The sequence below is a fragment of the Liolophura sinensis genome, chromosome 13 (assembly GCF_032854445.1).
Source record: "Liolophura sinensis isolate JHLJ2023 chromosome 13, CUHK_Ljap_v2, whole genome shotgun sequence".
Classification (NCBI taxonomy): Eukaryota; Metazoa; Mollusca; class Polyplacophora; order Chitonida; family Chitonidae; genus Liolophura; species Liolophura sinensis.
The window spans coordinates 10,818,552-10,934,666 of record NC_088307.1 but is presented as its reverse complement, the minus strand read 5'-3'; the positions used below and the strand labels follow the sequence as shown (position 1 = coordinate 10,934,666).

Genomic DNA, 116,115 nt, shown 5'->3' with positions numbered 1-116,115 from the left:
AGTTCATCACAGTTCCGTCCAAATCTACAGACGCTTGAAGCAAACTCTAATATTTTGTGATTAAACAGGTTTTCCAAACTATTGAAACTGATCACGAATAAAGATGGAAAGTGGGAAACAGACATGCGCCGAGGGCCTAAGCAACTCAGTTCCTGCTGCAAAAACCGAACAGAACAATCCGAAGGCGGGAAAACCACAGAGGAGCTCCTCTTCGGAAACCATAACGGTTCAGCGCAGCCATGATTTCCGACAGTCGGAGCAGTCACTTGGGAGAGAGAGGAAGCCCGGAGAGAGTGATCGGAATCAGGAAAGGGTTATGGCCCTCATAGCTGACCTGGAATTGATGTGAACTTGCTGGAACCTGGCTCATCTCAGAAACTGCACGGAAGCCCTCTCTTCGTACGGGTTGCGAAGAGATCTAGAAACATGGACGAGAATGTATCGTTGTCTTGATATATTTAATTTTATTAACCTATAATAAGTGTATACCGATTTTTCCAAACTGTGTAATATTTAAATATTTAACTGTGCTATGGATCGCGTATAATGTCTCAGCACCAGCCGATATATAGAGAGTTGAGACAAGTAAATATGTATGTTGTTGTTGTATCGCGATCTCTTTGTCAGTTCTGGCACAAGACTTTTTGCTTGTCGGCAAGTATGTGCTAGATAGAACGAGGTTTTGCGAAGTTACATTTTGCCTGGTTCACTGCGAGAGGTTACGCCTTCAGCCTTTAAGCCTCGGAGATTGGAGCCGACCGCCAAATGTGGTCGGTTCAACATGCCGTCCCGTCAGAGGAATAAAATAGATAACTATATTTCCTATGTATTTTTCACTTGGTCGTTCACAAATACAGCAGGAAGAGATTAAGAGTGCATTTCATGTCGGTTTGTTGTTATCTTTAGCGAGTTGTAGCAAGTTGTATATACCGTTTATTCAGATTAGCGAAAGCGGCATTCACTCACTCTAAGTATGGCTAAAATACTGACAATGTGTCTCTCTCAATACGGCAATCTATCTCAAAATGTGATAGCTGGAAAACTGTACTAAGACTCATACCGTAGAGTTTTCTAAAGCTGCGTTCGAATGTTGAAATTGTAGATTCGATGAATTCGAAAGTGACATGAAAATGGGACAAGTCTATTACATAAGCCGCGTTCAGACGACGCGATCTATAGAATGCTACAAATAGACTTGCTCTTAGTTTTCGAGGAGTGAAACTACGAGAAGTGGGACCTCGCCTGTTAAAAACATGTAGTATGTGGGTTATGTGATGACAGTGGCAAATATGCAATAGAATGTAAAAAAAAACATGATATCAGAACATGATGGAAATCGCTAAAATGTAGAGAGATTTTGAATGAAGACTTTAAGTCCATGTTTTGCAGCTTTTCAGCAGTTCGCTGAACCTGTTAATTGTACCGGTATTTAATAAGAGTCAGAATTTTAAATTTACGCACGAATGGATTAAAAAATACATAAAGTTCATCCTGGCGTTTCCAGATAAGTTTTTATTTTTTGTTGTTGTTGTCGTCGTTTCAGTCGCAAGCACAAGTTGACCGATTTTTTGCTAGGAAAACTATGGACTAAACTGACGTTTTTTATTTTTTCCATTAATCTCATTGTTGAATTTTTGCATTATTTAAAGTCAGTAGAGTTTGTAAGCTCACCGTTTTTGTGAGTTTCGTTGTTGAACGCTGGTGATATGCACAACTAAGTACTGTGTGTATACCGTAGCCATTTTGTGGGTTTCTTTGATAAATACTGCAATTATGCTTGAATAAATTCTCTGTTGAAACTAACTATTCTTGCAGATGCAATTTGACCTTCACCTCTGTCAGTTGTCTGTCACTCCACCACATAAGAGTATACCTCATTCCATATAATGTGGTGATCCAGAAGAGGTAAAGGAGAAGACCTCTAAAATCGAAATAGGTATCGCCAATTAGACCACTTCAAACTATTCATAACTATACTTTTATTTATTTATTTTATATATATATATATATATATATATATATATATATATATATATATATATATATATATATATATATATATATATATATATATTTGTGAAAAGAGTTATAGGCGTTCAAACATTTGAATTCTAAGGTGGGCTTTCTGAACCATACTGTAAGGTGGGCTTTATGGACCATACTATCAGAGTATAGGAACTCTGACGTCGCACGAATTTTTCCCAACTCTGATCACGAAACTGAATGTTTGCATAACTCTTTTTACCCATAAGTAAAAGATTACTAAGAAAATATTCCCCCAAATTCCTTCCTTCTGGTAAAGATCAGGAAAAGAGAATGATGTGACGTCAAAGCTCTTAGATACCGTTAGTATGGCTGGCAAAGTCAACAATACTTTTTAAATATATCAAACACCCTTAAGAATGTGAAAAAAAATAAAAGAAGGTATTTTTACACATAATTTTACTTCACATTTCAGCTTTCTTTTACTTTAATTTCTACCGGAATATAATCTTGGGTCCTTTCTGGCTGTGTGACTCTTTCGTTGCAGACCATATACCATTTACCAGCGAGAGAGCTAGTTTGAATACAGATCATACTGGCTCGGTTAGAGGCTTCAAGTTAGACAGTTTGTCCGGCCAAATAAATGACAGTCGTATACTAAGGGAATCATTGAAACGTGTGCGCGTACAGAACGCTAATAAAATAAATATACAATTTGGAAAGGATTGATTTATTCATTTGACTGGTGGTTAACGCGGTACTCAAGAATATTTCACTTATTTGGGGGCCAGCATTGTGGTGGGAGGAAACCGTGCACAAGCCCGGGGAGCAACTCACGACCATCCGCAACTTTGCGTACAGGTGTTCCCACGAACGGCACGAAAGATTTGGAAAGGAATTTGTTAAGCTTATAATCCATGCTGGAAACACAACGCGGCGATATTGGTGTATTAGGGGGTAAAATATATTTACACACCAATAAAACACACAAACGAAAAGCCAAACTACACAGTATATAGAATTGCTTGGATTTATACATGAGAAATCAAACCGGATCTCATAACTTTCAAAAAGAGCCACTGATCCCTCGGCTGGATGTCCTAAGACGATTGAGCTTAGAGTCGGTGGAGCCATGAGACGACAAAGAGGAGGAACGATGGAGTGCATACTCCTTTCAGCGGACGCGCCTCTCCTTGCGTTCACTTCACATCATTGCTACCACTAGAAGATTTTATACACAAATCTTGATCAACGCTGTGGTCACTGTCAGTGTGATCACGGTTAATAGACAGGCAGTGATGTCAGAAAACACTAAAACTCTGTCTGGTTATAAAATACAATATACACATGCATACTCTTTATCCTATGTATTCCCAACATGATTCTAACCAACACCTGAACCAGTTTTGTAGATGGATGCTGATTATATAGTTCTCCTTGAGGACGCCAGTAGTGAGGCCAAGGCTAACAAGCGTACGTGTATTTCACAGGCTCCAAAGTTCAGGCTTCTCTAGTGATGCCAGTGATGTAAAGCGCGCGTAAAGATCAGCGCATTCGCTGCAAGGAGTATGAATGAGGTGGTACTCTGAAGGACTATATGTCAGATCAACCGATAAAACGGAGCTGTGCCTTTTTTTTAAAATACAAAGTAAGAACTCGGAAATCTGAACATGAAGTCCTGTGTCTAATAACCACTAATGCTTTCATTTTTTTTGTCCGCCGTTGTATAAGTGAAATATTCTTGAGTAAAAGACCAATAAAATAAATTTAAAAATTCCATTATTTCGCCGTACTCAAGAAAATTTCACTTATACGGCGGCCAGCATTATGGTGGGAAGAAACCGGTCAGACCAAGGGGGAAACCCACGATAATCTGCAGGCCGCTGGCAGACTTTACCAGGTACGGCCACAGAGGAAGCCAGCATGAGCTGGACTTGAACTCGCAACGACCGCATTGGTAAGAGGTTTCTGGGTCATTGCGCCGCGTAACCATCTCGGCCACCGAGGCCCCCTCCATAGTAGTACTGAATACTCCGCAAATAATACCTCAAAAACGTAACTTCTGTGGATTGTAATCTCACCAGAAGCACTCGATACACTTTGTCTTAATTGTGGTTCACAGACCCTTGACGGTGTTGTGCAGGTGACACCAGGTTATATACCATGTACCCACTCCTACACTGTCACTATTTTATCTGTAACGCCGTAAAACGAGTAAAACAGGTAAGTCACGACGCTCAGTATGCGAGGATCAAGCTGACAATGATAGGTCCTATGTTACTCTGATATAGCGTCGTGTCTGGAGCGTGCTATGTGGCTTGTAAATTGCTACCATTCAAGCATTTACATATAAACAGCTGGAATAAACCCCTATATGATTTATTTATTTATTTGATATTTTGTTTTACGCCATACTCAAGAATATTTATTTATACGACGGTGGAGAGCAGTATGGTGGGAGGAAACCGGGCACAGCCCTGGGGAAACCCACGACCGTCCGCAGGTTGCTGGTGACCTTCCCACTTATGGCTGGAGAGAGAGCCAGCATGTGTTGTACTTGAACTCACAGCGACCTCTTTGAAGAGAGCTCCCGGTTCATTAGGCTGCACTAACCAAAGGAGGCCCAAACCCCTATAAGGAGAGGCCATGCTTAACTGGTGAGGTGTGACGATTTGCCAGCCATCACACTGTCATCGCCACTCTAGTTTTATTCTCTGTGCTGAAGTCATTTATATTGTATCCCTGCGTTATCCTGGACTCTGCTGGTGGACTAAGCATCCCATAGATTTGTGGACTGATCTCATGTCTCTGTTTAATGTGATAACAACACAGCATTGGAGTAATTCTAGAACAGTGACGATTAATAAACTGTTATTAACTTGGCTGCATTTTCCCTTTACCTAAACCGGCCCGGATAGCAGAGCTGGTAGAGCGTACGCTTTGGGGGCGGTAGATCCAGGATCAATTCTGGGTTGAGTTACACCTAAGACTTTAAAAGAGGAGTTGTAACTACCTCGCTTGGTGTTCAGCATATAGAGGATAGTGGTTGACCAGTATCAGCATACTGGCTCGGGCGGGTCGGCTTACTTAAGTCGTCTCAGTGAAGCAGCATTAGATATAAAAAACGGTGGAAATCCGTCTTCCTACAAGGAGGTACATTACATAAAACCTCCAAGGATTCCTTCGTCGTCATATGACTGAAAATTTGTTGAGTACGACGTTAATCCCCAAGCACTCACTCACTCCTTAACCCAATTCTGCTTAAGCCATAGTGCTAAATTGTTTAAGTTTTACTCTCTAAGCAGTAGTTTTTTATATTGAAGTTACCAGGATGAATGATGGATTACCAATGGACTATAAGCTGTTTTCTGCTTCTGCTTCTACATACGACAAATGCATTGCCCTGTGACGTCATGGTTGCCAAATTTTCATACACCATGACCAATGTTTATACTACGTGCCGTTGCACTTCCTGTGTTTTTTTGTTTTTTATTTTTGTTTTTTTGTTTGTTTTACAATGCATGACAAGTCAGTCAGATCATCGGTGTAGGAGAAAATCGAAATATCTTCTGAGAATCTACGAGAACAGTTAGAATAAAACTCTAAGTTGACAAGCGGCCTGATTTCACCGGTTACTCTTTATGACGTAGTGTTTTCATATTCTCGGTGTTTACATAAGCACCACGCTAGCAAATCGGTTATAAACTTTTTAACGTTAATACAACACGTGGCCAAGGAGAGCTTTTATCCAACATCCGCACCTGATAGCCATGACCATATAAGGCAATGCCTCTCGGGTATTGGTCGGTAAATGTGACCTTTTGCAGGGATGGTCGCGTACCAAAGATTTGGGGAAATAAAATCCTGTTCACCTGATAGTTTTTCCCACACAACGGATTCACGAACACTAACAGGATGGCCGTGTCTTTCATAGTAATCGGGTTCCTGCTTTCTTTAGGTAAGACAGTTTCTTGAAGAAAAGATTTCAACAAAAGTACAAAGAATTTTACCAGATCACTTCTTTGCCTGTCTTGGTTTTTAGCAGCAAAACAAAACAACTCTCATAAATTATTACGTCTAATCAACTTCTAATCAAGGTTTTTGATAAGATTTTTCCTTGCGAAATAGTATACCTTCAGTTGTTGTATACATTCAGTGTGACTTGATGAGGGAACATTTAGTGACAAAATAAAAATAACAAATCCTGTGGTATTTCCCACCAAAGCTCCCACCAGTACTAATCTCCACTTGATAAAATATTACACCTATATTCCGCCTTTTTAATGGACCAATTGTTAGGAGGCTGGTGTGGTTGGGATATCCGTGCAGCCTAGGGTCCAGGTTACACAAACAACATTCGTTTCCCAAAATGGGATTTTCAGATCACAGTCTGAAATATACCGGAAAATCGGCTATTACGGGTAAACCATTATTGTCTATTTTAGAAGATTCCGAAGGCGAACTTAGGGTCGATGAAGAATAATTGTTGTTGTTGTCACCTGAAAAAAAGCAAAACTTTGAAGATTCATTTGTTGCATGGATTACGAATGTGCACTGGGCTTCAGTCATGGCGAGTGATCATTTGTTTAGGGCTTCGTCTGATTTTAATGAATTTTTCGCTTACATAACGCTAATAAGTTTACCAACTTATTACCAACCGGCTAACACAAGGCTACAGCTTATTCAATAAGCCATATCGTCAGAGAATAGCTTGTGGGTAAATACACACCCATACTGTACTAGTTTTGCTGAAGACAAAGGAGCACTGTAAAGTATCAATAGAGGGAATGATATACACCAGGAACACATAGCACTACATTTCTTCTTTTTTTATTTCCAGCCTCACACAATACCTTTGCAGACACGATAGGTGAGTATAAATGGACTAACTCCCTGTGTCGACAAGAAATATTTATTTATTTAGTTGACTGGCGTTTTAACGTCGTACAGGTACTCAAGAATATTTCACTTGTACGACGTCGGACAGCATTATGGTGCAAGGAAACCGACTAGACCCAGGCGGGAGCCCAAGACCATTTGTCCAGCAATACCTCATGATGGTATGTCTATCAATGGAACTTGTCTCTGAAATGTTGACAATAGATTTTTTTCCAGAAGAATGCCTGAATGGTAATTCCGGCATTTTGCCCAGTATTATAGCACCATCATAGTATAAAATAACATAAGCATACATCGAATCGATTTACAAAAATATTTCGTTTAAGTTATGCGGACGAAATTATAAGCGATTCTGGAGCCACTTTCTGAAGCGATTATGAAGCCACGTCATTTAAGAGAAAAGTTCGAAAAATTGATTTACGAAGTTTTGTGAAAGTGGCACCTGATTTTTATCTAAAGTAAATTTTCGTTAGAAGGAAACAGAAGGCCTGAAATGCTTACGACGTGTACGTACATGTATACCTCGCTTTCCTATGGGGACTGTGATGATTTGCTTCTACTTCACCAGTTTTTAATTAAGAAATAGCGTTTTCAACGATACTCCATCAAAGCTTTTTACTCTAAGTTTCTAAAAAATTATAATGAGCACAGCACTTTAGTTTGCAAATATGCACATAGCATTCAAGATCCCTGGCCATTTATTTCATAACTGTCATAATTGCGAAAATCAGCTTATATATTTATATATATATATTTGCATTCGACCTGGAAATTAAAAAATTATTCGCTATGACTTGAATGTCGACTGTCTTCCCTGCCACACTGAACATATTGTAAAGTTCGTTTTTTTAAAACCTTGTAAACTACCTGAAAACAAAAGACATTAAGTTACACCGAGACACGTAGACTGTGTACTGTTATCGCTTATCTAGATCTGTGGAGGTGAAATCCACTGACCTCTTGACCCTCGTGTCGCCTCACGTACGCATGTATAGCATTCATAGCTAAATCACATGTTTTTCCATTTCACTAGTTCATTCTCCCAGGCACCAAAGATGGAAAGGGTAGCCACGTGACTTGTGTATCATAAAGCTTTCTTATAACTTTTTTGCTATTTTGTAACGTATTACTTTTTTTTTTACCATATTAGTGTTTTGTGACATATTACCATTTTGTAGCAAATTACTGTTTTGCACCGTATTAGTGCTTCATGAAATATTACCATTTGTCACATATTGCTGTTTTGTACCATAAAAGCCATTTATTTAACAAAAAGCCATTTCGTAACATATTACCATTTTGTAACATATTACTATTTGGTAACGTATTACTCTTTTGGACAACATTAATGTTTAGTCCTGTCTATTGGCCTCGTCTAAATCAAAATATCCTGATTAAAAAAATGTTTTGTTTTTCAAGTACCGAAGTGTGTAATCCACGTGTGCTTAATCCCATCTTTTGGATTATGAATCATTAAATAAATGAAATTATCAATATAAAAGACTATATTGCATACAGAGTAAAACCAGAGTAGCGACGACAGCGTAATAATTGGGAAATGGTCACACATAACCGGTGAAATGCGACCTCAGTCAGGGTTTTATTCCAACTGTTCATGTAAGTGGTTAACCAGTAGCACATTTACACACTTCCTACCATCATGGCAGAATTAAGTACAAAATAGGCAGCTATGAAAGTGCAATATATTAGACGTTCCTTCTCATCGTCATATTAAATATACAAACACATTGAAACAATGCACAGGGATCTTCGGAGGGTCGATTAGTAGTTCAACATTCTAAATGTTAATTTTACGCAAATAATAAATTTCTTAATAAACATAAAAAAATCTGATAATATGTTCTTCACGCAGTTTTCAGACATGTTGTTATCAAGAGCAGTCTGAATTCTTAATCTGAAATTATTCTTCTGAATGAATCCTCTAAGCAGTGCAAAGGTGAGAAAAGTGCCAGCCGGTATGACATCTGGAAAAGGTGCGCCCTTCCTTCCTCTTCCACTTACTGATAAAACAAATCACCAAAAATAGGACGATCCCTACTTTGTGGCCCGGACCAGTTTCCAACTCGGTCTCCAAATGCTATACATTTCAAAATTCTTATCTTTGACCTTTACCTTACTGCTATGTTTTAAGGAAGATCTGAATCTAAGTGTTGGACGAAAGTGCAGTTAGACAAAAATCCTTACCTGATTTAGGGGCGACAACTTTATAGGCTTAAACGGAGTATGTTTTTGAAACACTTATTAAAGCACATGCGCACATAATGGTGACGTCATATGTGCAATGGTGGCCATGCGTGGAAGCCGCGTGCGTTGTGAAACTGACACTCTGCATTTAACTGTTCACCTTATCTATTTATCAACTTCGTTTTTCGTCTTCTTTTATTCAGGTCCAAAACTCTTGTCTTACAAGACCACTTTCGTCGGAGTATCTAAGTTCAGAGAAATCAATAAACTTTGATGAACGTAATTGTTCTTAAAGAATAAAAATATATATGAAAAAATATGGTTAAATTGTGAATAAAATATTTTGTCATGGATCAATAATAGTTCCTACATATACATGTTCTCAAACTATGCTCAACTAGTTTTAACGGTGCAGAAAAGGTAAAAAGTACGTAAAGTTCAGGTGAAAGAGCGCGAAAAGTTAATCGTAAATGTGGTTTGCAATATCTTTTGCGATTTTTCATTAAAGAGAAAATGACACTTGAAATATTATTTTTATGGTGGGTATTCGGGACCACTTTCTGGTATATATTGTCTTTGTTTAATAATGTTTAATCAGGATATAACACATGTTTAATAAATATATTTGCACCAGAATTTGATCTTTTCCGCCAACAAATGTGTTCAACCTGGATTTTTATCATATTTATATCTTTAATATATTCATAAATATTATAATAATTCAGGCTGAATGCATATGTCTGGGTATAAACAACAAATTTACATTCAAATATATTTATTAGATATGCGTCAAATATTTATTTAGAACATTGTTATTACCAAATACCCACCATACAAAGATGTTTTTAAATACCTTTTCTTTTTCTTGAAAAAAAAATAAAAAAATTTTTAAGATCATATTTGCGAATAAGTTTTGACGCCCTTTCATCTGATTTTGGCATTAGTTTTATGTTTTCTTCTCCTTTAAGATAGACCCTTATCTTAATCTCAGGTTCAAGAATCCGCAAAAAGAAAAAAAAGGCCCATTAATTGTTTCAGGGGCATTTGCTAAATGACAGTATTTATCACGTGAGATGCAGAGCTGAGAATCATTAAAAATATCATAGCTAGCAGTTTTGTTAGCTGTGGTCTCCATGCTTCGCCCTTACGTGCGCTGTTCAGACAGTTCTAATAAAATTCAAACGCTTCATTTATTCTCCCATGTTTAATAAATAACTTTTAGGCAATAAGCCCTTTGTAAATTTCTCAGGGATTTTTTTTGTTTTCAAAGGGAATACAACTCCATGGCACAGCCCATCACTCAGTGAAATGATCCACTGGAATATACCTCCTAGTTGTCTTTTGTTTTTCGTTGCTCCTGCCCATTGTACTGCGCGCCATTTGCATTTATCCTGTGTTTGAATCTAATATCATTGTATATCTGTCATTTCAGGTGAGTCCAAAGGGCCGCTTTGTTTCTTCTGTCACGCCGTTGAAAATCCTGATGATTGCGAGACGGTTGTAGCCTGCAGCCAGCACGAGGTAAGACGTAGAATGCAAAGTCTATGCAGCACCCGAGAGTATTTTGGGTTTTGTGTTATTGTTACCGTTGATTACTCCTATGTCGATATGTTATCTTCGCTCGAACACACCACTAATGCCGAGAGCGAGTCTACAATAAGTCAGTAGTCTGCGGGATTCGTAACCACGAAGCGCACAGGGTACGGGCTCAATCCCAGCCATAGATAGTGATTTTGTTCATTCCAAGTTAGTTATATCGTTCGACAGCTTTCTTGGGTTGGCTGATGTTTTGCGTTCTTTAAATTTCCACATGTCGCCATCAGTGCAGTGTCCGTCACACCTGGAACAATCAAATAAAATGGATTTCTCTGTCACTAATGATGTAATAATGATATTATGAATGAACAGCCTACATTCAAATGTTTGCAAGGCTTGCATATTTTGAATTTATTGCGTATTCTGATATATCTTTATTTTTCACAGTCCTGCTACACTGAAAGATACATCAGCGAGGAAAATCACGAGTTTTTCCGACTTGGATGCAAAGCAAATCCGGTAGGTGGCGCTTGGTTTTCATTAAGCGTTTTTTTTATATCCCCAGGCTAATGTTATATTCTCTGATAAGTCATAACGTTTATGCCCGTGAAATACATCGTCTAGGCAACCCTGCCAACGCATCATATCGTGAGCGGAAGTATTTTATAACATTAAACTGAAATCTGAAAAAAAAAACGTGTCTAAATCGTCGACGGTAATATTCTAGTAATATTTTAGAAATGAACAAGTAAGTCTAAGCCGAGGGTTCATTTAGTTGCCCACGCTGGCTTCCTCTCCATCCCTGTATTTGGGAAGGTCTGCCACCAACCTGCAGATGGTCGTGAGATTCCCCCTGGCCCTACTCGGTTTTCTGCCGCCATAAAGCTGAACGCCATTATATGAGTGAAAGTAAAACTCCAATTAATTTAATAAATATAATCATTTAGATGATAAATATGTATTAAAGTTACTATATAAAAAATATCAAATCCTTGGTTGTCTTGTTTCTAATCCCTGCCGTTCAAATCCAGCTCGGGGACTCCGTGGCTCAGTTGGTTAGAGCGCTGGCGCAGCGTAATGACCCAGGAGTCTCTCACCAATGCGCTGTGAGTTCAAGTCCAGCTCTTGTTGAATTCCTCTCCGGCCGTACGTGGGAAGGTCTTTCAGCAACCTGCGGATGGTCGTGGGTTTCCCTTGGGCTCTGTCCGGTTTCCTCCCACCATAATGCTGGCCGCCATCGTACAAGTGAATTATTCTTGAATAAGGCGTAAAGCACCAATCAAATAAATAAATCAATCAAATCCAGCTCTTCCTACCTAGAGTGCGAATTCACCACGCAAAATGCAAATTATGCACTTGGAAACGTCAAGTGGCTACCCCAGCGCTGTGTTCGCTTTCTTCTTCCGGGAAGAGCAATGGGCTAAGTATTACATGGAAATTTGATAGTAATTTTAACAGGACAGCCTGTAATGTATGTAAAATTATAAAATTTATTCGTGTTTGTTTTTCTTTGATAGGCAGTAAACTCGCATTGAAAAAATGTCTCACTAACCTCACATTGGTATTGTTTATTATTGGAGAAAATCTGGCCGAGCACAGAGGAATATGTCCTCACACACCCCCCTACCCCTCAGCACGAACACGTTTTGTCGTATTCAATAACACATTCAGTATCAATTGTTGCTCGGCTCATTTATATGGAATGTCCTACTACTGGTTTTGAAATAATGAATATATGTAACAGTAAAACATTCTGTATATATATACACAGATGTGTATTAAGTTCTGTCATGTTACAGATCTGTAAACTGCTCCACGATTTCCAAGCGTCTCATGGGACCACAGGAACAAACTGTCTCTCCTGCTGTGATTCCAAATACTGCAACCAGAACCTCTGCCGAAACAGTGAGTAGGAATTAATATCTAAGTATTCTGTATCAGGTGTCTGTGAATAGAAGAAATGTGAGCATAGACCACTTCTGTCCTGTCACAAAACAAACGTAGCAAGTTGGGTTCCTGAAGTTAGGAAGTCTTTCGCATATTTGCTGAAAGGCGGCGATTACTTCCCACTCGGTTCCCACTCACAGATAAATCTTAGTGGCTTGGCATAAGCGAAGACATGTTGAGTGTTGTTTTAAATCAACGACAAATGGATATCCCTGTCTTGTTTCCCTTATAACGTTTTGTACAATAGTGCAACATGAAGTAACCTCTATTTAAGTCATCCTCCCTTTTAATTAGCAAGGTTTTATGAATAAGCTGTACATCGGAGGGACCTCTGAAATGGATAATGGGCGAATTAAATCGATATAAACTAGTAGAGGATCTGTGTATATATACAGAATATTTATAGTATATTCAAGGCAGTTATAATTTTGTTAACTTATCCCAAAAGGGCAAGACAGACGTTAAGCTGTGTATACGTTTAAACCAATCGGAGGAAATTTACAAATCCCATAGTGAAATACATGTAGGAAAGGTATGCAATTCCTTCGTAGAACTCAAACTTGTATATTCTACCTTTGTGGAAAAACATGGACTCATCTTTCAACATTTCTGCAATATATCTGCATATCTAATACAACAGCTCTGCAAAACCAACGTCTTTCGTGTAAGGTGTGTAAAGGTAGTGAGTTCCTGATAGCAGGTTTCTAGTTGATTCGTCTTTCTGACGAGAACAATAACTTGCTGGGCACCCTTATAAATTTGGTCTCAATTTGGTACTTCCTTAGTTCTTTGTTGGTTTGTGTTCAACGTTGTTTTAAAAATTAACCTTGCGGTTAATGACCTGGAATTGACGGCTGATATAAGAATGTCTGACTTGACGCCTGCATATACATGAGCAATACTTAATTTGAGCTGGTATACAAGTACAGGTGTCTGCCAAGAAGGGTGCTGCCCTGGGTTCAGCGTAATCATGACTTCATTGTGAATGATCACAATAGCTATCCATGCTAAAATCCTCCTCCTTTAGACGTATTTAATTTGATTACTGTGCCAGTCCAAAGGTTCAAACCCTGACAAGACCACTTTGTGACGTTATGAAATCATCCAAACAATTTCTGCACGTACATATTAATAAATTTGCTTAAATTAAGCGATTCGCTATGGCTTTGTTCAACCACCATGGGCAGATCCCATCGTTAAACCTCTGACATTACACGTGTTGCTCTCATTCATTTTTTTTTTCAGCCACCCTGGACAGAATCCAGTGTTACACTTGTGAAAATGTCCTCACTCCTCACGAGTGCGAAGCCGTTACCACATGCGATTATGACGAGGTGTGTTTACCTTCGGCCGTCATCGGCAATGTCCGTATAAAATCGACATTACGCAATGAAAATGATGTTTCCGTTACTCTGGCAACAAAATTCGGTTATTACTCCAACGTGTAGCGTCGATTTCCGAGAGTGAAGTAACAGTTTTTTTTTTAATCGAGTGAAGTAAATCCGTCAACTGAAAGAATTACAATTGATCAGTGAAATCAGAAGAAGTAAAGCTTGGAGTTAAAGCTAAATTAGCTGTCAAGATAGTGCAATGGAACAAAAGTTTCACTTTGAACTAGGTCATCACTGAATGAGTCGGCGAATCGGCTCTTAGCTAATGAGGACATACAGATTCGACCCCAGCTCCCAGCGTTTTGACCACGGCTTTAACTCATGTGTTTTATGATTTATTTATTGATTTATTTGATGGCTATTTAACTTATATGACGGTGACTAGCGTTATGATGGAAGAAAAGCGATCAGAGCCCGTGGGAAATCGATGACCATTTGCAGGTTGCCGGCAGAACTTTCCACACACTTCCGGAGAGGAAGGCTGCAAGAGCAGGACTGAAGTCACACCGCCCACATGGGTGGGAGGCTCCTGGGTCATTGCGCCGCGCTGGCACGCTAATAATCTCGTCCACAGGGGCACCCTGTGGTTTATGAAGTACCATCACCCATAAAATTGACGGCCGTCTTGTAAGTGGAAAATGTTTGAGGACGACGTTAAATAAAAACCCAAAATGTACATAAATTTCACCGCTTAATCCGTGTTATGATGAACCATTTTAACATTTTTAGGTTTGTGCCACGGAGGAAATTATCTCTGATCAGTTTGAGATCAGGTACAATGTGAAATGTAAACAAAAGCAGGTGAGTCTTCTTCATTCATGTTACTTCACATGTATTATTAATCAGGAAGGAGATTGTCATGGTTATCTTAAATCATATGATATTTCCAGAAGATTCAAGTGCCACTTTTGGGGTTTCAATCATCACCCACAGCGCCCTCTTAAAAATTGCTCAGATTTACTTCCCTAACGACTTCGATGTACGGGAAGTAACTCCAAGCGTGACGTAAAGTACTGACGTAGTATAAAGATAATTGGCTTTACCTCAGTTCATCTCGGTAAAGATTATAGTCGTCAACCAGTCTATATTTATAATCTATCGAAACTAGGTGTGGTGTGATAGAATTACGAGAAAAAAGCAAATGCCCAAGACATTGAGAAAACACACACAGAGGAACAGTTAACCATTCTCGAAATGTTTGTAGTGATCAAGCTCATACCACCTTCTGTTTAGTCTCATTACTGCGGTACGGAAACTCTGGTTGTTGTGAGCAAGATGTTACCTAATTTGTGCTTTGGTTGTCGTCCTCGTTGTTGTTGTTGTTGTTGTCTCAGTTTCAGATCTTACTATTGCTGACCTGTTGGTGTTGTTCGTTTTGTTGATGTTGCTATTGTTATGCTTCTTTTGGTTGATATTTGTTGTAGATTTTCTTCTCTTTGTTGTTGATGATGTTGTTTGTTGTTGCTGTTGCTGTTGTTGCTATAGGCCTGTGCTCTGTTGGGAGAACCCAGCCAGGTACGCCCCGTTGGAAAGCGTCAGGATGAACTGTGTGACCAATGCTGTACGACGCCATTCTGTAACCGAGAGCTTTGTGGAGCCACACAAGGTATGCCCATGTACCGATCGAATAAATATGCAAAAGTATCGACCCTCACGTACATGTATTTAGAGGAAGAAGGTGAGTCACATATAGATGACAGGACTGGAGCAGCTTGTTTAGTTATAGTGACCAGTCATACTCGACACACAGTGATCTAACAATGTGCCTGCGCTTGGAAGCATTGATTTATTTATTCCATTGGTATTGTACGCCGTGCTCAAGAATATTTCACTGATACCACGGCAGCCAGTATTATGGTGGGAGGAAACCTGGCAAGGCCCGGGGGAAACCCACGACCTTCTCACGTACTGCCGGAGATGATCGAAATATTGAAGCCGATGGCTCTAATCCCGCTTTCACTGGTAGGACGTTTGTAGTTTATTTGTTAAGTGGCGGTAGTTTCCTGCAGATTCCCAGGTTTCCTTCGCCCATAAACAACTAGTGAAAAACGACTGAATACAACATTAATCACCCCGGACCAAGCCGGGTGTCATCAAACTGAGACACGCCATATCTGGTGTCTGCTGTGATAAATACATGCATGGGATCGAGATCGATAACCAAAATGTGTTGAAAATTATGTTAAATCTTAAGCACATCATTACCGTTCTTTGAAAAAGTTAACAGGGTGTGTGAAACTCATTGCAAGATCTGGGAAGATGGTGGGGGCCTCCGTGGCTCAGTCGGCTAGCGCGCGAGCGCAGTGTAATGACCCTGGAGTCTCCCACCAATGCTGTCGCTGTGAGTTCAAGTCCAGCTCATGCTGGCTTCCTCTCCTGCCGTACGTGGGAAGGTCCTCCAGCTACCTGCGGATGGTCGTGGGTTTCCCCCGGGCTGTGTCTGGTTTCCACCCACCATAATGCTGGTCGCCGTCGTATGAGTGAAATATTCTTGAGTACGGCGTAAAACACCAATCAAATGAATAAATAAACCTTGGAAGATGCTACAGGCTGAAAGTCTTTGACAAAGTCACAAACGCAAGTGCATGTTCTGCAATACAAAATACATACAGCACAGAGGCTAAATCCATGACAACAACGACAGTGTGATACGGTTACCATGTGATCAAACGAGACCGGTGAAATACGGTTCCATATTACTGTCTTTATTTCAGTAGACGACATAATTACTTCTGATTGTTTAAAAAAGGTGGTTACATTTTTTTACATTTCTTTTCAGTGACGTACACCGTGGCCAAAACGACGACTTCCGCAACAGCGACTTCCGCGCCACCGAGCACCACAGGTCGGGCTGGATAGACATTAACCATTTTAATAACTAAAGGGAGATAATCCTAGTCCGACCGCATCGGGCAATTCTACGCGTCATCATTTTATACTAATCTTAAGAAATCCAGGTGAATTGTTTGGTCTGTTAACCTGAACTGATGTATATCACGGATATTTGAGTATAAAGAAGAAACAAAATTATGCTGTTGTACGTATTTATTGTATTGTTCTTTCTAAATCGAAAATTTCACATGAAGTGAAATTACTTTACATTATACCACAATATCCGTTCAGCTTAGCAAATCAAATACACATCCACAAAATCAGCACAAAAACTTCAGAACAACCATTAGAACAATTACATGTCGCCTCACCGGTTTGGGCCATCAGAATAACAGCTATGCCCAAGTCAACAAGATAACGGAACTGGACATAGCTTTGTTGGAAATGATCTGTAAGTTGCTATGGTTAAACCACCCATCAAATTCCATTCAATGTTGTGTGAAATAGTTAAAATGTTTTGGCCGAGATTTGAAAGATGGTTAAAGCATGAATGCAACTTTACGTGCAAAATTAACATTGCTGTAGTACTTCTAGGCATTTCCAACGAAAAAAAAAATAATAAACTTTCTACTTATATTAGCAAAAAGTTTGTTTTTGAGACGAAAAAAGTTAAAAATAAAAAGACTATTATATATAGAAAATCTGCTGAAAAAAATAGTTAAATACTTTAGAATTGAACAATATAGACCCAAAATAACGGGGAAGGAAGATGGATTAAAAGTGAAATTGAGTAGCAGCTTTAAGGTATTTAACGAACAAACAAATGTGTAAAATTGCGAGTGGAGGCGAAAGCGAAAGTGCGGCTGCAAATAAATGTTAGTCTTCTGATTGGTAAGAAAAGAAAAAAAATGTTCCAATTCAATACAATGAAAAAAGCCTAACACAGCAATTATTTTGCCCAAATTAAACGTGCGTGTATCAAGGGCTCAATATTCAAACTTAAAGTATAATCTTTTCTGGTGAAGCCACGTATCAAGTTTTAATTCCATACAATGTAGTTTACCATGTTGACAAAAGGAAAATGTTAGTTGAAGTCCAGACGTTGACAAAATGGCCACATTTCGTCCCAGTTAAACACAGAGATCCGAAACTCAAATATGACCTGTAACTTGTTTTGCTGTATTCATGTACCAAATTTCAGTTTAATGAGCCGTTTTGGATGAAGAAGTCTGTGCATACATGAATTTGATAATTTCAACGTAAACAAATCGGTTCCAAGCTGTATAAAAAGACGTCATTATTTTGCACATGTCATTACTTCTTCTTTACTTCATGAGCAAAATTATAAAGCCTACAGAAAAATTTAACGGAGACTACGTAAATGTAGTGCAAAACTTCACATCTCAAAGTTATGCAAAGTGACTTCCCGTCAAAATTGCAATCTCGTTCGACGCGTGATATTGCATTACATGATTTTCCTGCCCTTTGACATATTTCAGAAAAGGACCAAATTGTACACCGCTTGGACCATTTTATACATTGATTTATTTATTTTATTTATATCATTGGTTTTTATGACTCTTGTAAGCAAGACTATTTCACTTATACGACGGCGGCCTGCAATAAGGTGGGATGAAAACCCACGACCATCCCCATGATTGCTTCAGGTTGCACGTTCCCACGTACCGCCAGAGAGGAAGTCAGAGCAAATTGTCTGTATAAAGGTATCAGGAATATATCCATAGTGATTCAAGCGTATTAATCTATGACTGGTTCATCAACTGTAAGAAAATGTGACGACTACACTAAAAAAATAACCTGTTAATTTTTACAGAAAGTCCGTTGTCTGAGTGATGCTAGAATATATTCTGTTATTCCAGCAGATTATTCTGTTAAACATAAACACACATATTCTATTATTTCATCATAAAGAAGTTATCAGGCTAACAGGATATTACGTTAGTATGACAGAATATTATGTTGGGAAAATCTGTTGTCTGAGTGATGCTAGAATATATTCTGTTATTCCAGCAGATTATTCTGTTATATATAAACACACATATTCTATTTTTTAAACATAAAGAAGTCATCAGGCTAACAGGATATTACGTTAGTAATAACAGAATACATTCTTGCCTCACTCAGTCAACAGACTTTCTGTTAAAATTAACATATTAGTTTTTTTTGAGTGTATATCTGTGTAAAACTATTGAAAGCAGCTCTGAAGTAAGTCTCTAGTTGGCTCTATCCTTGTATCTGTTCAACTTTTCAGAAATACCTTATAATTTAACCACAGCAAAAATGTCTAACCACGCCAAAAATGGCAGTTTGTGCGCAAGGTCTAAATGTTTAGAAATGCATGCTTTTCACTTGTCACGAGAGGAGGAATTGGAGAATGGGAGGTCAGCTTATTCAGTAATTTGGTGGACACTCCCATACATTCCGAGTGACCTTAGGTCAACGATGTCACGTATTGGGATCAGCTGCGGATTTCAACCTGGAGATTTCTCAGACACACGGTAAAAGGCGGGGCTTTGGTGTACCTCACCGCATTACCTGGCCGCTGTCATGTATAAATGAAAAAATACTGACCTAAACATTAATCAGACAAAAAATGAAGAAATATGGAAACAATCTCAATTTGAGACTGAATACACTTATTGGTGCAGAAAAGTAGATGATTTATTTTGATTATTTTTAAAACAAGCGATCGATAACTGTGACCAAACATCTCCATTGTAGCTCGAGTTCTGGCAAAAGGCCCCATCTGTTTCCAGTGTTCATCAAGTGTTCTTCACCCAGAAAAATGCAAGGCAACCCACGTCTGCAAACACGGGGAGGTAACTTTGACAATGTTGCTTGCTGAGGATTTAACGTGCTGGTGAAGTCTATAGAGAGTGGTTACGAGAATACATAGTAATGTTGCCTTTTGGTAAATATTGGACAACCGTCAAATCATTGAATATGGCAAAAAGTATAGATTAACATAATTAAGAAAGGACCACTTACTCCGCTTTGAGCTAATTAATGCAAAGCATATACTAGTATATTAAAGTGGGCTGTATAATATTAAAGCTATATTTCATGAAAATTCTGTCGTCAATCTTCGTAAACCTGCTGTGCATTTGTAAATGTTGACGTGTGATTTCTCATTCGCATTTCTGAGCTGACCTATCAAGATTTGTATCTAGCTTTTCTTTGCTTTATAAGATCAAGGTACATTTCGTAGCTATATATTCTTTATTATCACAAAGTTGCCTGTGGGTTTTTTTTAACGAGCGCTTACAATGCAATCTGCTGAAAGTATTGTTAGAACAAAACATACACAGAGCGCTGAAACGGTTTCAAAACTGTGTAGAAACTACTCAATCCAGTAAGTATACCATCAACTGCGCTTACCGGCGGAATATTAGACATACCCATCTGGCATCGTTGATATAAAGGGCTGATTAGAATCTGTAAAGGTCAGATATTTCAATGGGTTTATTTCTATTGAATGTATTGTAAAGCCATTTTGCCATTATTTTAATCCCCATTAAATATATTCATACTTTTATTCTCAGGTGTGTTTCATGGGCAAGCAGGAGAGCCACGAACAGTACGACTTACGCTGCATGTCGGCTGACGTAAGAACATTTCCTACTTTTAATCAAGCGTACACGCATAGTGCTTACAGCGCATGTGCCATACTTTACGCTTGCTTTACATCACTGTCATCAGTAGCAAATTTAGTACAGAAATCTTGAACAACACGGAGGTCCCTATGGTGAGAGTAATGAGGCAGAAAGTGGTGTAAAAAATAATGGTGGAAAATATTTTTTTTATTTATTTATTTGATTGGTGTTTACGCCGAACTAAGAATTTTTCTCTTATACGACGGCGGCCAGCATTATAGTGGGAGAAGGAAACCCATGACCATCAGCAGGTTGCTTGCAGACCTTCCCATGTACGGCCGGAGAGGAAGCCAGCATGAGCTGGACTTGAACTCACAGCGACCACATTGGTGGGAGACTTATGGGTCATTACGCTGCGCTAGCGCGCTAACCAACTGAGCCACGGAGGACCCGGAAAATAATTATACCCTCATAGTTTTATCTCTTGCCGTAAGGCATTGTATTGTCCACATGATGCTTGTATGTAGCCACATTATAAACATGTATATTTACTCACACGGAACAAAACATCATCAACGTGATGTTGTATTTGCACGAAGGTATTTACCTGGTGTACCGAAGAAAATCGCCTCCCGAGTCTGTCACCAATGCAGTCGATGTGAGCTCATGTTGGTTTCCTCTCCGGCCGTAAGTGGGAATGTCTGTCAGCAACATGAGGATGGTCGTGGGTTTTCCCCGGGCTATACCCGATTTCCTCCCACCATATTGCTGGCCGCCGTTGTATAAGTGAAATATTCTTGAGTATGGCGTAAAACACCAATCAAATAAATAAATCAATCAATACAGCAGGCAGAGTAAAACCAGGGCAACTTCGACAATGTACATGATATTTGATGTATGGTTTCATGTAACTGGTTAAATTCGGTCTCTTTTTATCAAATTTACCTCAGATACGGTTTTATTCTAGCTGTTCATGTATATGCTTAAAAAAGTAGCAAAGTACACGCCCCCTATAATATCATGACTTAAGCAGAATCAGCCAAGAAAGTGCAGTGATGTTAAGTGCAAATTATTAAACATCCAACTGTTGGATAAAACTTCCTGAGAAAAAACCCTTGTTGAGAAAACAAGTTGATTGTTACTAACATTTCAAAGAAAAATGTATTCATGGTTTTTAACTATCAACTTACTATGTGATAGCTTTGTGGAACAAAGAGCAAGACCCGGTTGTTCTAAACTGTATTAAAATTTAAAGAGACCATATGCCGGAGATGTTTGGCAGAAAATTCATGTTTGCTAAACAAATCAAATTTTCTTTATTTACCAAGATTAGCCTAATTGGCTGAGCTACCCCAATTAACAGCATGAAAATTTCAAAACGTTTAATCGATCATATTTCGAGCTTCTAGAATACAATATCCGCAAAAAATCTGCTGGCAAATGTAAAACAATTTGCAATTGACAGTTTTTCTAGAAAAGCGACAAAAAGTGTGTTAGCTAAATCATACATTTTGCTCACATTTAGCGCCTATGGCACAGACATTTGTTTGGAGCTTTAAAGTATTTTTCTTTTTGCTCATGACTAGCGCTGCCAAAAAGCTCGAGCCGATGCCAACAATCACAGGAACCCCACACTCAATCACGTGACCTACGCGACTGTCGGCTGCTGCTCGTCAAACAGATGTCACGGATTCAAAGCCCTACCTCCAAGTAAGTCGTTCCACTATTCTTTCTGGCGTCCATTAACCCTACCAAAGCTTTTATACACATGACCTTTGTGGTACATGTAGTTGTCGTTGTCGGTGCAGTAAAAGACAGATTCGAGAAGGGAAAAAGACAGACAGCAGTTGAGACAAACAAGGTGACATGTCAAGAGAACGAAACCCGTCAGTAGAAATGTAATTTGTCATCAGTGAGATTTATCTGGGAAGAGCTAGTCAACGTCTCTCGTTTAATATGCACGTATTTCGATAGTGTAAACGCACAGTGTTTGTTCAGTCCCAGCATTGTCCAGGGCATTTTCAATATTTTGTTATTTATTTGACTGTTTTTATTTCACTTATACGACGACGGTCATAATTATGGTGGGAGCAGAGCCCGGGGGAAAACCCACGACCATCCGCAGGTTGCAGCAGGCCGTCCACTTTCGGCCGGATAAGAAGCCTGCATGAGCTAGTGCTCTAACCACCTCGGTCAAAGAGGCCACCTCATTACTCTGTATTTACTCTCATTGAGGCTGATTGGTGACAATGAAAATCAGCATCGACTGCTTAACTCTTCATACATCAAGTTCGTTGGATACTATTTACGTGAAAATCTGGGATCATTGGGAAGCGATTTTTAATTGTTTTTATCTCAGAATTTTTAAAATGTCACGATCAAAAAACCTGCTTATCCATGAGCCTGAGGATTCTTACACTATGATACCTTGGTGTTATTACCTTTCGCCAATATAATTTTGAAACACAAATTTGTTAAATAAAATCAACTGTACATGTCTAGCGTTGGATGTCGTTGTAAAAATATAAATCGTGTTGCAGCTACAACACCCGCAACTATTCCTACTACGACACCGACTACGAAGCAACCATCTACGGTGAAAACAACACCGAGCCCAACAACTAGCCCAAAACCAACGACGACTCGCAGAATAATGCCAACCACGGCGCCAAGCACAACGACAGCACAGCCCACAAGGAAGACCACAACGTCAGCTGCAACGTCTGGTCTAACGGCAGCTCCGACGCCTCGTACCACGTTAGGTGCGACGCAGAGCACACCGACAACTGATATGCACAGGAGAACGACAACTGGAACGCCTAGGACAATGCCAGCTGCGAAAACAACAATGTCAGCCAGTAAATCAGCGTCGCCCATAAAGACGTCAGCAAAGCCTTCATCGACTCCGACAAATACCGGTATGTTCTACAATTACCAAGACTGTTGATGGGTTGCATGATAATGATGATATCTTGAGATATTTCAACAGGGTCCGACCGGCGCTGTTAGCACAGTTGTTAGAGCGCCCACTTTGGAAGACGGTAGATCTAGGGTCAATCCTAGGTCGAGTCACGTCTTAGACCTTAAAGGGAAGTTGTAACTTCCTCGCTTGGCGCTCAGCATGAAGGGGATAGTAATGGCTGATTGACCCTTATCAGTAAAATATCTCACTCGGGGCGGCTTACGTGCCTTCGGTAAGTGGTCTCGATTAAGCAGCACTATATAAAAAAGCTGTGAAAATCCGTCCTGCAACAAGAAGATACATTACACGCACTCTCAGGATTCCTTCGTCGTCAAATGACTGAACAATTGTTTAGTACGACGTTAAACCCCAAGCACTCACTCGCACTCACACAACTGGGTCCGTTTGTTTTTTTTTATGATTCCAAGCAAAATTCAGGAAATCGAGATGATGAGTTGGGGGGGGGGGGCAATTATTAGCAGTTCTTTTAACTCTACACTTGCACCTAGACATACTCATTAAAAGTTAAATCCAGTCGCAATAGCAGGCACGGATGTGGGTTCAATCCCGGCCTTAGACACGAAGTATGTGGATTCCTTCGATCTCGCTGTTCGTGGAACCTTGGTGACAATAAACCGTTGACAACGATCTTGTGCCAGATAGCGCAGTCCAACATTCCTTGAAGACCACTTGTCCTCCCCAAGTATAGTGTTCATATGTGTATTGGTCATAAGACAGAATAAAGCTCGTGAGCAACTTGTCACAGGTCGATGGTTTAGCCTCGTCACTCCTGTTTACTCCTCCCGCAATACTGACTTTAACTGTGTTGTAAGCATAAGTGACAAATTAAGTATATACAGCGTCAATGAAATAAATGAAATGAATACATATAAGTAAATAAATGTTAAAACTCGTCCTGTTATACACTCTTATGGATTTTTTTGTTTACATTTTATTCTCTACAGCGACCGTTATCAGTGCAGGTAACGTTGAATAAATAGATGAATGAGTAAATAAATTAATGAATAAATAAAATAATTAAAGATTAACTTACTTAACATTGATTAAACGAGAACGACACGAAAAGTCAACAACTTTCTTACTAGCTTATATACACTCAAAAATTTAATCTGCTAATTTTAACAGAAAGTCTGTTGTTTGATTGATGCTAGAATGTATTCTGTTATGGTAACAAAACAAGTATGTCATATTTTACATAGTATTCTGTTAGTTTAATAGAATTTTTTTATGTTGGATTTGTAGAATATGTGTGTTATATTTAACAGAATAACCTTCTATAATGGCAGAATACATTCTGGCATCACTCAGGCAACAGCCTTTCTGTTAAATTTAAAGGATTAATTTTTTGAACGTGGATAGTTTATGTACCCTGGTTTTGTGTTATTTATTAACTGATCCCATATATTTAATTAAAAAATAAATAAATCCATAATATTTCGATGTTTATGATTTTGTTGAATTACATTCAATTAGAATCAGGTTTCCTCAGCTATGAAACCAGTTGTCATCAATCATAAGTGAAACATTACACTAATTAATCGATCAATCAATCAGTTTTGTAAAAATAATTGAGCGTGGGTAAAATTAACTGTATCATTCTAATATGTGTAGGGTGTGTTTGTTACTATTGATTCAATTATGTGCTTACCAGGACATTGTGTCTTGCTAGCTTCCGGTCACCTGATGTGCCATCTTTTAACCTTATGTAGCCTTTATCCGTCTTAAATTATATAATTACTTTAACTCAAATTGATGATCACGTGATGTTACTTTGTTAATTCAATGAGTTTTTTCACAAATGTGGTGTATTTATACTAAACACATGCGCGACATGTTACAATGCCCTGGAGCGCAATAATGGATATAATATATCGTTGTTACACCTACTAATGCCTATTATGTTTGTTGTTACTAGCAGCGCCGACATGTTACAAATGCGGAGCGTTTGATGCCCTTAAAACAGCGTGTTCAATCACAGTGAAGTGTGGCAATGGAGAGGTGAGTGTAAGGGTAACATTTTCATGAATTAGGATGAAAGAATGATTCATTGAAGTTTAACATCAGATCGAAACTGTCCTATTATATTCATATAATGACTGGAAAATGTTACATCTAGGAAAGAGACTTGCTTTTTAATGTGTCTGCACCGGAGATTTTTGCCCAAATCAAATCGAATTTTGACTATTTTTTTTTTTTTTTTTTTTTTTTTTTTTTTTTTTTTTTTGATTGGTGTTTTACGCCGTACTCAAGAATATTTCACTTATACGACGGCGGCCAGCATTATGGTGGGTGGAAACCGGGCAGAGCCCGGGGGAAACCCACGACCATCCGCAGGTTGCTGGCAGACCTTCTCACGTACAGCCGCCAGCATGAGCTGGACTTGAACTCACAGCGACCGCATTGGTGAGAGACTCCTGGGTCATTACGCTGCGCTAGCGCTTTAACCGACTGAGCCACGGAGGCCCCGACTATTATTTTAGAATATTCAAAATAATTACATTTTATAAAATATAGCCTCGTGTGTGCACGTGGTTTTAAGATTAATAAAACAAAACGGGTCAAGTTATAACTTTTTCGGCATTTAGAATCATTTGAACACTATAAACATAACAGTTACGAGCTTGATATTTTCTGAATGGCAATAATTTGAGACATACTTGGTCAATACAGAGAAACTTTAGCGAATATGGACTTTGCCCCAAAATCAACAGTATAGCCTGTTTAATTAAATCGTTATTGTGAACATAAAAAATAAAAACTTTATGAACCATCTGAAGAAAAAACACACCTAAAACAATTTAAGTTCGAAAACAACGCTGAAGATTTAAAACAAAAAGACTATAATATGCAATTTTGTATCTTATGATACAGACCTATGACTTCTAAATATTGCAGCAATGCTTCGTTGGACGAGATCAAGGTGGGAAGACTCAGTCATTCTGTATGACATCCACCGTAAGTATTTTTACATTCCCGATCATATTCAAGTTAGAGTTATTTTGTTTATTATTTTATTGATAATTTACGCCAAACTGATAAACAGCTTTCTTTAGCATTTTTTTTTCTTTATGAAGAAAAACGTATCCCAGATGAACCAGGGCACACTGAAAAACTATTGATAGTATCCAGTTAGAGCTGAATTAAGGCCAAATCTAGGAATCATTTCGCAGATATACTGGTTAATCGGTATACTCACATATTGCCAGAGTTCATTGATCAGTCCAGCTTGGACCCGTGTCGCCATTGTGAGAGAAGAGTCACAAATTCGAAGGGTGTGGGTTGTATGGTACAATATGTGTTCATTATATTCATTAAACTGAATGAAGTATATAATGTTTTAGTTCAAATGTGATATGTGACCATGGCTCACAGTACCAATGTTGGCTCGTTTGCAGGAATGTGTATCAATGGCCGACGACATTCTCCATCAGCGCCAGTATTACCATCAAGGCGTCAGATTTCGTCACGGTAGATGCTGCAAACAAGACCTCTGCAACCCGCAGGTGTAAAATCATCACCCCAGCTTACGTCTACATAAATCTCGTGTCTGAAAATCTTTTCTTATATCTTATAACTGGATTTTAAATGATTCTACTGCGACTGATGTGGGTTGAAATTGCATTACATCTTCATATACGTTATGGAGCAGTTTAGGAGTGGTTGACTTTTGCAAGGTGTGTTATAATCTGTATAGGTACTTTGTCACGTCGTCGCCTTTGTTGATTACGCTGATTATATTATTGGTGGTTGATTCTGTGGAAATTTATTAAGCTTACTGCACTCACCAGTTCCTTCATAATTACTACATATATCTATCTATGAATGGAGGTATAAATATATATCTACTTCTTTATGTATTTATACCTCTGTAATCTATGTACGGACGCATAAATATATTTGTACTTCCTTATGTATTTATACCTCTGTGACCTATGTATGGAGGCATAAATATATCTCTACTTTCTTATGTGTTTATACCTCTATGATCTATGTAACAAGGCACTGCGGTACATATTATGGGATGCGGAATGATTGTCAATTCTATGACTTCCACATTCTAGTTGTCCAATGCCATGATTGCTAAATCAGCACATTGTTAAGGATACATGCAATGTTTTCTCTCTCTTCCTCGCTTTCTGGATTTAAAAATGGTCCCTCTGTGAACTAAACCGCCGTTTAGTAGTATTACCTAGTGCTCCTCGCCTTTGGAGTAACAACAACCAAAACATATGCTAATTTATACAGTATTTAATTATAATCTGCTTATAGCTTATACATTATATGGCATATACATATGGTTTATCCGCTGTTTTAGAAAATGTATACGTCAGCTCACTTACTTTGTTATCTTTTCAGCATTGTATCAGCGTTTTATTTACTTCATATATTCATTTAACCCAGTACCGTTATTCCTTTATTCTTTCATATGAACTACTGTGGACGCATTAATGTTAATTAATCACAAGTTAAATTTAACATTCATGCAAACTAGATGCAGTTTTCAACTTTGTGGTCTGGGGATAACGAATTTTAGTTTTTGCTTTCTCCACTTTCAGAAGACTATCTCAGTACACATTTTAAGCGCCATTACTCAGCTTATGCTAATGTAGCTCGATTCGAGATAACACTGCTCAGTTTATTTCCACCGTTTGAAGACTACCTCAGTATACATTAATGCACTCCAGTAATGTTAAACTACGACGTTGTAGCTTGTTACCAGAGATCCGCTTACTCTATATCTACGTTGTGAATACTACCTCAGCACACATTAATGTACACCGTTAATATATCTCTACGTGGTTAATACTACCTCAGTACACGTTAATACTGTATCCCTACGTTGTGAATACTACCTCAGTACACATTAATGGTGTATCCCTACGTTATGGATATTACCTCATTATACATTGATGGTGTACCTCTACGTTGTGAATACTACCTCAGTACACATTAATGGTGTATCCCTACGTTATGGATATTACCTCAGTATACATTAATGGTGTGTCTCTACGTTGTGAATACTACCTCAGTATACATTCATGGAGTATCTCTACGTTGTGAATACTACCTCAGTATACATTGATTGTGTATCTCTACATTACGAAATAACACTGTATATTGTATCTCTACGTTGTGAATACTACCTCAGTATACATTAATGTACACCATTTATGTTCACCAATAATGTTCACCCCACGCAAGTTTAACTCGTACGAGATAACACTGTATATTGTATCTCTACGTTGTGAATACTACCTCAGTACACATTAATGGTGTATCTCTACGTTGTGAATACTACCTCAGTACACATTAATGGTGTGTCTCTACGTTGTGAATACTACCTCAGTACACATTAATAGTGTATCTCTACGCCGTGAATACTACCTCGGTATACAATAATGTACCCCATTAGTGTTAACCTTCGCCAATTTAACTCGGTGTAAGATAACACTCTATATTATATGTCTAAGTTGTGAGCGCTACTTCAGTGGACATTAATATTACCCGTTAATATTAAGCTACGCTAGTGTGTTGCTCGGTACTAAATAATGCTGCTTTATTGTATATCTACATTTTGAAGACTGCCACAACTATCTGTCTTGATGTGTTTTAAATGTCCTTTATTTAAGATACACCATGCACTACAGAATAAAGCGAGTTTCCAGGAAATAGTGTATAGCTCACTGTTCTTAGACTAGCTCGTGTGGCATCTTATGTCTCGAAAGTGTTACATTTGCCTCAGCGAGTGATTTCAACGTTGAGACTGGTTGTTCAAAAGTGCATTTAAACGCTAAACCAGGCATAAATCTTAATGCCAGTCTAGTTGTATTTAACTGAAAACTAATAAAACTTCAGTCCAGTGAAGAGTTAATATAGTTCTTCACTGCTGCTACGTTTTTGAACAACATGACCAGAAAACAGTAAACAATTGTTTCCCATTGTGGATGCAGGTTCAAATCCCAGTCTCGCTATTTTGAGCGCGGCTTTAAGGTTGAAAGTTTTTCATGCCTGACAAAGGGCGGTGGTGTGTATCGGGTCACTTCGGTGATTTGAGCCCATGAAAACTGAACACCTTAATATCAGATTAAACAACATCAGCACATCAACATTAACACTTTAATAGCAAATCAATATAAGAAGATAAGATCCTCTTAGAAGGATGACGTTTGGTATAGAATTAGACCTCATGTTAGACTTTTAAGAAATTCCTTTCATAAGTGAATAGAGTAATGTTTAATTATATTATTTTCATTTCTGAAACTTAAAAGTAAATTTTTAAAAAAATATGATTCAGTAATGAAGTTCATACCAGAAGGAAATACTGGGTGCATAAAATTTAAACTATACTTGGAAAGTTTAAGTTTAAAAGTTAAAGCATATGTGCAACGGTTAAAACTTGTTAGGATGTACGCACTAAAAACTTCTGAGCTTCTTCTTAGGACCTAAAACTTCTTTAAACTACCTTTTTTAATGCCCCGAAGATTAATCCGTAAATCAATATACTTAAGACGTACAGCATAAAGAGTAAGACAGGAGCAGCGACGACAGTGTGATAGGTGACAAATGGTTACACGTAACCGAAATACGGCCTCTTGTCAGTTTACCTCAGTCAGGGTTTTATTCTAACTGTTCATGTAAATGCATAAATGGTAGCAAATTACATGCCCCCTAGCACCATGGCTTAAGCAGAATTAGGTGAAAACAAATGCAGTGATGTCAATGCATTCATTAATTTATTCGATCATTTTTTTATTTCAAACAATCTGTCGGTCATTTATTCAGTCAAACAGTCGTCCGTTTAGAAGCGCAAAGACCCGTTGAGTACGTCTAACTATAAATCCGCTATATGAGGCCGTAATATAAAGCATGCAAAGTTCACGTTTTCTACTCTTCACGCGTCTACAGAAGTAGTTTAAATCTTTTTTTAACTCCTTTTCTTTTAAAAGACTTCGGAGAGATTGGGATGGATTTTTTTCTCCCGGCGACAGTTAACTTGGAGAGCAATTATTAAAAACAAACGCAGATTTGAATTGGTCTGAAGTGGTCGGAATATCCCCTCGTCCATTAACGGGAGGGATTGGTTGAAATTTGAGACGGGTCAGTCAGTTCTTGAAGAGCAACCCTCAAAGAGCTAATCGTTGGCAGCGCTTCGTTCCACAAGAGCCCGACATCGCCTGGCAAATGTATGGTTAGGGGGCCGAAAGGGCCCAGGACCCGTGCCATCCCGGTGACGTAAAGGATTTCACACTCTTCCAACGCCAAAGGGACACGTCGTCTGTTCGATGACAAGAGGTTTTCAAACCCTGACTCGCTCCATAGATGAGAGCGGTCCGTAAGGTCTCCGCCTTCCTTAATTAAAAGTCAATTTCCATTCTTTGCCGCGGCTTTAATCGCTAAGCTAGCGCCCGTCGACGACTTTCCTCGACTGCCTAAAGAAAGAGTATCCAAGCGCCATCAATAGAGAACGTGGTGGCGTAAAGAGCTCTCCAGTACTCTCTTTTCCAAGCCGTCTCGAGAATGTTACCATCTGAGCTCATAAAGCGCCACACAATAGCCTGCGGGGAAACGACACGCTAATTACCAAGGGGGATAATTCGTGTCGCAAAGGCCAACTTTGAGATGTTTTCCTGGGCTGACTGGTCATTTGTAGTGGTCGATAGACCTGTCAATAAGTCACATTTCTACATCGCCATCACGTGTACACGTCTGTTAACCCTTTACCGGTATCCGCCCCTACCAAAGAAAGTTTAACTTTTCCCCTCGCGTTGATGTACTGTGCGTTTTAGTTCGGATGAAAGTACGGCTCTTTAATTTAAAGAGGATATACTGTATATTTTTAACAAAAATAAATATTCGCTTATGAATTCATTTTTTCTCTATTCACAAATAACAGCTCAAATCATTGCTGTTCAGAAAATATCAGTCTCATATATACCTGTCCAATTTACAGAGTTAAAATGAATCTAAACATTGAAATATGTATAAAAAGGGTCGCACGTGTATTTTAAATTTTACGAACTTTTTTAATAAAACGTGCACAGACGAGGCTCATATTTTCGTGGACTATACTAAAAAATAGCAAAAGTCTGACTGGATAAAAACCATTTATCACTATCCCGAAAAATGATCCGATTTATTCTTTTTCAATTTTTCCAACAAAGAAAGTTGTTTTGAAACACCACATTCCACGGTGGTCTGTTTAGTGGTCCAGAGAGTGCCACAGACCTCACATCCATATTATTTGCCTGAAACAGTTCCTTTCGAGGTCCTTTAGGCGAAGGCGTTCATAGATCGGTATGAATATGCATTTCTAACGGTGCAATCTAGCTGTCTATGAGTGGAAAGTTGCAAAAATCCGATGTGACATCACTAATTCCATTGTGGCCAAAGAATGACCATAAATTGACAAAAGTTTCAAATGCATTTCAATAACTTGAAAAAATTCAAAAATAAATAAATAAATCCAGCTATATTCAGAAACAGTAAATAAAAGTCTTCCATCTGACATACACTTCTCTTTAATGTTTTCTTTGCCAGTAAGGCCGGAAGCTTGTAAAGTTTCCAGACAAGCGTATTGACTCCGGTTTTCTATACTCACAAACCTGGCCACAGTCATTTTACCGTAAAATAATTATTAAACAGATCGATCTTAAAATCACATGTATTTCAGTTCAAAACATATAACTAAAGTTGTTTGGCTCATGAAAGCCTTTTAATTTGTGTCTCAGCGTTTGTTGGAATGGAGCCGCCGTAAATCTAAGTCATCATCATTATCAAAGTAGCTTATTAATTTCAAATCAAAGAGAAAGAGTTTGCAAAGCAAATGCTTGACAAAGACTATACAATATAATATATATAAAGCTTATATGATGTAGGCCCATTCTTCTTACTTCTACACTCACTCCCATATATCTGCTATCAACGGCGCAGAAAGGGTTAACATATCCAACTTCATATCGATTGAGGATTACCCTTTTTGCCGAGACGCTCAGTCTCCATTCAAGTCGTTCGACTCAGCAAGGAGCCGTCTACGGGAGCAAGTACGTCTATAAAGATTCGACAATGCCGATTTGTGTGTGGGCTTCGGAACCACCGTGCCAAAGTATCCGCTTCCCTCTACAACAATGCCTGACGGTTTCCCTAGGCGATAATTTAAGGATATCACCCCATGACTTGAAAACCTCTCAGCAGCATGCTCATTTATCGTTCCTAAGTGTCACTCATCGGCCAAGCCTTCAGAGGTGTGTACAAGATATTCGCCCTTGAACATGTTATTCAAAGAGTCGACTAAACTTTGACCACAGAACGGGTACCTACAACTCCCTGGAACAGTCTTTCCATATACTCGAGACATTTTCCTTCTGTCTTTGATTGCTTATGCATTTCTATGTCGTTTGTTCCACAAAAAAACCCGCGTAAAATGCTCAAAATAGAAGTCTTGTTTTAACATCCGCAGATGTCTACACGACTGTGGGTGGATTTGTTTCAGTACTTAAAGTTAAATTACATTCAGTTCCACGACTGAACAAAACGACCTGGGTGTTCATATGTGACGTTGTTTCAATATCCATTCAACCAATGCATTCATAGCTCTGTATGCATATGTATTTTGAATGCATTGGTGTATGGTAATCTCTGTCCATTAAGTAGAGAAAAACGTGATGTGCCCTCACTAGTCACTTTACAGTCAGAGAAAAACAACGGTAAACTCCAATGCTTCGAATAAATCTTACTCGGTCGGAAAAAAATCTTAAAATACCGCCATTTGAATTCTTTTACTGGTTACTTTTAATATAGACATAGTCTTCACATTCTTTGCCCTTATAGTTATTTTTAGACTAATGGCTGAACTAAACGATTTGAGTGCATTGTTATAGATTACACAGTCTCAGTAACCGGGCAGAACACAGGGGAATCCCTCGACCATGCGCAGGTCGCTTGAAGACTCACGTTAAAATCAAGATTGGCAGGTGCACAAAAAAAGCACCCTGCAACCAAAACCTAAACAAAAAGTACGAAATTCCCAACAACAACAGTTTTGTCCTCCTATAGAGGTATTCATCGAAGCTTATAGTTAACATTTGACATTTCACCTTTCCTCGATGCCTGATCATCGGAGTGCAGAAATCTTAATTAAACCGGGAAATTAAAAAGTTATGTTGTAATAAAGGCGCATGCAACTGTCGTAAACGGAACGTTGTTGCAGCGCCACGCGATGATGCGCGTGCGTGCACTTGTCAGCACGTGCCGTCGGATAAGAGCAATGTTGAACAATTCGGGTTAAGGTAGAAATATTAAATTTAGTGCGACCTTTCAAGTTTGGCCCCAAACGTAATTACATGGGCGGGGAGTTTACCCAAGCATAACACCCCGGGCAACAATGCACCCGTGCCTTCAGACCAAAATGTCAGAACAAGTGGCTCCTTCAGGTCCGCGACTGAAGTGGATGCAATTTAAATGTCACTCCTGGTGAGGCTGCGTTTGTTCAAGCTGTAGACGGCGGATCCCGTTCATGGATTACGTTCATAATCTGACGGGATAATAGCGTCATAACAATGTGTGGATTCAGTTTACTCTGAATACATATGTACGTGTCTACATATGTAACCTGCTCGGTGTCCTAGTGGCTTGTGCGCCTGCCTCGATTTTTTGAGATCTGGGATCAAACCTTGGGGCGGGTCAGATCAGGGACTTTCAAAATGGGACTTGTTGCTGCCTCGCTTGTCGCTAAGCACTGAGAGGTTAGAGCAAGGGAACAGGACTGGTTGGCCCTGTATCAGAATAATGTTGATTGGATGGGGTGTCTGTATGTCTGGTGTCTTCGGCATGGATTCTGGTGTGCAGCAGCACTTTGGCGGCATGGATTCTCTCTGCCACAAGAAAACAAATGATATGTATACACACCTAATGACTCCTCGTCGTCATATAATTGAGAAATTGTAAAACACGACGTAAAACCCCAAGCATGCTCAGGGCTACACTTGCCAGAATTGGTTGACAGTGACGCTAGATTGTTGCTTTAAAGATTACTTTAGGGAAGTTTTTATTCTGACTGAACTTCACATTTCAACAACTTTAACGAGTATTTATACACAATTGGCGAAAGTCTAAAATGATTTGAAATACAGAAGTGAAATAATCTTGAGTAATGTACGTGTAGAATTGAAACCACGCTTTAAGTGAAAAGAATTCTAGCGGCAGCGACTAGGAAATGTGCGAATCCCTCACCTGGATAGGTGAACAACAAATCGGGTTTGGCTTAACCATACTTAAACGTACACTATAGTTAGGCTAGTAGAAAGCAAAGCCACGAGTTCCTTGGTCGTAGCTCATTTGCCCTAAAGCGTTGTCACGGGTGCATGCATGATCAATACAGTCGCGAGTTCGAATCCTCTTGTCGGTTGTGTGGCTGCGACTTTCAAATAAATTTTAAAAGATACAAAAACTAGAAACTTTGCAGCTACCTGCGGAAAGACACATGATTACTCCGGGCATGCCGGTTGAATTCATCCATGGCTTTAAAGACCAATTAAATGACTAAACACTTTTATTTATAACAGGCCGAATTCAGGTTAATATATGATAGGGAGAGAGTGTGGAAAACACCCTAGCGGTAAAACTTCAGAAAATGGGAAATAAGTTTGATAGGTGGTTTGTTTTGCGACAAGTTATTCAGGAGATCATGGCAACACATAATCACTTGTCAACAACTTAACCTTTGCCCCACTTTTTCTAACTAAAGGTTACCCTACAGACAGTTGAGGAAACTTGCTGGAACTCCATGTGCTGCGATTTGTGTTTGAGGAAGTAGATAAGAACTGTGTGGCATTGACCGAAGGTTGTCGTACAGGTGCTTGAGGAAATGGGTAAAAGCTGTGTGGCATTGACTGAGGGTTGTCGTACAGGTACTTGAGGAAATTGATAACAACTGTGTGACGCTGACTGCAAGTTGCAGTACAGGTGCTTGAAGAAATGGATAAGAACTGTGTGGCACTAACCGAAGGCTGTCGTACAGGTGCTTGAAGGAACGTGTAAGAATTTGTGGCACAGAATGAGGGTTGTCGTACAGGTGCTTGAGAAAATTGGTAAGAACTATGTGGCGCTGACTGAAGGTTGTTGTACATTTGCGTGAGGAAATATTTAAAATCAATGTGCAGCTGACGGAAGGTTGTTGTACAGGTGCTTGAGGAAATGTGTAAGAACTGTGTGGCGCTGACGGAAGGTTGTCGTACATTTGTTTGAGGAAATGTGTAAAATCTATGTGCAGCTGACGGATGGTTGTCGTACAGGTGCTTGAGGAAACATTTAAAACTGTGTGGCAGCACTGACTGAAGGTTGTCGTACAGGTGCTTTTTAAACGTGTAAGTATTGTCAAAATCGATCGTTTGACTCTGGCCATTGTATAACATACACGATCCTAGCCTGGCTTTTCATTGTTGCCACTTATACATTTACAAGAGCAGTCAAAATTAAACACTGACTCAGGTGAATTCACAAGAGGTATTTCACCAGTTACGTGTAACCATGCATTTGCCTGTTACACTATCGTCGCTGATCTTTTTTGCCCTTTATATGCTGCACGTCTCTTATTATATTTTAAACGTGAAAAGATTTGTAATTTTGCTTAGTAAAATATAATGCTTTGTTGTTTGTTTTTAGAACAGGAGATACTTTCCTTTATTACGTTCCATAACTGTGCTTGTATTTAAAAAATATACGACGTAAGTAACCTAAGATATACCCATGGGTGAAATGGTAGGAAAGACATGTATGAAAGTTATTACGTAAATGTGCCATTACCTTTTTAATCCGTATATAAAAAATTAAACAAATCAATTCCTACATTTATATACATGTATATATCACAGGTTATGAATTTTTCCTCCAGTTTATACTGCTTTATGATTTGTATCAAAATTTAATTCGGAGTTGACTTGGGGCTAAAGAAACACATAACACCAACGTTTAGTCTAGTCGCCGTACAATCTTCCTCGGCCACTGCGCTGAACGTAAGCGTAATTGAGGAATTAAAAACGGATTAAGACTTTGTTTATCCAGTTATGACCTTTTATTAACTTAATTATTGCCCCATATGATATCGCGATAGATTGTAATCCAATCCAGTTAAGAAGATTGTAAGTCTTGCGCATAGCGCTTTATTGGCCACTTATTATAAATCTTTTAACTTCAGGAAATGCGAGATAAGAACAGGCCAAATTGATATACCTAATGCACAGGCCTAATTAGTTCCTAATTAGTCCAACGGCGGCTTCTTTGATGTGTTGCAGTGTGATCGTAAGTCCTCCAGGCAATTTAGACTGATCAAAAGACTTTTTACGGCGAATATGTGTGTTCGAGAGCTTTATATACATTTTGGTGTACTTAAGTCATTAACATATGATTAAAACATAATTAGAACCCAAAACCCTCAAAGGGCGAATGCTCATAGATAAGTATGAAAAAGATCATAATGTTTCTGTTGTTCACATATATAAAACCGAATCGCCCTTTTGCAACAATTTATGTGAGAGAATTAAAAAGATTTAAAGTTTTAAATTCCAAAGCAAAAATCTGTTTTTAACACTAAATTTTATAATATGCTAATCCCCATGCACTCTACCAATGTGACTAACCACTCATTTGTTCAGCTACCGGTATTATTTCATATGCCATTATTATTATTATTATGAACATTATTAAGTGGTATATAGGTCTACCATTATGTACAGCATACATTGTGTGACATTTCATATGTCAGCACTGTTTAAATACAACCGATACAACTACACGTATATATGTAGTAGTGTGACGATCAGTGAAAACAACATATTTATGTTTGCTTGGATTATAAAATATATATTACTGAGGTCAGCTTGCAATCTAATTTTTTCTAATCTAGTTTTGTTTCTGTTGGTATCAACAAGTGAGTGAGTAAGTAAGTGAGTGAGTGCTTGGAGTTTTAACGTCGTACTTAACAATATTTCAGTCATATGACGACGAAGGAATTCTTAGAGCGCATGTAACTTTTTATCTAGTGCTGCTTCACTGAGACGCCTTACCGAAGGCACGTAAGCCTCCCCACCCGACCCATTATACTGATACGGGTCAACCAGTCGTTGCACCGTCCCTGGATCTACCGCCTCCTGTTATATCAACAAGGGCGCTGTGAAATTAACAGTGAAATAAACATAGGGTGTCAAATAATAAACTCATGCATGTGTAGGTGAATTTCCATATGATACATAAGCTTCAGCTACAAGCAGCTGTGTCCATTTAAGATATTTTCAACCAAATTACCCAATGGAAAATTCTGAATGCCATTAATCATAAAATAAACGACGTTTTTTTCTCAGCACTGCGCTTCCTGTGTGTTTGCACGTAGATTACATTATTAGATTTAATATATATTTTATATTTAATATTAGATAATATATAATATTAATATTATAATAATTAATATTTAATATTACATAACATACAAAAAAATCAGAAAATTCAAGTTTATCTATATTATATACATATTAATATTAGAAAATATTTTCATCATTTCCAGGACTTGTGGATTTAATATACTTATACAGGTAAGTTGAAGGAGTTCATTAAGCTGATCAGACCACCTACTTGCTGAAGGATTTGCACCTGGGACAGCTACCACAACCGTGACTCTTTGATCTGACCGACTGACCACTTAACCAGACACTTGATGCATGGACAAAAGGCCACCAGGTAAACTGAAATGGCTTTTTGAATTGCGGAAAAAATTCGCCTTTTCATCGTAGATATGTATACAACAGTTAAGTGATCCTCGAAACTGATTACAACGCAGCCACTTCGCGTCTGATTTTGTGTGTGTGTGTGTGTGTGTGTGTCCTCACGAGACAAAGACGGACACGTGCAAAATTCCGTTATGCTATATTCCCATGAGTCGGTTAAGTTCTAAAGAGGCATGTATGCAGTAGAGGAGCAATGGAATGATTATTTATTTAATTATTTATTGTTCAAACGACTGGTGCACGTTTTAAGCCGTACTCAAGAATATTTCACTTATGGCGGGAGGAAGCCAACATGAGTTCATAGCAATCATTTGGATTAATGTATTTTGTTTTTTTTTTTGATATCTATACTAGAAATTATGGTTTGCTTTTGGTAGAGTGGTAGTGGTGGGTGTCGGCGGGGAGAAGAAAATCAATTTCAGATAGCCTTGCTAACTTACAAAGTGAAAGTTCCATCGATCTATTAGACATAAAACATATAAAGCATGATCAATAATTCCCAGTAGGCCAGGTGTTCTCCATACTTGAGCCATACATCGGGTTCTACTCAAACAGGTTATAGTTTAACTGGGATTGACTTGCCAAAAGTCAAGGTTTTATATTTCAACATTTGACATTCAATATTATGGATTGTTTAATGTCCAAATAAAGTTCATGTTTTCATAGTGTTTTTGAACATATGTATAGAGACCAAATGTGTATATTTAAAAAACAAATTGTATATATTGATGCCAGTGATTTCTGGCATTCTTGAATAGGCCCAAGGTCTTATTTGTTAAAAATTCTAATTTCTTCAAAGTTAAATCTCACTACAGAACAGTGTTATTCTTTGGTGTATTTTCTGGGATTCTTGAATAGGCCCGTGGTCTTATTTGTTAAAAATTCCAATTTATTTAAATATAAATCTCACTACAGAACAGTGTTACTCTTTGGTGTAAAGGAGATCATCAATGGATCCATCTGGAGGACGCCATTAACTCCCTCCCATTCACATCCTACAAGAAGTAATATATTTTTTATATTTCTTCGTGCGACGAAGCTAGGAAGTTTGGAATACACAAACAGTGAGGAATGAGGATTGCAATATGCGAAGTTTAATCAAATCATGTTATATAATTCAAGTCAAGCGTCACAATAAATAATAAACAAAAGGTACATCTTTCGATGCAATTCAAGTCACGGACATTCGTGAAATTTCTGTTACTGTCACGTGTACCCGGAAAATCCCGAGGGTCTCGCGATATGACAGGAGGTCTAATGTACCATAGTGTGCTGTTCTCGAGTACAAGAAGTTGCTGTCCATGCATTTTGTACTTTCTGATTTTGTTCCATGGACTTAAGACTGTCGCATTCAAGACACCATGTACATGTATCTCGTATCATGTTGCATAATGTTAAACATATAAATAAGTCAGATATACCCAGTTCCCTATCACCATAATACTGGCCGCCGTAGTATAACTGAAATAATCGTCAGTATGGCGTGAAAACCAAACATGTAAATAAATAAATAAGTCACCTGGACTTATAATGTGTTGTATTTAGACAGCTTTCTTATTGTGTCTCGCGCAGGAGCAGGTGACCGGAAATGTACGTGGAGTTTATTCAGTTGCCGATGTCCACCTGCCGAGAACGTATGTATACATATACACCGGATGGTATACAGCTAAATAGAATCAAACATTGTTATATTTTATTTCTTTGACCTTTAATTTACCTTTCTTTGTTGTCATGAGGAGAATAAGGGGATGCTAACTGTAGGGAGCGAGGTTTAGGTGAGGAAACTGTGGGGAGGCGTGGAGGTGGCGTGGGGACAGCAGTCTTTACAGCAACACGGATACCAACGGATACATAAACAATAGCACAAATACAGTATGTGGCGCTGCGTTAAAAGGTCATTAATTGTGTAATTATTAAATACCACTATGCACATTTGTAAAGTTCATCTGTACCGAAAATAGTGAATTTATAAAGTACTGTATAATACAATCACCTATAAGCAGCGGCTGAATTAAATTAAATCTGAAACAGGGTACATTAGGCCCCCTACACGTAAAAAGTAGGAATTCACAATTATTGTGAAAATCTAAATGCATGCGCTATGAACAATAATCTATACCAATCACATGAATTGTGAACGTTATAATTGTGAAATAGTCATTTGTTTCATCGCATATATAATATTATAATAGCCGACTTCATGTGCAGGTACCATGATTAACAAATAACGGCTCTATTCTGCAATAATCCAGTTTCAAAGCTCAAACTTTTATTTCAAGAAAAGTTTATGAATAGTTTAATTATTGTTTAATGACCCGGCCCAGTTATAGCCAAGCAAACGAGGTCACAATTAAATTTAACTCTTTTTTTTTGGCTTTAAGTGTAACCATAAACATGAATTTGCTTCAGGCTAATTTCGAGGCTAAGATTAGTAGCCTTTAAACTATTGCACAAAGCTAAAGCTAAAAATACAGTTAAAGTATAATCTCATGTGGATTTGAATTTTAACCTTCAAAGGCCTAAAAAGTAGACTTTTAACTAATTAATGTATTCTTAAACTAAAGATTCCTGATCTTTAAAATAAAAATTATTAAATTGTCGTAATACGCGAGATCATGTCAAGGCCATATCAAGTTTCAAATAATTTATAAATGAATAAATCGCGGACGATTTAGAACTATAGGATAGTACAAGCTTCGTGGTAAAAAGGAAGTTTGTTCACGGGCTTCCTCGTGATCAATCAGCTTTCCCTGGGTCAAACAATTTCTGATCAGACTGATCGAACTGATCCTTGGTGTTTGATCTATTCACAGCACGATGACTCCATGTGAGGTGCTTGTACCAATAATATCTAGACGCGACGTCCTTTCCTATGGACATAGTTGGTACATTTACATGTATATGGCGAATTAGTATACAAATATTTACACCTTAAATGTCATACGATATGAAAAACAAATTAATAGTTACAAAAACACCTTGCCTTAAAAGAACTGATTATACTTTATGTCTTACTGTGTATTTACATAAAGTAAGATATTTCCGTTTTCAAACTTGAGAAATTCCGTTCATGTTAAACGTTTCGTTTTCTTGCCATGCGGCAATGCGCAAAAGGCATATCACAATCTTGTTTTAATGTACATATTTAATCGAAGTACATTTCATTTCTAACTGCAATTTGTTACTAAACACATTTTCCAAGAATAAGTCCAAATTATGCTCTTTAAAATAAATTTTAAAAATCGCCATATTTCAATAATGTATGAACATACATAAAAATTATACATTTCAATTTTTGACGTTTTACCTTGAAGAAGATCAAAACTATGCTAAAGCTTAAATAAAACTTAAATGCATAGCATGTATATAATTGTTAAACATCAAAGCAAACTAAATTTAAATCAAATGTTTATTAAATAGCAGGTGAGAGGAAGTCAACCCTATGTTTTGTCGCGGATATATCCCCGTGGTGATCCGATTAGTCGTTAATTTTGGCTCAGTGAGATCGAACAGTTTCCTCTTAATCCTTGAGATGACCCCGTATGATCTGTATGCGATAATACACCACGGTAGTAGTACGCTTCCTCGTATACCCAGGGGTTAACTAAAATACTAAATAAAATTTGTAAAATTTAATATTTTATTATAATTTTCTCTTCTTGTATTCTAAATTAAGTTTTGAAATTTGGCAAAACCCATGAATGGTTTTATGCAATCCATTGCACATTACACTGAATGTACAATTCTTAGAATGAAGTCTGACTAAACACAATGGAACACTCATGGAAAGAAAACAAATGGTAGAGCTGCCATTTAAATTAGACGTAATTTTTGGTAAAGCCGCAGTACATCTTAGGAACTAAGTGTGATGAAAGCAATTTAAAAACTGGGCAAAAATTTTTAATTTCTTACATCTTCAAATAACACTAAAATTAAATCTGAATGTTTAAAATAATGTGTAAATGGCGTAATGCAAAAGGTTCCAGGCGTCATCTGAAATGTGAAAACTGGCTTTTCACTAAACGTTAATTATACCCTCTAAAATTAACTTATGTAAAAAAAATTGATGCAGCTTGAATCAGATAATTTCTTGTTTGTTACTGATCATTGATTATAATCACATATGAAGTGGTGTAAAAGATCAACAAAAGTTTTGGTGAAATTGAAACAACATTTGAAAATATTTAGTCCGGAGGTGAGAGAGTATTACATCTATATGGCCAGCCGCGGATGTATCCCGCGGTGATCAGGTTTGCAGTTAATTATGCGTCAATTAGATCGAACAGCGGCCCCACTGATCAATGTGATGACTCCGGGGGATCTGTACAACATTAACACCCACTGGTGCGATAAACCCAGGGGAAGGCAAGTGCACCCAGAGAGGAACTGCCGCCTGACAAAACATACCAAGTGGTTTAAATTTAATTGCAGATTGAAAAAGTTGTTTGTAATTCAGGTAACAATATATTTTGACTTCAGCATATATACTCCACGTCACACATTAAAAATGGCAAATATACATATGATCTCATATATATTGTTTCAAATTTATGAATGCGGAAATGACCGAATAGAATTTGTTGGCTATTCAAATCTTTGTTAGCATCATATTTCTAACAAATGTTTAAAAACACTGTTTTTGTTGAACTAACAGAGCGTTTCATGTACTTAGACCGGCTGAATGAGGACAAGGCCGGGTTTGAACCCGAATCGCGTGTCTCCAAGGCACTGGAAGGCAAGCAAGCGGTATCCACTGGACCATGACACCTCATCCCCAAATATCGCGAACGCAATTTAGTTGGTGGAATTAGCAAACATTAATGGATGTCGTAGAGAAATATTAAAACCCGCATTATATGTACCAATTAACAATCGCCATGCACGATCCACGAAGTGGTAAACGAAGTGAAAACTGGCAAGACTGGAAGTTGCATATTTTGTTATGTGATGTTAAATATCAAGAGATAATTTCCCCTTTTTTCTCATAATATCTATATTTCAGTAACATAGAATGTATGGCATAGAAGTAAGATAAACACCCTTTATTAGTCACGTGAGTAGACCGTCACAGCCGACCTCTCCACGTGCTGGGTCGCCATTTTGGTTTTACAGGTCAGGTGTCACGTGTGTGTGGGAACGGTGGTCCACGTGTCAAATGTTGGTAAATTTTACTGACTCCGGCGGAGACAATTTCCCCGAACACAGCTTCATTGCTGTCACTGAATTTGAGCGGTAATGGCGTTTGTTTAATTTTGGCGTACTTCGCCGAATATATGTATTTTGTGATGCAGTCATTTTACGTTAAGGACGATATTGCACAACACTTTATTATCAATAGCAATAACAGAAGATTTTTTGTCGAACCAACAGAATAAATAAATGTATGTTTTAAATCTTTTTAAAGAAAACTGTGTAAAAATCTGGATCCCGTCCCCCAAGTCAGAAAAAAGCGAAAAAAAGGCTAGTAACAACCAAAAACCGAATTACAACCCGGGAAACCAAAAACAAAAGACATATAGATTCTGAAATACTATTTAACAATAGTTTGGCAACAATATTATTCTTTTGCTGCCGGATCAAGTTGCCTAATTCGTTTCATTCAACAGTTCGCAATGAAATGTGTGCTATTCGATGAAAACACAAATGTAACGAATAACGATAATATTGCTGGTTTGTCATCCTCACGCCTGTAAAAGCAACGAGCAAAAGAGCGGCATTGGACCCAAATAAAGCTTTTATCAATACCAAGAATACAAAACCAGAAACATAGACCAGTTCTAGTGACATAGTCCTTGTTAGCACATGCTCAAAGATAGCATTATATCACGTATGCGCAGTAAAATCTTACTAAATCTAGTCGGCGCCATGTGTACGGATTATCCACCGTTAGTTCGGACTCGGCCGATCAATCGCGGCAGGTCTAAATTGACTGTCCGCCGAAGTCTAATCTTGTTAGAATATTCTTAATCCGAACTTTATTTCCCCCCAAAATAACTGTTGAAATCCTGTTAAAGAATTACACTTATACCCGTTTAAACTTGTGATACCTGTGAGCCAATATTAAGAAAAAAAGTAACTAGCCCATTCACATCTCATAATATTAAAACTTTATGATTTTATCATCGACGCGGTGCATATACGTTAGTTAACAGCGATGCCGGCGAAAATACATATATACTGCACTTATGAGATTGGTCCACATCTATAAAAAAAAAAAGCCTTTTGAAAAATTTCAAATTTATGTAAAAAAAATTGAAATTTTGAAAACCGTATTCAAGAATATTTCACTTATACGACTGCGGCGATATTCATAGATGTAAAGTTAAAGAGGCTGCATAATACATAAAACAAATGCGATTTACCTTTATCTAAAATAAAATCTTGATAAAAATGAAAATCTGCGTATGTATGTTGAATAAAGCTTAGCCAGAACATCTTGCATATTTCATAAATATAAATCTTACAAATAACAAAGCATAAAATGGCGTGTATAGGTCTTTCTAAACAATACATGTATTTTATCTGTTTCAGTATGATTTAGGTTTGTGATTTTTGCGTCTGACGGAGATGTCAACAGTACATAGCATGTATCTTTTTGATTCCAACACACAGACCTATGGAGTCGTACGAAATGAGACAGCGTACATCAGTGCATGGGGGTGCCATGCATGACGGCATGACAATACAGATAAGGATGGTTCTAAATGACACGTATGGGAACGTAAAGCAAAGATGTCTCAAAGAAACAGTGTCAGACTTTTCCTTTTAGCTACTACAATAACGGTTTCCTTTTTCTTTACATCAAAATAGTTCTGTATGGAATACTTTTGACTAAGAAACTGCTTTCTGAGGTCGACGTACACTTGTAATGTCTTCTTGGTTGTTGTGCCGAAAGCAAGATACCCTGGTTTTATATTGGTAGATCAAACTGCTTAAACATGAACAGTTCCCTCTGAGAGGAATAGTAAGCACCAGTGAAGAAGTCAAACAAGGGTATATAGAATGGAGATGTAAGCCAAAATGATATGAAATTATACAGACTGCAGAAAGGTCATGGAATATAAGCTACATGAGCTGCGCCTAGTATCTGGTTGCCTTATGGTCGATGGAATTTTATCAAAATATGATTTATTGGTTTATTTGATTGTTTTTTTCTGCCGTACTCAAGAATATTTCACTTATACGACATCTGTAAACGGCTGCTGCAGGTTGCTGACAGACCTTCCCACGTACGGACGAAGAGGAAGTCAGCATGAGCTTGGCTTGAACTCACAGCGACCGAATTGTTGGAAGCTCCTGTGTCATTGCGCCGCGCTGGCGTGCTAGCCGCTCGGCCACCGAGGCCCCTCCATAATATGATACGACGTTAAACCCCAAGCACTTACTCACTCATTCAAAATATGATACGGGTGTTGAATCATGGCATAAAAATATTGTATTATACCACAATATTCTGGTAAATATCATTGCAGCAGTTTCAAATATGGACAAGGGTTTGCGTTCATTCTATGGACATCATTGTCCATTGAGATCCAGGCTTATCTCAGACTTAGATTACATCATTATGCAGGCCTGTATGAGGTACATCGATTATCTTCTTCAGCGATATCTCGCCTTAAATGCCGATTTATCAGTTTTATATCAGGTAATCTTGTTAGATCCACAGTCAGAGATCTACTAACTTAGGTCTGTTTTCTTAGTTATTTTTGAAACGGTATTTTGTAGCCGATAAAGGTTTTAACCCCGTTGTAAATCTGCATTGCAGCAATTAACACGTTTATTACCTTTGATCTATAGCCACGTACTAGCTGTACAGGTGTGGGTTTGCCAGAGTCAGTATTTAATATTTACAGATCCTAAAACAATGCCCTTTTGGCTTCAAAAAATTACTACTAAAAACAGCATCAATTAAAATCTCGACGAAAGGGGATGCAATAAGAGTCCATTGAAAACTTTCGTATATCTTTTCGCCATTAAAATTGAGAAAGGTTTGATATAAAAAAAGGTTTTATAATTGATATAAAGGATCGACTGGCAAATGCAATGCCGATAAAATGCCCTATTAAATTATTCATAATCTACGAATCACAAAATTCTACTGATGAGCTTCTAAGAACGGCGCTGATAAGACCAAATTGTAATAATAAATGTAATTAATAAATGGGTTAAATTCTCAAAAGTCGGATAGCAATGGATTAAGTGGTTGTATGATGAATAAAAATAAAATAAACCTGATTGATCCAGAAAAATCTTTAAATTGGTATTTATTTTTGAAAGTTGTATGCTATAACACCAAAACGTCGCCAAAAAACAACGGAACAAACAAATTTTAGTGAATTTAGGTATTTATTGTGTTTGTACATGTCATGAGGTGTGGAATTCGTTCATAACGCTCATCACGTGGGTAAATGACATCGACGCCAATACGAGGAGACTGTGTAGATCGCAGTCTTGGGGATAAGTGTCACGTGCAAAATGTGGGTGTGGGAAAATGGTGATGGAGGTTTTAACATGCCTAATCTGTCTGAAGTCGGGGATTATCAGTGGTGTTATTGTTGGGATAAAAAGAAGCAACATTACCGATGCAAGCAAAAAAGAAAAAACAAAACATGTTTACAATGTCTAGAATGACTTTTTAAAGCAGACAAGCGCAAATTAGCAATATCTGCAAAAGGTCGATGTCGGCCTTGGAATTCGGCCTTTTGTTAAATGACCGACCCATGCTAAAAAGAATCATAACATGTCAAAAACTTTGATCCACCCGCAGGCCGACTAACTGGCCAGGCAGACCGACCGAGCTGCTTGTCAGAGCCAAAACCAATATTCTTTGATCGTTGAGCCATAATCATCCATTCATAATCTTTTCTAGTCAAATGTGTGACTATATTCATAGTCTGATACGTGGTAGAAAACGTTTCAAATTGTTGTTGTTGAACCTGAAATGAAAAACAAATATCCACCGTGGCAGCATATGGTAATTTGCATGTATGATGAGAAATAAATTTGTTCAATATGACTGCATACAAAAACAATGAGAAGAAACCTTTGAACAAATAATTCATTATTGTGCATACCTTATGTTGTTTGATCCTACGATCTTTATGTTTTGGTCCGGATGTTTATATCATTAAGAGGTGGTATAGATCATTGATATCAGTTACTATTGGTGCTGTGTATCTCGGCTTGGCCCACATCCTCTTGGCAGGTGGGATGTTTTGGCCAACGGTGCTAACCCGCGGGGGGACGGGCGATGATACAAACAAACATACCTGTAAGCTAATACAGGCCTACCTGTAAACAGCGGAAGCAAGCTCCCGCTTAGATCAAGTAAACCTATAGCTGTTAATGAGGCGTTCAATTGTTAAAAATGTTTATATCAAACAGGGCTACATCCGAATGACCAAAAATCACGTATACCTTGCCGTGACCTTTGAACTGGTTAGCCAGGGAGGAAATGGAAAAGACATGCGACCAAAAATATGCAGCTCTCCGATGCTGTATTCACTACTTCTGTAGCCACTTTGTCAGCAGATTCGTTAGATACTTGCCAAAGACCGGTGATATTTCCCAAGGATTCGAATTTTCTATACCAAGAAGAGCTAGTATCCGAGGTCATTTCGTTAAAAATTTATTAACTTAAGTTGTTAAGACTATAAAAGAAAAAAAAATCATAAATAAATACAGTTTTATCATGTCTTCCGCTTATAAAGCATGTAGAATAGCACCTCTTAGAGCTGGAAAACTCGATGTTGTATAACGTATAATAATCCAAATGATTCAGTTTGTATGTTTGAAATAGACGTCTATATATACATATATGTATCTGCACATACTTAAACAAAAAGGTTTTTGTCAGAGGCTAAATTCCGATAAGAATGACGCGCATCATGCACAAGAAGGTCAACACCAAGCAAACAAGTAATACCTTAAACATAACGCCTAAAATGTGTACTGTGTAAACAACCGGAACGGTTGCTAAATTGCCATGTGTGCTTTGTGACTATGCGTGTATATGAATTTGTCTTATACTAAATTCTGCTGAGAACTGGCTTAATTTAAAACAAGATTAACATTATCAAAATTGGATTATAAGCGATATAATCCTTCTATAATTTGTCTGGTACGAGATGTAAGCGAATGGCGCCGATTCGTTAGCGTAAACTAACAAAACTAGCTTAAACGTCCACAGCACATTTTGGTCGCGAATTTAAGGGCGATAATCCAGTTTGGGTAATCCTAATCTTGTTTTTCTGTAACTGGATTAGTCTTCGGCCTGTTCAGGCGAGTGTGGTTTAAATCTCATATTCCTAATACCTCGTTTTTATTAGGCCACAAGAAATGATCCAGAAATATGTGACCTTCGCAGCTTCGGAAATATCCTTTGGCTGTGCACTATAAGTGTCATGAATATAGTAGCAACTTGAGTGAGTCTCCTGTGTGCACGTAGAAAACTAATACTGTACACCAGGGGAACACCCTAGCAAGCGAAACATATCACAAATAAACGTTTTTATCAATTATGCTGCACATATAACTGACTGACATTTCTGTGGAGACAATACAACATTTTAATGAACTGAAAATCTTCCCTGGCCTGAAGACGACTGTGACATGCGTAAGCGAGCTTATTCGCACGTTAATTAACCGCTGGTATAACACATTGGATTCCGTCAAATTAGATCTAGAAATTTTAGCGCATATGCAGTTTTGGAGTACAGCTCGTCGCTTTAATACAGTATATCATGGATGACAGCCTATTCATCCATTCACACTGTATCTTTATGCAAATTACCACAATGCATCTATTGCAGTCATTCCATACCTTGATGAATACTGTAAATGAAATGTAAGGACTAAAACAAGTGTGTTTCTATTCGAGTTTACACGTGTTACACAGCTGTAAATTACCCTAATGTTTTATCACACCTCTCTGATAACGACCGAGCAACGTTTAATCAGTAGTGTCACGAAAAAGGTGTAAAAATCTACTTTTTTACTCCACTCTACACGTATCCTGGAGCATTTAATGGCAGCATACGATTCTTTATATCCTTTGTATAGTGATTGTCAATAGCTTGCCAAAGATAGTTGATTTTTCACGAGAACTCCGGTTACCAGTATCAAACACAAGTTCTTTAAAAGGTCAGCCGAGTTAATTATGTATATAGTTGCTACTTCATCGTATCCTTAAAAATTAATTATGAAGTTTGTGAAGTTTCTTCATCTTAGAATTCTATTGGATGAAACATATATATTTTTTACACAGTGCTAAGATTGACCATTGTTATAGCTTGTGCGTACTGGGCGATTTCGAAAGAAATGATGACAAATAATGTAGGCTTATAGCATAAATCTGTACTGATTTTAAGTCTAATTTTCTCACATCAAATATATCCTATAGTTTTAAAAGAAAACTCTTGTTATTTAATTGTACAATTCCGTTCGAAGATAAGTCTATAGTTTTCGGTATATCAATAATTAGAATATGTATGAAGTGGATAAAATAGTCTCTACATCATTAAAGAAAAAATTCTCAACTTGTCAATATTCGGGATGAGCTTCGATGACGTGATTTACTGGAAATGTTATTTTAACATGGAGTCGAAACTGCTCGAATTCCTCGCAGGGCGTTTTGTGACACGATCGCCTTTTCTTTCTGATGACCCATAGTCTCGTCTCATCCGAGTGTCACTGGAGAGACACTGAGGAAGGGCACAGCTCGCGGACTGCCATGAGAAGCACGTCTCCTCGTCTCTAGGCAAGCTAGTAGTCCATACTGCTCAACTTCTCAGTGACACTTTGGCAGGAAATGTTGAATTTTCTTTTGTTGAAAATAAAAATGTTGCTTTTAAAAGTTTTAATTTGTAACGTTTATTATAAACCGGACTACATAAATCGCAGTACATAATGTTCGAAATAAATATCGTCCGCTTAAGATATGTCATAAGACGCGGCCTATAGTTACAATGGTTTATATGCTATTTAACACTTGTCTACTAAAATCGTTGTGCTGCAATATCAGCGTAGAATATGTTGACTAAATTTTATGGGAATGAAATCGATATTATAAACTTTTTTTTTGCTCTTTGATTTGGGGTGAAATCTGAGATCGGTTATATATTTTGGCTTAATAAAGATTGGGTCACATGCATTCAATTCATCTATATTTATAAATAACATATCCTCGCATTTACTCGAGGCCAATCTGGTTATTCGTTGATTCTTCTTGACAATACGCCGTATGATCTGGGAAAGGAGCGGCCGTTTTGGGGTTACGAGCGGTGATCGCGACGTAACTTTTACAACTATAATCTTGGTAACAATTTGCAAAGAAGGTTCACTTGTGGCCAAGGTCAGGAGGTATGCAAAGTGTTTGCCGGTATCCAAGGATGTGCCGTGTTCAAGCGGACAAAAGAAACGAAAACTATGAAAACACAGGGAAACAAACGGGCCACTGAAAGCTACTGATTAATTTTTGGTCTACGTTGGAAGGATCGATCAGGTTGGTGATTGAGTCGACAAACCCTGAGGCAATGACGGTGGGTTCTCCGCGGGGGTGGCAGGAGATCTTTATTGTTCAATCAGGGTTCATTGGGGAGACGGGAAAACTCAAGTGGCTTAAGCTTCACCCTCTCTCTCCCTCACCCCTGCCTCTCGGGTCCAGCCACCCTCCCCCCAGCGCGCCTTCCTACCTTGAGTTGGTACAGCAAAGAGCAATGGACGACTAGAAGCACTCAAACAAGCATGGCATTAACCAATCAGATGAGCGGAGAGTCCAAGGCTTCAGCCTGATCAATCCGGGCGCATTATAACTGGCTTCGGGACGGTTTTATTCTTTTGTTTTGTTTGGAAGGGGGATTAATGTTTGGCGGACGGGTACAAATAGCCGCGTAACTCGACGTAATGGCCATTGGATCATCCGAACACACTCTGATCACATCGAGGAACTTACAGTAACCTATCCTAATAAGATCAAAGCTTGTGTTTGGACTTTGACACTGGTCAGACAGCTGGGAACAGGTTAAAAAAGATTATATATATACATATATGTGTATATACGCTGGACGTATTTGGCAAACTCCTTTTAAGTCTGTAGAGACGGAAAAACCATGGCTATACCAAATTTGAATGGATCTGCACAACTCATGTCAACACCAGGTGAATATGATATATCATTTGCCAATGAGCTTGTTATTTGTTTATACCTGAAATATGTTAACTATTCTCGAATCAGTTGATATCGGTTTTGTCTGAATGTACAATTCGTCCGATAAACATTGACTGTGATTATGACTTACAACACAAAGATTGCTATTCTATCGTTTGGTAAAATTCTTAGTTTTTAAGAGTTCTGAAAGTCTTTTCAGGAAAATTAGTCGAAGAAAAATGTGAAAAAATCTTAAAACTTTCACTAATGTATTAGGTCTTACAGTATTTGTGAGTGAAAAATATCCGCTGTTTAAAAAGCGCTATAACCTTTTGCATGTGATAACAGTTGTCCAGCTTTTTTGAAGGATGTCTAACTTCACCAGTAAAACTAGGATAATTTACCCACTAAAATTTATATTATATCTATCACTGTTTAAATACCTTGAGTTTATTTTGTGCTATACACACGTAAACAGTGTCACAGGATAAATTCTGTGCCTATCTATATAAGTTGTCTAGACATGATAATCTATGATCTGATATGTCTGTCGATCATAGGGTTATCGGGAAATATGGCGCGGCTGTTTACATTACATGCCGGACTAGTTAGTGTAATGCCATATAGACAGTAGCATTTTAATTAAGGTATAAAGTTTAAAACCTACTGAGAGATGCAAAAGATAAATTCTACATATGTGTGACAGAATGCCATTTTATATGGCTACCTTTACAACGTTACTTGATAAAACGGAGGCTTTCAAAATCTGTGTTTAATGAAATCAGAATTAAATAGCAAGCCAATATTAAGTTTAAAAAAAAATTATCGAAATAGGCTTAGTAATAATAATCAATAGTTTACTAAATCTGCTATTGCAAGACATGGAAGGAATTTTGATTTATAGTTTGTTGTGCTTTGAAATGTCTGATTTACATTAGCAAACGTAATGCAAATACTAAGGTAACACCATATATTTTTAAAAGGTTATTTGTGTCGCATAAATTGTTTTAAAAATCGCTATTAGTATAATTTTTTTGATTTTTTGCCCATTTACTAAATAACACATTCTTTCAAATTCTGCGACCGATTAAAAGCGGATTAAAATTTACTGCATTCTGTTTTATCAATCGCAAAATACACAGGTGCGGCATGTCATTACAAACTTGAGATTATGAAAACATTAGTGGGGTTTGAATGTGCTTGTGCCGGTGTAACTGCGTTCTCTGGTGTACGAGAGAAAATCTAACGACAAAGGATAAGTATGGTAAATTGTTTGATATGTGTTTTAATAAACTTCCGCGGAAGTCCATTAAGTAAGAAAGCAGTATACACTAAAACACCTGATAGAAGCTGAAAGCCGCTTTTTGACCGAGAGTAAACGATCTCATTGGTAAATAATAAAGCTTTTGTCAGCCAAACAAATGCCGGGTCTGGGGTGGGCGAGTTTGTCTATTGTACAAGGCTTGGAGTGGGTGCTTATTACGGAAGTACCTTAACGCAGGGGGTCTAAGGAAACAGCGGGTAGAGCTTGTCCCGCGGGGCAGTCTTACCTGTAAGAAGACAAAAGCAGTTCTTAGCGCTCGGTAACTTTTAACACCTTCAGCTACCTTGATATGCGTGTAAAAACGCCGATTATCCACACTTTCTCTAAACGTTTAGACCAACACCGGAATAACAAGTAATCACATGTTTTAGCAGAACCCCCCAAAATAATTGATCCGTTTTCGAGACGTTTTTTTAGTTTTCTTTCATGTTTTCTTTTTTATTTTATTGAGAGCTAATTATCTGTAAATTCTAACTTTATAAATGTTTTAGAAAATCTCATGGATTTGCTTTGTATTTTGTGCTTTGTCATTTTGTACTTTTAGGTATTTCGCAGAACATGACAAATTAAAAACGAAAAATAAAATAATAAAACAAAAACCGTATATTGGTGTAATAGGAAAATAACAACGTCCAAACAACGTACATTTCATTGTCAAATTAAGCTTAATCTTCATTTAGATGGCCCAGTCATTATATTCAGCAGCAATCAATATTCATTATTTGAGGCTAAATCAATTTTTTGAAAAAAATCCAAAATCATAGCCAAACATTTTTAACAAATGCCCTTAATTTGTATTTTGACTATTCAGACTCTCGCCACTCCCCGCCTCACAAAATGGACAGCCTGTGCTTGGTGTGCGGCGACAAGGCTTCGGGCAAACATTACGGTGTACAGAGCTGTGACGGGTGCCGCGGGTTCTTTAAGAGAAGCATTCGCCGAAACCTGGACTATGTATGTAAAGAGAATGGACAGTGCGTGGTGGACGTCGCCCGGAGGAATCAGTGTCAGGCGTGTCGCTTCAAGAAGTGCCTGGAGGTCAAAATGAACAGAGACGGTGAGTTACATCAATTTTTTCGAAAGAATAAGTCATTTTGCTTTGGTGTTCTTTTGTTGTCCAGAGTCCTTCCAAAATCTGTCTTAACTGTACACTATACATCGCATTTTATGTATCAAGTCAACTGCTTTTCATAAAGATCTAATTTAGGTTATGTCTAAAGTTATAAAAATAATTGTGTTTAGATGTACTAACAGTCAAACGGCAAGTGAAGGAAGAAAAAAAGTCTGTATTAGATTAGATTAGAGACCCGCCATTACGACTAGGGTTGTTTCTGCCAACAGAAACACAAGCGGTGAAATCGGATCAGCAAACGCTGGTTTGTTTGGAAAACCCTTCACTTAATGCATCGTCAGCTGACAAGTGAAAGTGGTTTTCGAACAGGTCCGCGTTTTAAACGACTTACGAAATAGAGTTGGAATGGGCATGATCGACTGTGGCCCATACCGAGACGTTCTTTTAAAAAGTCATCGCGTCTGACCGGCCTTGGGAAACTAACATGTGTTTATAGATTGAGTGCGCTCCTGTTCGAAAACCACAAGTTCTTTGCGGAGTTCCATGGCGTCTATCAACTATTCTTCGATTAAGTATGTTCGCTCAGTTGACGTAGTTGTCACCGGCACCAGTTCACGTACAGAAGCTCATGAAAGATTCATGCTTGTTCGAATCATACTACAATTACACAAGTCATGTGAAAACCACAATTCCGCGGATTTCATGGATAATTTTGAAAGTCGTTTTGAGATCACCCGCTTATTGTGTCGGTGCCTACCATAAAGCCAATACGAAAGCGTGTCTAATAATAAATTATGATTATCGCATTAGGGATAAACATCATGGTGTTGTGCAGGCCAGAATTAAAACATTCTCGTATATCTGTATTTCGTCGATAAAATGAAAGGGAATAAAGTTACAGAATAGGTATGCGAAACAATCTTGCCTACCCGACAAAAAATATCATCTGGAAAGAGCCAAAGCGAAGTTTGTTAAAAGTTCTTGAGCGTAAGTACCTTGACTGAAGAGCTGTCAGTTTGTATTTGTTTACCCGGAAAAAGTCAACAATGGCGCGTGCACGTCTCGCGCGAGCGGTGGATATTAGGCCTGGTAAACCAGCACATGTGGCGTTACTTGATTCTTTCTGAATTCCAAATGAGAGGGAAGAGAAATGACGACGATCGATCCAAATCTTGCCACCCCGCTTCTTAGCGAAGTCGAATTATACCTTCGTCTAAACGAGCACAAACAGAGTTTAATAGGCAAAAGGTCTCCCATGTCATAAAGTTACGCCCTCAAACACTAGAATTCATTATCAGCATTGATTTGTCACAATTCGATAGTGTTTTTATTTGAACGTGTCTTGGGTAAAGAAAGCAATCTTTGTCAAATATTCCGGTACCTGGTTTCTGATTTGTCTCAGGTGGGGTCCGCGCTAATGAACTTTCTCAAGCCAAGTCTTTTTAGACAGGTCGCTACTCCAGAAAGCAAAAACTCACCCTTTTAAATAAACGACTTTGCTTTCTTTTCGTCGTCTTTTGCTCGTTTTAAGAATGAACAAATGATTATTGCTTAATGCCACTTTCTAGTTTAAAGTAACTCATTCCTAGTTTTAAAATGTTCCCACCACGATACGGGCTGAAGAATGTTGCGTTACGATACACCCATTCATACATTCATTCTTTCTTTTTGTATTTTCTTCTCCAAAAATAAGAATAATCTCAACATTTAAGTAGTCTTAAATCTCTACAAAAATAATTCAAATGTCTACATCTCCAAACCACGAAACATACACAGCGGTTGCCTAGCTGTCTTTAACTGTTATTTGTTTGGTGGTTTACGCCTTAGTCAAGGGTATTTCATTTTCACTATGGCGGTTCTTTAAAACAAAGAGCTGCGACCTTAGAGGAAGGAGCATGAAAGACATCATCTGCGTGTACATTTTCTTAACAACTGATTGTTTTATTGATGAAAGGCGAAAGTCCCGTAGTTTGATAGTTTCTGTTTCCTTCCAGCCGTTCAGCACGAGCGTGCCCCCAGATGCTACCAGTACAAGCGTGAGAGTCCAGTCAGCCCGATCGAGAACAAGTCACCGCCCTCCATCCCACCCTACCACCCCATCACAGAATTCATAGACAGATCTCGGTAAGCCGGAATTTTCTTTATATATCCCAAGCTTATCAGCATCTTCCTTAAAATGGTAATAATAATGTTAAAAAGATAAAATAAATTTTGACAAGCAGTTTTCTCTTTGAATTTATGGTGGATCTGGTATAATATTTTGTGTTAAACAACAATGAAATAAAAACATAAATAATAAAATAAATCAATAAAAAAAACCATTGTTTTTTTTATTCTTTGGAAACCATAATCAAAAGTCTTTATTTTTATCCTAAATATTTTCATCATTTTCAGTGATTGACGATCTTTTTGATTTTTCAGAATGGAGTTTGGTCAGTTTCCGGTTCATCAGTTTGGTTCACCTGTTGGCATTACCCCGGATTTCGGATTCCATCATGGAGCTCATCTACTCCACCCGATGCCGGTTCACTTGGCCGATCACCGACGGTCTCTCATTCTCCCTCACAGCCCCGAAAACGAGCTCCGTCAGGAGGTGACTACCCGGTCACCGAGAGAGGACCGTAAGGACAAAACTCGATCGCCATCTTCCGACGATGGTGCTCCGTCTCCGAAAAGAGAGCGGCGCGATGACAGCGATAAAGGTGAGCGTCAGTGACATATTTATCATGACATATAACCGATCACAAAATTGCGGACTGTGAATGATGCGTAGTATGCGTTGTATTTATGAATTAGCTGATATTGTTTGCTTTCACGTCCATTTCAGTTTCACAGCTCAAGACAGTTTCTAATTGATATAATTTCAGAAAATGCCTAAAGCTGTGACATATCATCGAAAATTTAGTCCATTTTTAGTCCTTAATCGAGTCTAGATGTAAAATGTTCCAATTTAATTAGAAGTCATTAAGTAGTTCAATGAATAATAAAATAGGACATGTTGACACTACACTGTAGATAAAGATGTTTTCAAGTTTGATTCCTTTCTGCAGACGACTCCCCAAAGCGGCTGGACAATTCCTCTTCGTCATCTGTTGGATCGAACACGCCCGTAACACCCAGGGGTTACGTTGCAAAGCTAATCCCTCCATCCGCTGTCAACATGTCAGCAGCCTTCCACACTCCAGGACAAATCCCCACACCACTTGTCGACCAAAGCGCCTTCGTCAGTGCGGCTGCGGAAGGAATTTACGAAACTGCCGCCAGGCTTTTGTTTATGTCCATTAAATGGGCCCGAAACATTCCTTCATTCCTTCAGCTTCCGTTCAGAGACCAAGCCATTCTGTTAGAGGAGTCTTGGAACGAGTTGTTCATCCTCAGTGCAGCGCAGTGGTCACTGAATTTAGATGCAGGTATGTCGTTTTATTTAAAACATTGTTATAATGGAAAACCTGCTGTAGTCAGTTCGTGCCTAATTACTAGCAACTTTTTTACATCAGACAACATGCCTTTTTAAGCAGATTCATCTACACATCGAAAAAAATTATTAAATGTATAGTAAAATCAGGTAATAACAATTTCTATCAGTTTTGAAACGCTTCTTCCTCTGTGTGTTCACAGCTACTCTTTTAGCAGCCAATGGAATGACTGCAGATGGCCACCACACCGAAAAATCCTCTGTCATTGCTGGACACATCCGGGCTCTTCAAGATGTAATCTCGCGATTCAACGCCCTCCGCGTAGACGCTACAGAATTTGCTTGTTTAAAGGCTTTGGTTCTGTTCAAATCAGGTAATTAGGATTTTGTCATTGGAATATTTAACTTTCTGACGAAGCTATTGGAAAATAATTTAATGTGTAAATACTTACTCAGAACTGGCCTAATAATGTCGTTTTTTTTTGACCATGGAAAAACATCTAGAAAACGCCAAACACAGAATAACAGGGTCTGTGTATGTGATTTTTTCGCTTGTTCCATATTTGCAAAGCAATTTTTCTAAATATAAGTAGCCTATTTTACTTTTATTTTCCAGAAACCCGTGGCCTCCGAGATTCCATGCAAGTCGAATCTCTTCAAGATCAAGCTCAGCTCATGCTCAGTGATTATACGTGCAGCCAAAGCCCGGGTTCGAAACTGCGGTTTGGCAAAATGCTTCTTCTACTTCCGGCTCTGCGTACAATCAGCCCCAGGGCAATTGAGGATTTGTTTTTCCGGCGTACCATCGGGAGCATCCCCATAGAGAGACTATTGTGTGACATGTTCAAATCCAGCTAAATTATTATGTAAAAATAGTTTATATTAAATATATGTGCTAAATTGTTGTTTAATTAGATATATCGATTGTGCGTGTCTACAGCAAATACAACAGGAAAATCTCATATGCTTATTATTACATGAAAGGCCTTTGTCTCATAGTAGGCCTAAGTAATCCTATATACGCAATGAAGTCAATTATTAAGTGCAATGTATTCTGTACCAATATCAATACCTAGTCAACAGGGCTCTCAAAATACTTCTAGTTTTTGACTGAAAAACAGACAAAACAGTAGAGGCACTTGAATAGGTGTCATTTTTTGTTTTCTACGCAAAGCATAGGCTCTTTGTATGTGTTTATATTATATATAAATTGATACGTTGTTTATTTATACACTTTATGTTTGGGTTGACACTCGAACCATGTTCTGAAGCGCCATTTATCTTAAAATCATGGTTTTGTTACACAAAGCGCGAAAGTTGTGAATGAGTGCGTGAAAGGGGGTTTATTGTAAATATTTGTATATACACTTGACAAACATAGGCCAGGTGTTGTGCATATTAGAGTTTGTTTAAAACTGCATTATCATAATATATATAATAATATCACACTGGCTTACCGGAAGTGTAGACTAGAGCATGAGTACAAATAAAGTATGTGAACACGCAAAAGCTCAAACCAACCTATATAGTCTTCTGTACGTTTCTTTGAGTGATGGGGTCGCCGTAGTCAAAGGGGTTAGCATGCCTGCAAGGCGTCTCCCACCAATGCGGTCACTGTGAGTTCAAGTCCAGCTCAGGCTGGCTTCTTTGTTGGCCGTACGTGGGAAGATCTGGAAGCAACGTTCGGATGATCGTGGGTTTTCCCGAAACCGGTTTCCACCCACCATAATGCAGGCCGCGACTGCATCAGAAAAATATTCTTGAGTACGAAATAAAACACCAATGAAATAAATAAATAAATTTAAGTTTAAGTGACAGTAAAGTTAGTGTGTAAATGTGTTGTGAAGTGGATTGTGGCTAATAGATAAGGCTAGTCCTAAACGATGGCGGCCTGAATCACGGTTGAAAGAAACCTGAGTGCTCTGGGTAAACCCCCGACCTTTGGCAAGTTACTGATAAACTTTGCCACATAAGGCTCTTTCATGCACACAACATTGGAAGTGATCATCAACGAGCGTATAAGGCTGTACCAACGACCACACACACAACACGTCGTCGACCGCTTATCCTCACTATGGCCCCACCGGCGGTGGGAGCGAGGAATCTACAAATTCACTGGCCATTGCCGGGATTGAACCCGCTTCACGTGGGCCATACCGATTGAAAAGCAAGCGTCTCAAGACCACGCCTTGCTCCCATCAAGCTTCCTTTGTCTCAGTTGCTGTAGGTCAAACGACTCGTGGGTTTAATGACTCTCGAACACGGGAAGTCAAAGATTCGATGGTTATCTCATGTGTGGACTCTTCATATCAAGTTCGTTTGTTTATTTATTTATTTATTTATTTATTTATTTATTTATTTATTTATTTATTTATTTATTTATTTATCTATTTATTTATTTATTTATTCATTTGCTGGATTGGGCTTTACGCCACGCTCAAGAATATTTCGCCTATGCAACCAAGAGGCAGCCAGCATTACAGCGGTAGGAAGCACACGGACATTCGCAAATTGCTGATAAACCCTCCCACCTACAGCTGGAGAAGAAGCCAGCATGAACTTGCCTTGAACTCAAAACGACCGCATTGACGAGAGTGTACTGGGTCATTGTGCTGTGCTAGCGTGTTCCTACATAATATATGTGCGACGTGGGAGAGTTTCGTCAGCAACTTGCCAAACCTTTATACCTCCCCAGTCCTCTCGTACAAATGTGGCCGTCATCGTACATATCAGTTGTCTTTTGGCATATAAATAAAAAACTTTCTAAACTTACTAAAGTGGGTCGCAAGGTTAAAATTAACACCATGTTTATTTCGTGTAATAATGTTGATTGACAATGCGCTGAACACATATTAGCCAATAACTTTGTATGGCGATTGTGTTAAACCAGTCTGTGTTTACTAAACCCATCCTCTGTTCCAAAGTAATCCCCGATTTCCTTTAGAAAGTTTAAATAAAACCAAAATAGTTGCAGTCGGAAGGACTAAATTACAGCAAGACATTTATGTAAAATAAATGTTGATTGTGCTTGGGATGTACAAGGTACATTTATACAATTCATTTGTAAATATGTGTGCAAAACATATGTACATGCACGTAGAAATCTTTTGTACGCATTTACAAAAGGAGGGTCGTTAGATTTGCGACCATTATAACAGTTGAATTTGTTCCAGGTTTGATATACCCACGGTTTCAATGAAAACTGTATAACTTCTTCCCGCCCCGATAGCACAGTTGGTAGAGCGTCCGCTTCGGGAGCGGTAGACCCAGGGTCAATCCTGGGTCGAGTCACACCTAAGACCTTAAGACAGGAAGCTGTAACTTCTTCGCTTGGCGTTCAGCATGAAGGGGATAGTGAAACCCGTATCAGTATAATGACTCGAGCGGGGCAAGGCTTACTTGCCTTCAGTAAGGCGCCTCAGTGAATCAGCACTTGATAAAAGAGCGGTGGAAATCCGTCCTTTAAAAAGGAAGCATATTACACGCACTCTAAGAATTCCTTTGTCGTCATATGACTGAAAAATTGTTACGTTCGACGTTAAACCGCAAGCACTCACTCACTCAATAACTCCACGCTACAATGATGTGTTGTGTGCCATTTATCGCTGGCTAAGAGACGTTTTGCGATGTCTTGCACAGATTTGCCCAACGTGCAGCCTTTTCTAATGAAATTAGCGGTCCAGGAGATGCGACGTGAACTGCAAGTGAATTATCAAAGAAGTATAATATATATTACAGATTCAAGGTCAGTTCACTGATACGAGATCGGTTTTATTTAGATTTACAGCTAGGAGTGTAACAAATTGTCTTCATTTGGGTTCCTGTGAATTGAAACATGATTATTTCGCAAGCCATTGATTTTGTGATATAGTTTGGTTCAAGTTTAACATTGCCGCTTCTGAGATACATGTAATTATTCATCACATCACAAACAACGTTTTATTTAGCGCTCAGAAACACTATCTCACGTCCGCTCGCCCACATAGGTTCCTTGACACCAGTGTTAACAAAATCTCAAATTTTTGGCAAAAATCGATCAGCACAAATTCAATCGATTATTTGTATTATTTTGGAATAGCTCCAATGATAAACGTTTACAGAATATTAACCACGTTTTTGCACGTGTTATTGCTCAAAATCGATTATAAAGTTCCTAAAATAGATTTTTCCTGGAAAGCAATAATTTGAGAAAGTCTTACTAAATATACACTCCAAAAATGAACCTGTTAAATTTAACAGAAAGTCTGTTATCTGGGTGATACTAGAATGTATTCTGTTATTGCAGCATATTATTCTGTTAAATATAACACACATATTCTATTAGTTCAACATAAAGATTCTGTTAGAATAACAGGATATTATGTTGAATGTAACACAATATTGTGTTATAATAACTGAATATACTCTAGCATCACTCAGACTACTTCCTGTTAACTTTAACAGATCAATTGTTGAGTGTACACAGCATTTGGTTTCCTTAGCGAAGATAGGTGTTTTGTTTTGCCAAATATCTTCGGTAAAGCCTCTTTAACACGCTTGTACACGTGCATATACAGACAAACGTATAAACCTCCATGCTTATTTATTTACATGCACGTTGTAACTTGACTTGATCGACCCATCCTCAAATTATTTCACTTATACGCCAGCGGTCAAATTCGTAGGTGCAAGAAAACCGGACAGAGAACGGAAACATCTACCGCCCTTGGCCAGATGGCGGACAAACCTCCTGACCTAAAGCAGCAGCTTTGTCAGCAGGAGCTGGGATCGATTAAGCAGATATTTTTATATTCTGAAAGCATTTTATATTATTTTGATGTCCCCATGTTTACCAGCGCATCGTTCTTTTGAAGGGATGAGGAATACATGTATAGACAGCATAATAGTCCACAAATCCACAGTACAAAAAAGATCAAGCCATATAAAACTGCGGCAAATTTAAGCATCTTTATTAAGCAAAACTTGAAAAAGACTAATATACAATGGCACAAATGTAAGTTTGGGTCTCGTTACGATTTAATACAACAACGTAGTCGCTGCAAAACCCACGAGTATGAAGAAAATCGGGTTACTGATATGTAAAATAACGGTTTATAATGCCCCATGACAGTCTTTTACAATCTAACCAAATTTGTGACTCATTTCAAAGTATCAAAGTACAGCTATACCGGATATTTTGTGACACAGTTTCAGGCAGAAAATCTGAGAGAGTATGTGGCAAAGCAGATATCAACAGCTTTGGGTACTAAATAAAATCAATCATGTCTTTCAGAAATATAGGTGATAATCATATAGTTCACAGCATATACAATGGAGATGTTTTATCAGTAAGCCTGTCTGGAGATGTATGTAAACGTGCAGAATTTGCATTTCCGAAAAAAGTTCTTGGTGAGGTGACAAAACTTACATGAAGATATTTTGACGTGTGCATAAAAACTACTAGCGCGTTTCCAACAACAAAGGCTGGTAGCATGAAGGCTAAAAAGCGTAGCGTTACAAAAATTAATCTCACGCATGTAAATTGGATATTGCGCATACAGAGATATAAAAAAACACACACACACAAATATATCACTGAGTCATCTTTATACAAAGTCACCGGGTTTTGTATCCAACCATCTCGATAAAAGATACAATTTAGTAATAAATATCCTATATGCAGATTTCCCATCAACTTCAACAACAACGGCATATGACGAAGTGTGTTTATCAGTTGTTTTTCGACGGACGCATAAAACTGAAGTTAATGAAGTGTATACAACACACAAGGAGAAAAGTACAGCCAGAAAATTCTTTTTTTGTACCATCGAGACGCTCAAAAAACAGTGAGATAAAGGAAACGGTGAAAGTTTTCAGGTTAAAAGTAATTTTTATTCATGTATTCTTTTGTTTCCTTTTTCCTAGTATAACAATATTCAAAAGCAAGATCGACGACGAAGTTGTTAAAGTGAATTCATGATCTGCATGGACTGACACGCTAATGTGCCAGAACCAAAACAATTTACAACGTTTGACAAGAAATCTCGCAGAATCACACGTTATTTAGAAGCATTTATACATCAGCAATATCTGTCACACATAGAAAACGTAACATATCAATATTTACAATTCATGATAATAGAAATAAAATACTACATGCTGAGAAAACTAGCACTGTGCGCACAACGCGCATTAACATTGAGTCTCGACTCAAGGGATGTAACTCTCCGAGTAACATGACATAAGTTACAACAGGTCAGATGCTGAAAAAGTCACATTATGAAAACTTCAACGGAACACTTGGAAGTTTTGAACAAAAAATACTTCTGGTAAATAAAAGAAGACCATAAAATAAAAACATGACCGTTTCACAATTTCGAGGCGTGTTGTTTAAGTAAAGCAAAGCAATCATTAATCCACACTTGTGAAAATAGATTAATTGTCTTGGGCGAAAGAAAAAACATGAAGGAAACCGAAGGTATAAAGTGATTAAAAAGTATACTTATACACTTTCAAATATAATTCATTTTAGTATCGGTGAAAACTGTGTAATTTGGTTCTAGTTGATAAAGGACTCCTTAGTCACCACCGTGGCGAGCTTGCCTTAAGCATCCATGCATTAAAGCATGATTTTAACCAAAAATATATTTATATGGGGTTCACTTCGTAAACAAAATTATATTTTACTTCGTAAACTTTAAACTGCAAGATGCTGTACGTAATTCAGCGTAATTGTTGGAATTCCCTACATAAGTGGTAGATCCAATGTGCCAATCAGCAGACTAACAGCCAAAAAGTGTCATGCGTTTGACACCAACATTGGCTACTTTATCATAGGAAACTCATGTTTAGTTAAAATGTCTTAAACTAAATCAGTTTCATTTTTTTAACGAATAGTCCCCAGTCTACCCCTTATATGCTTTTGTGTAAAAATGAACTAAATTGTCACTTGGTCCCTTTGTTTTTATTTACTTATTTATTTCATTTGTGGTTTACGCAGTACTCAAGAATATTTCACTTATACGACAGTTGCCCGCACTATGGTGAGAGGAAACCGGGCATAATCCGGGAAAACCCGCAGGTTGCTGACAGACCTTCTTTTAAATAAAACTTTACGCGTCTCACAGACCCAATGGGAATACTTTCCCACCTGAACTGCTTCGGGTCCAAGCTGTGTACTGTATTGTTCCGCCCTGTCTTTTCAAATGACATTTTGTCGGCAAACTAGTAACGTAAAACAAGAGGTCAAACCGGCTTTAGTCCAGTCGCCATTGCGCGGAAAAAAGTTCTCCCCCTGCAGAACCCCTGAGATTAAGCACTTATAAAACGAGGTCATTTGGGCTCTCCACAAAGATAATGTATACCAACATGTATCACATATAAAGTTCATACTAGAAACATACATGTACTTACAACTCACGCATGTAATCCTGAGATTTAGCACAAAGATAACACAGTTCCCACGAGAAAAAGCTACAAAAACCAGAAGCACTTTTTTGTTTCAAATTATAAAAAAGACGAAAAAAAAAGTTTTTCATCATATAGCACATAACAAAAGATACTCACCACACTTGCATTGCTAAATATTCTAGCAAAACCTGGCACAAAAACCCTTTGATTTCTTCCCTGATAGTTATCTTTTAAATATGCTCCAAATTTTCCCCTTTCATCAGACAACTTTTTAATTCATTTTCAAAACATAGAAAGTGTTGAGCAAACAGTTTGGATAACACGACTTGCATACGGTAACAGCTTGTCAAACACCAACCAGAAACTCTTAGATGAACATGAAATTCACGAGTCTGACCTCGTTTCCGGTCACCCAAATGTCTTTGCCTTTACGATTAGCGTGTTGAGCTGCATTGCGCCAATCGAATCACAGGTACTTAAAAAGTCAGCATTTTGATCAAGTTTCGCTTAATCAATCCCGTCGGTATGTCGTTGTTCGAGCCGACGTCCCTCCCTGTGTCTGAAGTCTGACATGGAATAGCACATTTTCTTTTTGATTTCTCTGTCAATGAAGACACATGAAACTGTCAAAAAATTAAAGACTCAACCTTTTTCTTAAGGGAAGATTTTGTATCCACACATAGGTTCCACTTCATATGGTTCACTGTTATAACATCTGAAACCCTGCAGCACAAGAGACTTTGCCGTCTGGCTATTTTGTTTACTGAAATATTTTATTGCTATCTAACGCGATGATCAAGACTTTTCAATGATGCAATAGAGGTCAGTATTTTACATGTATATGGGTAAAGAAAACCAAATTTGTTACTTCATATCAACATATCACCATCTGTTTTAACCACGCAAGGATTCGCTTTCCTAACGCGAGCGCAATGACACAGGAGCCCTTCACGTATGCAGTCGATGTGAGTTGAAGTCCAGCTCATCCTGGCTTCCTCTCCGGCCGTAAGTGGGAAGTTCTTGTAGCAACCTGCGGATGGTCGTGGGTTTCCTCCGGGCTTCGCCCAGTTTCCTCCAACCATAATGCTGGCCGCCATCGTATAAGTGAAATATTCTTGAGTACCAATCAAAAACACCAATCAAATCAATAAATAAATTCTAACGCGATGCTCACGATTTTTCACTGATACGATGGTGGCTAGTATTAATGGGTGGTGAAAACCCGATTTGTTATTTCAATTCAACACATCAAAATCCTGTTATTTACCGTATGATTAGCTTTTGTGTGGTATAATACAATTTCATCTTCGGTAGTTTCTCGTCCTGGGAAGAATCCCTCTCTCGTGAAGATTATACACAATTACGGCACCAAGAGTTCCAAACGCTGTCAACAAAACCAAAAAAAAAAAACAAAGTTACTTCAAAAGATCGACTTTTCCTGGATATTTTCTTTATCAATTTTCATTTATTTATTTACTTATTTGGTGGTTATTTAAGGCAGAAATAAAGCATATTTCTTTTAGACGACGGTGGTAAGCTTTACATACGGATGTTAGAAACCGGAATGGAAATCACCACTCTTCATCATTAACCTGAAACATACCCTGACTTAAAGCCGCAGCCAAGCCTGCCAGAACTGGATTCGACCCCACAACCTCATATTCGTCAAACGACGATTGCTGTAGCACGAAGAGCGCTTAGGCCGTATAAGACAGGAATATCTCTTTTATGATGGTTTTCAAGAAACATAAATTGAAACTGCTATTTTACGAGAAATCAAACACATGGTTTTCTCACTGGACATTTGCCTGCAAAGATATTCACCATATATGTACAATGCATCGTCATTATCTATCCTTGCCAAGAATTACACCGTCCTTTGAAGTTTCATTTTGTCAAGGTAACACTATTAAACAAAAAAAACAAAAAAAAAAACTTTGAACTTACCTACTGGGAGAAAAAGCACATTTTGTGAAAGCCTTGCTAAAATCCGACACTTGGTCTGGACTGCGCCGCCTAGCGCCAAACCTGTAAATACACACATATTATTTTCCTGCGTGATTTTCGTTTAGTGCAGTACTCGAAATTTAAGCAGAAAGAGATCTCACAGAAAATCAGCGCCAAGCAACACACGAAAAAATCCCCCATTAAACTGCGATGTCAAAATTTCGGGTGAAATCTCTATAGCCTCGGAATTACAGGACTTCGGGACTGATTTATAGAAAAATATTAATTGATCACTTGGATTTTAACACCGATTTTACTCTGATTTAGGATAAATTACGAGGATGTCCATACTTTCAGACCGCCCCAAATTACACATCACCGTGAAAGACACAAAGACGAAGACAACTGGCATTTGTGATAATTGTGCCACAACTGAGCTTAGTTTAACCTTCAACCGGCGTGAGCTTATTTGACCTTCAAGCCGCGTGAGCTCAGTTGACATTCAAGCCGCGTACCTATTAGGCAACTTAAGACTAAAGGCGAATAAACAAAAAAACAAAAAAACAAAATCCAAACCCAGAACTGGAAAGAACCCACATTGTGATTGGCACATTGATATGCAATAAAGAATTAACCATTGCGCTTCTTAGGACAAAATGGTTTAATTGCAGCTGTATCAGAATGTTTCATTTAAGTCTTAATTCAAACAAATGTGGGCCCAATTCTTCGGGTCAGTACTAAAGTACACGGAGAGGCGTTTAGAGACAGGACCTTTAATTTGAGATTTCCTGCAGTCCCCAAAGCAGTAGATTTAGCTGTAAACCGGAAGTACAAAAACAGCCTCTCTCTAGAAACTGAAGTCAAATGATAAACCTATGTGCCCGCATATCTCCTATGTATAATTAAAGAGTCTAGTTTCTGGGCTTTTACATGATGTGATTAGAGTTTGTATCCAAACTGATGTAATCGTTATGTGTCATATTCTATGTCTAATTATGCACCATCAAATGCTCTTTCAATAGGGGTGTTTCGAGTTCGAACTCTTTGGTTGCTAAAGGTAAAAACAGTCCTCCTGAATAGTGTGAATTGTGAAAAATGCTAAGTAATCTTTGTTGACAATAAATTACTGATAACCTGTCTCACCATGTTCCCGACGCGCACATCATACCTCTTTTCTGTAGGAATTTTGAATGTTTACAAACATCTAGTTCCTCAGTTTCCTCCATCGATCGTCTAGTCTAAATGACTTTTTGGTGAAACTTCTTTCAGACGCCTATGTTATAGTAAATGTGGTCAAAAATAGTTGCTTAACATTAGTGAAAGGTCACTTGATATGGCATAACGTTTTTTATTATTATTATTATTATTTTACCTTTAGACACAAAAGAGTTTGAACTCAAAACTAAGCTATTAAAATCGTCGACTGGTTTATGTGTTACGCTTACTTGGCACTGCGGTTTTAACACACGACATTGTATCAAATTAATAGATGCCCTGTGATTATATCATTTTATACTCTATACCACAGGCCTTTTTTCCCCCATCAAAGACATATTTCGGCCTGACATAGGTATTAGTTAGCAGATCTCTTGCAAATCGCAGTGATTACTATTCCATATCATGCTACAACAATCTGACGATGGTAACCTGTGGAAAAAAGGGTCGGATTCCATATATGGCGTTTCGTGACCTACTGGCCCCACTGGTGTTGAACGGAGGCCATGTATACAGCTGTTAATCACGGTGAATACTAGCCAAGGATCTCGGCCGGCGTTTCAGTACATACAAGACCGAGGTCTCGGGCTAGGTGTATGCTGGGATAGTAATTGTTGAGTTGATACAATACAATTTAGGCCTAATACTTGAGTTAGGCCTAAATACCTCTTTTAAGGGAAAAATAAGCGTTGGCTGGACACATAAATGGCAGAACGGGTTTGACAGCATCAGTAGATGAGATGTGTGCCACAACTGGCGGCAGACTTCTTAATTTCGTGTCCTTTCAGCGCACATGATGTGGGATTATACCCAGCGTTTCTAATCTTAACTTTTTATAGCGCTGAGGGTGTAAGAAATAGCATAGTACAAGCACGGGCGATCTACTAATTTCATCAAAGGGTCTGGCTAGGTCTCGAATGTATATGGAGAGAGACAGGCATTTGCTTTGTACGAGACAAGAAATTCACTGTACATCATCCAAAGGATAAATAATGTATGCTCAACGAAATATAGGCTAAACGCACGACGCAAATTCATGTTGTTTTCTCTCAGTATTAAACAACGTGTTAAGTCAACAATTAGTGTAAGTATTCATTCACAATTTTGGCTTCAAATTTCACCAGATTTTAAGGGTAATACTATTCCAGAAGGTATGACAGAGTGGTGGTTAGAAAGCACAGTTCACGCATTTCGTGATGCTAACGGTGGACACACTCGGTAATGAGTACTGTGAACTGTGATTACCCACAGTTCTGTTTTCACACTGTCATAGTTACTGGATTATTGCCCTCAAATATGTAAATCTGGTGGAAATTGAAGCCACAATTAATAACGAATACTTACCCTAATTGTTGACTTAACATTGTATTTAATACCGAGAGAAAAAAATATAAAATTGCTTCGTGCGTTTATATTTTTGTTGAGTATAGATTAAAGTGTTAGCAAATGTCCACTTACCCACAGGGAAAGCTCCTACTGAAGATAGAGCAGTTTTCTCAGATTGCTGTAATACAACAAATGTTAAATACATTATAACGATAACAAAATATTTTTTGGATACTTTACTGGCAATTTGGATACATAAATTCAAAGAACAATTACATGGCAGAGATTTAAATATTTGTCGTTTTAACACAAAAAAAATTAGCAGGAGTACTCTATCCAATTTATTCCAGTTAAACGCCGATGCTTTGATGTTCGTATATGACTATATTTAGATATGTCAATCAGTTTATCATACATATATACAACATATATTTGGGAAAAGGCCTATTATCTATTTATCTGATTGCTGTTACTCCTTACTAAAGAATATTTCACCGGTACGGCGGTGGCAAAGCATTACTATGGGAGGAAACCGAGTAAGCCCGCGGGGAACACACGACCATCCGCGGGTTACGCCTGAACAACTGTAGAGGTCTACTTATAGAGTGTATGTAAAATAAGGATAATAGCCTTCGGCATTTGGGTCGGGCAGAACAAATAAGCATGCAAGTGTCACCTTCCATTAATCCTAAAGCTTTCGTGTAAATTTTGAGATCTTGAAAGTGAAAAATGTGACCGTATTTTCAGGTGTCCATGACTGGCAAGGTCAATGTCTTTTACTGGCACAAATATGGCATAGACCAATCCTATTTTTATTTCCGCATGTCTGGTCTTCGTTATTCAGTCCCAAAACAGTGTCATTTATTTATGCCACAGAGCCTACATGCAGTGCATATGAGCTACATATGACAGGGTATAAAACATTTATTTTTTAGACAGATTTTTCCCTGAAACATTTAGTCATTTGATTGTTGCTTACCACCGTACTCAACGCTTTTAGGTTTAATAGAGAAGAATACTGACAAGTCGTGAGAATACTGACAAGAGAATACTGGCAAGTCGTTAAGGGCACAGGTAAAGCCTTTAATCGATGTTGCAATCATTATTAACAACCTAATTAAATTATCAACAACCTGTAAACTATAGCATGGTACACGATTTTGATACTGGTTTGATTAATTCGCCTAAAACATCCCTTGAGAGTCTTTTCAGCATCGATGCTCCGGATATTGTTGGCTGCTTCTCTTTGCATGAACCCGTCTTAACAGTGTACTTTATATATTTTTTACTTCTTTTGGTGGTTTTTGTTAAACGTTGTTTTGCAGACCTAAACGTTCATTTTAGTTGACGGCTGGCATATGGATGTCTATTTTTACGCCCAGGTTTATGCCATGGGCACAAATAAACAAAACACTATAAGCCGAGGTTAATTTAGTTTTGCCTTAAAATTTATGGATAATATGACTCCCAGATTGGTTGATAGGGAAGAAATTTTTGCAGAAACCTTTAATCACTACATCTAAGGCCTATAACAAGTGCTTCATTTCCAGCTGTTTAAAAGGCACTATAGGCCCCTATGTAGGCCTACACGAATGAAAGACAAATTTAGTCCTAATACTTAGCGAGTACATATGCCTATATCCATATCACTCGAACAACGTACTAAATAGCCTAAATCAATTTATTTATCAGTGCAGTTATCGATACGCACGTCGCATAGTGAATTCAGAATGACATGCAGTACGTGTACAATGATCTGGTACATTTCCAGTCAGCAGTACTTATACATTACACTGCACAGATTGAATAAATAGAACAAGGTACGAGTCTGCATGCGTGATCACGCACCGGCAGCGTGATCAGCTGTATAGTAAACACGTCAATAAGGCATCGGGCAGATGAATAAAGACAACTTACTGTGACTCTGTTCCCTGTGAATTCTTCACTAATGTGAGCCAGTGTCCATGGTGCCATTGACTGAGATTTTGTAGTTTTTATATCGCAGAGCGAACGCTGTAGTCGGTTTAATTGCGTTGTACAGGCCGCTGTAGTTACACTGCCACACACTGACGATGCCGGGGTCGCGAGTGAGTATAGTGAACACGATGGCCCTAGATCCGACACACTGACCTAAATAGCTCGTGCTCGTCCAGTTTCCGTACGCATACGGAATAAGCCGATGACTATGCGAGGGTCAAGAAGGGGTGACTGTATGGGTCAGCAGGGTGAAAACTGCTATGAAAAATGGTCACTGTTTCCATTTGCCGTTATGCAGATGGCACTACGACCTATAACTGATCTAGATCTATGTCATTGTAATGACCGACTGAACCTTTTGCCAGACCATTCACTGTCTATCACCAAATAATTGTGACCCACTTTGGACATTCAAACGACACGGCAAATGTAAATAAACACGGCGAAATGTAGACTCATGACAAATCCTGGGTGGCAATACAAAACAAGCGTTGTCAGGAGTCAGCCTACAACCTGTAGCGGGTGTTCCATGTATCGGCCACGTGCAAACGTGGGCCTATACTAACACAAAAAAATAATAAGAAGAAAAAAAATAAATTGCCTAGATAAACATATGTACATATTTAATGTACGATCTGTCAAAGGCAGCACATAATCAATTTCAAGTTATCCTTAGTGTGACCTTCTTTTTTCAATTAGATACAATTTTTATTTCGGATTTCCAACCCTGCAAAATAATTGCAACCCGCTACGAAACTAAATTTAGCCCGCCACATAATTAATTTCAAACGGTCACCAACATAATTTTAACAAGCCCCCGAAAATAACTTCAATTGAGGCAAAAGCGACTGAATTTTCACACGCAGATTTTTTTTTTTTAATCACAGATGTCCTTAAAGAGCATCGAACATTTAATATACGTGTAACTAAATCTGTGCCGTATAATGTCTCATTTGATTTCAAGTATCTTCACACTGTACTTAAAATGTTAAAATGCCTTGGCTGAAATAATTCAATTTAAAGTTAACTTTTACTTTTTTTTTTTCAAAGTGAAACATATATAGTATGCCAAATATTTCACGGATATGGAACTGCTAATTTTCATCTATTTAGGGCTCTGTGTAATTTTAATTTTGAATATTGTATCTTGTTGTTATTTTTATCTCTGTAATCACGCATATACACATGAATCAGACTGAATACTTCGTTTTTTATGATAAAATGATTATAAAGGGCTTTTATTTTTGGTATAACTCTTAAAAAAGAGAACAAACACCAATGTGTTTTCACAACTCGCATGCATATGTGTCTGTATTGAAGATGATTCAGTGTCAGACTCCAAATCGCTGGTTCCAACCCACTAGGAGTGTACAGTTATATGTATGCTATGGACTTACGTTGTACAATTTTTCGGTCACAAAACGAAAAGGAGCCATTATAGGTATATGCGTACATATACTGTGTCTTCTTATGCAGGACGAGTCCATGCCATCAAAATGCTGCCTCGAGCAAATATGACAAGCCACGCAGTCATACTATATTACTGACATCGGGCCAACCAGTCCGGCTTCCCTGATCTCTAACGTCTCATTGTTGAGCGCTAAGCGAAGTATCATTCTTAAAAGCATTTTTTTATGTTTGAGTCCAAATTTTTAATGTCGTTAGTATTACCGCCAAGCCACCGAGGGCCCTCATGTCAAGGCCTTGTGATTGAGTGAGTGAGTGCTTGGGGTTTAACGTCGTACTCAACAATTTTTCAGTCATATGACGACGAAGGAATCATTAGGGTGCATGCACGTGTAATGTGCCTCCTTGTTGCAGGACGGATTTCCACCGCTCTTTTATTAAGTGCTGCATCACTGAGACGACTTACCGAAGGCAAGTAAGCCGCCCCGCTCGAGCCATTATACTGATACGGGTCAACCAGTCGTTGCACTATCCCCTTCATGCTGAACGCCAAGCGAGGAAGTTACAACTTCCTCTTTTAAAGTCTTAGGTGTGACTCGACCAAGGATTGATCCTGGATCTACCGGTCCCGAAGCGGACGCTCTACCAACTGTGCTATCCGGGCCGGCCCTTGTGATTGAAAACAAGGGCTAAATCAGCACTTACTGGGTGAGTACTAAATTGTTCTGTATTTTATATAACCCATGAAGAAAAACAACTGAGGTACACACATTTTGATTAACCAACTTATACGCACCATATCATGGCATACGTACACAATATGAATACACTTGTTCCTGGACTCTTTCCAACTCCGACTCTGTTGACTGTTTCTCTTTGCATGCCCCCGTTCTATTTTTTGTACTTTGTATATTTTCTTAATTCTTTTTTTTTCCTTAGGTGGTTTGTGTTAAACGTCGTTTTGGGGAATTGACCTTGCGATTATTGGATTCTAAGGTCCATCTTGGTTGATGGCTGGTATACAAATGTCTGTTCCGACCCATAAATTATAAGGCTGACGGCTGGTGCGTCTACATGTATGTACAAATGTCTACAGTAAGAGACATGTTATATGGCTTGAATTAGCTCTCTCCGGCCGTACGTGCATGGAAAGTTCTGTCCGCAACCTGCGGATGGTTGTGGGTTTCCCCCGGGTTCTGCCCGGTTTCTTCCCACCATAATGCTGGCCGCCGTCTTATAAGCGAAATATTCTTGAGTACAGCCTAAAACACCAATCAAATAAATAAATAAATTGAATTAGCTCATTTGTTTAACTCAGATTTGACCTAGTCAGTTGATCTAAACTTTTCTCTCAGTGTATATTGTGTATGCTAGCTTAGTCAATACTTTATCAGTATTTTTCTGTTGCTTTCTAATCTACATGCAGTTCATATATGTTCGACAGAAGGACTACCAATGGAAGCCATTAAAAAGATCTTTCAATGATCTCAGCCAGCCTGATATGGATTAGTTTGATCCCTCCTTTGAAGTGAAAGAAAACTGAACAAATAAGTAATGAAATTACTATTTATCACTGCATGTATATCTTTAAGTTACTCACTTTTTTGGTGTAAACTGAAGTCCAATATTTCAGTTCTATGGTGAGTTTTTTGAAATATTTTAATGCTCTTTTTTACATCAAACAAGATCCCAGATACCCCTTTAAAAGTTGAACTTGTCCGCCTTTGTGTATGGCCTGACATCATATTGGTTACGTTACAGGAAGTCTTCTAACATAAACAAAGCAGCTCTGTTTCACATCTCATTCACCATGATCTAACATTATGCACATGGTCTGTGCAGACCATCAAAGAATTCAAGCATTTTTTTTTTCAATCGAGATATATAAGTATATACAGTAAAACATTCTCGAGTACGGTTGAAACACCAACCAAACAATAAATAAATATAAGTATAGAAACATGAAGGTAATCTTGGATATACTTTTCATGTTATGGTCTTTCCACTGGTGCAAACCCATTCTTTGTTTACTTGCATTCACTTAGTCTTTAATTTTTAACTTCCCCTAATATCCAAAGGGCCTTATTTGTGGTCGAGCCCTTGGCGTACTAGCGCAGCACAATGACGTATGAGCATCTCACCAATATGGCCGCTGTGAGTGCAAGTCCAGCCCATGCTGGCTTCCTGGCGGTATTATCTATCGGAAGGTAACCCACCAACCTGCGGATAGTTATGAGCTTCACCCGGGCTCTACCATGTTTTCCCACGCATAATGCTGGAAGTCTTAGTATAAGTGAATTAGTCAAATAAGTAAATAAATGTAAATTATATGTAGACAAGATATAAAACTCACGGAACAATCTATTTACTGATGTGGCTTGCGCCAAGCCTCTCATCTACTATAATGGATGTGTCTAACTGCTTTCAGCATAGGCATGCCGGAAATAAGTTCCTTTGAAAGTATTCCAGTTTAGCCTCCAAGTGATCACTGATCATAAGTGCGCTTTATATCTCCATAATATATGTTGTCATGATAGTTCAGGTCTTATACTTAACTAAGTGCGCTTCATGTAACCGGCCCCAGGCTTAACGCGCAGTTATCTGCTTCTGTTCACACGGGATCGGAATACCGAATTTATTTGTCCAAGGCAGCACGTAATTGATCACGTGCCTTCTGAGTGAGCGAGTGCTTAGGGCTTAACGTTGTAGTTATCAATTTTTCAGCCATATGACGACAAAGGCGTCCTTATAATGCATTTACGAGTAACGTGTCGGACGGATTTCCACCGCCCTTTTATCTAGTGCCGCTTCACTGAGATGACTTACCGAAGACAAGTAAGCCGCACCACCTGGGCCATCATACTGATATGAGTCAACAGTCAACCAATCCCTTCATGAATCAAGAAGCTACAACTTCCTCTTTTAAGGTGTGACCCGACCCAGGGTTGATCCCGAATCTACTGGACGCGGACACTCTATCAACTGAGCCATCGGGGCCGGAAACACGCGCCTTGTGTATTCCACATGTCGCTTATATTACAACCCATTACGGCCCGCCGACCCAGGTATAGATGATACGTGCTAAACATACCATTAAACATTCTATTTCATTTTATGGGAACTCCAATTTTCTACATCGTGACGCCAATGCTATTAACCTAACATTATGCATATGATCCATACAGACCATCAAAGAATTAAAACATTTTTTTTTCAATCGAGATATATAAGTATATACAGTAAAACATTCTTGAGTACGGCTGAAACACCAACCAAATAATAAATAAATATAAGTATAGAAACATGAAGGTAATCTTGGATATACTTTTCATGTTATGGTCTTTCCACTGGTGCAAACCCATTCTTTGTTTACTTGCATTCACTTAGTCATTCATCCCCCCCCCCATTATGTTAGGTACGGAGCTGTAACAGCGACATGGTAGGGAAAAAATAGCGGCTATAGATAGAAAAAATAACAACACAACTTTCAAAGTTTCAGTTATGTTTTTTTTTCGTTCGCACGAGTTAATAGATCCCGAGATAACTGAACAATACACAAAAAAATTAATCTGTAAAATTTAACAAAAAGTCGGTTATCTGAGTGACGATACAATGCTTTCTGTTATTGCAACATATTATTCTGTTAAATATTACATATATTATCCAATTATTAGACCAACAGAATGCTATAATGAATTTGACACAATATTGTCTTACAATAATTCAATACATTCTAGCATCCCTCAGATAACAGGCTTTCTCTTAATAATAATAATAATAATAATAATAATAATAATAATAATAGTAATAATTATAATAATAGTATCTTTATTTCAGACAAAAAGACAGTCCAGTCATAATAAGTATGACAAAGGAAGTGGAGGAGCATACAGCAGGATACCACAGGAACGTGATTTTGTGCACAGAGGGAAAGAAAAAAATCCATGTGAACATGCAGATATAGCGTGTCAATCCATTTTAGAGTGAGACACATAAATCAGTATTGATTACGCCATGAACTGGCACACATTGCGAATAAAACAAGCGAATGTCTGAATCTAAGTGTTGCAACTAGCACTACAATCCTTTCGGTAGCCACCTTAGCGAATTGTTATATGTCAATGCAGGACAGCACATATAATTACAATATATGTTACAGCAGTAAGATGGAAAGAGCTGTTTTTTTACAAGGTCAGTGCAAGCACGGAGTTTTTTAAGAACAACATTCGCTCTGATGCCTAATTTTCTCTTCTGACGTTCTATATCCTTAGCATCATTGACATCATCAGAAATTATATATCCTACATACGAGTATGTGTCAACATACGCAAGGTGTTTACCTCATAAACGCAGCGCAGGAAAAATATAGTTCTAATAGGCCTTGGGTGTGGAGCAGAGGCATACAGTATTTTTGGTATTAAACATAACATCAGGTATAATAAAAAAAGAAAATGTTTCACAAGAAAAATTGAAGGGATTGACAAGGAATGAAGGGATTGATCAGAGGGACACATAAAACATGACATCTGCGTATAAGAGATGATTGATAAAAACACTTCTGATGTTACATCCGATTTTAGCTTCAGTGCGAGACGACTCCACTTCATGCATGTGAACAGAAAAAAGTGATGGGGAAAGTATTACACCCTGTCTAACAGCATTTGCAGCATCAAAACCCCCAGAAACAACTGGATCCCATTTTACAGCAAAAGCTTGGGTAATAAACCACGCAAAGAGTAATTTCGCAATGTGCATATGCACACCCTGCTTAATAAACTTCTTCAGAAGAGTCCAGTGATTGACGCGGCCAAATGACTTGTTCGCATAGGAGGAGTGAGAACATGGCGGACAGGTAGCACGACACAGAAAGGTCCTCTCCGATCAAATTGCGATTTACTTCCTACATTCTTGTGTGCTGAGCCTATTCAAGGACGGTTTACGTATAATAGGATGTGCTTGCAATTATGGACAGAAATATATTATATGGTTGCTTCTCCAAATGATATAGGCTAAATATGATATTACTCGTGGAGAGCATTCTGACGGTAACCGCGGAGAAGTCCGCAGACCACCAGTCAACGAATTGGTGCCAACAATAAGTAAGAGTGTTACATTCATACAACATATGGCATAAAGACGATTGTTCTTCACAGTCCTTACATAGTGGGCTATCTATGTCTTTTATTCGATATAAATATTTGTTACAAGGGCGTATGCGATGCATTAATCTAAACTGGAATGATCTAAGTTTACTAACTTGGCATATCTTGTAAACATAGCTACAGCTTTCATGCATAACAGAGGTATCTAATAAAACAATTTCCATACACTTCTTTACAAAAGTTGGCGCAACAACTATCTTATTCACCAGATGTCAGTAGAAGTGCTTTAATTTAACCTGTGTGATTTTTATACCTTTTCCTTTCGTAAATGTACCGAAATCTATATTAACCTTCCTGACTGTGTCACTCCCTCAAGTCTCCTTAATCAACTGTTTAGAGTCAAATGGAATGGCCTGTCTGAGACTATAGACTTTATTTGTTTATTTATTTATTTATTTATTTATCTGATTGGTGTTTTACGCCGTACTCAAGAATATTTCACTTATACGAAGGCTGCCAGCATTTTGGTGGGGGGAAACCAGGCAGAACCCGGGCGAAAACCACGACCATCCGCAGGTTGCTGCCAGACCTTCCCACTTACGGACTAAGACTATAGAAAGATATAAAGTCAATTTCAGGATGGATACTACATTTTTCCTGTAGTACATTTTCATCAAAGAGTTGGTACAAGTATATAATACCTGCTTGGTACCACTGGTTTTACATTATGGTTCTTCTTTCATTGAAGATATATCTGTTGAACCACATACATTGTTACAATATTTGTCCGTAGTGTACAGTTATGGTGAGATCATGATCTTCAGCAGTATATGTCCAGTAATACTTCTGTGTACAGGAATGGTAGACAAGCTGGAATATCAGCCGCAGCAAAGTTACAGCAGAGGAATTCAGTTAAGTTGAATTTAAGACATGATTCTAGAATAATACTCCAAATTTTGTCACAAGATTTGTACATACGGTATGGAAAGTGTAACATACGAATGCCTTCCATACTATAATCTCTCCAGCCGTACGTGGGAAGGTCTGTCAGCAATATGTGGATGGTCGTGGGTGTCCGCCGGACTCTGCCCGGTTTCCTCCCACCATAATGCTGGACGCCGTCGTTTAAGTGAAATATTGTTGAGTACGGCGTGAAACACTAATTAAATAAATAAATAAATCCATACTATAATCATCAATAATTGCATGGTATTTAAGTTGGTGCTTCTTATTACTCCTGAGAAAACTGTTAATTATTCTTTCTGCTTCCAGAATTACCCATCTAGAGGATTCTAGGGCTGAGTCAGAACGCTTAATATCCAGTGCGTCTTGTTTACCAATACTTCCTAAGAATAAGCATTCCGACTTTCCTATATTTAGTTTCATGCCCGAGTATATGGAGAACTGCAAAACATGTCGTGTCGTCTACAAACAATAATATTTTAGATTCTTTATTGTTTTTCCTTATCCCATTTACATCATTGTCATTTCTGATTTTAATGGCCATTAGCTCCACAGTTAAGATGAAGAGATCAGGAGACAAAGGGAATCCTTGTCTTACGCCGCTCTTTACAGCAAAGAGCGCTGAACTGTGGCCATTAAACATCTCCAGAACCTTCTTTAAATAAGCCCAGTTTAAGTGATCAAAAGCAATTTCAAAGTCAAGGAACATTGTTATACCGTTTCTCTTTTATTTTTCGGCATTCTTAGCGATATCAAAGTAAAGACTGATATTTTGCCCTGTATATCTATTCTGCATAAATCCCTGTCTGGTCACTGTGCATTATAGTGGGGAGTATACTCTTTAATCTATGTGCAAGGGCTTTGGCGATTATCTTATAGTTACTGTTTAATGTAGTGATTGGCCTCCAGTTTGTTCTGTCTTTATCTTTTTTTGGCAGAAGGGTTATCGCACTTCCTCTTTGGTCAATTGACAGGGATCGTTTTTCCAGGACACTTACTACTGTTTTTTTTATTTTTTTTATTCTTTAACACTTTCTCTATAGTCTACCTCAGTTATTTTTCTTTAGCCGTCAATTTTTGCTCTGTCACTTATTTTTAGAGCACTGTTCTCATAAATGAATCTAGTGAAATTTTCAGAGGTGCAGTCTGCATTTTCAGTGTAGAGTGACTTATAGAAATGTTTCTGCGTTTCCAGGATTTCGGTAGTGTTGATCACATATTCATCCATATCACTGTCAAATAGTTTGTTAACGGTTTTATTGAGATCTAGACTAAGAAAATATCTAGAGCTTCCTTTACCGTGTTTAAACCATCGTGCCCTGCTCCTGAACATGATTTTGTCGTTTTTTACTTTGTCTGTCTTTTTCAGTTCTGATTTCAGTTCATTAATTTTATCATATGTTTCAGAAGATGGGGTTTCTCATAATCGCTTTTCAAGCTCTGTTAAACTTTCATTAAGCTTCATTTCTTCTTTCCCTTGTTGTTTTCTATTCTTCTTAGCATATTTATTTGCAAAATCTCGCGTATCACATTTTAATCCTTTATCGTTCACATCACAGAACATTGTTGAACTGTCATTTATCACCTTTCGTATATTATCTACACATTCTTTCTCGAATAATTGACTGGTGTGTAGTCCCCAAAATCCACAGCCCCTTTCTTTGAAAAGTTCCCCAATTAGGTTAGAATGCATAGTACTGTCATCTGAATATAGGGAGGATATATTCCAGTAACTGATATGTTTTATGCTAAATGAGCTTATACAAGCCCAAATTCTAAGCCACTTTGGACTAAGGGATTTTCCATATGTATTGGTGACAATTAGGATTTTCCTATTTCCATATACTGGTACATGTCAAGTTGAACTCTTCCATGACACTCATAATTTCCACTGCACAGTCCGCGACTTTCCTAGTTCTCTCTCGCCCCCCCCCCCCCTTTTGTTTGTCTATTTTTTGGGGTTTAGAACAATATTTTTTTAGACAATAAGTCTCGTCCAGTAAATAGGTTTGTACAAGAAAAAGTATATAACTGATTCTTTCCATATAGTTAATCGTTCTGTATGTTTATCTTTTATTGGGAAAAACACATTTGGAACGCTTCATGCAAAAGAAAAAGAAAAAGAAAATTAAACACTGACAAAAAGAAAAGAAAAGCTGTGGAAAATAAAGTGGAAATGTGTACCACTGCCCAGGCTGGTTCCCGACAGCGTTCAGTTAACATTTTGTGCTCGTAGGGTACATATTCTATCTGCAGCCACATATAAAATTTTCAGAAACGACGTATTTATGTGTATACACAGAATCAACAAATATATTCCTTTCTATCTTGGCTTTGACGATGGATATATATTTTGATCTAAAATACCTACACAAAATATGATGTGAAATACTGGCACGATTTCACTTGAGTATAATATGTATAATAATATGTAAACACAAGAGCAGATGATCTTAGTTTTAAGGGCGTCAACTGGACCTACACATATCAATTAACAGTAAGTACTTTACCTCAATTTGAACATACAGTGATATAACATATAGCTATATAAAAAGTATACAGAGAGTAAGCTTGCCGAAGCTATTTTCTTCTCTGGTAGATGAAGTGTAGAATGTCACTTACGATGTCCTGGGTAAGGCCATTGTATTAATCCTAATTAGAAAAACAACTAGATACATGCAGATCTAAGATTTTAAATGTTTAGCGAGCTGAACACCCCACTGTTAGGCGTTGTCATTGCCTGTTGCCGTCGTTGCGCCTTTGGTTGACGACGTCAGTGGTCCATGATAGACTTTTCCGTCGATGTACAACATTTCATCTTGAAACTTAGTTTTTCGGCCCTGCACGTACGCCTCTTGCATTATTTTACGGTATTTCTTTTTGGTGTAGTAATCCTGTTCTGTTAAGTCATCTGTTATCCATAGGTCTGTTCCGCTGAGCGCTTTCCCCCACGGCATAATGATATTCATTTTTGCAGACCATCTTTGGAGCTTTTGATCACAGCGCGTGTAATGCCCGGTCGGTCCGTAGCTCTCCCTTTTATCGCCTCTATGTCCTTTTCTAAAAGGCATCCTGCTTTGTTACTTCTTAACTGGTACATTCACCGTATTTTTCTGTCAATCAGTTATGTCTATTTTATCAATGTCGATGTAGACATCGGCGACCATGCCGGGAACTGCTTTAACTTACTGCTTTAAAGACCATGGATTTTAACTTACAGCAGGCGCAATTTTATGGGTTGAGGAAAGTGACCGGAGAAAACCGGGGATATTCTTACATACGGGATATTATATCTAAATGCCACAGCTGTAAATGTTCATTGTCTGTAATTCGTTAGACAAGCAGATTAATAGTAGGCGTGGCAACCCTTAATCAAAATATGCAGGACTATACATGGTAATAGTACTACAACTGTGATCTCTCGGCACTAAGTCTTTCCTTTAATCGAAAATATCAGATCAGATCTTGTTTGAATTTGACTAATGTATTAAGATCCATCAATACGGTCGGGGACTGGCTGTATGAGGGACGCACCGAGCTAAGTGCTTGACTGCTGATGGAAACTCTCGGCAAATGGTGCAGGTAATAAACTATAGGCTTTATGCGCACAGGTGAAACTTACGTACATGGAATTGAGAAAAGACATCGTTATCAATCGCATTGTGCATTTAAAATGGGATTTCTTTTCGAAGACTGGGATCACTGTGCTGTGGCCACTTTCTATTTATTCCTTTGGTATAAGGTATATTAGACTTTTTTCTTTAGCGAACACTAATCACAAAAGAATAAATGCCTAATCAAGGGTATAGAGTTAAATATATGGTGAGAATAAATAAGCATATAGGTATATGTTTAACCTTCAAGAGAACACTAACAATGAAACACTATCCTCACAAATATTATCTTTCATTTTTGTTCTAATGTTTTTTGAAGCTAAACGTCAAAGGCATTTAAAGGAAAAGACTTCTTAAGATCAAAGTAAGCATCACTAAATAGTCCACCTAAAACTATGCATAAATATATTTTCATTTATTTTTTTGAGATTTTTGTGAAAAGAGTAAAAGGTGTTTAAACATTTGAATTCTAAGGTGGGCTTTATGGACCATACTAACAGGGGCTAAAAACTCTGACGTCACAGGAAGGTTATCCAACTCGAATCACGACACTGAATGTTGGAATAGCTCTTTTTACCTGTGAATAAAGGATTGCTTAAATAATGTTCCCAAAATTCCATCCTTCTGGTAAACATCAGAAAATCGGCAATGTGACGTCAGAGTTCTTAGACACCGTCAGTGTGGCTCACAAAGCCCACCACAGTATTCAAGTATTTGAATGCCTTTCAACACTCTTTAAAAATTTGAAGAAATAAATGAAAGTATTTTTACGCATAGTTTTCAACTGTGTATATGATGAACCTTACTTCATATTTTGCATTCTTTTACCGTAAACTTTGGATTCTATGCTGGTCCTTTCAGACCATATTGCACGGCACCTGTGACGTCACGTCAGGTTTGCTGGACTTATAATTCAGAATGCAGAAATATGTAAATATACAAATGCATTCGTCGAATAGACCTTGAAACGAACTATTTCAAGGCAAAAATATGGAAGTGAGGTCACAGATATCCTCTTGGTCACAACAGATTGTACAACAATTTTACTCTATTGGAAAAATTTTAAAGAAAGCAAAACCAAAGCAAAATGCAACAAGTAAACAAAAATCCATTTAAAATATGTAATATTCTGAGTGCTATACGCACCAACAGAAACCGCCACCTCCCCCATTTACTATGGCATTAGACAAGAGCTTTGATAAAAGGCGGAATCAAAGACTTGCCTTTGATCGCATGGATCATTCCAGCCGCTTTTGTAGTGAACACGGATATATACCTTCCGGGGTGTGTCTAGATAGCTTTACCTATTGTGATTGAGTGACAACATTTGTCGACATTGGCGAATTCCAGATAAAAATCGAACTGCAAGAGAACTCTATATTCGTGACATCACTAAGATTTGAACAAGTCACCATGGGCCCAGCTGAAACCGATTTACCGGTTGTTTCTGTCCGAATTTCTTTACTGGTGGCTGTTATCGTATTCGGTGTATCGGGAAACATGAGCGCCATTCTGGTACACTTAAAGACTTTCAAAGAGAACAAGTTAAATGGTATGGCTTATCTGCATCTGGCGGTGATGGACTTGGTTCTGTGCGCTGTTCATGCCTCGTTGGGTCTGGTGCTGGAATGTTTTGGATTGGTGCACCCGTACTACGGTTACGGACCGATTTTAAAGTTTCTTGAGAAAAGAGTAACTCTCCTATTATTTCAAATGGCACTCCCGCTGTCTGTACTCGGACTGACCTTTATCGCCACTGTGCGTTGCTGGAGAGTTTTCAACGCATTCGGCATAGTCCGGAATGGTCGTTTAATGACCTTTATCATCGTGGCAGACTTAGCTGTTGTGATGACCACCGTACTTTTGTCTTTTCCAAGCAATGACCCTCGTGTGATTACGTACAAATCGGCGACGAATTCTACGTCCAACGTGGATCAGAATCACACAATGGAGTGGTTACGAAACGAGAAGTTAAGCAATAACTGTTCACGAGACGAGAAGTTAAGCAATAACTGTACACGTGACGAGAAGTTAAGCATTAACTGTACAAAAGAAACCAAGATTGCAATTGCGCCGGAATTTAATAGGACTGAACTTACAACGAGTGTGTTGCATTCGGAATTCGGACAGGATAGCAATAACGTCACATATTCCGAACCATTGTCAAACATCTCGGGAAGAGCGGTCACAAACGCGGATGACTTCATCCACAGGTTAACGTTCAGAAGCATGATATTCATGGTTGGATTCGGTTTTGTCTGTATTCTTCAAATTACGATATCTTACATCCTCATCTCGGTGAAGCTCGTCGTTGAATTCCGGAAAGTCACGAGTCAAGACATCCAGAAAAAGGACTTCCTTCGTAGACAGTTGAGGCATTTCCTCACGCATGGGCTTTTAATATCAGTCCTGATGGTTACACTCGTCCCTGCCGCCTGCTTTACGTTACAAAATGCAACTAACAGTTTTTCCACGCGACGCCTGATATCAAGCACCTGTTTGCTAAACAGCGTCATTAATCCGTACATCTACTGTCTGCTGACGAAAATAAATCGCTCTAGACTGAAAAATGTTCTCACTTCTCGCAAGTCTTAACACGATCAAATTCTCATGCTCCCAATGCCTTGTACCTTCCCTCCAGTTTATGAACGTCGTTTTAAGTTGCAAAACCGTGTATAGTCACTAGTAAAAACCGCCTTTAACAAAGCGGAAAACTTTGTACTCTCCTGTGCTTTCTTCTAGTGCGTCACACTTTTTGTGGTACCTGTGCTAACAAAACACTTAATTAGTCGCATGTGGGCAAGTGCTGCAACGTTACGTTGGATGAAAGCTTTCATTCATACATTTACACCTATGTGTGTGGCCTTTTCAAGTCGACTGTTATTTTTCATGATGTCATGATGTAAGCTCCACAATAATGTCTATTTTAAATAATTTAGCGGAGTGGGGGTTGTTTCATTCCTGTATAATTTTTCGGCATATAGAAAAGTTCTGATCTCGGGATATTTGTAATGTGTCTCCCTGTTTCCAACGCTCATTTAGCTAACTGCTTCACTGAGATTCACTCACAGCTGCTTCACTGAGATGACTTACTGAAGGCAAGTATGCGGACCGGATGCGAATACTGATACGGGTCAACCAGTCGTTGCACTATCACCTGAACGCCAGGCGTGAAAGTTACAACTTCCTTTTTTGTAAGGTCTTAGGTGTGACTTGACCCAGGATTGACCCTGGATCTACCGCCCCCGAAGAGGACGCTCTACCAACTGTACTATCGGGACAGTTCTGTATACCTGATATATAGTGTTCTTCGCCTGAAGACGTTCTTTGGATCAGTCGAAAAACTTTTTGACACTAAGAGTGTACTAAAGTCGAGACTGTTGTGTTAATAAATTCAAAAAGTTGTTGTTCGTGAGCAAAGTGTGGGAAGTCTCAGCTGTTTGTATGAACCCCAGATGTGGTTATCTTCTCTCCCACATACTTGTCCCCGACATTGTAATTCAATTATGACGATGACGTGAGTTCGGATGTTCTAAGGATATTCAGGTGAGAATCTCGTGCGAATCTCGTCAACCGCTTATTGTCAGAAGGCCCTCAAGAAGTGACAGTGGGAAATCCATGTCCCAGAAAGAGCTTGGGGATGTATCCTAGCAAGACCACAAAACCATGGCCGGCTTTGTTCATAAGCAGCACACAACTGAGTACAGCAATGGGTGCAGATATTTTTCTTTTTTTTTGACAGATTTATATTGGCTGTCATATTAATGATGAATATGACCATGGACAGAGTAACCACCGAAGATTAATATTGCCAAATATCGATCTACTTCGTGAGACAATATATTTCATTATTCGCTTTCTTTAAACAAACTCCTATATGTACATGTATATATAGCCGGGACAGGAAGAAAATTCGCTGTAATTAGATGAAATTACAAGCAGTTTATATATGGTCAATAAATTTATGACAAAACGGTAAATTTCTTAGAGCGAAATCGTAATATGTCAATTCTTAGAAAGCAATCTACATGACAAATACAGATTCTTGACTTCGATCGGATTTGAAACATCTTCTATTTAATGTTTGAGCGACGTTTTGACAAAGAAGTAAAATTACCGTTATCAAAGTACTTAGTAACCAGTTACGTACTGATCATTACGGTTGATTTATTTGTTTATTTTATTGGTGTTTCACGTCGTACTCAAGAACATTTCCCTTATACTACGGCGGTCAGCATTATAGTGGGAGGAAACGGTTGATGAAGGTTTTTAATTATACAGAAGCACAGCTTACAGTGTAAACTGGAGTTCATTTATAAATGCCATTGAAATAAAAGGTAAGATTTAACCTAAATGACCCGGGTTTATGAATGGTTCTTAATGGAAAATTTAAAACAGCCTCAAGTCAATCGCTTCTAAAATCTTCACTTACTCGAAATCAAGGAATTTAATTTCTCTTAACATACTTTCGGTAGATTCAGCTGTGACTGTGAATCGTCAGGTTTTATCTACATTCATTGTAATCCTAATATCTCAACTGTAAGATGATGATCTTAGGGCAGGCTTCTGAGAGGAGTGAAGTATTCATAGCCGAGATATGAGAGCTGTGGCAGTTCATATCTCCACTTGTAGCATTTGTTAGATACTGGGTGTAGCGCTAGGGTTTCAATTACCGTTACCAATTTTTACTGCTAAAGCTAAATACCCCTACTCTATGTTTCTTAAATTTGCAAGAATGTACTGCTCTCTGGAAAATCCATGCATGATCTCTATAGCACTTATAATCGTGTCTAATTCCGCGCAACTCAAGGTTAGGAACTTTGTACTCATCGGGTAAAACAAGATTGTCACGTTGGATATATGAACAGTTGCAAATAAACCTTAACTGAGATACATATTTTGATCTACGACAACTTAGGAACTAGCAAGGTACGCGATTTGAATACTGGTTTAGGTACATTCTTGATTCTTAAAATATCAAAATAAGTATATACATATTAGTTGTCATATTCTTGAGTACGGCGTAAACCACCAATCAAATGAATAAACCAATGTTAACCAAAGTTAGAAAGTTGGAATATCAGTTAAAGTTTTATTTATTTCAAACCAACGACCAATGGCAAGTTACTGACGAAACGAAGCTCTTAACCAGCTTATATAAATGCCTTTCGCCTGAAGGATGGATAAATTCTATTTATTTATGTATTTGATTGGTGCTTTACGCCGTACTCAAGAATATTTCACTTATGAGACGGCGGCGTTATGGTGTTATGGTGGGAGGAAACCGGGCAGAGCCCGGGGGACACCCACGACCATCCGCAGATTGCTGGCTGACCTTCCCACGTACGACCGGAGAAGGCGAATGGATAAAAACGATTGGTGCAGTTATGGAAGGGTGTATGGCAGTATCCAGTAGGCCTCTATTAGGGTATGCGCATATTCTGTAAAACGATTGTGTTCAAATTCGCACATCCACATTGACATGTTTATCAGCGGTACACACGTATGTACACAAGCCAATTACACAATTTGTGTACTTTTGGTGTTCAAAAATATGTGCATGGATGAGCATTTTTGCCACAACAGTGAGCGTCACTACTACACACCAGTTTTAAAGAGTATGTTTGTCTCTTTGTACACCGCGGATTCTTCCAGAAACAAACCTGAATGTTTGTGTTTTCCTTTAAAATCCTATTTCGTTGCTGGGGCGATAACCGAGGAGGGTATGTAGAAACGTCACAGGAAAAGTTCGAATGAGCAAATAAAATGTGGTGAAGTTAACTTAAACAACTGTAGATGATGATATACTCTGAAAATTTATGCAAGCACGAGATTAGTTTTAAAAGGTAACACAGTAGCGTCCATCAGCTGGAGTCTATATATAGCCAGCGGAGCAACGCACGAGATTAGGATTAAGTGTAACATACGTAGAGCATTGATTTTTCCAGTCAGGCAACATATGCACGCAGATGTGCGATTTCATTACAGATTTTGTTCACATACATCTACACATGTATCTCCTCAAAAAAAGTGTATATTGTTTGGCACCCTAGGGGTAAGTTAGAATTCTTATCTTCAAGGACTACATTTAAGTTTTGTATGGAATGTCTCTGCTATTGGACGAAACTACGTATTTCCACTGACCAATCCTGATACATGTTCGCTGATCTACGCACACGTGCAGTTATGTTTTACTTGGCGAGGAATTTGTGTCGTGAAGATTGAGGGCTAGTCGAATAAGTACATCGATGGATGACAGAATGGAGAACATAGGCGCACCAGACTTCCCATAAGCGATGTACTTCTTTATTCATTTCTTTGAATACGTCCTTGTTTCTGTACAGATGTGCTCTCAGCGCAAAGACGTTGTTCACAATCACCACAGCCTAACTGCAAAGAATGGCCCGTTTGTGCCCAGTTAGAAATTAGGTTAGACAAGAAATATTTGCTCCTCAATGGGCAGGCGAAAAACACAAGTCGAATCAATAAAAGCTATGCATTTTCCTTTTAAGGCCAGCAGAATATGTTATTAATATTAATACAAAGTCTGATCTCAACTTCACTCTGACTCATTATGCATGATTTATTGGCTTATTCATCAGTGATCTGTAGGAAGGCTCCTTAACTGGAAACTAGTATGGCCGAAAAGAATATTAAGAATGGTGCTAACGTCAACGTTTTACATGGACAAGAAATAAGAAAACCAAAATGGTGGGGCTACCACTGGGAAAAACAGAGCCACAGATTGTTTAAAAAACTCAACATATCTAATACGATTGGCCACGAAATTCCGTTTTCGTTATGTATATTTCACCTTCAATTATAAAATCTGATTTTACTCAGCTTTCAACGTTAAAGGAGAGTTACTGACAGCTCTATACAGAAAGCATTGCTCAAAAGCGTTATGGTGGGATATAAGAAGCGCAGGAAACATCTTTTGCTTTAGACAGAGAGTTAATCAAACTTACTGACATTATGACATCACGCCGTCACAACTGATAGCCCATGGGTGCTTGAGATGTTACACAAAGATGTGGACATAAAATAAGATGCACATTTTACAATATTTACAACATTGCCTATATTAATAAATGAGCCATTCTTGTCACTCATTTGGCGTACTTTTTGCAGTGTTTCTCAGGACAGCACGTGGAAGCCTGGAGTGACCCTCCGATGGCCAAGCCGGATCCTTGTATTGTAAGTTAATTTGATTTTTCCGATTAAGACTTTGAAGTGGTTTTGTAAAGGTTTGATCTTCGGTCATAAGGGTACGTGGGAAGGTCTCTGGCAGCAACTTCTGGGTTTCCCCCTGGGCTGTGTTCGATTTATTTTCACCATAATGCTACCTCCGTTGTATATGTGAAATATTGTTGAGAACAAGGTAACACACCTATTAAATATTACTTAGATGACCTTTAATAGAATAAACTGATAGCCAGAGCCCTTCCTGGTCTATCAAACACTCGAAAGGCACTATGAATGATATTACATTTGGAGCTTGTACCCTACTTGACAACATATTTAAAACTCACAATGATACTTTGAAGTTATATTGCCGCCGGAAGTGACACCATAACAATTTGTGACCATAGTAACGTCTTAAGTTGGGACAATAATCTGTTGGCAGTAATCTTCCATAGACAAACGTTAGTCATCTCAAACACAGTCAAAATTCTGACATTTTATGACTGGGTTTAAAATAAATGTACAGAAATATATGGTGTACAACTAATATACACTGTACCACGCAATATTATGGAGTTAAGCTCTTCAGCAGTGTTTTAATTCACGGTAACCAATGCGGTCGCTGTGAGTTCAAGTCCAGCTCATGCTGGCTTCCTCTCCGGCCGTACGTGAAAAGGTCTTCCAGCAACCTGCGGATGGTCGTGGGTTGCCCTCCCGGGCTATGCCACCACAATGCTGGCCGCCGTCGTATAAGTGAAATATTCTTGAGTACGGCGTAAAACACCAATCAAATAAATAAATAAATAATTCACAGGAAAATCGTGGTTACATTGTTTAACTGTGCATTTCTACTACCTAATGCCATGCCTAGGTTATACAGCCTTTCAATTTAAGTAAGATGTGGAGATGCTTTGTATAATTTTATACGAATTGTATTTTTCTGCAAGGATGTGCAATGCAAGGAGGGATGGGTGTGCGCATCAGTTGATCTGCCAGACTGTCAAATCTCTGTTATCAGACAACAGTATTGTGATCCGACACCGGTCTGCTTACGTAAGTACCCGTGAGGCCTAAGATTGGTTGTAACAATCAATTTCTGTAAGAACATGAAGTGTTATGTGAACGTAAAACTGAAATGGCTGTATGCTTAGCGTTCTAGCGAAGCATAATGACTCCGGAGCCTATCACTACTGCTGTCGCTGTGAGATCAAGTCTAGATGATGCCGGCTCCCTCTCCGGTCGCAAGTGGGAAGGCCTGGCAGCAAGATGCCGATGGTCGTGGGTATTTCTCTGCGCTCTGCCTGGTTTCCTCCCACCATAATACTGGCTGCCCTCGTGTGAGTGAAATGTTCTTGATTGCTGCGTATAGCATAAATGTACCTTGTAATATGATCGGAATAATTAGAGTCTCAAGCTAACAACGATTTCAAACAAGTATTTCAAACTAGTGGGAACGGGGAATAAAATCGATGACGTAGAATATTACTTTGGCAATTTTCATTTTCTTTTATTGTTACATTCAGCGGCTCCAAAGGTTGGTGAATGCCCTACGTCACTGGAGAAACCACTGGACTCGAGCACATGCGACAACTTGGTTTGTTTCCATGACGACAGTTGTCCCGGAAACCAGAAGTGCTGTCAGACTGAAAACTGTGGGAAAATATGCGTTGATCCGCTTGGAAAGCATTCTGGTTGGAGAAATCTTGTTTTCGGGCCTTAAACGTCGTTTCGAACAGTTTTGTTTTACTGTTATACGGTAATATATCTACGACTACCCGAACAGTTTGAAAGTGTTTTCATTTTTGTTTGTTTCCCTTGTCAACCTAACACTAAATTTAAAAGAAAAGACAACAATAGGTCAGATTATACATGCATCAAGAAAGTATGCCATATGAATTTTAAGGTACATTTTTATTTCAATGACGTTCCATACCCGTTAAATCGCAGCTCAATGTAAGCGAAATCGCGTACACTGAGAAAATCAAAAGCACCATGCACCATGTTCTCAGTTTCATCACTCAGGCGACAGTTAATTCTGTAACAAAGCAGATTAATTTTTGAGTCTTGCAGTTTTCAGTATTATAAATACATATACATGTATATATTTGAAAGTCATTTTCATTATTGGAGAGGAAAACAGAGTTATTAAATGTAGAATGTAGATATATTTTTAGCATTGCATGCAAAAATAAAATCATTTGATCGTTTGATTTTATTTATTTATTTATTTATTTGATTGGTGTTTTGCGCTATACTGAAGAATATTTCACTTATACGACGGTGGCAAACATTATGGTGGGAGGAAACCGGACAGAGCCCGGGAAAACCTACGGCCATTCGCAGGTTGCCGAAAGATCTTCCCACGTGCGGCCAGAGAGGAAGCCAGCATGAGCTGGACCGCATTGGTGAGAGACTCCTGGGTCATTACGTTGCGCTAGCGCGCTAACCAACTGAGCCACGGAGGCCCCCTCATTCGATCGTGCCATATGCTTTAATCCATGATGATGAATACCAGCCTACAGAGTAACTCTGTGCCATCTTTTTGTCTTGAAGCCTAAAAGCAGACGTTACGTGCATACAAGCGATAAGCTGCAACAAGTCATTTCCACAAGTCAGTCGAAAGACATTTTCATAGTTTAAAAGAATCGATAGCTTTAAGTATTTATAAAGATATACATAAAATAGTTGAACTAAGATGAAGGATTTAATCAACTCTTGAATTGATTTCATGTGTTTAATTATTGAAATGGGAAGAAAAATGGGAAGACATTTCATCAAATGGAACACACAAGAATTTGTTCCAAAATTACACCCTTTGGCTTGTCATACATCGATGTCCATTTCTCATATAAAAATACAAAAATTTTTCATCAACGCGGCTTAAGACATTATTGTAATCAGGAAAGAATTTCGTTATGCAATAGATGTAGTTTCACTACTGTATTCTTTATATATGTTGTTCGCGTTATTTAAAAGAGCCTGTGAACAGGCTTAATGGTTTGCTCGTCATTGTCACGGCCCTCTCATAACGTATATACATCAAGGGGATTCGTGCAGCGAGATAATTAAACCATCAAAGACAAACACGTGTATACAGGTGTCCTCTTTGATGAAATGGCACCAAACCCAAAGACGATCTCCAAGCTAATGGATTAATTCCTCACTGGATTGACAAAAAAGAAAAGAACAGAAAAAGGACTTGTTTGGATATAATTACTATACCCAGACATATCTACTGATTACACTAATTGGCAGTCTTATAATGTTGTCGCAACCTGTGCTTTGTACAGAACGTCCACGGCAACGTATGTGCTAGAAAAGACGTCACCATGGTAAGTGCGATTGCACAGCGTTCACCAAGGTAAACGCAGATTTAAGAAGACTAAAGCACAAACATATTTGCGGGCCTCCGTAGTCGAGGGCGTTAGCACGCCAGAGCGACCCAATGACCCAGGAGTCTTCCACCTATGCTGTTGCTGTGAGTTCAAGTCCTGCTCGTCCTGGCTTCTTCTCCGTTGTGAGTGGGAAGGTCTTTCGGCAACCTGCGGACGGTCGTGGCTTTCCCCCGGATTCTGCCCGGTTTCCTCCCACCATAATGCTGGCCGTCGTCGTAAATATAGGTGAAATATACTGGAGTACGGCGTAAAACACCAACCAAATAAATAAAGAAACAGATTTATTGATCGATCAGTGGACAGCATTTACTGCACTTTTATCACTCTATGAAAGGGTTTGTCGTGTCGAAGATCACCACGCTGGATATATGGACAGTTGCAACCAAGTCGAAACTGAAACATACATATACTCATCATCGACAATTCATCAACCAACACGGAACACAATCTGGATACTAACTTCATTCATTTGCGGAGAACATTCCGTGTGTCTATTCGGCATTATTAAAAACTGCTGACCGCTTCTCGTTGTATGAAATCGTCTTAATTTCATATTTTACAAACTTCAGTTCTTTGGAGGTTTGTGGATGGGGTAAAACCACAGATTTTAGGCTTGAGTATTGTCTGCGTACCTGTGCACTATGACTTACTTCACTTTCGGATTTAATTCCAAATGACGTATACCTTATGCTTGCGTGTATTGGCCATATGTTTGGTACATGTACTATTAGTACAATATTAATAAAAGTACAATAATAAAACTTTAATTCAGATTTTCTCTCCATTTAGAAGAACGAGAGCCAGAGCGATTCCTTGAAGAGTTATGTATATAGACATATATTTCCGTATTCTACCTCGCAGTCAGTTGCAGGCCGTGAACAAATTCACATATTAGTTAAAGAGAGAGACTCTCTCTTGAGTGTCATTGTCACGCAACATACCGGCTAGTACGTTTACCACCCCTAATAATACTCCGTCTTGCTGTTTATTTCTGCAAAATAAAAAGATTTCGGGAATATTTCGGGATCTCACAACGTTTATAGATATAACGTTTCTTATCACATTTCTTATTGCGTGTAAGTCAGGCAACAATTAAGACACGACTTCATTCATACGCGGCTTTGAATATGTTATTAATTAATCTAAAATTCACAAGCTCTCCGGAGGGAGTGACAGAGAACGGCAACATGGAATATGCCGTTTGTTTTCATCTTTTGTCATAAAGGTGTGAGGGGGCGAGGGGGTGGGGGGTGGTGGTGGGGGTAGAACAGACTTTAACACCTTGTGGCGTATTGTGTATAAATCAGATAAACCTGAACCTTGCTCCGTACCTGGTCAAATCCGTCGAATCGACCGTTATCAGTAGCATCAACATCAAACTCCTCCGTTTTTGGCCTAACCAAACTTTCGTCCTTAAAATGAAGTTTTATAAGCCTGTTGAGCGTAAAGACGACAAAATTTCTGAACAAAGGGGATGAATTACTTTCAAAAATGTGGTACACTCCCACAGCATTATATTGTAATGTTTCGGAAAGAAGAGCAGACATATTCAGGAGATCAAACAGTAGCGGTATTTTATGCTATGGAGATAAACCGAGCTGTATATAAATCAGTTTATATGGCGACAGCTCCATTCCATGCCATGGAATGATTTGTGCCAAGGCAATAAGATGTGTGTCATGGATTTAAGCTGTTTTAACCAACAATGGCCAGTGCATAGAGAACTACCGGCACAATAACGTGGCCTAAAATCTGTGAATATTGCATAAATAATTTCCCACAGCATTCAAAAATTAAACTTGCATTTTTCGGTCGACAAAGTACGGTACGGTCAAAGTTGGGTTAAGGATTCCAACGTCTACAAGGTCAGAAAGGAATATTTGAGCAGTGTACTGCGGACATACTAGTAAAACATGACGGATGGTCCTCTCAGCCTGACAAACATTACACAGATCTGAGTCTCTTGCTTTGAATCTTTTTAAGTGGCCATTAACAGGGAGATATCCTAACAGAAGTCGGAAATACAAGATTTCCGGTTTTCTCCCAGAAAAATGGAAACTGCTATGAAGTTTTTTGTGTTTGGTAAAAGCAAAATCAATGTTGCTAGAACTTGAAACGAATGAAAAGTTTTCCACCAGCAGATTACACTTATCAAAGTCACTCACAGGATGAATTATCAGAAATCAATGTAGGAATACAATTGGACTTCTTAGCACCACATACTGCCTTTACCTGGGCACATACCCTCTTTAGTGGTGTTGAACTAGTAATGCCAGAGCAGTTCTTTCGCCAATAAGTTTTCTGGGCGTGCATGATTGTACGCTGTACAATATCTTTACATTAACGATAAAGACCAATAATTTGAATCAAACAGGTATGAGGCGCTCTGTTCTTAGCTCTCCTACACCGACGTATGACATCAGCACGCTCTGTCATCCACCATGGAACTGGGGGGCTTCGACCAAACCGCTCCTGAAGACTTCGGGATGGAATCACTGGCTGCAGAGTTGATAGCGCTTACAATGTTGTCAGTAAATTTATCAATGTGATCCGAAATAACAGGTTATTAAATGACGACAAGCATTCACTGGCATGAATATTCCAATCAGCTCTTCCATCTTTAAATACTGATCTAAATCTGACGGATAACAATACGCGCTGTGAGTATGAATTGTTCTGAATAAGGTGTAACACCCAAGTCAGGTAACGTTTTTTTTATACCTAACGCGGGGTGTGACCTTCTACTGTTTAATATGACGGCGAAATATTAAGTATGTCAACGTGGTGTTTCAATGGTCAAGTTCAACAACAGTTAAATCTAAAACGTACGCGTTTTGTGAGTCGTACGACAAAGCTAGTCTTGTACCTAGACCCTTTTTACCTCCCCTGAACTGACAATATAAGGTCTAGTACTGACTACCTCCATTGCGCAGCTGTTGTTTCTTTGGCTTAGATATTCTCAGCCCAGTGGCCCTGAATTCAAAAGTAAGAACTATTTGGGAGAGGGCGTTCGATTGAGAATTCTCCTGACAGAAGCTTTACTTCGTGTAATACCACCCCGGCAGGGAGAGTGTCTCATGTCCAAACTGAGGTAATCACTTCTTGGTTTGACACATGTTACAGATATATAGGCCTTTGTGAACATGGCGGGCATCATAACCATGGCATCCCCACGAAATGAAATGGAGGCAGTTCTTCCGTCTGCAGGTAGGACTAATGAGAGGTTTTTCGCATCCCGGCCATACGGCGCAATGTTATCCAAACACACCTTCAGACAATAAGCCTGTTTGGGTTGAAGGAAAGTGATTTCTATGTTTCTTACTTGTTAGTGCACGACCGATTTATTTTAGTGTTAGTAGCCTACAGACCTTAGGTCACGGGTGGATGAATCTGATATAAACGATGCTACCGAAACTTTACTGCTATGTCAGAGAGGGATTTCCCAAAGCCGTGATCCATAAATAGCTGACCTGTTTTCAAAAACAAGGCTGCCATGCTTTGGAGAGAGATTTCTCAACAGCCTGTCACAGCGATATCTCCGAAGCAATGGTGGAGCATGTCAGTCGCGTCAAGCATCTACGCTAACGACAAAGCTTTCAACGGGAGAAGTATCATCCGAGTTATTCCCCTTCAACTAAAGCATTCAGTTACTGGTAAGCTTCAACTGGCTGCATACACTGCTGTACACCATCTGTTTTAACACGGACTCCACAACAAAGGAAAATATTATGCAAATCTTGTATATTCCCTTACAAACAGTATATTATTCCTTAACCAGGTTTATTCAATACAAATGTTAATTTATGACTTTTTGGCAGTAGCATGAGCGATTGAGAACCAATCACAGCAAAGAATACGATTGTTTGGTGGGAATAATATTTAAAATCATACGGTTCGATTGTCTATGGAGTTTGAGAGAAGATCTGAGTGCATATCATGCATAACACTGATCTTTGATTTATTTCTTTGACTGATGTTTTAACGCCATACTCAAGAATATTTCCCTTATACGACGGCGGCCAGCATTATATTGGGTGGAAACAGGACAGAGCCCGCGGAAAAACACGACCATCCGCAGGTTGCTGGCAGACCTTTCCACGTAGGACTGATCTTAGATCTTAGACATCCCCTGCAGGAAGAAGATGAACAAAGGAAAAAGTATGATAGAAGCCTACTGATAAACTACAGACAGGTAGCTCTACACATTTCAAAGAAATTGATGGGCCTGCGTGGCCGAGTGTTTAGCGTGTCACCGCAGCGTAATGACAGGAGCCTCTCACCTATCTCATCTTGGCTATCTCTTCATTCGTATGTGGGAAGGTCTCTCAGCAACTTGCTGATGGTCGTGGGTTATCCCCAGGCTCTGGACGTTTCCTCTCTTCCCCCTCCCCCCCCCCAAAAAAAAAAAACATATTAGTGAAATATTCTTGAGTACGGCTTAAAACACTAATGCAATAAATAAATAAACAGATTTCTTGATCGATCAGTGGACAACATCAAAGAAACTGCTGTTTGTATTAATGAGTTTACGCGTCTGGCAGCATGATCACAAAACTGTCTTAAACTAAGTCGAACTTTAAAACAGGTTAAGGCTCAGAAATTATGACCTACCTGTAGAATGTTTGTTTCAGCACGTTGTTTGATACCTATTTATGAAAAGAAAGGAAAGTGTTCAAGTTCAAATTTAATTTCAAGATTAGGTCCAGTGTCTTCTTCAGGTGAGATAACTTTGGGTGTGACTTACGGGCACCGTAGCTACCTTTAATGTTTAAAACTGCTTCCTGATACTAGATAAATTTCAATATCATAATGTTTCGCGAGTAAACAATTGACGTGTCTGGTCAGGATTTGTTAAATACGGTATTACAAGCCGGTGGTCCACGGCAAGAGGACTGGGGAAAAAACTTCCTTCAAGAATATGTGCACATTATTTGCCTCTTTCTATGAGTACCGGTACAACTAAGATGCTCTTCAATATTTTGTAGGATTTTATGGGTCCATTTGTCTGTACATCTAAATCTGAACACATTTGTTTGCTTATTTGTTTTTTTTTTCTTTCTCAAAAATACTTTCCATATGTGTTGATGTCCACGTTTATGGTTGAATGCAGCTGAAAAGTCTGCAGCTGTATGCCCCTAGGTACTTCCGCAAACCTGGTGACTAAAGGCCACAGTCAAAGCAGCGAGAAATGGATTCGTACAAGCGACCTGGTAGATGAAAGGCCAGTTGTTTGATTAATTTCTTTGTTTTGGTTGGTGTTTTACGCCGTTCATGGTTGCGGCCAACGTTATCCTAGGAGGAAAGAGTTCTGCTTGAGAGAAAAAAATGGATATTGGCCTTTAGGTCTGCTTCCTTCTGTCTATCTGAATAACTGAAGAATGACGTTTTCGGTCGAACTTACGCACCATGACATAAACTAACGGTATTATCGTTAATAGGGATAACACTTTCTGAATATAGCACAGATTCTAGTGCTGAAATTTGGCTGAGACCACTGCGAGTCTACCGGTCAAATACCTTCCATTTTTTTGTGAAAGGCCTGTTGGTCGAGTGGTCTAGACGGTTGACATGTATTGCTGGCGGTTAGGTGCCTGACTCTGAGGTCGCTGGCTCGAAACCCGCAGTGGTCTCAGCCAAATTTCAACACTAGAATCTGTGCTATATTCAGAAATTTACTTAATCCACTTTCTAAATGACATCTATACCTATCTAATGACATAAACTGTAATAAAAAAAATCGGCGTATTTTTACAGTAAAATTTGCTGGCAATCTAAGCTACAGAATATTTCCCCGCAGGCAAACATACAAGTGCTGTGACGATGCAAATACCAATAAAATTTTAGAGTAACACGATGTATGCTTGAGTTTTTACATTGCACTTAACAGTTCTTCAGTCATGTGACGACTGGGAGTCATTGGGTGTGTGTACATGTACATACACTGCGTCTTATTGTGACACGGCGAGTCCATGCCGTCAAAGTGCTGTCGCCACTAAAATATGCTGATGACACCAGATATGACACCTCACCCAGTCACATTATACTGATACCGGGCAAACCAGTCCTGTTACATCGCTTTGACCTCTCAGTGCTGAGTGCCAAGCAAGGCAGCAACGGGTACCATTTTTTAAGTCTTTGGGATGACCCATAAGCGAGTGTCACACCTAAGACTTTAAAAGAGGAAGTTGTAACTTCCTCGCTTGGCGTTTAGCATAAAGGGGATAGTGCAAATGACTGGTTAACCCGTATCAGTATAATGGCTCGGGCGGGGCGGCTTACTTACCTTCGGTAAGTCGTGTCAGTGAAGCAGCACTAAATAAAAGAGCGGTGGAAATCCGTCCTGCTACAAGGAGGCACATTACACGTACATGCACCCTAAGGATTCCTTCGTCGCCATATGACTGAAAAATTGTTGAGTACGAGGTTAAACCCCAAGCGCTAACTCGCTCACTCACTCACTCATATATTCTCCATTGTTTCTTTGTTAGCTAAATGAAATAATTTTCTCTGTCGGAAAATAAAGCCAGTTATACAAAGAAATTGTATACAGTGATATAACATCGCGCGTCTCGTGTAACGGATGGGCCAGAAAACCAATAAACATAAGGCAATGGTTTACTGTTGTAATACTTTTTCACGTATTATGATGAAGTTTTCGCAAAAAGGTGTCTAATATTCATTAAATAATGTGTGAGAAATATCAGTCTTACGTTTTATACATTTTGAACAGTTCCGTATCAGTATTTAAACAGAATGTCGCTTTATCGGACATACATGACATATGATTTGTTATTAGTCCAAACAGTGGTTTCAGTGGAAATTCATGGCGTGAGAAGAGCAACCTGTTGTCAGAAAATACCGTTCAAAGTTTGTTCTCAAAGCTTATCAAAGGTTCACGGAGCTGTCTTAAGCTTTGCATACACGAATCCCAGCAACTGGTCCCGACGCTTCCGCCGCGATTCTGAAGCACTGGCGTAAATGGAACAACGACACGACACAACAAAACTCGTCACGTTCATGCAGTTCAATCTTTCTTAAAGTCTCAACTAATGTGACTGACCATGTAATACGGTGGTCCATCAGTGCCATTAGAAATTTGTAACATGTTCTATTGCTTTACAGTAATTCAGAGGATTTTCTAATGAAACTTATCATTATGAACAAAGTATTTGAAGTCTATGTAAAAGGAAGTTAAAACAGAAACAAAAACCTTTTGCACAAAATCAATAAATTCAATTAAAAACTTCGAAAAACTTCGCGGTGGAAAGATCTTTTCCGAGGTGGAAACCTTTTCTCCGCGATGGAAACCCACCTGACACTTAACCTCGATCCGAAATAATATTTGATCTGATGAACATATACATTTCCTGAGATGAAGAATCTGATATCTCAAAAAGGGTTAGAGAAAGCAGAAAATTTTTCCACCGCGGAGAAAACCTTAGCATCGCGGATAAAAAATGCTTACGGCGGAGAGAAGCCTTCCAGCACGGAGAAACTATTTCACCGCGGAGATTACCTTTACACTTCGGCGAAAACCTTTGCACTGCGAGAAAACGATTTTCACTGTTTTTCAAAGTTTAATGCTGAATTTATCCATTTTTCGCAAATATTTTTGTGTTTACGTTAATTTCCTTTTCTATACACATTAAATTCTTTGCCCTTAATAATAAGCTTTCATTAAAATGTTAAAAATTTCGAATTTCACTAACCGGTCGCCGTAATGGGGGATTAGCGTTTAATCTTAGATCAGGAATAATATTGAAAGTTTTCTTTTGGACTAAGGCAGCTTCTTGGCCCTAAGGCCTTTTATGCGGCACCAGCACACTTATAGATAGAAAAGTCGTGCATGCGTAGGAACAGCTGAAATTTGACACCTCGGACGGCTGCGGCACCTCGTTCTACAATTTCAACTCCTCCACATTTACTGGTCTAAAATCAACAATGACTCAATAAAGAGTCAGTATTTCTCAATTAGATCACGATCGTAGCACAGGAATTGTGAGCTAAAATGGTGGTCATTTACAACCAAAAATTACACCCAGCCAAAGAGTATCAGCTCTGTTCCATGTTCAATGGGACGTTGTCTCTTTTAGTTTGGCGCTCGGTCAGGGCGATGTTCGTGGACACAAGCGTCGTGTTTTAGCCGTCCTGCTCGTCCTCGTCCTTTATGTGGGTAAGCATTTGGCCTAGCTGACTGTACCAACTTCAGGGAATTAACCAAACATAGCAGGACCTTCTGATTGATAATAGACCCTTTCATTCAGATTTTGGGAAGATATTTTCGTACTAAATCTGACTTTGCTATAGAGATATAATGCAAAGTCACAATATTTTTCATCTTGCGAGCAATGACTGCCTCTAGGCGGTTTTCACGGCATTGTGGCACAGGAAGTCGTTCCCAGTCCTCTGCTCATAAATGTGTAGTCCAGGATGCGTTAGTTTAACACTTAAACTAACCGAAAAATTCAATTTATTGCATTGATATCTGTCTATCCACTGTAAGAAACCACACTGTCAATCCAGAGAAAATAGGTTTTTGACGCGACAACAAATTATTAAGTGACTCTTTCAGCGCTAGTGATTGACCAAGTCCATAAGGGCTTCTACAACATGGCGGCGACTCGGAGTGAATTGCCCGTCAGTGCCATATCCCCAGGTCTGAACTTCATCTTCTCGGTTTTCAAAACTTCACAGAATTTTTTACATATTTTTCTGTGATAACTGCGTCATTTTTCTATGCATATATAGTGCCAAACTTTATGTTCATTTTAATGTTAAGTACAACTATTTGCTTTAGATATAAAGATGTGCAATTTAATTGTCTCAAAAAGAAGTCACGAGAATTTTTTTCATGTTAGCTGCTGAATCATTATAATGTGGAACTCTTTTGAAATTAAAGGCACGACAAGTTATCGACTGGTACATTGTTCATTTACCGTGGCCAACCTACGTGCGATTTACAACTTCAAATTTTAAAACCGCCTTGCAATTCATTTACGCAAACAAGGCAACTTTTTCTTCAATCGACTGTAAAGTCAATTGTAGGCTGTACAATCCATTGTGAGTGAGTGAGTGAGTGCTTGGGGTTTAACGTCGTACTCAACAATTTTTCAGTCATATGACGACGAAGGAATCATTAGGGTGCATGTACGTGTAATGTGCCTCCTTGTTGCAGGACGGATTTCCACCGCTCTTTTATTTAGTGCTGCTTCACTGAGACGACTTACCGAAGGCAAGTAAACCGCCCCGCCCGAGCCATTATACTGATACGGGTCAACCAGTCGTTGCACTATCCCCTTCATGCTGAACGCCAAGCGAGGAAGTTACAACTCCCTCTTTTAAAGTCTTGGGTGTGACTCGATCAATACAATCCATTGTAGCTACGATTGCTGTGTGCAAGCGGTCCCGGTATTATAAATATAATTTTGCTGCGATCAACCTGCTGCAAGGAAAGCAGATGACTCAGATAGTGTTAAAATTGTGGAGATAGTATCCACTTTGAAACAGATAAATGAAAAGAAAACAATGCTGCGATTGATTTAAATCTCTAGAAGTATCTAAGAAAATCAATAAGTGTAATTTTAGATATTAGGGGCATTGAGTGGTCTATCCATCAATGCTGGCTGAAGTTGTAACCTATCATTTCTTATGATTCAGACGATTCTATCACGTTACCCGATGGGCTATCCCTGTAGGTGTATATATCCGGTAACTTTTCAGCCAAAGAATCCCTCAAGACATCTGAGTCTAACCCATTTGAACTTTGAATGTGGCTTTCCGCATCAGTCTTTTTTTCTTAAACACGCATACTTAAAGAAAGATCATGGTGTTGAAGTAGATTTATTTTTTCACCAATGGCGTCTGTAGGACATTTTTTGACAAGAAACATTTAAAGGAAAAACTAAAGGGTATGAGCTGGACGTAAACAGGACAGTTCCCCTACGAGTTAGCCAGTGCATGTTAAAAATCCGTGATAAAGGCTTTTGTATTAAAGTGCAAGCAGCATAGTTGTGGGCCCCTGATGTGCAATATTTTGACATATATACGTAACAGATGCGCCTGCGCACACAACACGTAGGTATGTCCCTCTGTGAGAGTCCCGTTTGCGAAAATAATACCAGCAAATCTTTTTGGTTCTGGCAATGGCAGGAAAAACGTATTCATTTCCGCTGCCGTTGGACGTGTGAATACTAGATTGGATTCCCCGATTAGGTTAACACTAAATGCTGGTAAGTTAATCAACGTGTCACAAAAGCCACATGGCAACGATGAAAGTTCACTAATAAATCCTTATAAATAACTGGAAAACTTGGCGTTACCAGCCTTTTTGAACATCATCGCTAACACTCTAAATGTATATTTAGCGCCGGCCACATGGCCACAAGGCAGCAAACTACGCAAAGGAGTTGCTTAAGCCATTTTCAAAGTCTCTCGCGCTTTTAAAATTAATTCCACATCTATCATGGGAAAGTAATCCGTGAAAGCCTTCATGAGCTCTTCATTTGAGTTCAGAGGTCGTGAGACCATCTTGTGTTCGTCGCTTTCGACGTACAGCTCGTTGTCCTTCAGTAGAATGCACATACCGTTTCGAAAAATACTGGCACGGAGGCTCCTATGAAATGGCGAGGCCCGGGGGTTCGTGTAAATAAGACTTAGACAGTTATCTAAATCCTCTTGTGTCTTAGACGACAAGTCGAAATCGTAAAAAATGTAAAAACCGTCCAGAGAGGCATCTATCTGGGCCTTGGAATCGTGCTGACCCCGATTGTGCAGTCTTAAAATCCGGCCGTCTCGGCACATGAATTTGTACTCCAAGTAAGAGTGATGGTACTCTGGAGATTCTTCTCCGAACCCCAAGGGCACAGCCTCCAGGGTCGGGTGCTCGTTACCCACGTCAACTAGGAAATGTTCCCCGGGCTTGCCTAGACCACCTACCAAGACGATAAGGTGAGAGCTGTGGAAAGCGTCAAGAGCGTACATGACCGCCGTACTCAGACTGGCGTCGAAACCTAGAGCTTTAAGTAACCCCGCCATGAAGACATTAAGGGCACAGCCTAGTTCGCCTTTGCCGTTCAGGATGTCAGTTTTGACGCGGGTCCAATCGGGGAGCTGTCGGGCCTTGGACGAGAGCAGGCCAATATTGTGACAAGCAACATTCGATTTGAAGCTGTAGATGATTTTGTTCAGCAAAGCGAGCTTGTTTCCGTTACCGGTGTCGTCAACCCGCAGGATATTCTTCACGAAATGCGCCGCCTCATCCTGATTAAAGCTCATGGGCGACGCCATTTCTGAAAGTATAGAGAAAAAGAAACGTGTAAATTCTAACATTCTTTAGTACAACGTTAAGTGAAGAAACGGTGAATCAATCAATTACGAAGAGATACCTCTCAGACTACCTAATTCTGCTTAAAGCCATAATGCTAGGGCGTGTGTAAAGCACTGCTGCTTGAGCACTTACAGTGACAGATAAAATAAAACCCTGTCAGAGGTAAATTGACAAGAAAAGGTTTATCACTGGTTACATGTGACCATTTGCCAATTGTCGCTGCTTTGGTTTTACTCCCCATGCTACAGATTTTCTTTTTCATTGTTATTATTATTTTTGTATTATGCTTGTGGACTACTCATACTCCAAGCCTAGTCCAAGTCTTTGGTCTTTCTTGGGAGAAAGTCTTGCGAACTTTTCTTGCTCAATGTGCACCCATTAACCTAAACGAGCTGTTGCAACCTTAAATGATTGACAGGTTTTCACACAAAACCCGGTAGCCACTCACAGATGTGTAGTGTCTAAATGAAGCACCGCTCAGCACGCTGTGGAAAGATATGATCATCTTTCCTGAGGCTTTATTGAAAAAAGTGCCGTAAGACTTTTGCACCTTCAGATGCATGAGTAGGTTATGCATCGCAGCACAGAAATGCGTTTCTACACGTAGGGAATAAAATTCAATGATCTTAACGATGGTGGCATCAGCTACCCATATCACTAGGTTAATACCATAACCAAAGTACAAAACGCCGATGCAGAGAGAAAGCGGGGATAGATTTTTAAATGTAGCATTGCTTAATCCCTGTTGAGTACACGCATTATCCAGTGAAAAAGACGATTCATCTTGCCTTTAATTGCCACGACACCGTTTCCAGTGCAATGGCATCTCCGGGCCCAGACTGAATTGGCTAGTGTTCTCATGCAATGCATGGGTAACAAGTTACCAACAGAGCTTCATCGTGAAGACAGGAAGAATCGAGATTGGGTATTTTCCAATGAAAATATGATTCTTTTTACCTTGAATAGCAAAGATATCAGGGTTGTGGACAGGAGTGTAAAAAACACATCATAAAAAGTATACTGGGTACTGTCAGGTTAGCTGAGCTATAAAGTAGTGAGAGAAAAGGTAGTTACAAACTCTATTGTGATGAGTAGCACACCTGTGGTGTCACGTGTACAAAAAGGCTGTTTATATGTCGTTCCCAGATGCAGCATTATCATCATGAAATATTCAAGAACGGCTGTACGCCAACTGGCTGTTGGTTGTCGTCATGGAAACCGGTCGTTTGCGAAACCTTACCAGTGTCGACAGGCGGTTTGTGCCTGCTACCAAAACGGGCTAAAGCTGAGGCAGAGCTACCATTTCGCCAGTTACATGTGACAAAATGTAGATTGCCTTCGTATTGGGATTTAGCTTATTGCCTCCATACGCTATTATCATGCACGAAAGAAAAGCAATACTCTAACCAGAAAACATAAAAAAAGTTGTTTGTAAATTTACCTACCCATAGAATTTTTCTGTACCGGGGTAACAAACAATTCCACAATAACTTTTGACAGATGAGTGTAGATTTAAGCCAGCTATCTCACTGGTCAGGAACCATTGAAAAAAAAAGAAATAAAAAGACAGCACTAGAACCTTTCTAGTACAGAGAATATATGTTTGATTCACGGTGGATTTAATGCAAACTTTGATTGATACCAGAAAATGTTCAGTAGCGTATATCTCTATATGGCCATCGAAAGGCAATATACTTTCTGCATTAATATGAATTAGTGGTAACACAAGCCAGGACAGTTTCCATACACGTGAACTTTATTATTATTTTTGTTCATTAGATGGTTGTGTATCACCATTAATGACTTACAGGCCTCCGTTAGCGGCCGTTTTATGGATGCGGAAAGGGAAGTTGGAGGAGTAAAACAACCACCCTTTGGCAAGACATGGACGTTTTTTTTTTCAGGTGTGACGTCTGTCATATCGATGAGAGAAAAATGGTGATAACTTCATGAAAGGCCACACTATTGCCTGCACATTGCCACCAAAGGCCCGGTAACAATAGAAGTTGGGGAATCCTAAAAACTCTTTCTCTGAAAATATGTTGAACCTACGTCTAGGATCACCCGCTGAATGAAAGGCAAGCGATCTGGGTCGGATTATCATTTTGAGACCAGATTACCACAAAGAAAATGTGCACAGGAACCTTGTAGTCCATGCCGCTTACACAGCAAACCTCAAAAAAAATCGACTGCATTGCATGCCATTGTATTTCTTTTTTTAATAAATATGACGTCGGCAAAGGGTTCTTTCCCCCTGAAACCGAGCTTAGCAGTTTAACATTATGGATAAGAAAACGTGTTCTAACTTCATTTTCTGTGCAAATATATGGATATCCAACATATTGATGTGTAGAGCTTGTGCTGTTTCGTGTCACTGACTAAAGCTAATTTTAGTAGTGAATATGGCTGATTGCAGAGATAGCTGAATATAAGTGGCCGGTTAAAAGAGGTGGACTGTAGTACTGTTACAAGTTTGGTTTGGAAGAAGGGGCTTGGGTGCAATCTGGAATTGCGTATTTCCTACGGGATGCTTAAAAGGTTCGGACTATGGCGTTCGCTCGGAATAATGAAGTAGTTGTTGACTGTACATACCATCCGTGACACGCTGAGTCCACGTAGCGTCTTGTAGAATGCTTTAATACTGCAGAAGCACCTTATTAATATTAAAGCACCAAATAAAAGAAGCATGACCTGTGGGGCACAGCAGGTGAAGGAGCTGACTCACCAAACCAATGAAAAAACTGTATGCGATACACGATATAATGACAAAATAAATCTGCTGTGTGCGTAATTGGAAAGTGCACTTGAAAATGGTGGCCAGGGAAACAAACTTGCCTCATTTATAACATGCACACCTTCGTTTTTCATTTTAACTTTGTCAGATATCTAAATGAAAGCATCTTGAACTCCATTCACGAAACCATCTTGACCCCATTTATGAAGATGTTATGACCCCATTCACGAAACCCTCTTGAACCCCATTCACGAAACCGTCTTAAACCTCATTCACGAAATTATCTTCAGTCCCATTCACGAAACCGTCTTGAAACCCATTCATGAAACCATTTTGAAAGTCATTTTAGACCACGCATACACTCAAAGACAACGGACATTTAGGTAAAGGAAACCTCCACAAGCTAAATATCTGATTATTGTGCCATTTTCAATACAGACCTGCACGCTTCCTTTGTCTGATACTTGACAGAAATATGTCAAGGATAAATCCCAGTCTTTACCTGACGTGTGTTGATTTCTTGTCCGCCGTCATGACCATTATCTTTATTAAAACGCAGGAGCAGTCAAATCAAGCAGCTGGAAAAAGCAGAGCCACCATTAAATTAATTGTCTTCTAAGCTCGATTATCCAGATATCCCCACATTGCAGTGCACACATAGAAAAGTAACACCGAAAAAGCCCGGATGCTATTTAAGCACTTTTACTGGTCGCCTTCTTTTTGTATTTCGGGAAGAGAAAAGACAGGGAATTTTCACAATACAGGCTATGTCTTCCCTGTAGATTGCGCCATCATGCAACACCAAGAAGAAATGACCGTGATAAATGATACAGTTGGACTTTTTATTCCTTCCATGATAAAAGAGTTCGAACTCGAAATTCTCCTATTGTGCCATGCGTCAATTGTGCTACAAACGCCAGTATATATACATGGAGAGCGGGATTGGTGTTATACTGTGGCACACTGGACGTATAAACCAGTACGCTGTAACGTTCACACATAAGCTTAATGGATATAGATGTCATCTTGTTTAATAGATAAACAACATGACATAAGTAAAGACGTACAACAAAAGTATTAAAACCAAAGTAACGACGACAGCGTGACAGCTGCACGGCAAATGGTCAAAGGTAACCGGAGAAATACGCCCGCCTTGTCAGTTTACCTCAGTCAGGGGCATAGACAAATATAGTGGAACGCTCGTAGACATAAGCTTGGTGGTCAAGAAGTAATGCATATCTGGGTACTGAAATCATGCTGCATATCCCTGACACGTATAGCCCTGACACGTCTGGAGTTTGATCAAGCTCGTAATTTATGGCAATTCACCCTTCGTCTCTGGATCGTATTTATATGAAATGATTTATATATGTACATTTATTTATTCGATTGCCATTTAATACGCTTGAAAATATTTCACTGTAATACAACTACTGCCGATTTTAGAAGTGGTGGAAAGCGGAGAGTTCGGTGTAAACCATTGCGACGACGTTTTGTGGGTAACGTAATACTCATGCACTCGTTGCATGGTTACAATGGTCTATGTAGCTTGGACGTGGGAAGGTACCCCGCTCTAGCCCAAAGTGTGTTCTCTCTTGTTCGTTGTGAGAGAGCAATAACTAATTCAACTGTGACCCAAGTTTCCGTTGAGCGTGAAGAGATTCCCCATTTGGGACAAGGCTATGCACTTTTTTGCAACGGAAACGTAATACTCGGTTATTGCAATACAACAATGAACAATGTCAGCTTCAAACCGAATCTTCAATACGCCTGGAAAGGTAACTCATTCTGATTTGCCTCGTGATTCTTTCTATTTGTTTCTGGACGTTTTGTGAATAACATATACACTGCGAGTTAAAACCGATCAATTCCGTATGCCCCAAGGCGCCATTCCGCGTTGAAATGTATCCCATTCGAACTCAAACATGTCTTTACCTGCGTTTGAGATGACGTTTTATTTGTAACGTATTACTCATTCAGCGCATGAGGACACCGGCCAATTCAGCCGAAGCCCTGAGTTGCCATTACGTTGGAAAAGGTTCATGTACTTAACTGCTGTGGAGTTTTTTAGGGAATGCCTATTTCTAACCAAGATGGCTCTGTATATAGTAATATGCCAACAGCATTCATCTTCAGTTTTGTCTTAGCCCTGCGGACACCTCACCAATGAAATAAAGATACCAGGGAACAGGTGTTTCGCTCGTGCAGAACAGATTTTATGGATGTCGTTTGACAACAGTAATCGATGGGGACGTTGAATGAACTGACGCTTGACGATACCTGCCTTCATAAAGCAAAAAATAACAGTCCACTGTACTGTCAATGGTAGCTTGAGTTTGTGTTATACTAATTTTGGGTGGTACACCTGACCCATCATACCTGCAAATCAGGAGGCAGCGAGCTGATCTCATGTACTGAATGATGAATGAGGAGTGAGATCAAGGGATTTGCCCTGACGGCAAACGTCAACACAGTATCATGTGACTTGTCAAAAATGTTAGGCAACTATTTTTGATCACCTCCACTGTAATACGGGCGTCTGACAAAAGGGTATCAAAATACTTTAGAGAGGACTAATAGAGCAAATTGAGAACCTAAACGTCTGTGATCTTGAAAAGTTTCTAAAGGAAAGAGGTGTTATTTGTGTCTCAGAAGAAAGTGAGAGAGGAGATCAGTAAGCCAATTTCAACAAAGGTTGCCTAACACTTTCACCGGTCACAGGATTCAGTAGGACTGTTTTTACCTTGGATAACAAAAGATATCCAACTCGAATCTCCCCTATCCACATCAAAGGATACATGAAATTTTTTAATTTTTATTTCCTAGTACGGTGTATATTATATTGCCTAACATATAGAAGTAAAAAACCCTCTTGAGGTTTAGAAACGTTCTTTAGCTATACAGGTTTTATCAGCAGTCAGTCCGGGAATCAGTTAGCTTCCTGCGGTGACGTCAACGATGGCAGGTGGCAAAAAACCTTGTTGGGGAGAGCGCCCGAATTGGTGGTGCTAAGCTAGTCCCCGCGTGTTCATAAATGACGTCAATTCCGAATATTTCCGATGGAAGATATGCATAAAATAGACGGGCTGTTAGGACATATAAAATGTGCCTACGTATCATGTATCCTTAAATGGTCACTATTTCAGGGCGTGGAATCATGTTGGACAATGACCAGTACTCACGGTTGGACACCATCTATACATATGAAATATATATATATTATGTATGTGAGACGCTTTGTACCTATTTCAATAGCAGAAGGCATGACACTCGTCTCTTCTATGTCCAGCTTTTACTAGCGTGTTGCATGTTTTATATAACTATAGGGCATAAATTCATTCCCAAAACAGCTGTGGCCCTGTGGAATTCAATTAAAAATGCAAAGAACAGATCGCTGGCTGGCTGGCAGTGCAACTGCACTTTAACGGCTAAGGGCATCCAACTTCACTTCCTTGTTATTCTGTGATGAAAACAGGCCTTCAGTTCGAAGGGGGCATTTTGCGTAACGGCCCAATCGTTTGTTTATGTTTTTGAATCTCTCGGGATTCCAAGGACGCAAAAAAATGGCATTAAAATCAAAGTGAAGCATAAATATTTAACAAATACAGGTCAAGGAAAAAACGTCCATTACAAAATGGTGTAACATCAACTCTTGTGATATGTTTTAATTTTAATGGGGAAAGAATTCAACTCTGCAAATATGGCACTACCCAAATGGTCTATATGGCGCATTATAAATTGTTATAAGCGTTTTCAATCAAACAGTAACCTAACATTTTTTTTGTTCATGAACATGCTTAATGCGCTTCACAAAAACAAGCACAGCGCAGTCGTGTCATAATAACATAATCGGCTTACTACCAATATTATGATCACGTTGACGACTGGATTTAAGGAAAAACAAAAATCAAACAAAATTTACTGTTTATAAATATTTTGTCAAGATTTACTGGTTTGAATCAAAACCCGTGAGGCAAGACAGCATATATGAGAAAGCGATACCGTGCAGAAGTCCAGTATCGCCTTGAAACACGGCAGCATGTCACAACACAGTGTCATTAACAATGCAATTTTCCATGAATATAAAGATGTAATATTTACGATTTGCCGTTTCCATTTCGTCACATTTTACGTCACATGTTTTTGCGACAACAAACTTTGAAAAGGAACCAAATGCAAAACTCCCGATCAAGACAGGGTGGTACGGAAAGGCCTAAATGCAAACGGTCAACAACGAGGCGTCGAAAAAGTCATTGTCATTAATTATTTAGATGTAAGTGAATTTTTTGCATAATAATGGCAACTGACTCACCTGACCACTGAAGGCGTTTCGTCGCCGGATTACAGTGTCTAAGGAAATGTGTACATTAAACTACTGGGGAGAAGAGTGAGTGAGTGAGTGTTTCGGGTTTAACGTCGTACTCAACAAATTTTCATTCATATGATGATGAAGGTACCTTTAGAGTGCATGCACGTGTGATGTGCCCCTTTGTTGCAGGACAGATTTTCCACCGCTCTTTTATCTAGTGCTGATTCACTGTGACGACTTACCGAAGAAAAAGTGGCCCAATCCAAGCCTTTATACTGATACGAATCAAACAGTCGCTGCATTATCCTCTTAATGCTGAAACGCCTTGCGATGAAGATACAAATTCCTCATTTAAGATCTTAGATTGACCTCGGATCTACCCCTGTCCTCCCCTGCTTCGAAGCGGACGCTCTAACATATGAGCCATCAGGGGCGGTCATAGAGGGAGAAAATGTATCATAGATCACATATATCACATCCTAAAATAACTTTACACCTGTTATCGTGGGCAATATCGGGAGTTCGCGGGATGAGTAATTACCAAGGCCACCAATGCTGTGCAGATTACACCATTTCTTTCGTCGATCGTCGACCAAAACAGGGCCTTCCGTAGACAAGCAATTTCATCCCATGCCATATTAAAATAAAATGACACTTCTTAACGGATGTGTTGTTATAAACGCTATGTTATTTGCCTCTTGTCGAAAAGCACCAGGTCTGCATATCACCAGTAATAAAGTGTGGGGTTTTCTTTTAAATAATAACTCTATTTATATATTCCCCATTTAAAAGGTAGAGGGTAGAATAGTTCGTGTTGGTATATCAAAATAATATCACGGAATAAATGCGAACGAATAATGAATACATTTAGGTGTGTCATGATGTGACATGATGTGTCATAATGTGACATGATGTGACATCGTGCAAACGCACTAATATCGTGCAGGTGGTTTGACATGACATATACAAGAATCTGGTTGAGGAATTTGAATGATTAAATTAACGTTTTTTTCCTTTTTCAGATGTTTCAGTGTTACCTAACTAAAGACACTGAATATGAGTAACCCTGGTTCGTAGACATACGTAGAATGTCCTCTACCTTTCGCAACAGTATGTGTTTTAAAGGTCGAATGTTTATACCTATGACCTATTTTTTTTTTCTTTTTTGGTTTTTAACCAATCATATTGCCTCAAATTTCAATTACGGATGCCAGATAAAGTTCGCTCTTTCCTGTTTTGCGTCCTAACCCAGTGGATTTATCCGATGCTTGAAATCGATCCCACCAAAGTGGACAACTCACACACACGATGGCAACTGTTATAAATTTTATGGATCTGGTTCATCTGCCTTGAGACGTGGTATTTATTTGCTATTGTAAACTTCGTGCATATTACACTTGTAAACAGTTTTAATGTAAGAGTACCGGTAGTTATTACGTATTAATGTCAACTTTGAGAAAACGCTGTACACTGACAAAATCAAATGATAATGCGGGACACTGACGGGCCTACAGTAATGTCAACGAAACCATATCCTCAACATGAAAAGGCACCGTTGATATTTATTTATTTATTTGATTGGAGTTTTAAGCCGTACTCAAGAATATTTCACTTATACGACGGCGGCCAGGATTATGGTGGAAGGAAACCGGGCAGAGCGCGGGGGAAACCCACGACCATCCGCAGGTTGCGGCAAGACCTTCCCACGTACGGCCGGAGAGGAAGCCAGCATAAGCTGGACTTGAACTGACAGCGTCCGCATTGGTGGGGAGGCTCCTGGGTCATTACGCTGCGCTAGCGCGCTAACCAAGTGAGCCACGGAGGCCCCAGGGAACCGTGATAACAAATTATTATTTTAGTACAGTTTTAAATGAAAAGCTATATATTGTCGACATAGTATTGCTGGGAAAAGGCACTCTGCAAAACAAGAATGAAGAAAAACATTGAGAGAATTTTCCAGAACTCTAGAACGTATTAAAAGACATATTAGATGGCATATTAACTCTTAGTTGAATAGGAAGGCAAAAGGGGAGGTAATACGCACTAATTTGTCTTGACCGTCAGACTCAACATGTAAACGCACATTCGAGATGTGAACATCAGAGGTATTTTCCTGATTGCTTTGAGGATAAAGACTGTTAAAAAGTCTAGGCCCCGATATCACGAAGCAATCAGACTTGACTCAAAATTTCAAATGACTTTAAAATTGTCGTTTCTTATGCTCAATGCGGTCAAAATTTTGCTCGACAGCGTAAATTCTGGGTAAGCTGAAGTAAACTAAATTTTCGGCTAAAATAATGCAAAGGAACATACAAGTTTGTGACTGAAGTTTTGACTCGAGTCTAAGATCGCTTTGTGATCATGGGTCTTGATGTTTTACTAGCAAATATTATAGTTCACAGGATATTGTTATTATTATTATTATTATTATTATTATTATTATTATTATTATTATTATTGGCATACATCCTGCCCTGGGATGTCTCTCATTACATCCGGCCAAATGGTAGGTCAACAGCCTGAATTTGTGCGCAGAAGTGGATTATTGTAATTATATCTGGCATTTAGCGCTATATGATGAGACTAGTAATCTTAAAAATAAAATAGGTTCCCAAGGAGCAATACTTTAGTGCTGTACGCTCGCACGTTTGACAACTTTGAATGTCACGTATAAGCCCAGTTGTCAAACGAACGCACAAAATCCATTTTTTAGACCACTTTTCTGGAGGAAAATACGTACTGCACAAATTCTAGAATTGAGGACGGAAAAAAATACATACCCAGCAAAAATCACTGACCTCCTCTTTACAACCATGCTCATGTCCACATCATTTCACCCAACTGAACTATCCACAATCCCAGACTGTCTAAGGAATAGCAGATTTCTGCATGAGACATGCTGAAATAAACTTTAAATACACTATACCTTATTACGACTTTAGTATTTTGGCTCGCTACCTTTACCATGCAGATCGAACGTTTTATTCTATGGTTGCAACATCCGTTTTCAACAACTCCGGACTCATTTCCTCACAAAACAGTGCGTTTAAACCCAGGTGGGTGGCATTTGGGTAATTGCAGAAAACTATACAGGACAGGACAGGACGTCGAAAGATATTGCTGTCGAGAAACTCAAATTAATACTTAAACTCAGTTCACAAAGTTACGACCTTGGTGCGGTGGAAAACAGACCTAAATCAGTACCTAATTTTAGTCCACACTATTATCATATACAGAGATCGGTATATGTTTAATAGACATGCGTTAAGCGAATTAATACAGCTATGTCTGTTACATTTAATTTATGAACTACAAAGCAATTGTAACTAAGAAATGTTTCCACGGAATCTGATTGAAAATAAATGAATGCATGGCGGCTTGTAATTACTGGCTAACATTTCAGACGTATATCGCAGCTAGAGTTACAACTGGATTAAAGTCATCAGAAATGATCTATTTCACAACACATAGCCAAGTCTACGAAACTTGATATATGTACGGTTCATGCTCTCGGTTGTTAAGATGTGGCTTTAAGTCAGTCGGATATCGGGTGAAACGCGGTTATTTCCTACACTCACATAATTCGCCCAAGTCTGTCTTGGATATCAATTTATTCAGGTATTTATTTGATTGATATTTTATGTTGTACTCAAAAATATTTCACTTACACGACGGTCAGCATTATCGTAGGAGGGGTGGGGGTGGGGGGAACTTGGAAGCGCCCGGGATACCCTCGACCGTTCGCAGATTGTTCCACATGAAACCGGCGATTAAGCCACCATGTGGCAAAAAACAGTCAAGTAAATAAACAAATAAATTGCAGGTGTAGTTTCTGGTAGCTGAACACAGTGGTAATAAGCTACAAAATGGTATAACAACACACAACAGCAAAGCGTGAACAGTTTTAAGCTGCTTTGTTCAAACATATTTGGTTTTGATCAAACCTATCGGTGAAATTCTTGACAACTTACTAGTAAAAGAAATGCTGCCATGTACTATACTGGCAGATGCAGCGTTTATTATTCGAGATACGCCATTTCCAAAAGGAAAATGACAAGATCTGCGCAAGCAATTCTGTTTCAACGTTTTGTAGCCTATAAACTTACTGCGCTATTCGAAGGATGAAAGCCTCCTGGGTGGATGGATGGACGGAAGCTCTTGTTTTCCTGAAGAACGGAGGATTAAAACCTGCAGAGAAACTTGGCCATACCTCTGTAGAGCTCCTGGAATACCGAGAGTCACAGACGATAAGTAGCGGGGCTATCTAGGCCTACCATGTACGGGCGCGCACACCCGGCAGGTACAGCGCTGAGCGGCTTCAATCTGCAAACCTGTCTACCCTTGCTATGAAATTATCGATTTGTGTAGAATCGTATAGAATCGCCTCCGGGGATTCCTGCGCCAGGTAAGCCTGTGTGACACTGACGCTTTGGTCAGTACACACATTTCCACGCGCCGCCCGCCCGGCATTTTTAGGCTAGCGTTTAACCCCGACCTATGCCGAGGTGGCCGCGGACAAGTAGAAAGGTTGTCATGACAACACGAGTTTTATTCTATGGCGAAGACGAACTGATATCCGCAATTATAACAGTTGTAGTTCTCTCGTTTGCAACTGAGCCGTACAAAAGCATTTAGGTTCCCAGGTGTTCCTCGAATTACGCGATATCAGGCCGTATGTCGTTCATACCCTGGCCAAGAATCCGCGTGACACACAAAAACACGTGGTTCTACACACCTGCAAACATCACATTTTGAGCGGGACTTAAAGGGAACTAATTGGTATTTTACGCCGTACTCAAGAATATTTCACTTATCCCACGGCATCCAGCATTATGGTGGGAGGAAAACCTGGCAGACCCGGGGGGAACTCGCGACCATCCGCAGGTTGCTGGAATGGCCCATCTTGGTATATCCACGTGTGATTAAATACGAAATATCTCATCTTTGTATATGCATGTGTCTAAATAACCGTTATCCCATTTGAGTAAATGAACATGTCACTAAATAGATATACCTGCTGTGTCATGACAATTATTTTGAAGCAACGAAGTGTGCCAAGTGGCCGTCAAAGTGTTTTAATTTATCATGGTCATCTCGGTCTCTG

The 116,115-nt window shown here is 38.8% G+C and overlaps 2 protein-coding genes and 1 long non-coding RNA gene across 4 annotated transcripts in view; 1 reads left to right on the top strand and 2 right to left on the bottom strand.

The window, feature by feature from the left end:
* The first annotated feature begins 5,898 nt into the window (after positions 1 to 5,898).
* Positions 5,899 to 57,980, top strand: LOC135480850 (nuclear receptor subfamily 2 group E member 1-like). Its single transcript, XM_064760780.1, has 13 exons — positions 5,899 to 5,941; positions 10,520 to 10,608; positions 11,071 to 11,142; positions 12,423 to 12,528; positions 13,816 to 13,904; positions 14,691 to 14,762; positions 15,447 to 15,567; positions 53,447 to 53,692; positions 55,702 to 55,831; positions 56,129 to 56,409; positions 56,758 to 57,117; positions 57,326 to 57,496; positions 57,739 to 57,980. The coding sequence occupies exons 1-13, from the start codon at positions 5,899 to 5,901 to the stop codon at positions 57,978 to 57,980; spliced, it is 2,022 nt and encodes a 673-aa protein (XP_064616850.1).
* A 4,965-nt stretch (positions 57,981 to 62,945) lies between these two features.
* Positions 62,946 to 66,570, bottom strand: LOC135480346 (uncharacterized). Its single transcript, XR_010445927.1, has 3 exons — positions 66,459 to 66,570; positions 65,779 to 65,895; positions 62,946 to 65,112 (listed from the first exon to the last, which is right to left on the bottom strand). It is a non-coding gene; the product is annotated as an uncharacterized LOC135480346 (long non-coding RNA).
* A 35,893-nt stretch (positions 66,571 to 102,463) lies between these two features.
* The window catches only part of LOC135480606 (uncharacterized), a 23,902-nt gene continuing 10,250 nt past the window's right edge, over positions 102,464 to 116,115 (bottom strand). For both annotated transcript variants that reach the window (XM_064760486.1, XM_064760487.1), the window contains exon 2: positions 102,464 to 103,930. In XM_064760486.1, the coding sequence (XP_064616556.1) occupies positions 103,053 to 103,928 (876 nt within the window). In that variant the 5' untranslated portion in view covers positions 103,929 to 103,930 and the 3' untranslated portion in view covers positions 102,464 to 103,052. The remainder of the gene's footprint in view (positions 103,931 to 116,115) is intronic.

Bases quoted from the DNA above. Each gene is read 5' to 3' on its own strand.
- LOC135480850 (XM_064760780.1), top strand. From the start codon at position 5,899: ATGGCCGTGTCTTTCATAGTAATCGGGTTCCTGCTTTCTTTAG. The intron at 5,942-10,519 runs GTAAGACAGTTT...CTGTCATTTCAG, and splicing joins CGGGTTCCTGCTTTCTTTAG to GTGAGTCCAAAGGGCCGCTT. The intron at 15,568-53,446 runs GTATGCCCATGT...TTGACTATTCAG, and splicing joins GCTTTGTGGAGCCACACAAG to ACTCTCGCCACTCCCCGCCT.